At 36.3% G+C, this 144,179-nt stretch overlaps 1 long non-coding RNA gene across 1 annotated transcript; it reads left to right on the top strand.

Annotated features, from left to right (window-relative positions):
• The first annotated feature begins 23,922 nt into the window (after positions 1-23,922).
• Positions 23,923-95,483, top strand: LOC148119545 (uncharacterized). The gene is made up of 3 exons (XR_015735178.1): positions 23,923-23,996; positions 66,588-66,679; positions 95,391-95,483. It is a non-coding gene; the product is annotated as an uncharacterized LOC148119545 (long non-coding RNA).
• Positions 95,484-144,179: the final 48,696 nt, after the last annotated feature.

The raw sequence follows: 144,179 nt of genomic DNA on the forward strand, positions 1-144,179 counted from the left end.
GAGTTAAGTCTATGTAGGTAAACACAACTTTTCTTTGAACATATGTGGACTGAATTTTGGTAGAGGCAGACATTCTTTTGAGCCCTTAGTGACTTGAAATTTAATTAAATGCTGACGTTGTTTTGAACAACAAAAAGTTAAAACATATTTTAGTTTGTTTATTAGTCAAGGCTTGAAAAGAGAATCAACAAATTTATCCTTCATATATAGTTAGAATTTTAAAATACAAACAGTGACCAAATAATACAGAGCAAGAGAAAAATACTTTAATTGGGAATCACATTTTGTCCCATTTTACTCAATAAGTGAAGTCACTAAAGATACTGAGTGATTATTGAATGCCTGTTATTTGATAGAATTCAAGGATGCAGTGGTAACTAACATTGGGGAGACCTAATGCATACAGAAATCTTACTTTTCTATGAAGCCAATAATGAATAAGTAAGGTAAGAATGAATAAACAAGTCAGACATTCAAAATAATATCTTGCATACTACCCTTTGATAGTGAGTAGCTTCCCAAATGGATTATTACCATAAGCAATTATGAGTCATTACAATGGATACACATAATTCTTAAAAGCATTAAAGTTACAAATGAAAGAAAATGTTACATAGCCTAGAAACTATTTCAGTCATTCTCTTTGTGATGCCCAAGAACTTGATCTTTTATTAGGTTCATTTTAAACATAACACATGGTGACAAATATATATGTATTAATTGTAGAAACATTTTATGTAACCTATAAAGAGAAAAACTGAGCTGAAATCACTTCATTAATCTCTTCAGTTATAGTTTACTTATTATTTTGCTGAGCGTATACTTATCAGGACTAATGTAATTCAGGGTAAGAGTCTAGATTATGACTTTCTGGCACAAAACTTATTTTGTCTTTTACTAGTTAGTGCCTATGGCCTTTTCAGTTTTACAAGGGTATGGAATGACTTACAGAAGTGGGAGAATAAATCAAGACAACTCTTGGTATGACAGGGACATCCCTGGGCAACCCATAATGTATCATGACTTATTCAGCCCCTTGCTCTTGACTATGGATGAAGCTTTGAATATGTCCTTAACCAACACAAGATAGAAAAGATGATGGCAAATACTTTACCAAACAGTGCAGAAAGGATGACTGAATAGCCTTAAGGAAGCAATTGTATGAACAGCATCTGGATAATGGCTTATAACACAGAACTTTTGAGTTCTTTGCTAGGAACTGAGGCAGTGTGGTGCCAACGGTAGGTGAGAAGCTAGAAAAAACACACACGTCTTGGCAAGAATACACAGTGCTAGCAACCCAAGAAAGATTGGAAGCCGATTCTTCTACAGTATACTTGCAGCTAAAATGCAGTTCTGATGACGTATGATTACTGCTTTGGAAAACTCTCCATGAAGGAACCTGGAAGCAGTGCCTCACTTTAAGATCTTCAAAAAGGTAATACATGCATGTTATATGAACCTATCAAGGTGTGGGGGATTTGCTGCACAACAACTCAAATTGAATATAAGAGGAAAAGGTTTAAAAGAACCCTGCAAAATGTAAACATTCAATAGATTGCAGCAATGTTGTCATACATATTATGACCCAGGGGTCGGGCAGATTGCCTTGAGAAAAGAGGAAAAGGTGATCTTCACCCTTCTGACATCAAGCATGAAGAGTTTCTAATGATATGAGGGTGCCTTTAATTCGGGGGGACTCGAGGTTTTCTGGGACTACCAGAAATGGAAGAGCATATACACTAGGTTAATCAGGAAGGACTTTCCAGACATGATAACATTGGGCTAAGTTGTAAATGATAATCTTCTCTTTCTTTTGCAGCATAGATATCATTAACTTGATCCACCACTCATTTTTCTTTAGTCTGTTAAAATCCAAGTGTCTTCTGAAATCATGAAATTTTTTCTGAAGTTCATAGATGAAAGTCTGGGACACAGTGAGTGCTTAATACATATTTAATAAATAAACGCATTAATTATTTCCAAATCTGCCATGTGGGTAAATTTAAGAATGATCCCCTTCATAGAACAAAGATGTTAAAATGTGTGCTGACATAGTAAACAAGGACAACAGTTACACATCTAAGTCCATCATGTAAGCTCAGCGAATAAGTCATCAAATAAATGTATTTTTAAATGGAAATTGTAACTTTGGCAAGAGGATTTGGATATAGGAACAGGAGTGCTTGACATCTGCATAATTCTGGACAACAGGGGGTGTTGTTATCAGTTCCTTCTTTCTGAGACACATGCATTTTTGGCTGAACACAGTACCTCCTTCTCAACTAGTTAGTACCTTGGGGACTACTAGCACTAAATGTATCAAATGATTTCAGTGTGTTCCTTTCCTTACTCCTATTAGGTCCCATATTTCTGGGAAAACAATTAGTGTTAAGGGTAAAAAAGAGAGACTAGTTATTCCGTATGTGGTGTGGGATGTTCTTCTGTATATGTGTTGCTTTTTTATTGGTTGATGTATAAAGCTGTTTGCACCAATGGCTTAGCAGAGCAAAGCTAGGTGGAATGAATATATACATACATATATATGGAGAGAGAAAGAGAGAGAGAGAATAGGCAGAGTCAAAGTAGCCATGTAGCTGCCAAAGGAGGCATACGTCATATAGCTTCCCAAGAAGCAAGAGGTAACAAACCATGAGCCTCATGGCAAAATATAAAATGAAAGAAATGGGGTGATTTAAGATGGAAGAGTTAGCTAGAAATATGCTGGAGACATGAGCCAAACAGTGTTGTAATTAGTATAGCTTCTGTTTGACTATTCAGGTCTGGGTGGCTGGGACCGAAAGAGTAGTCTCGACCTACAATTTGAGACAGCAATAAAAATCTATGTGTCTATTCCCTAATAAGTCCTGTACTCTGCAGATCCCATGGGCTTCAGGGCGAGTCCAGTGATTCTCAATTACAGACTGCAGATAGTTTGATTTTTAAGATGCTATTATATTTTAAATTATGTGTATGTGTGTGATGGTATGTGCACACGAGTGCAGGTTCCTTTGGAGGCCAGAAGTGGATATTGGATGCCCTAGATCGAGTAAAGTGAGTGCTTGGAGCCAATGGATTCTCTGCAAGAGTATTGTATTATTTTAATCATTGAGCCATGTTTTGAGCATTGGGGGTAGATAGTTTATAATTGTCACTATACAAAAAGGAAACCTTAAAGATCTGTATAATTTTAATATCAGTTATTACTTCCTTTCTCCATTCAGTCTAGAAGATTCTGGTTATAATTAAGTCAAGTATTACATACAACCTATGTTATAAATAAGAGCAAAGTCAAAATTTAAAATATGTCACTTTTAAGATCTGTTTATCATATGAAGAAATAATCAAGGCATAATGATGCTGATACATTAAATAAAACATGAAGTTAAAACATTAAAACATTTATTTGAACTCATCATATTTGTCTGGATTCATTAAGTACTCAACTCAGAAATTTTGGTTATCGTCAAGATGGTAACTAGTAGTAACAGATTAAATCTTTCTTTAACAGCGATGTAAGATTTTTATGTAATAATCTAATAAATTTTGAGTAATTATTTGCTTTTATGGAAAAAAGACACTTCAGTCTCTTAGGCTTTCTGTAGAAAGAGAGGCTTTAAATGATTTTAGACCTACAGCATAAAGAAAATAATAATAAATCTAAAACTCCTCAGTGGGCTCATTGAATGGTAACCAAATAAATTCAGTTCTGCTTGAAATTATGCCATTTTCATTAGGTATTTGGATATTCATATATAAACCTCAATGTTTATAAGTCTTGAATTCTGAGAAAGAAAAGAATTGTCAGACATGCAGAATTTCACTTGCTACTAGTTTAATCAGCAATGATGAAGTCTGAGAATCAGTTTTAGTGTATATTGCATGAATGTTACAGTGTGAGGTACAAATCAAAAATCAATTATCGCACTTAGAAATATTAAACATGAAGTGCAATGCAGTGAAACTTAATTAAATTCTGATGTAACAACAAACTAATTTGCATACTTATATTAATCTCCAAAATGATTTTGTCGCATTCAATGTGATTAAAACTGTTATTTTATGCAGGGTATACGGTGTTCAGCTTGCATTGAGATTTTTTTTTAAAGGATTTTGACTACATGTTTCTACACACACTAAGAAATGATGGACCTTGTAGTCTTTTCTTTAGCTTCCATTTTATCTTCACTCTGCAGGCCTCCAAACTCAAGGGCATGGAAATATGAAACCTTTAGGATATTATTGCCTGTGGTATAGGAGCAGCTTTCAGTAATGATCAGCTGCCCATCTAAAAAGGGAGAAGCTTGATTTGTAGCAGGTGGTGATCCCCATAATGTATAGTCTTGTTATGGGTAATTTCAAGCTGCCAAGCTGTTTAATAGTCATTGGCAAAAAATCTGAATATTTAATAACTAGTCCTTATGAGCCAGCAGGAGCCCACAGGATCCTGCCATAGCACCCTGTAGGATACCATTAAATGATATGTAGAGAGAGCTTGCATTACTAAGTGGTAAACTGTGGAGAGATGGTAGCAAATCATAAAGAAAATGAAGCTCCCCGAGGAGGCTATGAGGCGTATCGAAAAATTGGAATTTTATTGTTTAAAAAAACAGAGTATAAATACAATCAAAGTCTATTATTGGCATATTTGGGAAATGTCATAATGAAAATGCTTTGTACGATTAATATATGGCAATAAAAGAGAAATTAAAAATGTGAAGAGTCACCAAAGGATTTCAAGAGATAAGTAACAAAGGCATATTTGTTAATTAGAAAGATCCTGGTGACTGTTAAGTGGAATACCAATTAGAAAAGTTAAGGCCAGCAGCAGAAAAAGAGATTCAAACACTTTGAATACATGAGGATAAATACTAAAAGGTAGGGAAACACATTGGTGTGGGTTGACTGGAATGACAATTTCCACATCCCTGGTCTCACTACCCTGCTGTCTCCTCATACCTTGTTTGTCTTTTTTTCTCTATTCTCTTAGCTCTCTATTGTTTTTGCTTGCACAAATTTTTAGAAAACAAAGATATTTCAAGAGTGATTGATTGTTTTAGAAAGTGTAAGGGATATTTATTAATCATCAAAGACAGAACAAATATGGTGAGGACTGAACAGGTCTTGTTAGAGTCTAAAGTGAATGACATGCACAGACAGTCAGCTGAGCTTCACAGTCAGGGTATCTTGAGATCCCAGATATTTTTTTTTGATTTTTAAGACAGGGTTTCTCTGTAGGTTTTGGTGCCTGTTCTGGAACTAGCTCTTGTAGACCAGGCTAGCTTCGAACTCACAGAGATCCACCTGACTCTGCCTCCCGAGTGCTGGGATTAAAGGCGTGCGCCACCACCGCCTGGCTGAGATCCCAGATATTGATCATGGTCTGGGACTGCTCTGCACAAACTTGGGTACATACTGGAGATTTTCACTTTGTTGTTCAAAAGGTTAGGATTCCAATCACAGAAGACATGTGCTACATACGACATCCAGAATTCAGTGGGAGAAACTATCAAAAGAAGTAAAAGCAATGACCCACATCAGAGCACTGGAATGAGCTCCCCAAATCCAGTTGAAGAGTGGAAGGAGTGAGAGTATGAGCAAGGAACCCAAGATCACGAGAGATTCATCCACTGAGACAGTTTTCTTGAGCTCACCAACTGCAACTGGACTGGGAGTCAACTCTGAAGGGAGTTGACAGTTGGGGCAGACTGAAGGGCCACTAATAGTGACACTGGGATTAGTCTCTACGGCATGTACTGGCTTCTTGGGATCCTATTTTCTCCAGATGTAAGCCTTGCTCAACTTAGATGTAGTAGAAAGGGCCTTGGACTTTCCACAGGGTGGAGTGCATGGCCCCCTTAAGATTGGAGGTGGGTGGGAGGGTCTATGGAGAGTATGGGATAGGAGTGCGATAAGAAGAGGGAGTGGGAATTAAGATTGGTATTTTTTAAGTAAAAAAATTATAATAATAAAGGAAGTAAAACAATTGGAAAATCAAAGATTCAGCTTACTCACCAATAACATGGCTTATTTATTTGATGAAAACATATTCAGTACTTGAAATCATGGTTAAGTAAAGTTCTGCTATCAAAGAAAGGTGTATCTAAGCTTATGCATGGATATATTTACTTATTAGTGTTAGAATGAGATGCAAGGATTTCTGCAGGCAATGCAGAAGATCTACTACTGTGGTATGTCTGCAGTCCCAGAATCAATGCTTTACTTCTGATTGACTGTCCAAGTGATACCTGATTAGGAACTTATAGCCAAGAAGATTTGAAGCTGTTCACATTAACATCATCCCTGATTTTTTCAAATGGAGATTTCCTGTATAACGCAACCTGCATTCTCTGTACAACCTACTCTGTGATCGGAAAAATTTACTTAAGAAGACATCAAAAATTAAATCTAAAATAATGCTTAGGAAGAGCAAATTTTTTATCACTCTTGTTTAAAAGGAGTTGGACACAAGATAGCATTCCATAACATTAATTTATTAGAAATCCTAGCATATATACCTTTCTTAAACATCCACAGTATAGTTTTAAAAGATAGACATTTTAGCATGATATACATAGTATATAATTATTAGGATAGTCTTATACTCATGAATATCAATGAATATATCAAGTCTGTGTAGTATATGATAAGTAGAAACTTTCCAAAGACTTCAAATCTCAGGTGCACAATAAAAGTGTCTGACTAAAGTTGCAATAATTTAAATATGAATAAATTTTAAAGCAGTTTTAGACTAATGCTCAAATTAAAATCTCCAACACTGGTGATATTTTGTGGTTAATACAAATGAAAGATTTAAAATGGATTCATGTAGTGCGTGCCTTTAGTCCTAGCACTCAAGTGACAGAAGATTGACCACAGTAAGTAGAAGCCCAACTGTGTCTGCATCCTGAGATTAGCCCAGTGATGGTTACTTCGTGGGACTCTGTTTCAAAAATGTTTCTGAATATACCATACTATGGGGCAATGGACTTGTAACCTGTAAAGACTTTTCACTTGTATTGATTTAATAAAATGCTGATTGGCTATTAGCCAGGCAGGAAGTATAGGTTGGGTGATCAGAATAGGAGAATACTGGGAAGAGGAAAAGCTCAGTCTGCAGTTTTCACCCAGACACAGAAGAAACAAGATGTGAATGCCTCATTCATAAAAGGCAGGACAGAAACCTCTGTCAACAAATGGTGACAACGTGAATAACTACATCCGCATAAAACCTGAGAGAACTTAAGAAGGAATTCTAGACACAAAAGAATAGTGCTAATCATGGCTTCTTGGTAGTGGCATTTTCTTGGGTGGGCTCTCTTTGGAGGCAAGCACGTCTCATCTAAGAGAGGCTTCCTGACTCAGTTTTAGTTGCAAAAACCTTGCAGCTCTTTTAAGAAGCCCCACCACTAAACACTGAAATGGTGTTTATGAATAGCTAATAGCATGCTTCTTGGTAGTGTCAGGGATCTTGAACTCCACACAGTTGTGGTAATAAACATGACTTCCATCAGTACCTCTGCCATGAAGCTAGACTCTCAGAAATCTAAGGAATGGGGTAGATCCATCCATCAAAGTCAAGGCTTTAATCCTAGTCATATCACTTAGCAAATTAAAGATTCATGTGGTCAGAAAAAAAGAGATATGCAGTAAAGATAGATTCAGATGACAAAAAAAACCTCTAAGCAGTTTATAGTATGTATGCTTGGGAGAGAAAAGAAAAGGATAAAATCATTGAAAAAGAAAAAGAAAAGAAAAGAAAGAGAGTAGTTGGGTGTGGGGCATACACCTTTAATTCCAGCACTTGGCAGGCAGATCTCTGTAAGTTCAAGGACAGCATGGTCTACAGAGTGAGTTCCAGGACAGTCAAAGATACATAGAGAAATGATGTCTCAAAAAACAAAACAAAACAAAAATTAAAATTAAAATAAAAGAAATAGAGTTTAAAATAAAGCCACAAAAATACAGAAAATACACAGGAAATCTGAATACTGTATGTTATTGTGTTGTGTTGGATGGCTTGATGGATGAGGAAGGAACAACAGCTGCTAAAAGACATTTGATTACAAATCCTGCTGGATTAATACAGTGTATATTTGAAAACTGCTTTGACTTCAAAATTTCTGTCAAAAGATATGCTACTTGGAGAAGAAAATTTGCTTTTGTTTCCACAGGAAATGAGAGGCTGTGGATTCATTCTGGGTTAAAAAAAATCAAGTTTGTTCAAGTAAGACCTTCCTGAAAAACCTCCAATAAAAGCGGATGGCCCAAATAATCCAACATTTTAGAGGACCTCTGTTGAAGTTTCCTCTGAGTTCTACATCTAGAACAGCCTCAAGACTGCTGGCTGAGATGACCAAGCCTCACAGAATATTCCAGTCAGGACTTGATCATAATCTTAAATTTTCTTTAGGTCCCCATAAGATTATGAGTGCCCACAATCACAGGAAGTGACCTAGGAAACTACACCCACATCTTGCCCCAAAATGGATTATGATTGTTTACCTTTGTTTAGAGTGCTGGTTACAAGTTGTTATGGATAATGGGCAGGAAAATAGCTAAACAAAAGAGATTAGATTCAGAATTCTTGTTTTGAAAAAAGGGAGGGACAAATGGTCTGGGACAACGGTCTTGTACCCTGTCAAGATTTGTCACTTGCACTAGTTTAACAAAATACTGATTGGCCAGTAGCCAGTCAGGAAGTATAGGAAGGGTGACTAGAACAGGAGAATTCTGGGAAGAGAAAAGACTCAGTCTACAGTTGTCACCTATACACAGAGGATGCCATGTGAGAATGCCTCACTGAAAAAAGGTAGCAAGCCACATGGCTAACACAGACAAGAATTATGGGTTAATGTAAGATATAAAAGTTGGTAAGAAGCCTGAGCTAATAGGCCAACCAGTTTATAATTAATCTAAGCCTCTGTGTGTTTCTTTGGAACTGAATGGCTGCGGGGCCAGGTGGGACAGAATCCTCTGTCAACAAAACAACAAAATAGTTTCTAAAAATGGGGGTTGAATTTTTAATGTTTACTATTTTTATTTTTAGCATTGTTAACTATTTCAGCTAGAATGTTAATATGTATCTAGTGAAAATATATTCTTGACAGATAGCTGCTGTTTTGTGTTGTTGAGTATCAGCTGAGTATGTTTGAGGACTACTGTATAGTCCATAGTTTGGATTCTGAAAAATTTGTCATATTCTTAAGTCAATAATTATCATACAGCACTTGTTAAGAACAGTGAAAACTTCCAGCAAATGTATTGGTTCTGTTTAATGCATCCATATTTCAGGTGAGGAGAGTGTGGATTGAGGAAAGAAACAGACTAGAGACAGACTATAGACTCAGGAGTGCATCCAGTAAATATTGTGGCCCACCTCATGTTTATTATTCAATGTTCTTCTATACCCCAATCCAAAAAGGGGGGAAGGCGAGAGATTCCTTGCCATGATACAAAGAAAAAAATAATTTCTTCCACACATCTCCAAACATCAAGTCACCACACCTTAGGCCAAAACATCCTGCCATGTAACCTAAAGAAACAAGAATAGGTCTGAACTCTCTGACATTTATTTAGCCAAGGTGTTACGTATCCACCTTGTTACGTTCTGTGGTCCTCCACACAATATAAAGTAGATGAATAAAAGTCCTAGCTGCTAGTGGTGTGAAGCTCACTGTAGTAGAAACAAATGTGAAAGAAACAATATACTGTAAATGAGGCTGCTAGAGTAATGGCGTTGGTTTGTATGGACAGTTGTCAATGCAATGAAAAGAAGAACACAATGAAAAGAGGAACACATGCCATTCATCTCAGAGTTGGGAAAATGTTTCGTTCTGTGATTGCCTCCCCTTAAGTAGAGTTTGAGCTGATAATGTATGGATGGAGCTTTTACAGATGTTGTGCATGCTTTAACAGATGCCACAAGTACGTACGTGTACCTGCCCTGATGTGTGCAGAACACACTTGTTTCCTTATAGCCATTCACTGCTGACTCTAAAATCTTTCTGCACCCTCTTCCATAATTATCTTTAAGCCTTGGGATGAAGGTGTAGAATATAGATGTTTTATTAAGGGCTGAGTATTCTGGAGTCCTTCATTCTCTGCACTTAGACAATTTTGTTGATCTGTTCATTAATCACTAACCGCAAAATGAAGTTTCTCAGATGAGGGTTGAGAGATGCTCTAAACTATGGGCATAAGGATAAGTCATTTAGAGTTGGATTAATACTATGCTCATTTAGCAGGGTAATAGTTTGGGATTCAATAACAACAGGAAATAAAATTTTTGAATAGCTTCTTTAATGAACATAGACATTAGTTAAGTTTCTCAATAAAATACTTTTAAAGTAAATTCAAGAGCATATGAAAAAGATTCTACCACAATCAATTCAGCTGCATACCAGAGACACAGAGAAAGTTCTTCTATATAAATCAATAATTGTAATCTATAATGTAAACAAACTAAATACAGAAACCACATGATTATCTCTTAACATGTAAAAAAGGACTTAACAAAAATCCAACAATCTTTCGTGATAAAAGTCATGAAAAATCTAAAGATATGTGCAACACATCTCAACAACAACAACAAAAAACAATAGTATACATCAACCTGTCATCATCTTGCTAAACAGGGAAAATAATCTTAAAATATTTCCAGTAAATCAGAAATAAGACAAAGATATCCATTCTCAACCTGTTTGTTTAATACAGTACTTGAGTTTTTGCTAGAGCAGTAAAATTTTAAAAATAGATGAAATGGATACAAATACCTGTTTTCTCAAATTAACCTAAAAGGAGATGGTATAAAATTAGATAGACACTGTGAAAGAAAGTTTAACTAGAAAAAATAGACAAGAAATATAAGAGGTAGAAATTGCTAGTTTCTGTGTTTGTGATAAAATGATTACATACAAAACGAAAAACATAATTTAAAAAAATGTCTCATCCCAGCCTTCATCCAGGTACACCTTCCTCTCTTTCCCCCTTCCCCCTGGGGCCACAAGATCTCCCCAGAGCAGCTCCCTTGCATGCTGGGCCAGGGCTGTGAGTACAACCCGGCAGGAGGGAGTGCCTGTGTTTCAATAGACTGCCTGAGAAAAGGTAGACCTTCTGTCAGTGAAGTCCCTGCCCAACAAGGGAACCTGACCTGGTAGCAGAAGATCCAATATAGAGCAGTTGAAGGAAGAGATGGGGAGACTCCAAGTCAAGAACTCCTCTAACAATCTAAAAAACAACATGAAATCACCAGATCCCAATGATCCTATAATAGAAGGACTTGTGTGGAGGGCCGCAACCACACCCATTACTTTAAGGGGCAGAGGTAGTTGACCTCTGTGACTTCAGGGTGTGGCAGTGCACACCTTTAATCCCAACACAAGGGAGGCAGAGGTACATTAACCTCTGACTTCAAGGGGCAGAGGCAGATTGACCTCTGTGACCTCAAGGTGTGGTAGTAAACGCCTTTAATCCCGATGCCTGGGAGGCAGAGACAGATCTCTGTGAGTTCAAGGTGTTGTAGCACACTCCTTTAATAACTTTCCACTGCTTCTGTCCCTGCCTACTCCCGAGGCGTCATCTGGGTTGATGGACAGCGGACCAATCCAAGAGTGACACGTCCGAAGCGAGGACTGTTTCCTATATAAGGGATGGGTTCCCCTCATTCTGGGTCTCCACTTTGGAAGCTTATGCTCTCTCTCTCAAGACGCATTAAAGCTTTTCTGCAGAAGGATCCTAAGTGTCCCACATCGTTCTTGCTGGCGAGATGGTAGTGTGGGACAGACTTGAACCTCTTAATTCAGAAAAAGTGGAAAAAAGTGCCATTATGAAAGCAATAGAACCCCTTTAACAAGATAGTAATAATTCCCTTAAAGAACTGGATGAGAAGTACAACAAAAAGTTTGAAGAAATGAATAAAGAAATGGATGACAACTATAACAAAAAGTTCGAAGAAATGAGAAAATCCATGAATGATACACTGGGAAACCAAGAAAAAAACAATTAAACAGGTAATGGAAAGAGTTCAAGAATTGAAAACTGAAATGGAGGCAATGAAGAAAACACAAAACGAGGACCGGCTGGATATAGAAAATCTAGGTAAACGAACAGAGACTACAGAATAAAGCATAACCAATAGGATACAAGAGATGGAAGAACAAATCTCAGAGTCTGAAGATACCATAGAGAAAATAAATGCTCTGATCAAAGAAAACAGCAAATCCAACAAATTCTCATCACAAAACATTCAAGAAATCTGGGACACAATAAAAAAAACAAATCTAAGAATAATATGGATTGAAGAAGAACTGCAGATGAAAGGCCCAGAAAATATATTCAACAAAATTATAGAAGAAAACTTTCCCAACCTAAAGAATGATATTCCTATGAAGGTTCAAGAAGCATACAGAACACAGAATAGACTTGATCTAAAAAAAAATCCCCTCGCCATATAATAATCAAAACACAAAACATACAGATTAAAGAAAGAATATTAAGAGCTGCAAAGGAAAAAGGTCAAGTAACTTATAAAGGTAAACCTATCAGACTTACACCGGACTTCTCTATTGAAACCATGAAAGCCAGAAGGTCCTGAATAGAGGTACTGCAGAAACTAAGAGACCATGGATGCAAACTCAGACTACTATATCCAGCCAAGCTATCGTTCACTATCAATGGAGAAAACAAAATATTCCAGGATAAGAACAAATTTAAACAATTCGTAGCCACAAACCTAGCCTTACATAAAGTAATAGAAGGAAAATCGCAACCCAAGGAATCCAACATTGCCAACACTGACTACAATAACTCAGACATCTAGCAACCCTTCACGAGCTTAACTCAAAGAAGGGACACATTCAAACTCTATTAAACAAACAAACAAAAAATAATAATAACTAGAGTCAACAACCAATGGTCATTAGTATCACTTAATATTTATGGACTCAATTCACCTATAAAAAGGCTCAGACTAAGTAAGAGATTGGATACGAAAACAGGATCCAACATTCTGCTGTTTACAAGAAACACACCTCAACCACAAAGACAGACATCTATTCAGAGTAAAGGGCTGGGAAAAGGTTTTCCAAGCAAACGGACCTAAGAAACAAGCGGGTGTGGCCATTCTAATATCTAACAAAATTGACTTCAAACTAAAATCAATCAGAAGAGATGGAGACGGACATTTTTTACTCATAACAGGAACAATTCATCAGGAGGAAGTCTCAATCCTGAATATCTATGCCCCTAATATAAAGCCTCCTACTAATGTAAAAGAAACACTTCTAGAACTCAAGGCAGTCATCAATCCACACACACTAATAGTAGGAGACTTCAACACTCCTCTCTCACCAATGGACAGGTCAATCAGACAGAAACCTAGCAGAGAAATAAGAGAATTATTGGAGGTATTGAACCAAATGGACTTAACAGACATCTATAGAACATTCCACCCAAATAGGAAAGAATATACCTTCTTCTCTGCAGCTCATGGAACCTTCTCAAAAATTGACTACATACTGGGTAACAAAGCAAACTTCCGCAGATACAAAAAAATATTAGTAACCGCCTGTGTCTTATCAGACCACCATGGATTAAAGTTAGAATTCATCAACAGTGCTACCCCCAGAAAGCCAACAAATTCATGGAAGTTTAACAGTGAACTACTGAATCACCCCTGAGTCAAGGAAGAAATAAGAAAGAAATTAAAATCTTCCTTGAATTTAATGAAAATAAAGACATAACATACTCAAACCTATGGGACACTATGAAAGCAGTGCTAAGAGGAAAGTTCATAGCACTAAATGCCCAATTAAAGAAAATGGAGAAAGCACACATTGGAGACTTAACAGCACACTTGAAAGCTCTAGAAAAAAAAGAAGCTGATCCACCCAGGAGGTCTAGAAGACTGGAAATAATCAAACTGAGGGCTGAAATCAACAAAATAGAAACACAGAAAACAATCCAAAGAATCAATGAATCAAAAAGCTGGTTCTTGGAAAAAATCAACAAGATCGACAAACCCCTATCCAAATTAATCAAACGACAGAGAAAGAACATGCAAATTAATAAGATCAGAAATGAAAGGGGGACATAACCACAGACACAGAGGAAATTCAGAGAATCATTAGATCTTTCTACAAAAATTTATATGCCACCAAGTTGGAAAATGTAAAAGAAATGGACATTTTTTTTTAGATAAGTACCATATACCAAAGTTGAACCAAGACCAGGTGAACAATCTAAATAGACCTGTCAGTCGTGAAGAATGAGAAGCTGTTATCAAAAATCTCCCTACCAAAAAAAGTCCAGGACCAGATGGTTTCAATGCAGAATTCTACCAGAACTTCCAGGAAGAGCTAATACCTATACTCCTTAATGTATTTCACAATATAGGAACAGAAGAATCCTTGCCAAACTCTTTTTATGAAGCTACAGTTACTCTGATAACAGAACCACACAAAGACACAACCAAGAAAGAGAATTACAGACCAATCTCACTCATGAACATTGACGCAAAAATACTCAATAAAATACTGGCAAACTGAATCCAAGAATACATTAGAAAAATTATCCATTATGATCAAGTGGGCTTCATCCCAGAGATGCAGGGCTGGTTCAACATACGCAAATCTATCAATGTAATTCATCATATAAATAAACTGAAAGAAAAAAAACCATATGATCATTTCATTGGATGCTGAAAAAGCATTTGACAAAATTCAACACCCTTTTATGATAAGTGTGTTGGAGAGATTGAGTTTACGAGGATCATACCTAAATATAATAAAAGCAATATATAGCAAGCTGACAGCTAACATCAAATTGAACGGAGAGAAACTCAAAGTCATTCCAGTAAAATCAGGAACACAACAAGGCTGTCCACTCTCTCCATACCTCTTCAATATAGTGCTTGAAGTTCTAGCAATAGCAATAAGACAACATAAGGGGATCAAGAGGATTCGAATTGGAAAGGATGAAGTTAAACTTTCGTTATTTGCAGACGATATGATAGTGTACATAAGCAACCCCAAAAACTCTACCAAAGAACTCCTACAGTTGATAAACACCTTTAGTAATGTGGCAGGATACAAGATCAACTCCAAAAAATCGGTTGCCCTCCTATACACAAAGGACAAAGAAGCAGAGAGGGAAATCAGAGAAACATCACCTTTCATAATAGCCACAAATAGCATAAAATATCTTGGTGTAACTCTAACCAAGGAAGTGAAAGACCTATTTGACAAGAACTTTTAGTCCTTGAAGAAAGAATTTGAGGAGGATACCAGAAAATGGAAAGACCTCCCCTGCTCTTGGATTGGGAGAATCAACATAGTAAAAATGGCAATTCTACCAAAAGCAATCTATAGATTCACTGCAATTCCCATCAAAATCCCACCAAACTTCTTCACAGACCTCGAGAGAACAATAGTCAAGTTTATTTGGAAAAACAAAAAACCCAGGATAGCCAAAACAATCTTATACAATAAAGGAACTTCTGGAGGCATTACCATCCCGTACTTCAAACTCTGTTACAGAGCAACAGTGTTGAAAACAGCTTGGTATTGGCATAACAACAGAGAAGTCGACCTATGGAATCGAATAGAAGACCCGGGTATTAACCCACAAACTTATGAACACCTGATTTTCGACAAGGGAGATAAAGGTATACAATGGAAGAAGGATAGCATCTTTAACAAATGGTGCTGGCATAACTGGATGTCTACCTGTAGAAGAATGAAAATAGATCCATATCTATCACCATGCACAAAATTCAGTTCCAAATGGATTAAAGACATCAACATTAATCTGTCCACTTTGAACCTGATAGAAGAGAAAGTAAGAAGTAGTCTACAAGATATAGGCACAGGAGACCACTTCCTAAGCAGAAACCCAGGAGTGCAGACAATAAGAGAAACAATGAATAAATGGGACCTCCTGAAACTGAGAAGCTTCTGTAAAGCAAAGGACACTGTCAGTAAGACAAAAAGGCTACCTTCGGACTGGGAGAAGATCTTCTCAAACTCCTCATCAGACAAAGGTCTGATCTCCAATATATACAAAGAACTCAAGAAACTAGACACTAAAACTCTAATTAACCCAATTAAATAATGGGGTACTGATCTGAACAGAGAATTCACAACAGATGAACTTCGAATGGCCAAAAGGCACTTAAGGTCATGCTCAACCTCCTTAGCGATCAGGGAAATGCAAATCAAAACAACTTTGAGATATCATCTTACACCTGTCAGAATAGCCAACTCAAAAACACCAACGATACCCTATGCTGGAGAGGATGTGGAATGAGGGGAACACTCATCCATTGTTGGTGGGAATACAAACTTGTGTAGCCACTGTGGAAATCAGTGTGGTGGTTTCTCAGGAAACTGGGAGTCAACCTCCCTCACGACCCAGCAATTCCACTCTTGGGAATATACCCAAGAGATTCCCTAACATACTACAAAAGCATTTGTTCAACTATGTTCATAGCAGCACTATTTGTAATAGCCAGAACCTGGAAACAACCTAGGTGCCCCTCAATAGTAGAATGGTTAAAAAAGGTGTGGAACCTATACACATTAGAGTTTTACTCAGCGGTAAAAAAACAATGACATCTTGAATTTTGCATGCAAATGGATGGAAATAGAAAACGCTTTACTGAGTGAGGTAAGCCAGACCCAAAAAGAGGAACACGGTATGTATTCACACATAAGTGTATTCTAACCATAATTAAAGGTCTTTGAGCCTATTATTCGTGATCCTAGAGAAGCTAAATAAGAAGGTGAACCTGAAGAAAATCATACAGTTCTCCTCCTGGATATTGGAAGTAGACCAGATTGCCAGGCAAACTTGGGTGCACAGGGGGGGGGGTGGAAGTAAGGGGAGATGGTTAGAGAGAAGGGAGAAGGGGAGGATTGGGGATAGCTTGGGGGAATGGGATGGGGGATGGAGGAAGAATGGATATAGGAGCAAGGAAGAATATATTTCAACTAAGGGAGTCATTTTAGGGTTTACAGGAGACTCAATTATATATTGGATCCCAGGTCCAAGGAGAGATCCCCAGATTGTTCTCTGGACAGAGGAGAGGGTGCCTAAACTGGCCTGGGCCCATAACCATACTGATGAATATTTTGCTTATCACCATAGATCCTTCATCTGGCGATAGATGGCTATACAGACAGAGACCCGCATTGGAGCATCGGACTGAGTCCCACAAGGTCCAAATGAGGAGCAGAAGGACGAAGAAAATGAAAAAGGAAATAAGGACTGCGAGGATGCTATCACCCACTGATACAAGGGGACGGATCTAATGAGAGCTTACTAAGGCCATTTGGACTGGGACTGAACGAGGACGTGATCCAACCAGATTCTCTGAATGTGGCCGGATTCTCTGAATGTGGCGGGACAGGAGTCTTTCTGAAAAGCCATTGACAATGACACTGGGACTTGTTTCCTCTGCATATACTGGATTTTTGGGATCCAGTCTGTTTGGATACTCACCTTCCTGGACCTGGAGAGAGGGGGGAGGAACTTGAATTTCCCACAGGGCAGGAAATCCTGACTGCCCTTAGGGACGAAGAGGGAGGAGGAGGGGGGGGTAGTGGGAGGGTGTTAGGAGGAGGGGCAGAAATGGAAACTTTTATAATTTAATAAAATTACTTTCAAAAAAAAAAAAAAGAAGGTGAACCTGATGAAAATTATTTAGCTATCTGCCAGGAGATAGGAAATAGTCAAGAGTCCCAGGTAACCTCGGGTGCATGGGGTGGTGGGAGGGTTTTTGGAAGGGGAGAGGGTTAGAGAGAAGGGAGTAGGGGAGGAATGGGGAAAGCTCGGTGGACTGGGATGGGGGGGAGGATGGATGAATATGGGATCAGGGAAGAATATATTTCAACTAAGGGAGTCATTTTAGGGGTTACAGGAGACTTGATTATAAATGGGATCCCAGGTCCAAGGAGAGATCCCCAGATTGTTCTCTGGACAGAGGAGAGGGTGCCTAAACCGGCCTTGGCCCATAACCATACTGATGAATATTTTGCTTATCACCATAGATCCTTCATCTGGCGATGGATGGAGATAGAGACAGAGACCCTCATTGGAACAGTGGACTTAACTCCCTAGGTCCAAACAAGAAGCAGAAGGAAAGAGAATGTGAGCAAAGAAGGCAAGACCAGAGGGAACCTTCATCCGACAATGGATGGCGATACAGACGGAGACCCACATTGGAGCATCGGACTGAGCCCCCCAAGGTCTAAATGAGGAGCAGAAGGAGGAAGAACATGAAAAAGGAAATCAGGACCGCGAGGGGTGCGATCACCCACTGATACAAGGGGACTGATCTAATGAGAGTTCACCAAGGTCAGTTGGGCTGGGACTGAACGAGGACGTGATCCAACCAGATTCTCTGAATGTGGCCGGATTCTCTGAATGTAGCTGGCCCGGAGTCTTTCTGAAAATAAGTCTAAGTTCTTAAACATTTTAAATGTCTTATTCTGTATGTCTTTGAAAGGTTTGAAAAATTCCTATCCATCTGAAATATATCTTGTAAATGTAGAAAACCCAACTAGCATTACTACAGTTTGACTATTATAAATGACTATCCATCTATATTTCTTAATTATATGTTTCATTTTTAAATGAGTTGCATAAACACAATACAAAAGCAGAAATATATACACACAGTGTAGCAAATCAACCTAAATTTTTATCAATAGATCAAAGTCCATACCAATGTAAAGTATTCATCTCTATATATCATATCCCTCTTTAAAAGAAAACAAACATTTATAAACAATAATTTTGGGAATTTGGGCATTATTTTCTTCAAACTGCTTCCTGATGTATGTTGGACAAAGTATTTTTCGGGTTCATGGAGACCTTTTGGTGCATCTTATCCCATCAAACCAAATTAGCCTTGAAGAAAGAAACAGGTTCTCACATTCTGTGTGAACAAAAGCAAAACCTCTTTTGCAACATAGTGTTTCCTTAGACTCAAATTTTGAAGTAAAGATACTTTTAAAATATATATGTTAATTTAGCTTGGCAGCCCTCAGAATCAAATATCTCTCTTCAGTTAAATAATTTATAGAAAAGACAATAATGCGCAATCCAGACTCCCTGTGTATATTTTATCTTTATGTGGTTTATCTTTTATTTTATTACTTTTAATAATATTTTATTATTTTTATATTACTTTTCCTGTCTCTTTAAAGACTTTGTTTGATTTTTTAACTGTCTATACATTTTTTCTTCTCTCTCCCAAGCCTATGTACATTTTTTAAAAAATACTCTGTGTCTTATTTAGAGTTCTATTATGTCTGAATCTGACTAGAAGTATTTTCTTTTTTAAATTCTAAGCAGCCATGGCTAGTACCAACTTCATATCTTTGCCTGTTGGCTCTGCCTCGTCCAATATGGCAGTGGTATGTTCACTGCCTCTGTGAGCCATGCTCACCACTCCTGCTCCTGGGATGCAGTTGGTCTATGTCACCATTAAGTAACTAGTAGCATGCTCCTCCCATACCCCATTTGAGTGCAGTACCTACCCCAAAGAGCCAGAGACATTCATGTTGCTAGAATGGTCTCTTAAAGAAGGCAAGCAGTTTTTGCCACTAATGCTGGGTCAGGAAGCCTTCTCTTAAAGGAGCTCTGCCTCTGTCACTGCCAGCAAACAGAGTCTATCTTAAAAAAATGTAGCTACCAAGAAACTGTACTTGGCTCCCATTTTGTGGGTCTAGAAGCCCTATTATTTTTTAAGCCTTGTACATCTTACATGGATCCATGCCCCAGACAGCGGTCTCCATTATGTAACCAGAGACTGCTTGTTTGTTTCCCAGGATCCCAGACTTGAATAATCACACAGAAACTATATTAATTAACAACACTGCTTCCCAACAGCTTAGGTGTATTCTTACCTAGCTCTTATATCTTAAATTAGCCCATTTCTACTATTTTATATTTTACCACGAAGCTCATGGTTTACTGGTAATTTACCAGATTCCAGTGTCCCTCTCCTTTGTCAGTACATGCTGTCTTTCTGATTCTCTTTCTCTCTATCTCTTCTAGCCTGGCTATATTCTTCCCTGCCCTAGGTCAAAGCAACTTTATTCATCAACTAATAAAAGCAACATATATACAGAAGGACATCCCACATCAACTAGGTTGTTTCCAGTTTCTGGATATTACATATAATGCTACTATGAACATGGTTGAACAAATGTCCTAATGGTATGAATGTACCTCTTTTGGGTATAGGCTCAAGAGTAGTATTACTAGGGCCTTGAGCCAGATTGATTCCTAGTTTTTTGAGAAACTGCGATGCTGGTTTCCAAAGTGACTGTATAAGTTTGAACTCCCACCAGTAATAGATGAATGTTCCCTTTACTCTATATCCTCTGTATAATATGCTATTATTGGTGTTTCTGATCTTAGCTATTCTGACTGGTATAAGACAGTATCTCAGAGTCATTTTGTTTTGTATTTTTCTGATGGCTAAGGATGTTGAGAAATTCCTTAACTGTATTTCAGACATTTGAGATTCTTCTGCTGAGAATCCTCTGTTTAGATATGTATTCCATTTTTTAATTTTATTGATGAGCATCTTAATGCTAGTTTATTGAGTTCTCTATATATTTGGAGATCAGTCCTCTGCCTGATGTGGGCTTGGTGAGAATCTTTTTTCATTCTATAGACTGCCGTTTTTTCTAATTGACTGTGTCCGTTGCCTTACAGAAATGTCTCAATTTCAGGGGTTCTATTTATTAATTGTTGCTCTCAGTGTCTGTGCTACTGATATTATAATTAGGAAGTAGTCTCCTGTGACCATATGTTCAAGGCTACTTTACATTTTCTCTTCTATAAGAGCCAGTGGTTTCTTAAGCCACATTTCTAGTGCACTCCTGGAAAATAACTCCTCAAAGGTTACAGATTATTCTTGGGCTAGAACTCAGGTCTTCTAAGTAGCTCCAGGCTAAAAGTTTTCACATATAGTCCAATAACTGTTCCTAAAGAACATTCTTTTGATCTTATCAACAGCTCTCAATAGTTCACTCAGATAAACCAATGAAAACAATAAACCACATTAACTAACTTCAAAATGTTCTGACTGGTAGAAACTGAAATTATAAACCATGCTGGTTCTTATACCTTTTAGAATGTATCATTGTGTAGGGTACTGGAGCAGTGTTGGAAGAGGAATTATTTCTGTTTGTCTTGAATATCAGTTTTGCAGTGGTGTGTCCCTTTCTCTCCAAGGCTATGGAGAAAGAATGAAACAGGCGCATAACATAGGAAAAATTGTCATGTTCGGATGATGTGCTGAGACAAGTTCTCATATCATCTTCAATTTGAAATTCTTTTTATGTTCAAAACAATCTGCTACCAAAGCATAAATTTTTGTTAGCCTCACTTGTACAGATAGAAGAATATTTAGCTTAACTAGCAATACTGAAACAATTAGACTATATGAGGTACCACAGTAGTTCAGAAGTAGAATGTCTACTTATCCTGAGTGAGTCCCTGGGTGCCACCTCTCCTCCCATTACAACTAAACATAGAAATATCATAATGATTAAGTCACAATGACAGACCCTAGTCAGAGGCCACAGAGGCTAGACAAGGGTATGAGCTATCATTAATAGAAGCTAGTAATTCTTATGATGAAGTGACAGAAAGACTTAATAAGGAGTTACTGACAGCTATGTTCAGCCTTTCTCATTATATAAGCATGAATGAAATAATCTTTGCTTTTAGGGGTTAATAATGGGGGAGAACATGACATGGAGAGGTTATGTAACCTTCTTCATGAGATGACTCTGTATCAGGCCACTCCAAAAATCTCACAGATAAAATAGTGTTCCAGAAAATGAACTTACTAAAGATAGTTATCACTTCTTTCTGGAAAGTATTTTGCCATTGCTTCACAATAGTTTACTTTTAGAAATGTGGATAAGAATAGTTACAGAATATTTTTTTTAAATTCCATATTACTTGTCTGGACCACCCGCAAGACTGAGAGCTCTAGGCAAGTCTTTTTACTACACTGTAGTATCTGAAATCTATGTGGTACTGTTCCTAGCACCTAAAGAATGCTGCTTGACTCTATCGATCATAAGACACAGGTAACAGCATACAGTACTCATTGACTTATTTTTCCAACCTTCTAGAGAGGATAGATTTTATCTGTCTAATGCTGAATTTTATTTGAAAGTATGGACAAAAAATTAGCATAAATTCAAAAAGGAAATTATTATTTTCTTTAATGAAAATAATAACTATCATATGGCATAAGAGGGAATAATGATAATGGAAACACAATCAGGGCTTAGAAGGTGAAAGAGCAGAGAGTATGTGTATAGAAGAGAGAAATATTTCTCGTGTTGGCTGTGAAAGATGTCTAGATCAATTTCAGATCTTTTAAGAAAAATATATATTTGAAATTGTTTTAAAAATGAGAATTTAGAATAGCCACAGAGATTCTTATGTCTCTGCAAGCCCCATTACTGGAGTTACATGTATACCCAGCATGTTTGCTTATTTTTTTGCAAGTAGCAGAAATCCAAAATCATATCTATATTCTTGCCTGGCAAAACCTCCTAATGTCAGAATTACCTCCACAGTTGCTGGTACATTTTGGGTATCCCAATAAAAAACTGATTGCACAGGGCAATGGTTTTTAACTATGGAATTAAGAAGTAGATTTGCGAAAAATTGTTTGAGTAGGATGATAGATAGTATTTACATATAAAGAGCTGTAGAGAAGAAAGTTCTTTCAAGTTCAGGGGATTTCAGGGGGAGAGCATTAAATTTGGAAACCTAGTAGTCAAATATTTCCATCAATATTGTAAATATATTGACAAATCAGTCATATCTTCTTGACAAGGTTGACTGGCTTTAGTAAAGGATTCTCAACATCTAATTGCATTTATTGTGATGGGACAAACAGCCAAATTATTGGAAACAACCTTTATTTCAGAGAAAATGCAAGTTCAAGCCATACAATCAGACTATTGAGTTAATACAGTGTCTCTCATCTCCTTTGCATAACAATTCAATACTCAGCACAAATCTGGTAGGTTCACTTACAGTTTGAGAAAAGAATAAGTTTATTATTCAGAAGAGATACATTTACCATTAGTTTAACTTAAAAAAACTCTAAAACAGGCATTTTATATAAAAAAATATGGTTTTCACAAAGCTAAGAGATGATGGTTTCATTCTAGGGAGACTAAATGAAGTATTCTATAAAGACAAATGGAAGAGCAGTAGCTATTATGGATATAAACAGTTCATATATTATTAAGATTTCCACATTGCATCTCTGTACTGGCTATTCTTCTGCAGTACTCTTTATACATTATGTGTCTGTACTGACACAGCTGCTGATGACCTGAAACGTTTTATTTTGTGATTGAAATATCAAACAAATAACCCAAGGTTTCAAGCCACAAAATAGCTTTGTTCTTCAAAATTACTAACTAAAATAATTGATCAATTATGTAATTAGCAAAGGCAGAAGGATGATAAGACAGAAAAAATTAAGGAGAGAAACAAGTTTAATTCTCCATCTAAGATGTTTATGTATATGATTATTTTATTTACAGCTTAAATCACAGCCATTTTATTATGTTTTAATTGACATATAAATTATGTATATTTATGAGACACTAAGTGATATTTTAGTACATTCACACATTGGAGTATGTTTAAATCAGAGTAGGCATATCTGTGCCCTCAAAGATTTATCATTTCTTTAGGATAAAATGCTCAATATTGTTCCTTCTAGCCTTTAAATATTGGTGCGGGAGAATTGTCTTTATTCTGTCAATCATGTTTTAAATAAAATGCTGATTGGCCAGGCAGGAGATGTAGGTGGGAAAACCAGACAGGAAGTGGAAATGATACAAAGAGAGCAGGAGAATTCTGGGGAGGAGGAAGTTGATTCTTCCCACTCCTGCCCAGATCACCGAAGCAGTAGGATGTGAGCTGCTTCACTGAAAAAGGTACTGAGCCACATGGCTAACATAGATCAGAAAAATGGGTTAATCAAGATGTGAGAGTTAGCCAGTAAGAAGCCTGACCTAATGGGCCAATTTGCTTTATAACTTACGGAGTTCTGTGTGTGATTTTCTCTGGGACTAAACATCTGGGGCAGGGAGGGGGGTGGACAGGACAGAAAAAACCCCAACAAATAGGCCCCCTCATGTTACAGAATGGCACCCACGTGGATAACTGCATCCACAGAAAGCCTGAGAAAGCTTGGGAAAGACTATAGAGTAAAGCATTTTGGTTTTCAGCCGTAGCAGGAAAAAAGCTGCGCTGTTTTAAAATGTCGGCTTTCTGGGCCATCCTGCCAGGGAAAACTCTGACTCTTTCAAGCAGGCAGTCCAGACTATGGGAACAATGTTGCAGCTTGCTTCCTTGGCAAGGACCTTGAAAAGCCTTAAGAGCTTTTGACTGTTGTTTTCTCCATATTCCTTAGCAAATTAAAGACCCACATGGTCAGAAAGAGAAAGATATACAGTAAAGAGAGATTCAAAGAGTAAGAAAGCCTCTAAGTGGTTTACAGTGTGTTAAAAATATATGCAGGCTTGAAAAAAAAGGTTTAAAGTCTTAAAATAAAAAAGAAAGAAAGAAAGTAGTTGGGTGTGGTGGTGCACACCTTTAATCCCAGCACTGGGGAGGCAGAGACAGATGGATCTCTGGGAGTTCAAAGATAGCCTGGTTTACAGAGGGAATTCCAGGACAAAGATATGGAGAGAACCTGTCTCAAAAAGCCAAAAGTTAAAAGTGAAAATAAAAGAAATAGAGGTTAAAATAAAGCCATGTAAAGATGAAAAATACACAGAGAATCTTGATACTGTAGGCTATTGTGCTCTCTTTGAATTGTTTAAATGCTGAGGAAGGAGCAACAGCTGCTAAAAGATATTTGCTTATAAATGTTGCAGAATTAATCCAAGATAGGTATTTTGAAAATACCTTGGCTTCAAAATTGAAGTCAAAAGGTATATTACTTTGGAGAAGAGATTTTGCTTTTGTTTCCACAGAAAATGAGAGGTTCTGGATTTATTCAGAGTTAAGAAAAATCATCTTTGACCAAGGGAGACCACCTGAGCAATCTCCGGTGGAACAGATGGCTCAAATGTCTGAGTTCTTCATTCAGAACAGGTTCAAGACTGCTACCTGAGATGATCAAGACTCACAGAACTTGATCATAACTCTAAATTTTCTTTAGGTCCCCATAAGATTATCAGTGCCCCCAACCAGCAGGAACTAGCCTGGAATACTACGCCCACATTCCTAAAAATGGACTATGGATATTTTCCTTTGTTTTCTTTTTTTAAAAAAAGAGGGGGACGTGGTGTGGGAGAATTATATGTATTCTGTCAATCATGTTTTAAATAAACACTGATTGACCAGGCAGGAGGTGTAGGTGGGAAACCCAGACAGGAAGTGGAAATAATGCAAGGAGAGCAGAAGAATTCTGGAGAGGAGGAAGTTGATTCCTCCCACTCCTGCCCAGATCACCGAAGCTGCAGAATGTGAGCTGCCCCACTGAAAAAGGTACTGAGCCACATGGCTAAAATAGATCAGAAAAATGGGTTAATCAAGATGTGAGAGTTAGCCAGTAAGAAGTCTGACCTAACTGGTCAATCAGCATTATAACTTACAGAGATCTGTGTGGTTGATTTTCTCTGGGACTAAACAGCTGTGGGGTACTGGGAGGGACAGAAAACACAAATAAGTAGGCCCCCTCATGTTACAAAATATATATGCAGTTCACTGTTAAAAATATGCATATACTTGCTATATAATAGAACTCTGTAACTCACTACTACTGTCTAGACCTCTCTCAGATCTGCTAGCAAGACTTTCCCAACACTTTCACCTCTGTACTCTGACCAGATCTTGGTACCTAGTATTCTAGTACAGAGTACTTGGTACTCTGCATTCTAGGACTAGGAGGTCAAGTTATTTTAGATTCTGCATGCTAATGTGGCCATGCTGTATTCATTTTCTATGCTTAACTTATTTCACTTAATATAATGCTACACAGTTCTATCTATATTATTGCAAATGATAGCATTTTATTTTTTATGGCTAGTATATATGCCCCACATTTTTTTACACATTAATTGGTTGATAGATACAACAAATTGATAATGTTCTGCATAGCAAAGGAAAATGATGAATGGAGTATAAGAAAAATAATTAAAAGTTGTATATCTGAAAATTAACACCTATAGTTTTTAAGGACCTCATTGAAAATAATCTGTTAAAATGAAAAATAATACAGATAGACATTTCACAAAAGATGTTAATATGAATGGTTGTCAAGCATATAAAATTATCAGTAAGGAAATACAGCTGCAAGCCACAGTGAGATTACACTTTTTTGTAGTTACCCCTAACTATTATCATGAAGTCAAAAGAAAACAGGTACTGAGGAGAATATGGAGAACAGGGAGTTGTTGGTGAGGATGTCCTTTAATACAGATATAATGCAGATAATGCAGAACTTTCATCAGAATAAAAAAAATACCAATGGTTCAGTGATCACATTAATGAGCATACTCCCAAAGAACCTGAATCAAGGTATCAAGGAGGCCCTGCCACTCTGATGATTTACATAACATACTTTGTAACAGCACCCTCATGGAGACCCTTGTGGTTTGTTTTTTAATCAATATAAAATTTAAAACTAGCCTTTTATTTTTAATGGGATTTTATTTGCTTGGTATTTTATCCCAATTTTCTTTGGAAAAAATACAAATTTCAAACATCTATTCAAATTCCATTCTTGTGCACAAAAATTATCTTTAATACATAAAAATATTGAAATACCATAAACATATTTTCCAAGAATTCTATTTTTCAAAATAATGTGTTGGATTATTTTTAATTTTTTTACATTTATCTTTCTTTTTATTGAAAACAGGGCCTTTTCTCCCATAACGGATCCTGATCATTTTCTCTTTTTCTGCTCTCAGTTCCTTCCTGCCTCCCCTCCTCTCTGGATCTGCCCCATTTCTGTTTGTCATTATTTAAAAATCAGGGTTCTAAAAGATAGTATAAAAATATAACAATATAAACTATAGCATTCTTTAATAAATTCCCTCACGCTCTTAAGGTATGCCCTTTATGTATTACTAAAACAGGAAGTCAATTTTTTTCAGTGGAAGACAAGTAGCATCTTTTGACAATTATATGTTATATGGTCTATGAATTTAATGGTAGTAAGTTGATATACAGAATGTGTGACTGTTTTATATGCAAATGCTGTTTATAATAGACATGTAAAACAATTTTTCACAAACCATTTTTGTGTCAGCTTGCTACAAGTACCCCAGTTCCATAACAAGTACACTGTAAATCTGCTGAAAATATGACACCAACCTTTACTCTAAAAACTTGTGCTTAGATCTTCAATATGCTTTAGAACATAAAGTGTGTGGTATTTTATTTGTAAAATGTGTTTATTATAGTGTGGAATGGCTGTGTCGGTGCATAGAGCTTTTATGCTATGCAAATTTGGTCATTATGGTGGATTAAATTGTATCCAAAGTTCTAACAAAGGGTTGTAGGAGTAACTGGTTGTCTGGCTGTGAGATGGGAGGATGCTAATCTTCACAGAGAGATGATTTAAACTGTGTTGCAGCAAAGAAACAGTAAAACTTTGTACTGTAGAAAGGGATAAGATAAATTGTTCTGTTGTGCTGTCTGTTCACGAGTATTTGGTAAAATGTGATTTATGGAGACTCATTCAAAATTTTCTTTAGTGAACATTTGGGAAGCAATTCAGGTTAGTGGTATTTTGTTTTGTTTCATTTGTTTTTCTTTTGTTAAATATATTTTATCAGTAGAAAATATAGTATTACTCCAAATTGGAATATAATAATATATTATTGCTGCTATTACTGACGAAAGTCACTTGCAGTAATTTTACTTATTGACAAGTGGAAAAGTTGAAAAGTAAACAGAAAAGGTTTCACGAAGGCAGGTCTGAAAACCATACAGAATTAGGAGTGTATAGTAAAACGATTTTAAACAAAATCTATTAACTTATGTCCATTATCACCAAATGAGTTTTATCTTTTGCTCTACAAATTTTATGATCTATACACTTCTTTGAATTAAACAAATACATTGACAATCTATCAAAGAGCTTTGTTACACCCCTAGAATTGAAATATAAAGGTGTGCTGCAAAACAATGTTCTAGACAAAGACAGGCCACACATACCAGATGACACCACAATATTTGAATGAAAATAAAGAATTCCTATTTCTTACTGACATAGTCATCATGTTTAGCACATGAATTATTTTCATGTTTGCTATGATTCTGGAGTAAACTCTCCTACTATAGGACACAGTTAATTGAAAACTTAGTGAATACCATTATATACTGCATATTATATTAGTAAAATGATATGGTATTGATGTATGTATTTACTAGACTATAATAAGTATTTTATCACTATTTTAGAGTATACAATTTCTACTTTACTATTATGTTATTCTGGAAAAACCTCATACGTTTAGTGTTTACCAGAAGTCTGAATTGTATCTTTTGAGCCTAATTTAATTTAACTTTTTTCGTTTTTATTATGATCATAAAATAATGCATATTCTATGGTGTGCAGTGTATGTATGTGTGTGTTTGTCCTAGCTGTATAGTTAGTTATATCATCTAGCTTTGTTAAAATAAACACTATGTTGTCTAGACATGATAAAATCTTGTCTTCTAAGGTTCCAGCAACCTTCTAAGGCATTGCTGAAAATTTATCATTATTATTAAATGGACTCTTAGCCACATGGCAAATTCACAATCATGAAAAACTCTCATTAGAATCATAAATAAACCATAATACATCTATATCTCAAATGAAGATGACAAAGGTGAAAATATGTTAAGAGTTTGTCTTATTTAGGGATTCTATTGCTGCAGTGAAATACATGACCAAAAGCAGGTTGGGAAGGAAAGGGTTTATTTGGCTTATACTTTTCATTACAGAAGGAAGTTAGGATAGGAATTCAAATAAGGCAGGGACCTAGAGGTAAGAGCTGATGTAGAAAATGTAAAGGAGTTCCTTCTGCTTAATGCCTTGCTTCCTACAGCTTGCTCAGTCAGCTTTCTCACAGAGCCAGGAGGACCAATAGCCTAGGGATAGACCACCTACCATGTTCTGGGACCCCCTCATCAATCACTAAAAAAATGTCTTACTCTTTCAGCTGGATTTTATGGAAGCATTTTCTCGACTGAGGTTTCTTCCTTTCAGATGAATTTAGCTTGTGTCAAATTGACATAAAATTAGCCAGGACAAAAATAGCTGGCTAGTCTTTTATTTTTTTCCACTTCTTACTCTCCTTTCTTTCTTCTTTCCTTCTTCCTTCCTTCCTTCCTTCCTTCCTTCCTTCCTTCCTTCCTCCCTCTCTCCCTCCCTCCCTCCCTCCCTCCCTCCCTCCCTTCCTCCCTCCCTCCCTCTTTCCTTCCTTCCTTCCTTCCTTCCTTCCTTCCTTCCTTCCTTCCTTCCTTCCTCCCTCCCTCCCTCCCTCCCTTCCTTCTGTGAGTTCTTTCTTTCTTCCTTTGGTATTTGCTTGTTCTTCTCAGCTTCTATTTTGCTGTTGCTCATTTGTTTGTTTTTGAGACAATGCCTTACATGGGCCATATTAGCTTGAAACTCATTATGTATTGAAGGATGGTCATGAAGCCCTGCTCTTACTGCCTTAGACTTCTGAGTGATGGGGTTATAAGCAGCCATCATCATGCCCAACTTAACTGTCTTAAATGAAAAAAAATGATTGAGGGAAAACTTAGCTTGACTTTAGAATAAAACTAATTTAGACAACGTTTAAATATATTTAATTTTTTCCAATAAACTAGTCATTTAACCATTAAGAACCAGAAGAGTGAATGATGAACTGTTTCAGATGAAAGTATGACTGATTTATTAAAATGAGCTTGTGAGACAGAGGTTCAAATACTATGGCAGTTCAAAAGTAGGTGCAAATTAGGAAAAAGACAACTGATATTTCTTGTAGTGCCATTTTTCCTTGTATGTGAGCCTGCTGACTGCCAATGCCAAGGGCTTGACAGTGTTCCATTCACTCTTACATGTGTTCTCTATTTCTTCAACTCCTCTACTTCTGCTCCTCTTCCTTAAAATTTCCACAAGTCTCCAGTTTCAACATTATAATAAATTCTATAGATTCTAACTCATTTTTCTGTATTAGCCAAATCATTTTCCCCAGCCCTTATCTGGTTCCATTTTTTTTTTGGCCATTTATGTTAGCATTAGACAAGATGCCTACACCCCACCCATGGTTCTTCGCTGTTTGCATTATCTTCTTTTGCTTCATCAATCTAAACAAATCAGTTTATGATTTTGGGTTCTTTTTGATTAGATTTATTGAACTATACATTTTTCTCTGCTCCCCTCCTTTCCTTTCCCCTTTCTTTCAACCCTCTCCCAAGGTCTCCATGCTCCTAATTTACTCAGGAGATCTTGTCTTTTTCTAATTCCTATGTAGGTTAGATCTATCTATGTTTCTCTTAGGGTCCTCATTGTTGTCTAGGTTCCCTGGGATTGTGAATTGCAGGCTGGTTTCCTTTGCTTTATGACTAAATGCCACTTATGAGTGAACACATATGATATTGTCTTTCTTGGTCTGGGTTACCTCACTCAACGTGATGTTTTCTAGATCCATCCTTTGCCTACAAAGTTCAAGATGTCATTTTTTTCTTCTGTGTAATACTCCATTGTGTAAATACACCACATTTTCCTTATCCATTCTTTGGTTAAGGGACATTTAGGTTGTTTCCAGGTTCTGGCTATAACAAACAATGCTGCTATGAACATAGTTGAGCACATGTCCTTGTTGTATGATTGAGCATCCTTTGGGTATATACCCAAAAGTGGTATTGTTGGGTCTTGAGGAAATTTGTCTCTTAATTTTCTGAGAAATCGCCATACTGATACAGAAAGGAGCTGTACCTGTTTTCACTCTCACCACCAATGCAGGAGTGCTCCTTCCCCCACACATCCTCTCCAGCATAAGCTGTCATCAGTGTTTTTGATTTTGACCATTCTTTTTTTTAAAATTAATTAACTTATTTATTTAAAATTTCCACCTCCTCCCATCCTCCCATTTCCCTCCTATTCCCCCCACTCCCTCTCCCCTTGCTCTCCAGTCCTAAGAGAAGTCAGGGTGCCCTGCTTTGTGCTTCCCCTCCATCCTAGGAAGGTGTGCATCCAAACAGACTAGGCTCCCAAAAAAGCCAGTACATGCAGTAGAATTCAAAATCTGAATGTGGCTGACAATGAGGGTAAACTGAGAATCCAATGATAATGATTTTGGCCATTCTTACAGATATAAGATGGAATCTCAGATTTGTTTTGATTTGCATTTCTCTGATGACTAAGGATGTTAAGCATTTCCTTAAGTATTTCCTTAAGTACCATTTGAGATTTCTTTGTTGAGTGTTCTCTGTTTAGGCCTGTACCCCATTTTTTAATTGGATTTTTTTGTTCATTTGATGACCAATATTCTTAGTTTTTTGTATATTTTTGAGAACAGCCCTCTGACTGATGTGGGGTTGGTGAAGATCTTTTCACATTCTGTAGACTCCCGTTTTGTCTTGTTGACTGTATCCTTTGCTTTACAGAAGCTTTTCAGTTTCTGGAGGTCCATTTATTAATTGTTTCTCTCAGTGTCTGTGCTACTGGGGTAATATTTAGGAAGTGGTCTCCTGTGCCAATGCATTCAAGTGTAGTTCCCACTTTCTCTTCTATGAGATTCAGTGTGGCTAGCTTTATATTGAAGTCTTTGATCCATTTTGACTTGAGTTTTGTGTATGGTGATAGATATGGATCTATTTTCATTCTTCTACATATTGATATCCACTTATACCAGCACCATTTGTTGTATATGCTTTGGTATTTTCATTGAGAAATATCTCCCACAGTCTTTTGTGTTTAAGTATTTGGTCCTCAGTTGGTGGTGCTATTTGGGAGGCTTAAGAGTGCTGCTCTTTTGGAGGAAGTCAGTCCTTGAAGGCAGTCTTTGAGGTTTCAGAGCCTCATGACTTCCCCAGAACACACTTTGCTAATCTGCTTCCTGCTGTCAATTAAGATATAAACTCTTCTCTTACTGTCTCAGGCACCACATCTGCTGTTTCCATCCCATCATCATGGACTCTAGACCTCTTGGCCTGTAATCCCCAATAAATTTCCCCTTCTGTAAGTTGCCATGGCTCTCTATCACAGAATTAAAAGCGTAAGAGAGGGAATTAGTCCATAATTAAAATGTGAACTTGGATTTGAGTCAGTAATCCCACTACTGAGAATGCACTTGAAGGGGATGGAATCAGCACCAGCTCTCATTCTTGTTCACTCATTACTATGCTCTATAGATAGACATGGAAGTAACCACAGTGTCCACCAATGACTATTTGTATAAAAAATTAGTCATAACAGCCTACATGAATCTGCACTATATCCTTTGCATATTTGTGACTGCTTAGCTTGAGATTTTTGTGGGACCCTTAATAGTGGGACTTGTTTCTTTTGCCTCCTCTTTTCCACATCATTTTATCTGATCATTTTCCTCCTGCTGAGTTACCTCATTCAGCCTTGCTATGTGGGTTTGTGCTTAGTTCTGCTGTGTCTCGTTATGCTGTGTTCAGTTGATAGACCTGAGAGGCCTGTTCTTTTCTGAAGGATGGGTAGATCTGGGAGAGAGGAGAGGTGGGAAGAATAAGATGGTGGAAAGGAAGAGACTGTGGTTGGGACATATTATTTGAGAGAATAATAAATTTAAAATATTAGCAATTATGATAAAAGAAAAAGAGGCCATCGCATCAAAAGGTGGTAGGTGAAGATGGGAAAACCTACAGGAAGTAAGCCTGGCAGGGATTGGAGGGAAGAAAAAGGAGGAGTAAAAGGATGTAATTACATTTTAATTCAACAAATGCTTTTACAAATTTGAAGGTGTCTCAGAGAAATGTTACAGGGTCTTAACAGTAAAGGAAGATATCATGGACAGAAATATAGCTATTCTATTTTGCTAAACACAGACATTTCATTAACAGACAGCTTGTTAATGAAATAAATCAAGAGTTCAAATAATTCATTATTTTAAAATTATTATGGATAGATCTTTTCTTTTCCTGTGTGTTTTTATTGGGGTTCATCATGTGTAGGAACTGTCACCTTCAGGGTATGCCCCTCCCACCAAGCATGTGCATTTTAATCTTCTTGGGATGCTTCCTAGGACTTTTTTTTTCTTTGTACTCTTTGTAGAGCTAGCAACAGCCTCAAGTTCCTCAAAAGAAAATTTCTTTTTCTTCTTGGGAACGATGGAGCTTGTTGCCTCTTCTAGTTCACTGGCCATTTCCTCCTTCGGTGATGATTTCTTCCGCTTGGGAAGACTTAAGCTGCTAGTAGTCACCTCTCCAGGGGCACTGGCCAACTTCCTTGGGAAAAGTTTTCTTTTTCTTACTTTTAGTCAAGAAGACAGGTGGATGTTCCATTCTATTTTCCTGTGGAGTTTCCTGGGGTTTTTAACTTTTTCTTCTTCTTAGGTGTTTCATGTGTCTCCTCACACTCCTCTGGAGTGCTACTGTTTTCTGAAGATGCCAGGGCCAGTGCAGTCAGTCTCTACTTTTCCTTCTTCAAGTGTTTCTTCTCCTGTTTTTCCAGTTTCCTGGTAATTTCAGCAGCCACTTCTTCTGAACCATGGCTTCCTTCTGGGCTATTTGGCTAAACACAGACATTTCATGATCCAACTGTTAATGAAATAAAGAGTTCAAATATTTCACCACATTCACCTCCTAGGAGTGAAAAGTTTGGTACTTATCAGTGTCTAGGGCATGAAGGTTTGGGAGACATTGATCAAAGTACACAAAAAACAGACAAAGGGAATAAGCTCAAGAGATTTATTGTAAACATAGTTAAAACATAGGTATTTTATAATAGAACATTATTATGGACAGATCTTAATGCCCTCTCCTCATTAAAAAAATGAAATGTCTGTGAGATAATGTGTATTATTAATTCAATTTTGCCATGCCTGTAGGTATACTTAAGTATACTATATTATACACAATAAATATTATAACTTTTGTCAATTAAAAACAAATTTACAACAACAAGATACTCTTCCTTTAAAAATATTCCTCTTTAAATGACTTGGAAATGTTCTAGAACCAGACATGTGTGAAACACTAACATGAGCATATTGAATATTTCAAATGGTTTTGAAAGAGTGTCAACTTTACTCTTTCGTTCATCAATTCATTTACTATTCAATTCACTATTAAATCTTTCAAAAATAATTTCTAGTGAGTATGTGCTGAGTCAATCCCTATGACAGGTCTGAGGTACAATGAATAAAACCACACCAGTCTCTTATGTGGCAAAACTGAAGATGATCAGACTGATAAAAAGATTCTGAAATTAAAAATGACAAAAGGAACAAAGAAATTATTAAGTATCTCATTATTTTATCAATGTAAAATATACAGTCAATAAATATCACTTAGTAGTCAATGTTTTTTATTTGTTTTTTTGTTTGTTTTCAGACAGGATCTCAGCACTCTAGTCCAGACTGGCCTCAAGCTCACATCAATCCTGCTTAAATATCCCACATTGTAGTTGATTTCAGTTGTTTGCCACCACATCTGGCTGTAGATGGTTTATTAATGGCACTACCCTTCTAGAGTAAACACACTTATCTTTTGAGACACCAGAGTAGAGTTATTTCTTGAGATAAGTAGAAGGCACCATGTCAACAATTGTAAGGGTCAAAGACATACTTCCTCCTGGACATGATGTTTGTATATCTGATAATTGGTATTGAGATTGTAGGCAAGTAAATGTGGAAAGGAATCCCATGATTCATGATGCAGGAGTATTACTTTGAAAAGCTGATGTTAGTAAGGATACAGGGACATAGGAGCTCTCTCATACTGTTGGAATATAAATCAACAATGTGGACATTTCCTAAGAAATTAAATGAAGACCCACTAAATGACCTCGTTACACTACTCCTGAATGTAACTCAAAAGAAATTAAATATGCATATAGAAAAACACTAAGGTAGTGGATGAATTCAGAGTCTCATCAACTGACAAATATACAAATGAAATTTGGTGCATATCAAATGAATATTAAATATTGATAAAGAAGAAATAGATTCTGTTACTTATACAATATAGAAAGAACTGAGAAATTTTGTAAAAATAAAATAAGCCAGAACAAAAAAAGAGAAGTATCATCAGTTTGTCATCCTTCATATTTGGAAGCTAATTTTTTTCTGTTTGAAAAAAATTTTCTATTAGTAAGTAGTGGTGCCGAAGGAGGTTTAGAGTGGATTAAAGGAAGACCTGAATTTGACAGTACATGTCATACACATTTGTTAAAATATCACATTGAACACCATTAATATGAATAATGAATATATGTTAGATCAACAAATTAAATGAAACAAAGTAAAATAAAAAAGTAGGAAAATATCTGAATGTTTAAGTGGAATAATTTTATGGAAGTTCATTAAGTGCACAATTCTTCTCTCATGGGAAATTATACTCCTGGAAAATCTGTAATGTTATGTAAAAATATTAGATCTGGCTATAAGGAAAGAAATTTAAAAGGTTTAGAGCACATGCTGAAACAAGATAAAGGTCCAGACACACATGGGGACTCTATTTGCGACTGGGTGACTTTGCACATAATTCATTGCCTTTGACAAGCTTTATATTTTCCTACACCATGTAGAGACATTGCATTTATGTAAATGAAATAATTTAAAACTTTGAAAAACATTGTTTGGCAGACCCTAGGAAGAAATTATTTAATATCACCTCTGCTAAGAACTGCATGTTGTATTCATTTGAAAATTGTTCCGCAATAAATCAGGTAAAATTTCAGAGAAAGCAGATGAAATTTGTTTCCCTGTGCCTTTTTGCCTCAAAAAATCATTGGTATATTTTTTTCTTATCTGAGTAAAACTTGAAGGAATATTTTCTTATTAAATTTATTTCCTAGTGTAAGATGTGCATGATGGATTTTCGAAAAATATCATGTAATCAAAACAATGAATTGGTTCATGTAGCACTGTTGTTTTATAGGTTCATATGTAGGTTCGTGTAGCACTGTAGTATTATATGACTCTCTGCAGTGCTATGTGTGGAAGGTTTTATATGTCTTCTGGACTCTACAGTGTCATCCATCATTTTCAAAGTTCTAGGGCCTCCAATGGCCTATGATGACTACATTTTGTCTGTTTTTTTTTCAGATAACTTTATTAGTTTTGCTCATGTGCTTGTCTTTATTGATCCCTTTGTCTCCTTTAATAATATCTATAAGAGGTGGGTGGCAGCGGGCCAATAACATGGTTAAAGAAATTTTCAGAGAATGGCTTTTGTTCTTGAGGAAAAATATAAGACCAATAGAGGGATAAATTAAATGAGTCCACAGTAATAGTAAAAGTAGGGCATTATGAGTGCTTTTCTTCAAATAGGTGGATTTCTAGTTTCTTATACAGTTCAGAGGAAAGCGTTATGCTTGTGAATATGTTGAGCATAAAGGAAAACAAAGGACAGCAGTAGATAGGATGCCAACATCGCAATAGTTGGCTAAGTGATGGAAAGAGGTGCTGAGCAGGATAAGGGGGTGTTATGCAAGTCTGTGAATATGTGAATTAAGTGAATGACAAACAGGATCTTTAGCGTGTCTAGGGTTTGGTCGATGCACGTCTGAGAATGGCTAGAATACTGACTGAGTTCTTAAAGAATTCCTTTAGCATTTCCATGAAGAAAGATATTTTAAAACAAAACAAAACTCACTAAAGCTCAGAAGTTCTGATGACATTTGTATGAGAAAAGATGAGCAAGTAATGGAGGTCATTCAGGAGATGAAAATTTCTCTCTGTATGTTTTTGGAATTCTGAAAAGAATAATCTTGGTTGTTCTTTGATATAGTTGGATGGCTGTCGCATTCATAAAAGACCAGGAACTATTCTAGTTCAGTAAACATTTGTTAGATCAGTATGGGAGAAACATTTTAGATGTTGAATAAAAGAATCTAAATGTTGAGCAAGACTTGTTATTATATTTTGAGGACTTATTTACACAGAGCAGAAGTTAGTCACATAGATAATTAAGATGCAAATTGAAAATTTTATTTGCATATGGCTACTGTGAGAAACATAGACTTCACCTTCTGAGGATGAATAATATCTGTTCTTTTTTATACCTGTATATACACAAGGAACCCTCTTAACTTGTATGCTTCTCATTTTCTTCACTTCTAAAATTCAACTAACAGACTACATAATATCCATCGGTGCATGATTCACACTCTGAAACACCTAAGCTCTAAGAAAACATAACCTCCTGCAGTATTTGTTATATGGATCCTTTAATGATTTAAGATATTTAAAATAGAAATCAGGGAAAGAAGGACAGGGAAAAATGGTGAAGAAAAATTCTGGTGAGAATGTTTAGGAATCTTCACAGAACATGAAATATTTTGCCTACCTGGTGAGGGAGAATGCTCTGTATTCTGTCAATCATGTTTTAAATCAATGCTGATTGGCCAAGCAGGAGGTGTAGGTGGGAAAAACAGACAGGAAGTGGAAATGATGCAAGGAGAGCAGGAGAATTCTGGGAAGGAGGAAGCTGATTCTCCCACTCCTTCCCCGATCACCAAAGCAGCATGATGTGATCTGCCCCGCTAAAAAAGGTACTGAGCCACATGGCTAACATAGATCAGAAAAATGGGTTAATCAAGATGTTAGAGCCAGTAAGAGGCTAGACCTAATGGGCCAATCAGCTTTATAACTTACAGAGGCCTCTGTGTTATTTTCTTTGAGGCTAAACAGTTGGGGGTACCAGGCAGGACATAAACCCCAACAAGCAGGCACCCTCATGTTACACCTACCCTTTGAAGATTTCTGGAGCCCCTGGTAAGAAACATAGAACTGCAGATAGAAGAGAGCACAAAGAAGTATATAAGCAATGGATGTGTATGATCAATAAGCCAAGCAATAAAAGTAACAGAAGTTCAAGGTATAATAAAGGTGATGAATATGATCAAAGTATTGTCTACATGTGTGAAATTCTCAAAAAGTATATTTTTTAAAAAAGGGAGAGAATGCTGGGCAAGGGTAGAGCACACATTTAATCCCAGCACTCCTCAGAAGGCAGAGACAGGTAGATCTCTGTGAGTTCAAAGCTAGCCCATTTTACAGAGTGCGTTCAAAATTAACCACACCTACAAACACAGAAACGCTGACTCAAAAAAAAAAAAAAAGGAAACAAAGAAGAAATGAGATGGGAGTGGTATCTTAGTAGAAGTGGGAGCAGGTAAGAGCCAAAGATGAAGACAGCAGAAAAACCTGCTGCTTCTGACTTGTGCGGTGCAGTGCATACTTCTGTTTAACCTTTCTTTGGCTTGAGAAGGTTATTCTAACCAACTTCCAGGCTCTGCCCTAGTTAACTTGATTTAACCTGTATATTAGGAAGAGCTCTACAGAGCTGGAACATTGAAGAGCATTGCTAAGGTATACTTAGGAGAAATTTATGGCAAAGGGTTTACTTTTATCATTGGAGGGAAAGGTCACTGAGTTTTTGTTGTTAGTTTCTCATGTAAGAGCTTTCTAGTTCAACCATTACAAATGACAAGCAAATCATTCTTCACTTGTCAACATAAAGAGTTCCTGTTTTAACTTTGGACAAAATACTGAAAGATTTTCCCAGTTAAAACATTCAGTTGCTTTCTAAAAGTCTTTGGGAAATTTCTAACACATATTGGCAATATTTCAGAAATCAGAAGCATATCAATCATACTAATTTTAAACAAGGGAATTGTTTTAGTTAAACTTAGCCAAATCTATTTCCTAGAGTGTTCATATATAAATATATAGAAATGAGAACGATTACAATCTCAAATACTTAATAAACATTAATATTGACATTACTCAAGGAATACCTGACTACCCTTAACATAGCAAAAGTTATCCAGTTAGTGCCTGACTGGCTATTGTAATGATTTTGATAATACTGACTATTTCTTTGTGTGGCTTATAATCCTGTGCAAAGTTGCATCAGTATTTAAATCATCAGTATTGTCTACAAAATGCTTAATTTGTTAAATGGCTGACTGGCTTTTAAACATTATAATTACATTATTTCATTTTTTTCAGTGAAGCTCTATACTGTGGTATATGCTAATTGTTTATCTCAAAGATGAAGACAATGAATTGCCTACAAAACAAGACAAGGCTTAGAATCTAAATTTGTAAACAATGTGTTTATTTAATTTTTGGGACAAGTCATCACTTTGGCAAATGTAGATAGATACTCTTACCATCTGCCACTCTGTGAAGTACTGAGCCACTCAAATCCCTAGAAAATGTAAATGCAAAGTATAATTCAGGCTTTCCTGACAGAAAGTCTTTCCCTGGTTTTGATGACAATGAAATGTTGGAAGAAAAGTTGATCCTTACTGTAGTTTTCAATTTAACATACTACTTCTACAAAGTTTTAAATCTTTTGAAATTAGTTAAAATAAAATGAGGACTTAGGAGAAGGGTCAATCCAAATGAAAGTTGAGTATAAAGTTTTGATTTTGCAGCATAAATAAAAATATTGTAACCAGGAATAGTAGAACACAATGAGATATAAAATTTGGGAGACTGAAGATTAAAGTTTTAAGCAGGGATGAAAAGAGGGAATAGATAGGTCTAAACTAAGGATGGGTAAAGAAGCCTTATGAACACCTACTAGTTCGCAAGACAATTAACAATACAATTACATTAAAGATACCCTGCATGGATGTGAAGTGTTGCTCACTGATGGCATTGGTTATTAACTGAATACTTTAGTGTCAGGTGTGATTAGCCACCAATGACCTATTTGTCATGGATGCCTTACATGTACCCAAAAGAATACAGGTTATTACTATTGGGATAGTTGCCCACAGTGGACAGTTGATAAAACCCTATAGGTAAAAGCATTATAAACTTTGGAATAGGACACAGAACTCAGTCTTAAATTATCAGAAAATGATTTTCCTACTGTCTATATTTATTGGTTCTTGAAGGTATTATGCATACTACTGAAAGAGAAAGGCATCTATAGTCATATTCAGCAATGGGTTCTGAATAGGACAATACAGACCTCACAGACAAGATGTGTCCACTTGTGTAATGGTGGCATGGCTTAATAGCCATTGTGGTAACTGACCACTTTCTCATTGCTTTTGAGGTTTGCTCTGCAAGTGGTAATTCATGACTGCCATTCTAAACCAATTAAGAAAAGACCACGAATAGGTTTTCTTTTCAAAGCCCTGGGGAAGGAATCATACCATTGCTATTTTGCTAACTGGTCAAAAGCCTTCAAAATATTTATGTTTATACCTGTATCCTTTTTTCTGTTCTTTTACTACTGGGTATTAGGAAGTAGGACGCATATATCACCAGTCTTCTTTACACATCTTTGATATAGTATTTCCATGGCAGTCTTTGAGCTCACTAGAGCCTTGACAATTTTTGAATACATAATCCTTCCTCAGACTACCGAGTAACTTTAATTGTTGGTGTAAGTACCCAGACACAGTTAAAAATGGCATTTAAAAAACTGCTGGATTTTAGAAGTTAAACAATATTAGAGATATTCACTTTGTGTTAACAATTGCTGATTTCATGTTTTTATTTGTGTTGTCTTTTATAATTTCATACTTGTATGTCCTGAAATTTGGCTATCTTCATCCTCCATTACTCTCTGTCATCTTCCTTTTTATCATATTAAAACTCCATTTTTTGCAAATCTTTATTTTACTTTGAATCAAAAGAGATAACAACAACTAATTGTTTTATTATAATTTCTCTGACCGTGATCAACAATTTTGATGAAATGCAACTTAGGGTAGAAAGAGGTTTATCTGTTTCATCCTTTAAGTCTCCATTCATCATCAAGGAGTGTCAGGGCACCTTGTGTCAGGAATAGGAAGTAAAACTCTTGGGGGAATGTTGCCTGCTGGTTTATTCTGGCTCCTCCAGAGTCATGCATTACTATCTTCCTTATACAGTCTGGGACTACCTGCCCCAGGAATGTACCACCCAAAATTCCTGTACCCAACTACATAAGTTAATAATCAAGACACTTCCTATAGATATGACCAATGAACAACCTTTTAAGGGTAATTACTCAGTCGAGACGTTCTCAGTTGATTCTACACTGTCTCAAATTGACAATCCTAATTAGGAACCTAATTTTGACATGATTCTCATTCTGCAGCATTTTTTATGGCAGTGAAAGTTTTAAGATCAAGCATGACTGACATCTATTTGTGTTATTTTCCATGCATTATCACCAAATTAGAGTAGAGGATTAGAGGTGAGAACAGATACATACAGAAAAAGATCCTGAGAGAAAACCATCCATCAGTGATGCTGACAGATCCTGAAAGTGATTACAGCTCATTCCTATAAAATTGTTGGAAGAAAGATATTTTGATTGATTAATTCTTGATGAAATGCAACTTTGTGGTAGAAAAATTAACAAAAGCTTTTTAAAAGACGTAAGTAAGATTATTGTTTCTTATACAATGTCTCCGTTTTTAAAATAATTTTAAAAGTAGAAAATCCTTTGTTTTCTAATTCGGGAACACTATGTTTTGTGTGTCATTTTAATGTAGGCTGTTCTTTCAGTTATTTTTTCTTCATTTTTTTTTTGAGATAGTCTCCTAATGCCCTGTCTATTCTCAGGCTCACTGTGTAACCGAGAATGATCTTGAGGTTCTCATGTGTCTTAGAACTCTCTCTGTAAACCAAGCTGGCCTCAGACTCACAGAGATCTACCTCCCTCTGCCTCCTAAGTGCAGGGATTAAAGGCATGTGCCACCAACGCCCAGCCCAAGAGTCCTTTGAGTTTTGTCCACACCACAGAGAAAGTTCCTAACATTCCAAGTTCCCCTTACCAGAGGGAAAGTTAAATGAAATGTGACATATTCATGAGATGGAATTCTAAGCTACAGAACTGTACAAATGCAATAAATAGAGATTTTAAAAGAACTGTGAGGAGAGAAAACCAAACTAAAGGAAAGCCTGTAGAGATAGGCTCTGTACCATACACTAAAGAAGTTCAAGATAATCTTAGTTTATGTAGGAAATTCAGGCAGGTCTCTGGTTTATTTTAATGGAGGGAAGCAAACTTCAAGGATGAAAATCAAAATAATGTTTGTAACACTGAGCTTATTGATATAAATACAAAGAAAATATAACAAGATTAGAGGCTGTGTCCTGGCTGTGGTGGTTGGAGAGCTGCAGAGACCACATGTTGGCTCTGGGAGACAAACAGATTCTCATTTTAAGTCATCATTAGAAAAGCCAAGTTTGCTATACAGGAAGGGTCAGGGGATCTCACCCTGAGTACAGATCCATTCCTGGTTGCAGAATACTGGGTCATGTTTCCCGGTTCTTTCCATGCTATCTCAGCAGCTGTGTAAGATCCCATTTGTGAAATTACTAGGAGTTCTTGCAAAGAAAGAGGGAAGATTTTTGACTGAAACAGAAACATGGCTGAATGAGTTCCACAAAGAAGGTTCTCAAGTTCCTGGACAAACATCTTCTGAAGAAGACAGCCTTAAGAATCTAGCACAAAGCATAATGCCGAAAAACAGAATGAAAGGAGCCACATTGAGAGACGTATCAGCTAGTTCATGGACAGATAATCTTGAATCTGGTCCCCCAGGAAGATGTGAGGTTGACTCTGCCAAGAATTCTGCTTTAGGATCTGTGCAGTGGACATAGAATAACAGCAGAAGACAGCTGGAAATAGAGACGGTGGCACTGATGTCACACGACAAAACTCCATGATCCCTGCTGTCACAGTTCTACTCAATGTACATATCTGAAAACCTGTGTGTTTCTCTCTCTGGCTCTTTCTCTCCTCCCATCTCTTTCCTCTCTTTATTGAATGGTGCTTGACTCAGAGCAGCCCATCCACTGCTGATCTATCTGGGTTGACCTGTAGACATTCATTCAATCATTCCTCAAACGATTGAAAATGGTAGTTTCCTGGTTTTTGTATTTGAGTTTACCTGCTGTGTAGTCACAGCTTTGTGGAAAGCTGATATATCAGGAATTATATTTCATATCTTAAATAAACCTTGTTTCTAAATTTAAAAGCAAAAGTAAAAGAAACTATATTGTAAGATATGTGCCTTTTGCTATTCTTGCTGATTTCTCTCTAAGTTTGCTAGACAAAAGTAAAAAAGACAAGGAGATGTCATATACATAATTTCCTTTCTTAATTAGAGTTCAATTAGTGGAGCATAATAGGTTAGTGAGCTAACATGTTATTAATCCTTTATTGACTCCTAGATTTAAAGGCTCAGGGAGTGGGATGACATATGGTATTGCTTATTCTGATGCCTGTTCAATATTCTGCATAGGCTAGAGCTCAGAAAAGCTGACCTGAAACTAATCTACCAGTGTGCAAAATTAACCCATAAATTGTGTCCCTCAGTGCCGGGAGTGAAGGTATGGTCACATAACAGTTTCTCCAGGAAGTTAATCAATGGGTGTTTTAGAAAAAAAGACACTCCTGAAGGTAATTGAGTTGATTTTCTAAATTAATTTATAGCACAGGAATGCCCACGAGGAAGGGTTCCTTGCTACTATGATCCCAAACAGGAAATTCAGGTCATAAGATTGTGAGATCTCACTTGGCATCTAAAGAGCAGTCTTACCTGTTTGTATCCTGCATTCAAAAGTACTGTTTCCAGCATGTGTGAATGATGTCATTGTGGTTATTGCATTGGGTGATGCAAATATAGCTCTTTCATCGTGTCTGGCAAACATAAGAAGTAGATGTCACTATTGGTAAATAACAGTTCCATCACGGCTAACTTTTAATTGGCCTTAAGTTGGTAAACAGTTCTTTGCTGTGCTTTATCTTTTGTGAGATGCTAATAAAAATAATGAATCAGAACCACAAATATTGCAAAAAAATAAAACCCTATTAAACCAGAGACTAATGGGAATATTATTGTTATAATTTTTAACCATAATGACATTTCACCTGGGATACCTTCATCTAGTTATAATAACTTTAGAACACTTGCAAGAAGTTTTAGAAGTATGCCTATATATTTAGGTTTTTTAAAAATTTGTTTTTTATAAATTTTCTAGTACCTCCCATTTAGATCTTAATTGGTACCTGAACACCAATGTCCATACAGAGAAGCTTTGGAAAGTGAAATGGGGAGCTAATACCAAATTCTATAGCATCTATCTATCTGTCTGTCTGTCCGTCCGTCCGTCCGTCCGTCCGTCCATCCATCCATCCATCCATCCATCCATCCATCCATCCATCTATCTATCTATCTATCTATCTATCTATCTGTCTATCTATCTAACTATCTGTCTATCTGTCTGTCTATCATCTATCTACCTATCAATCATCTATCTATCTATATAAAGATCATCTATCATTCATCTCTCTCTCTCTCTCTCTATCTATCTATCAAATACATATCATCTGTCATATAATAGATACAATCTATTTATTCCTGTTTCTATTACACAATACATTTATTATGAATTTATCTCCTTCAGTGTTGGGCCCCTGATGACTTCACTTCCAGCCTCTTTTAATTCAGACACAAATTTCAATGACTTGATTCTGCTTCTTACTCTGGCAACAATCAAAGATCAGTTTCCTTGACAATATAAATACAGAAGAACGAAAGAGACAGAGAACCAACAGACAGCAGACAGCACCACTGGACCAGGTGCTGTCTTCAGAATGTGCTGCTAATGCAAGGCTACTATCTTCTCATGCCCACAGAAGAGATTCTTTAATCACCCGCAGTACTGATCTGGGATCTCGTTTTCCAGGTTAATCTCTCTGGAGACAATCTCCTGCACCCTTCTGCTTCCCTGAAGAAATAGACTCATAATATTCTTATGTGAATTAAGAAAGGAATAAATTGTCAAGATTCTTTTTCCAATTTTATCCCTAACCTCATTTATCTCCTATGTGGCGTTTTGCAGAATCCTTTGTTGTTCTTGCTGCTTCAGGGCTTACTGAGAGTGATACCTTCTGCTGTATTGTATCTACGGTGTTCACCAGACTCCTTTCATTCCCGTTACAATCTGAAAGGTCTTTGTCTGTAGAGTCACAGTCCCCTGCTTTTCTCAAATCTGAAGACTCGGGATGCTTTCGTTATGCAGTACGGATCCATTGTCTTTGCTCTCTGCACTTGGGTTTCAGGGAACCTAGGGTTGCCTTATCCAAACATTTATACCAGTTTGTAAAGAAATGAAAACTAGGTTACATTAGTAGAAGGCATTTAAACATACAGCCCACATGAGCTGAACACTAAGGAAATGTGAACCGTATGAGCACAAAGACTTCCAACAGAGTGGAGAACAGCAACGTGGGGAGCTCTGGCAAGGAAAAGAAATCTTGCATAAAACGGGGTACACAATAAAGCATTTACAAAATAATTAGATGAATTTCAGAAAATTAATGAGTAAAACTTCAAGCTAAACATTTACTGAGAAAATGTCCAATTTTACCTGTGATGAATGAGTATATATTTTTAGGAACCCAAACATAAACACAATATTGGGTTTGTTTCCACAAATGTGGAAAATGAGATCTAATGAGAATGAAACAGTGATTTCCAAAAGTCACTATCAAAACAGTGATATCAGAATGAGAGTCCATTCTATGATTCCAACCTTCCCCTCACCTCGCGTTCTATGGTACTAAGACTGAGAGAAAGAGAGAACAGGTTTCATGGTACTAAGACTGAGAGAAAGAGAGAACAGGTTTCATAATGCTACACTCTACAGTTTCCTCTTGGCTATGCCTTTCTGTCATAGTATCACCTTTGCCTACAATCCTGGAACATTGTTACATTATTTACATTACAAGGGTGTTTCTTAGAGATACTGACTAGAAAAAAAGGCCACAAAATAGGGCTCTTCTGCTGTCCCTTCATGTCTCCTCTTCTTGCCATAGCCACCTCAGGCACTGACTTTCATATGCTGAGGCCAGTCTTACCCCTTTTCAGTAGATGCCTGTCAGGCCTAGAATGTGTTTTTTTATTCTCTTTGTCTCAGCTGTGCCTGATTTAACAGATCAAGTGTTCTAACCACACCCACATTACTCATTTCTTACTTTATTATGATGTTTTTGCATTAAAATAGGCTCTGTTTTAGAAGACGTGGATGTTGTTGGTGCCAGCCATGATAAGCTAAGTATGAACAGGTCACCCGAAGCAAGTATACTTCCAACCATTATTACCTGCCAGAGTAGACTTGGTCATCGATAAATTTAATAAGAGGCCAGAGTTTTCAGTAGTTTACACTGAGGCAATACCTGGTTGCAGGATACTACCACCACCCAAGAACAGACCATTCAAAGAAAATGCCCATCATTTCAACTGCAGTAGATTGGATCACCTGCCAGCACACACTCACCAGGACACCCCTAGACAAATGTCAGCCAATCCAGGGTTCTGAACCTCAGAGACCTCCTCACCCCCACCTTTACCACTATAAAAACCCAATTTTAATTGAGTACGGAACTCTCGGTTATTCCAATATGTAGGATAGGCAGAGAGACCGAGTTTGCAAACTTGGTTGAAATAAAGGCTCTTTGCTTTTACATACTGGACTCAGTTTCTTTGTTGGCTTGTGCAGGGACCTCCTGGCTTTGGGCACAACAGATTTGGAGTGGGCTCGTGGAGAAGAGAAGGGGAGGTCTAGAGGAGGGGTGGGAGGGAGAAATGTGGGTGGAATGTACAAATGAAATAAAAGAAAAAAGAAAAGGGAAGCAGTGGGTTACATTCCTAGAAAGAAACCATTTAGCATGGCCTGTCCAAGACTGATAGTGACCTTCTTTCAATGTTAAATGCAAGAAAGATTGAGAGCTTAAGACTTAAATGGTTTTCCTAAAGTAAACCTTCCAAAAGATGTATCTCAATTAAAAATTGAGACAACTGACTTGATAAACACATTGTTGGATTAGTGTTTTAATGTAACTAAGTACTCTTGAGTAAGTAAAAGCTATTTTAAACAATAGTAATTGAGCTAGTTATTATATTTTTAGTGTAAGAGTGCATCAATTTAAGCAATCACTTCCCAAAGTTAGAAAATAAACTAAATTTAATTGACCAAAGACCCAAAGAATTACTTGTCATTAGGTAATTGTTTGACTGGATTTATTCAAATGGTCAGTTTATGGATCTCTGAATTCAGGAACAAGAATGGGCTGGTGATGAATAGGTGTCCATAAATATAACTCACTCTCTAAAATAGGTGATCTGTAAACATAAGGTATTACTTACACCTGTCAATAAAGGAAGGTACAAAATGAGATATTTTTATCGTCCCCATTCTCACGTTATGTCTTTTCCTCCTTCAGACAAACACTAAGGAGACTATAAAAATAAATCTATCCACAAAACGACTGGCTCACAGGATTCATTTTCATCGTAAGTGTAGTTTTCCATCTTGGCTCAGTATCCAACTTACACAAAGCAATAGGCTGCAAGACTACCCATGTAATTGCATTCTCCTGGCTTCTCTACCTTGTGGCTCAGTAAATCTGAGCCGTAATATAAAATTCTTTAATTAACTGAAAGAACAAACACATATCTATATATCTTTGTTTAAAAGCAGCTTGATTTTTTTTTCTGACTGGAAAAGTAAAACAGATTTACAAATTCAAATAATGCAGAAATAAAATTGAACACAAGAATGAAAAGTAACAGTGCCCAAAAACATGAATTGTTAAAGATTTAGCATCTCTACATCTATATATATGATAATTCATGTAATTAATATGTAGTTTTTTAATTGATTCACTCTGCACACATTCTTTGCAATTTGTTTTTCTATCGTACACTTACTTCCCATGAAAAGGCTCTTGCTATGCCCGAGCCTTGGGAGTTCTGAGTAATTTCATCTTGTATATAAATTTATTCAGCATAGCAGTTGTTGTCAATTTTGAATATTCTTTTTGTGCATGTGTATAAAAAGTCTTTCTAAAAACTGACAGCCTGAACTATAGTTTATATTTTAAAAGTAAGAGTTTTACAGACTGCCTTCATAGGAATTCTGTATGTTTATATTCATAAAATTATTTTTTGTGTAGGACTTTGCATCTCTATTTGTCCTGTCATCTGAAACCTCATTAGAAATGCACTAAGGCCATTTAAAAATGACCTAAATTAATAAATATGCTGAGTGCTCTTTAGTTATGAGAGGTTGTGAAATCTTTGGAATGTGAGCACGGTTGTCAGATCTAGGCCACTTTAGGCAGGAGTTCTAACTTCCTTCTGCTCTGTTTGTCCAACCACTGTGGGGATCATTCATTGCCTACTTCTCCTACCATGAACACCGTGTTGCCCAGGACGGGCTCTGCTTTCTCTAACCACGAGTCTTAATAAATCCTGTCTCTCTTAATTTGATTCTGGCAAGTATTTTTTCTCTTGGAAGGAAAGAGCAGCTATGACATATGGGAGCTAAACAAGAGAAACTGTGCTCTGAAACACACGCAGCACTGATCAGTTACACATTTATAGAGTATGTAAATCACTGTATTCAATGAGGTTAAAATATTTCACCAACAGATAGGATTTAACCTTTGATCAGAAGTGAACGACTTTCTTTTTTGCCACATTCTTTTCAACATTGCAATAATTTTGTCTTATTTACAGGCAGGTGAAATAGTATCGTTTTCTATTGTCAGCTTTTCATATATTTATATATTAAATATATTATATATAATATATTTTTATATTGGTCAGTTTTAATACATATTTAACACATATTATTTTAATATATATCATATATTATACTACATATTACATATATTAATAATATATGTTACTAATATTTAATATATTATATATATTAAAAACTTATATATATAATGTGTATATATATATATATAGAGAGAGAGTTTAGAGTCTATGATTCCATTACTTACAAAGTAAAATTTGTTCACGTAGGTAGTTTGTTTAAAATGTGTTTCTGTATTAGCATATTTCTTCCCCATCTAAAACGTTGGAAATTATTTTATAGAGCTGGCAAAAGAGTGATTTGGTGACTTGGTAGGTAAGAGATAGAGGAGGGCAAAAAAGTTGAGCAGACAACAATTATTATATAATGATATAATTGCTTACTGCAAATATAGATACACCATATCTTTTGGTGTAGTTTTATTTTTGTGGGCTATCAAAATATGTCATATGGATATTATTCAAGATCTAAAGTTAGAGAGCTGGCTCAGTTTGGAAGATCAGTAGCCACACTGTTAGAAGACCTGACTTTGATTTTCAGTACCCACATGCGCACTCACAACCATCTGTAATTCCAGTTCTGCAATATAGAGCACTGTGTGATGACCTCTGTGAGTACTGCACTCCTATGATGTGCAGAAACACGTAGGCACAATACTCATATACATAAAAGTTTAAAATTTAAAAAGAAAAATCCTGGGAAGAAGAATTTAAAAGTACATATGTATGGAATACATATATAAAGGTGATGCTGAATTAATTGTAATTTCTAGCCCACACTCTTTTCATCTGTTCTTTGTTGCATGCTAATACTTGAATTAAATTTATCAAGTTTAGGTCCTTAGCCTGTATCTCTCCAGAATGGTAACTTGGTTATCAACAATAGTTCCTAAGATCAAGCCATGTTCTAGAGAAATATATAGTTTTAAAATATTTGTTCTGAAGTCATTAAAGTATTTTATGACTTAAGTTTGAAAAGTTTCTCTCATAGATTTATTTTTCCATCTGAGGACCAATAGAAACAGAAAATGAAGCTACCATTTGAACCGAGTTACTCCTGGTACACATATAGAAATATAATACAAGCTAATAGGACTTGGTTTGGTTTTGAATCAACACAGGTGGTGCATGCGATGACACTCTGGGTTATTTTGGAGCAAAGTATCTTTTAGATCACGTAATGTAACATCAGGCATTGTTCCTGAAATTTTAAAATTTCATTAAAATCTTATTCTTCAATATAAATTGCTTAAGAGTAGAAAGAATGAAAGATGCAATGATTTAGTTTACTAAGGGGAAAATTATTAATCAGCAAAAAAGTTCCATTATTTAATCACCCTTTTAAAAGAATATGCTGACTTTCATAAAGTTATTGGTTGAAATGCCTTTAAATGAAAACTAAATACAACCTCAGCTGATAGAAATTAACTAGAAGTAACAGGCTGCTCATCGTGAAATACCCTTCTCTAATATTAGTAAATGAAATCTAGGGCAAGGACAATTATAACATGCTAGAACAGGTTGTGCCAATCATGCAAAATCCAGGAGGTCCCTTCTGCGAATAGTTAAGTTGTGAAATATTTCTATTGTTAGCAAATTCCAAACTTCTTTTTGAGCTGTTAGCTTTATAAATAGGGTGTAGAATTCTGAGTTTTGTTTTTTTTTTTCCACAGAAACCGTGAAAGGGCAATCTGCTGAATGTGAGCGAGCAGTAGAGAGAGTTGAATGAAAAACATAGCTCAAGACCTGAAGCCTTACACATTTAAAAATGTGGCATGACAAGGGGCAAAGTAAACCCTTAAGACACAGCCAATGCACGTGTAATTAGCCTAGTCATTATAGAAACCAGTTCTTGGGTCCATGAAAAATTCGAAGTAGATCTCACAACCCAGTTGTACCTCTCCTGGGGTCCTAAGTCAACATTCCATGCAGATACGGGCACATCAGTGTTTGTTACTGCATTATTTGCAACAGTGAAGTCATGAAGTTTTTATCAATAGATGACTAGATAGAAAGGATTTCACATGTGAATAATGAAGTCTTAGTCAATCATAAAAAATAATATATGGATGCTACTGGTAATTATCTTATTAAATGAAATAAGCGAGACTCGAAAAGACAAATATATTTTCTCTCATATATAGGTCTTAGATTTTTTTAAACAAACATGAAATCACAACCATACAACATATATATTATATAAAGTATATGTTTATAGAATATTACTAATCTGTAAAAAAACAATGATCTCATGAAATTCGTAAATGGATGGAAATAAAAATAATCATTCTGTGTGGTATCCCAGACCCAGAAAAACAAACACCATATATACTCCGTCATAAGTAGATATTATGAGTAAAGTATAAGATAACCAACCTACAGTCCACAGTCCCAGACAGGCTAGATAGCAAGGTGGGCTCGAAAAAAGGTGCTTATCACCATAGATCCTGCATCTGACGAAGGATGGCGATACAGTCGGAAACCCACATTGCAGCACGGGACTGAGCCCCCCGAGGTCCAAATGAGGAGCAGAAGGAGGAAGAACATGAAAAACGAAGTCAGTACTGCGAGGGATGCCATCACCCACTGATACAAGGGAACGGATCTGATGAGAGTTTACCAAGGCCAGTTGGACTGGGACTGAAAGAGGACGTGATCTAACCAGACTCTCCGAATTTGGCCGGATTCTCTGACTGTGGCTGACCCGAAGTCTTTCTGAAAAGCCATTGACTATGACACTGGGACCTGTTTCCTCTACATATAATGGATTTTGGGGATCCAGTCTGTTTGGACACTCACCTTCCTGGACCTGGAGGGAGGGGGAAGGAACTGGAACTTCCCACAGGGCAGGAAACCCTGACCGCCCTGGGGGACGAAGAGGGAGGAGGAGGGGGAGTAGGGGGAGTGGGAGGGTGTTGGGAGGGGGGGTGGAAATGGAAACTTTTATAATTTAATAAAATTTACTAAAAAAAAAAAACAAAAAAACAAAAAAACAAAAAAAAATAAAAAAAAATAAAGAAAAAAAAAAAAAAAAGAAAAAAGGCTGCATGGATTTCCTTGGAAAAGGGAAGTAGGAGAGATCTCTGGGTAAACAGGGGCAGGGGTTTGGGAGGTGGAATGGAGTGTGGGAAAATGAGGAATCAATTTGAGCACCGAAGGGGGGTTGGGGCAGAGTGGAGGGAGAGAGAGCAATGGCAGAGATTTCTTGATGTGAGGGGATTTCTAGGTACGGAGAAACCTGGTGCCAGCGAAACTCCACAAGGATGACCCCAGCTAAGACTCCTAGCAATAGTGGAGAGGGTTCTTGAACTGGCCTGCCCCTATAATCAGAGTGGTGCCTACCCTAATTGCCATCAGATAACTTTGATCCAGTAATTGATGGAAGCAGATGCAGAGATCCACAGCCAGGCTGATTTTAAGTTCTATTGAGTAAAGAGAGGAGGGATTGTATGAGCAATGGGGATCAAGGTTATGACTATGAAAACCCACAGAGTTCATGGGAACTCACAGACTCTGAACCAACAGCTAGGGAGCCTTCATTGGCAGACCTTAGACCACTGCATGTGTGTGACAGCTGCATAGCTTTGCTTATTCGAGGGGCTCCGAACAGTCGAATCAGAATCTGTCCCTAGCACTTAGCTGACTTTTGGGAACTTGTTCCTCGTTTTGGATTACTTTGCCTAGACTTGATGCAGGGGGAAGAGCTTGGTCCTACTTCAACTTGATGGGCCATGCATTGGGAACTGTACTCCTTTCTGAATGGAGATGGGAGGAGGAGAGGATGGAGAGGGGAATAGGTGGGAGGGGAATGAAACAGGAGGAGAAGAGGGCTGGAAGCTCTTCTTGGTATGTAAAATATATGAAAAAATTTTAATGACAAAAGAAAAAAAGTAAGCTGTGTGCACATGAGTGTGTTTGTGTGTGTGTGTGTGTGTGTGTGTGTTAGTAGGCCCTTTCTCATGACAAAATATTTAGGACAAGCAAATTAAGATTCACGGCTGGTATTTATTAAATAGCCATGACTCTTCTGTACTTTATTTTTGTATTACCAAAGAAGTGCTTGTAAATATTTTTGTGAATAATCAGCATAATTTTCATTATTGAGTTCTGGGTTTGGGCTTGTAGTTTTCATACGAAATTGTTCTTATTTTGTGAGACTATTTGTCATTCTTATAATTATTTATACATTAAAAATAAATGTCTAATAGTACACTTCTAAAGGAGAGATATTAGTTAGAAAATGCCAGGTTTTAAATGTCAAATTTACTACATTTTAAATTGCTTAATTGTTAAATTTGCTTATCCTACCTATCTAGGTTGGTTAGGTTTGCCAAATGCAAAACCTGAGACAAGCCACCACAACTGAAGTGAAGAAATTTATAATGTAATTGACAAATAATTTCAACTTATGTGATTTATTTTTTCTACCTTATCATTCCAAAATATTTTATCTTTTGCAATGTTCCTCTTTTCAAGATGCTTTTGATTTGATTTGGACACTGTTTAGGGTTTTTTTTTGTTGTTTAAAGTTTCATGTGGATAAAAACATAGAACATATAATTCTGTGCCTTTTTTCTTTAGCTCACTATATCTGTGTAATTCATGTAGCACATTTCAATAATTTCTTCAGTTTATCAACTAGTTTATAGCCACAATAATCTTTCAACCTTGTAAAATGAACATTTACATATTTTTTATATTTTTAATAAAGCTACTAAATAGTTAATTATATCTTTTTTTTGAGTGGATGTGTTTGTCTTCATTGTAACGAGTGGCATCATCAGGCATGTAATTAAACTTCAGCCAATTGCCAACCTATCACAGCAATGTCAAGCATTCCTCCTAACATTGTGCTAGAGTTACTTGTCTGTTAAAAGTTTATTCACATTTTCATAGATGTCTTCCATTTGTTTATTTGTTGTTCATGTTTTGTATTGTACTGTTACTTTGCGTTTTAATTTTGTTTTATGTGTATTTAACATTACATGCATGCTTGTCTGTGTATGGTGTGCTTGCCTGGTACTTAAGCATTCCAGGAAAGATTATCAGATCTCCTAGAACTGAAGTTACTGACGGTTGTGAGACACCATGAAGATGCTGGGAATTGAAAATGGGACCACTAAAAGAGCAGCCAGTGCTCCTGACCAAAAAGTCATCCCTCCAGCCTTTTATTTTATTTTAACAATTTTATTGTTAAAATAAACAATTAACCCTTTTGTTTTATTTTAACAATTTTATTGATTCTTTGGAAATTGCATGCCATGCACCCTGAACTCACTCATTTCCCAGTTCCTCTTTATCTGCCCTTCATCTTTGTAATGTGCCCCCACAAGAAAAAAAAAGTATTAAACAGAAACACCCCAGAAATCTCTTCATTCGTCTCTCTTTCCTGCCTTTCCATCACTTCTTCATTCATCTTAGTGACACTGTGTGCTGTTCGAACAGCTTTACCTGCAATTGTTGATTGTAATGAGTTTGTTGGTCTGGTTCAAGGCCCCAGGCTTTTGGTATACTATCAGTACTCAGCCTTCACTGAAACTCCTCTTTAGTATCCTGCTGCTGCTCGTATTTGAGATCCTGAAGCTGAGTTTCCACAGGACTAGTCCCTTCATGCACTTTAGCAGGTCACAGATGGGATAGATGTTGGGATGGGCTGACTTAAAGCACAGGATATGGGCCTGGGTGGTAGGTGAATTGGTCAGTTTTGGTCTATGCTGGGATTGGCCCTCTCAGGTGAAGGGCAGAGCCAGGTGTTGTGCACCTGTGGTGAGGGGCAGGATCATCTCTCTCAGAGCCAGGTGTCTGCTTCATTGTGGTTTGGAGACAAGGAGCTCCAAAAGCTCCTTTGTTAAGGAATTCATCCCCAACTGCAATGCTCATAAGAGGCGACTAGATCATGAAAGTACCAACTTATCAACAAGTTATCAAACTATTAAGTGGTAAAGAATAGTTGATGGAATTAAGCATCATGGAAATTTTCTTGTGTGTAGTTCTTTCCTGTGTTTCCCAGATGCCGTGGGATGAAAATTTTTTCTCCATCATGGTGCTCTGTCATGATATCTCCGCCTTATCAGGAGTGGCAGCCAGTTAGAGACTCAAGCCACTAAGCCTCAGTCAAGAACAGCCTCCTCCTTTTAAGTTACTGTCAAGTATTTCCAACCAGAAGCAGAATTAATTAGCATTTAAGTAACTGAATCCTAAAAATTAAAATAGTTTAAATTTATGATGTAAAAGAATGCATTACAAAAATAAAAAAACGAAACTAAAAATAAACCTTTGGTTTTGGTTAGCATTAATTATCAAATATGCATAATCTAGAGTCATCCAAGAGGCAGGCGTCTGGCAGATTCTGTGGGGATTTTCTTTATTGCATTAATTGAAGTAGAAAGATCTACCCACTGTGGGTAGTACCTTTTCCTAGGTAGAAAATTCTGGACTATGTAAGAACAGAGAAAGCAAGGTGAGTATTAAGCATACATTTATATTGCTCTTGGCTATAAATAGAATGCAACTATCTGCTTCAAGTTCCAGCGACCTTGACATACCCACAAATGATAGATTACAACTCAGAACTGGGAGCCAAGTAAACATTTTCTCCCTTAAGTTGCTATTGTTATGCTCTTTTCCCAAAGGAAAGGTAAATGGAACTAAGATATCACCCTTGTGGAAAGCTCTGTGTGTAACTAAAAATAATGTGTATTTGGTTTCTAATTGTTATATTGTTATGCAAATGCTCTTTAGGGCAATTTGGTTAAAAGTTATCCATGTAATTAAATTTATATCCCTACGCTTTCTTTTCTGCTTCCATTATCAACAACTAAGAAAGTTGTGTTAAATTGTCTTGTTGATCCAGAATTCAGAATAATTAAATTACACATAAAGAGCTGTGAATGCAGTTTTAAAGAATTGGGAAACACAAAATGCTATTTAAATGTAAGTTTTAATTATAGTATTGATATAATTAGATTTCCAAGATGATACAACTAAGTTAATGTGTAGAGTGGCTGGCAAGAGGTGATAGAGACTGGACAGAAATTAGAATTAAGAAGATCAGAGTGATGTTCCCTTAATAGTTTACAAAGTTAAAATTATCAAACTAAGAGAGTAAATGTACAGAGAAAAAAAGTGACATGAGATGTATTTGCAAATAGTATTTTATTGGCTTGTTAACTTATTATATTGCATGGTGTATCCAAATTTTTGATATCGAGTAGACTGCTATAAAAATACAGTTGATGACACATTCAGTTTGTAATGTCCATTGAACTTAAATTTCAAATTAGGAAATTGTTCTTTTTGAGAAGTAAATATCATGCTGAGAATTTAAGATAGATTTAACACTGAATAGAAATGAAATACATTATATACACACTTCTGTGTATACATATATATGTACATATATATCTTAAATTCTGTTGCATTGTAAATTAAATTCTACTATATATTTATATACATGTCCATACAAAAGAATATTAAGATATTGATCTCAGAATGAACTCAAGAATATGCTAAAGGAATAAGATCTTGTACAATGGATCATTAAGAAAGACAAACTCTATGTTGCCAAGACCAAAGAAGGGAAATTAAATATCTGGTATTACATTTATAAACTTATTAGAAACTGTTAAAGCATACAGACTATTACCATTGACCTTGATTGTACTCTAGAAGTTAAAGTTAAGTACCTACTGCTTCAGAAGCAGGTCCCAGAGAGCCTAGAGCTGCAACTCCTTTCTGAGAACCAGCTTTGATGGTACCCAATGGTACCATGTAAGTTTCCAAATCAGAGAAGCAACCAACAGTCCCATCAGCTATGATGTCTCTGAATCAAATAAATGACCAGCGTGGCACACTAACCTTACAGGTGTAATAGTGGCACACATACCTTGGTCATAAACAATGGTTCTCTAATTATACTTAAGGCCCAAACAATAAGAGGGATACTATGCCTAGTACTGGAAACCTAGTCAACTACTTAGTGCTAGTGAAATAATGGTTATTGGAGGAGAATCTATAACCACTAATTTAATAAATTGTAATAATTTGTAAAAACAGTCCATAAAATTTGTCCTTATATACACAGATAAATTTTTCTTTACCCCACATTAAGGAAACTTCCCCTTTCAACACACAGAATCCTCCATAGAAAACCACAACCAATATGAAGAATTGTGGAACCATGCTGTGGGATGTCCTTCTGTATATATGATGCTTTTAGTGGTTGATGAATAAAGCTGTTTTGGCCAATGCCTTAGCAGAGTAAAGTTGGTAGGAAATCTGAACAAAGATGGAGAGATAGAGTAGGGAGAGTAAAGGAGACGCCATGTCTCCTTACCCAGGAAGCAAGATGTGAGGTAACAAGCCACAAGCCTCATAGTAGATGTAAAATAATAGAAATGGATTGATTTATGATGTAAGAGATAGCTGCGACCACACCTGAGCTGTTGGTCAAACAGTGTTATAATTAATACAGGTGTTGTGTGATTATTTAGGTCCAGGTGTCCAGGAAATGAAAGTGTAGCCTCCGTTTACAGAACCCATTCCCAATGGCTAAAGCTCAGACAACAATGTGGAAGAAAGGGGAAAAGGACTGTGGGAGCCAGAGTACTTGGGATTTTGCTGTGAAATTGGGTCTCCTAGTAACTTTTGATGAAAAGTTACATTGGTAAGTTTCACCCATACTACTGCCTAAATATGAGCTGAACAAGGAGAAATTAATGATGATGCTGAACTCCATGGGGAAAAGCTCAGGAGGCTGATCCTAAGAAAGAACTCCAGGAGTGGGAGAGGTGGCTCTCCCTAGGGAAGAGTACAGCCATTGGTTGTTCAGTACCATATAGTCAATCCTGAAAACATATATGCAAATACTATTATATAGATTCAACAGGTTATATTTGTGAATATATATTTATGCGATAACATTTGATGACAAATGAGGCCTTGAATTTGAAGGAAAGTACAGAAGGTTACAGGAGAATCTTTAGATTTGAAAGAGAAGGGAAAAGTGTTAAAATTATAATACAGTCTGAAAAATAAATGAGAACAACAAAAACCTTTTTTGATTATCTCATGGGCAGAGATCACAGTAGTTGTGACTTTGACAAGCTGCCCTCTCTGCCAGAGGTCACTGTCTTCAGTTCACAGAAATGAAGCAGATATAAACAGATCAGTGTAACACCCAAGCAGTTTTCTTTCACACATGTCTAAGTTTTCTTTTCATTGCTGTGATAAAGCACTGACCCAATTTAACTTGGAGACAAAAGAGTTTATTTGGTTTACATGTTCAAGTCCCAATCTTTCACCAAGAGAACTCAAGACAGTAACCTGGAGGTAGGAGCTATAGCAGAGGCCATGGAAGAAAGTTGCTTACTGGCTTATTCCTGATGGTTTGTCAGTCTGCTTTCTTATATAACCTAGGACTACCAGCCCTGGGGTCATGCCACCAATGGAGGGCTTGACCATTCTATATCAACCATTAATCAAGAAAATTTCCCACAGACTTGTCTATGGGTCACTCTGATAAAAGCATTTTTTAATTGAGATTTGCTATTTCCAGATGGCTCTATCTTGTACCAAGAGGGCAGAAGACCAACCAACAGAGTGTTCAAAACAGAAGATGAAGTATTTGCATGTACATAGCTATTTCCTGTGTGTGTGTGTGTGTTTGTCTGCATTTTATAATTGTACAATATACATAGACTTGGAATTTATGAAGGCAGGCATGCTATTTTTGGTTCTCAATAATAGTTGAATAATAAAACAATATTTTAATAATAAAATTCTAACACTTAATATTTTAAAATAGCATTTAAAATATTTTTGAAATGAAGATATAATTTGGATATCAACTAAGAAAACCTTCATTTCACAGAGGACAAAATAAAGCAAGATAAATGTCAGAAAATTTTAAAATAGACAGTTAATGAGCGTCAAGTGTAACAGCCTGTCCTTTTCACTTTAATTTCATTGATTTTTAGTTTAGTTTTGCTAACTACATCCTAAGAGGAAAGCAGTTGAATCCCTGTTGATGTTCTAAATATTTCCTGATGAATTGAATATAGCTAAGTGGTATTTGAAGACATATTTCAAATGATATTTATATTTGCTAAATGTCATTTGATAGCAGACAATTTGTTGAGAGAAAGAACAGACAAGCCTAGGGGACAGTAGATATCTGTCTCTAAGGAAGTCTCAGCTACAGGAATGAAATTAGAGAGTCAACCGTGATGTTAATTGAAAGTGAAGAAACAGGATGTTTTGATGAGTGATGTTACTGAGTATGAGGGATTTCCCTCTGCCTGCTGTGATTACCATTAATGAATAAAGAAACTGGCGTGGCTTATAGCATGGAAGAAGGAAGGCAGAGTCAGAGCTGCCACAGGAGACAGATGCTGTGAACTTTACCCGGTAAGCCACAGCCACGTGGCCATACACAGATTACTAGAAATGGGTTAAATTCAGATGTAAGAGTTAACCAATAAGAAGCTAGAGCTAATGGGCCAAGCAGTGATTTAATTAATACAGTATCTGTGTGGTTATTTCGGAGCTAAGTGGCCAGGAACCAGCTGGCGGCCTCTTCCTTACAACAGTAGATATATGCCTCTAGGGAAGTCTCAGCTACAGGAATGAAATTAGAGAGTCAAACTGTGATTTTAATTGAAAGTTAAGAAACAAGGGGATGTTTAGATGAGTGATGTTACTGAGTAAGATGGAGCAAAACTGTCAGCTTTATTTTAGTCTCATTACTATCTTTGTTACAATGTTTCAGGCTGTATTCCAAGTCAACTTAGATTAAGACAAACTATATGGTGAATATGACTACTTGGATATTTTGGGATATTAATTATATCTTAACAATTTTTTTCTCAAAACATTGGATGTGGGAATTCTCTGGTACTTTCAGTTAAAATATGTGCATACATTATATGAAGATGTTCCTACAATTTAACATCATTTTAACTTGCTGTAATTATTGTATTTTGCATTTAACCGCACCAGATTTTGAAAATTACTCATTCTGAATAGAAACCGATGTGAGGTTTCTAAGGTACATTTTGTGCTAAGTATGAGACTGACAACTTATAAATTGATTCATTCTATCTTAGTTGCTTAAAAAGCTCTTTCAAAATTGATGAGTTGGCTCCCATCAAAGAAGAAGGGACAATTGAGTGAATGACAACGGTGAAGGAAAGAAAATATGAAGGGAGGATATTAGAATTCAGGTGCAATGGCTGGAATATCAGTGCAAACTTATAGACACTGAGTAACCATGTAGAGATTAATATTTTTGCATGTGTTGTTTAATTAATGAATTTTTCTGCATTATGGACAAAAATTAAGATATTTATAGCTTGAGTATTGAGACAAGATTCACATCACAGCATTACACAAAAGCTACTGGGTCTCTCCTTGTTAATATGGTTGACCACTTTCTTCACCTCATTTTTCAATCTTCTGAATTTTATTTCTCTAATTACACACATACACACAATATTTGCTTATTCATAGAGTTCTATGCTTGTTTAAAAACTTCACATCGCTTAAACATATTTCTTAAAATGTACTTTAGTATATCAATTATTCTACTATATTAGAGCATTGGGAATTTGAGGGTCACTGAACCTTACAGTAATGTATTGATCTTTATGCATGTAGATTTTTCTTGAGCTTCAGATTCTAGAGCAAGAAACTTATTAATTGGAGTGAAATCTCTGATTCCACCAATTTCATAATTAGCTTACATATTCTACTTCAGGCTACTTGACTCTTTGTGACAATTGCTGTTGAGTGAGAAATGTACTTTTATGGGTCATGCTCTGGGTACTTTGTTATACTCTGTGAGAATACAGTATGAAGGTAGAAACACTATGAAATAAAAGGTGAGAAGTAGATCTGCCAAAGTTGAATAGAGAAAAGACTGTTCACAAGTTGGTAGATAAAATTGAATATGATGAGTTATAGTTATTCATCCATACCAATATCACTCCCTTTTCTCTCTTCTGTAATACAGAAAGCTAACAAACACAGCTTAGAACATCATACTGGTCCACAGGGTGATCAGAGAAAAATGCTTCTATGATATTGAGCAGTGACATCTGATATCTCTTCAATTCTTTGTCCAAGATTACCTAAATAAATTTTGGGGGTCTAGGATAATGGGATAATATGCATCTTTCCAATGAAAACAACATTAAAAACTTTAAAAATCTTATAAAAAGAAGAAAGCTGATATATGTGGTCTAAGTTATTATATAAAACGCATGTCAGAAAAACTTTCTCTGATATTAGACTCAATATTCATTATTAGTTAAGTTTCTGTCATATAGTTCCATTCTTATACATCAACCTCCTTATTGAAAAGCCAACTTCAGTTTAAGAAAGTTGCATATTTTGAGAGATGTTGTGGCATTTCAATTTGTATTTTAATAAATAAAGCTTACCTAAACATCAGAGAATAAAACAGCCCCACTGATCAGTCTTACAGACCAGGCAACAGTAACACACCTCTTTAATCTCAGTAGCCATACTAGTTTCCATAGAAACCAGGTGGTGTACGTCTTAATCCTATTCCTAGAGAGGATTATAAAATGGGAGGAGACAGCTCTCATGCTCAGGCTTATTCTGAGGTTTCCTGGAGGCAGGATCACCATTTTCAGATTGAGGTCAAGGTAAGAGCTAGTGGCTGTCTGATTTCCTTTCTTGACCTTTAGGTTGAACCCCAATTTCTCTCTCTGAGATTTTATTATTTATGCTCATTTGATGGCCAACTTTTGGGGCACTAATTTACTTAAAAATCATTCTCCTGAGGCTTTTTAGTCACCAGCCTAGGCCAGAGTTGGTATTAGAATTCCAGCTCTAGGATTTGGAACCCAAACCTTGCCATCTGGGTTTTGGAGAAGCTCTAATGTTCTTAGCTCCCATCTACCCTGGCTTAGTTTCCATGAAAAAAAAATGGAAAATACACAGAGAATCTGGATATTGTATGTGATTGTGTTGTCTTTAAATTGCTTGACTGTTGAGGAAAGAGCAAGAGCTGCTGAAAGACATTTGATTATAAATGCTACTGGATTAATCCAACCTATACTTTGAAAATGCCTTGAATTCAAAATTTAAGTAAAAAAATATGTTACTTAAGAGAAGGGGTTTTGCTTTTGTTTCCATAGGAAATGAGAGACTGTGGATTCATTCTTGGTTAAGAAAAATAAGGTTTGATCAAGGAAGACCCCTGAAAAAAAAATCTCTAATAGGAGTTGATGACCCAGATGAGCCAATGATTTAGATCACCTCTGCTGCAGTTTCTTCTGAGTTCTACATCTAGAACAGCTTCAAGGCTGCTGACTGAGATGATGAAGCCTCACAAAATACTCCATTCAGGATTTGACCATAATCCTAAATTTTCTTTGGATTCCATATGATTGTCGACATCCACAATCAGCAGAATGTAGCCTAGAAAGCTTTGCCCACATTCACAAAAAATAAATCACTGATGTTTGTCTTTGTGTAGTGTGGTGGTTATAAGTTGTTGTGGACAATGGTCCAGAAAAAGGAGGTAATAAAGGAATTAGATTCAGGGTTCTTGTTTTGAAAAGAAAAAAGTGGAAAATAGATATGATAGACTAAAACGGTAGATTATTGAATCTACTCTGAAAAGAAAAAAAGGAAGATATAGATATTATAATAAAATTATTGAATCTACTTTTAGAAATCAATGACTAGTTTTAAATGTTTTACATTACATTAGACTTTGTATATTGTATAAAAATTTTGTATATTGATATAAATTTGAGAATAATTTTGTTAAAACATGCTGTACATACGTTTCTAATTTTGTTCAAGGTACTGTACCTATACAGCTCATTTAACACTGCAATGCAAATCTCTAATCCTTGAAAATTATTATTACCAAGTATTTAGGATAATAAGGAAATGCATGTTAGCTTAGCAATTAGTCACCTATTATAATCAAACATGTAGTCACATTAGGTATGTTCTCAAAAAGATGTATTTTAGATAGACATTTCATCTTCAAACACTTCAGAGATCTATAGAATATGGCATTTAAGATGTTTTTATAACCTAGGTTCTTCTTCTTCTTTTTTTTTTTTAATAACAATGAGACATGTCTGCTCCTGGCAGCACCAATCTTCTTCAGAAAAGAAAATGGACATCAAGGAAAGTCTATATGGAATACTTTCTTTGTGACAAAAGTATGCCACTTGGCAAGAAAATACCGCTGCCTTGAAAACTGACAGTATGCTGCCATAATTAGACAAGCAGGACACAAAATAAAGTTACTTCCAAACACTGTCAAGACAGGGAGTGAGTACCTCTCAGAATATCTTGCTTCACATAAAGTCTGTCAGGTATACTAGACCTGTAGGCTGAAAACGGATACTCCATCATTGCAGAGAAACTTTGAGCAACAGTCCAGGCAGACAGCTGTTTCTGTGATTACCCACAAATTTTGGAAGTCGCTTTTAGGCACTTCCTGCTTACTCAGTTAATATTATTTCTTTCTTGGGTCAGTGAGGGAGTTGAAGACTAGTTAGTTATAGCTACAGTTTATCTTGTTTACCTGACACAGAAAGCAAGTTATGATATAAAGTAAATAAGGTACAAGATTTTAGACTCACTAAGATACAGTCGATATGGAGCATTTTCTCTGAATTTGTCAAGTGCAAATGGACTAGACATTGTTGATGTATTTATTGCCTATATATAATGTGTATAGTGATTGTACTTATTGTATATAGTTTTTCTTATATTAGTTTTAGCCTTTTTTGTTTTATACCAAAAAGGAAACATGGTGGCATTTCATTTATATTTTGTTAAATAAACCTTGCCTGAAGATTAGAGAGTAAAACAGATGCACTGGTCAACCTTACATGCCAGGCAGTGATAACACATACTTTTAATCCCAGTAACCATACTAATTGCTATAGAAACTGGACGATGTATGTCTTTAATGCCAGGTGTGCACACCTTTAATTCCAGCCCTAGAGAAGATTACAAAATGGGAAGAGACAGCTCTCATTCTCAGTCTCATTTTGAGGTTTTCTGGCAGGATCATCATTTCAGACTGAGGTCAATGTAAGAATCAGTGACTGGCTGGTTTGCTTTTCTGGCCTTTAGGTTGAACCCCAATTTCTCTCTCTGAATTTTAATTAATCATGCTGCCAAGAATTGCATCCCTTACTGTTAAAATATCCCTCCCTGAAATCCAAAAACAGTGGCATGATGTTGGGTACATCGAACACACCGGAGGTTGGCTGAATTCTCTGGAGTAGTTGAACTACACAAAATGGAAGCTATGCCTTTTGTTTTGTATTTTTGATTTGTTTTGTTTCCTATTTAATGATTTTTAATAAGGAAAGACTATAAATTTGAGAGGGTAGAGCTGGGAAGATCTGAGAGGTAAGGGGTAGAAGAAAATATAATGTATAATATGAAAAAATTTAAAACAAAATACAATAATAAAAATATATTTAATTTCAAGGATCTAAGAAAACACCACAAACTGAACAAAATTGAAGGATGGAATATATATTTTTAAATAATAACACTTTGTTGAATCTTACTATGAGTTTCTAATCCATTTTTAACATTTACTCTCATTATTTCTATTTGATTGTTTTTGTAATTTCTATCTTTTTATTGGTATTATTTTGGATGATAATATATAAAGGTAATGATTTATTTTTTGAACATGATTATGATACCTAATACCTAAAGATTTTATTTAATAAATACAAGACCTTCAAGACGTTGTTTTCACAAAGGTAGTTTTTACTAGTGATTTTTTTTCTTGGTAGAGTATATTCTTTTGAATGTCTCATAGTTTGTTATTGTTAAAACTAGATGTCTTAAGCATGTTCCTATGAATTTGGAAGCAGGTATTATAGAATGTTTAGTTGTTGCTGTGTCTGATTTTGTTTATTGAATGGTGTTCTTTAATCAAGCATGCTTTATTAGCTGTGGTCACTGTTCCCTCTACTTGATTATTGTGGTCAGATAATGATTAGAGAGAATTGCTTTAAAAAAAAAAAACAAAAAACAAATTCCTTAATCCAATGAATGCTCCAGCTATGCTCAAGTGGTTGTTCTCTATGTTGAGAACACTTTCAATGTTTCAGTGGTTTCCATATCCATGCTAAGTGAGTGAGGGCTAGTCTGGGAAGCCTCATGGAAATGTTATTGTTTTACAGCTTGCTTCCTATGTATTGGAACTTGCCCTGAAAGCTAGGCTGGGTTCTTTATTTTACTGTTGTTACTTGGATTTTAGAGCTATCTAGAGAACAGGTGATATATCTTTTCAATTGCTCCAGAATACTGAATATAGTTATTTTAATCTTGCCACTTGGAACACAATTTTCTCAATTTTTAGACGAAGCAGAAGAGGAAGGCAAATATAATGTAGGAGAGAGAATCTGCTGGTTTTGTGTGTATATACCCACTTCCCTTCTTTTTCTCTTCACATATATGAACTTTTAATCATCATGATTATTTCTTTTTAAATTCCTTGGCTCCTAAAATAGCTAGCTGGTGTTTGGGATATCACTGATATTGAATAGTTTACGATGGTATATAAATTGAGGCTGACTATTTGGAAAGTGTTTTTTACTAAGCAGTAAAATGGGAATTTATTAATCTTATAAATTATGTTGCTGAGATTGCTCTAGTTACAGGTAGTATATCAGGAGTTTTATTTGTGTTCTCTTATGAGATTACACTACTCATATCTAAGGTAATGTAATTAATGCCATTCTCAGATGAAGATCTTTGAAGGATGTGGAGCTAAGACAACTATGCCAAGCTTTACAGGCATGAAGCAAGACTCAAATTTCCAAACTCAGGCACAACAGCTTTCCCATGTTATGTAACTCTACTATTCATCATTAATTTGCTTTTTAAAATTTTCTTCTTTCATCTCTGATTTTCTATGATGGCAATGGCTATATCAACAATTATTTTAGCTTCGAGTCCCAGGTGAAGATAATCACTAGAATTTGTTTACAAGGAGCATCAAACTCAAGAGAAGATATACAGATTATGACCAGACTAAATTATTAAAACATATCCAGGTACCTAATAAAGAAAGATTAGGACCAAAAAAAAATAGGAAGAAATTAGAGACCTTCCACATTTTAACATGCTTTAATTGAAACTAATTTATTTTTTAAAACAGTAACAGTGTGAGGACTCCAACAGATCCTCTATAATTAATATTTTTAGTGATGGAAAACAAGTTAATAGGATGCTCAGCATTTAGTTCACCAGTGAAGCAAGATCTATTTTCATAGTCATCAGCATTCCAGACGTGTCTTCAGTAAGCAGAAACCTACAGGTACTGTTGAGCAAAAAAAGTCCCTTCTGCACCCAGCTTTCTGATCCAGTGTGGGTAAGAATTCAGCTTTTGGTTCAACATTCCAAGAATACTACAGTGTTCAATACTCCATTCCATATTCAAAGGATTCTACCTTGACAGTGTAGGCTAAGAGGTCGGGGATTACAACTACTTCAGACAAATGTGTGCTAGTTGTATGTGGGTCTTTTCCCTAGGGAATGGCACTGTGACTCCCCTGCCAACCACGGTAAAATGCTTTATATTTCTAGTGAGATAGATTCTTTTTAAGAATGGGCCTGACATGTATGCATTAAATACTATGATAGAGTTGGCCTTACCATTGTGGTTAACAGGACTGTAAATTTTATGAAAAAAATCATAGAATGTTAGTGTCAACCTAGTCTATGCAAATATTTCTAGGACAAACACAAAGGAAAGAAACGAGAAAATAGAGGAGGAGGACTGCAGTTGTTTCTACTGGGACACTGAACAGAAGAAGCATGGCGGACATGGTAAGTGCATTTCTACTGGAGGAAGGGTTATTCCCATGATTCACGTTTAATTTCAAAATTCCTACACACTTGTAAAAACTAACTGTAACTTATTTCTGAAGGCCGGATTTCTTACATGGAAGTGTGGAAGACATTTTTAAGAAAAGTAGGCTTAGGGAATGATACCTTCCTAGAAAAATTTTGGTAAATGATATTCCTCATATTTTATTAATATAGAGACTTTGACTTGTCTCACTCAGTGTTTGGAGAAATTAGCTGAGGCATCAGTTAGTTATGGTTAAAGGATACTCAAGAAAGAAATGCTTAAAGGAATAGACTCTGTAAATTAACTCTTTCCACATATGCAATTAGCATGTATTATTGTCTTGGTGTAAGCATGACAGCAATGGTGCTGGGTGAGATGAATTTGGTTTAATTGTGAGGCTCTTAGGCTTCTATTTAATCTCATTTCATTGAGCTTCCTTTTCTTTGTGCAACTTAACTCCTTAAAGTAAATACAATTACTTCTAAATTATAAAAATACAATTACTTATAACATTGTTTTATTATGTTTCCCCTAATGTATTTGTGAAACATTCTCAGATTCATGGGTCCTGGGATGTCAAGGCTCATGATAATGATAGTATTAATTTTCAAATCATTTTCAATACAAAATATTCTGCTTCACTATTCTTGGGATGTGTTTCACTTAATTTTATTTCAAATGTCTTTCTTATAAAATCCAACATTGTTTTCCTAGTTTGTAAGACATTTTCACAGTTGTATGAATTTGGTTATCATGTAGTTTTGATCATGGTTACAAGAACCACATTAAATGATAGGTCTGGATGCATGAAAAAAGATAAACATGAGATTTTAGGAGAAATGAGTAATTTTTATATAGTTGTAGTATAGTGTGTGTGTGTGTGTGTGTGTGTATACATATTTTAACTATTCTGGATAATATAAGAGTAAAATTTAAAATTTTGATTTTAGAGACCATTATGATATTTCAACATAAAGTCATTTTAAGCACGTTGTTGCTAACATTCCATATCACAAGATCACAAGGTTTTCCTGTTTACACCCTAGGTACCACATCTGGTTTTATGCCTTAAGACCAGTATTCCATATATTCATCACGTAACACTCGTTATAAAACAAAGCCTTATAACAGAAAGCAAACAGACCTTTAGATCAAAAGAAAATAAAGGAAAGCACAAAATTGGAAAATGCTTTTAAAATTAACACTAGTTCGTATTACTCTTTATAATTAGTGTGGTTTCCAAGTAGAGTAGATATTAAAAATAGAAAATTTTACCTCTAATTGTCAAATTCAGTCAAAGTTTCAATTTTCATTAAATTTAAGGAACAGAAAGAGCTGCTTCATTAAAGGAAAACAATGTAAAAACAAAAGTAATGGCTACCAGGTGGTATGTTCAGTGCCCGTAATCCCAGCACCTAGGTAAGTGGAAAAGAATTAATATAAGTTTGCAAAATTATTGGGCTGTATAGTTTGAAGGCATTCTGGAATAAAGGGTAGTTCTTTTTTTAATTAATTTATTTATTTATAAAAATTTCCACTTCCTCCAATCCTCCCAATACCCTCCCATTCCCCCCACTTCCTCTCCTCCTCCCTCTCCAGTCCTAAGAGCAGTAAGGATTTCCTGCCCTGTGGGATTTCAAGTTCCTCTCCCCTCCCTCCAGGTCTAGGAAGGTGAGCATCCAATCAGAATAGGATAACAAAATGCCAGTACATGCAGACAAAAACAAGACCCAGTGCCATTGTCAATGGCTTCTCAGTCAGCTCCCATGTCAGCCACATTCAGAGAATCCGGTTTGATCACATGCTCGTTCAGTCCCAGTCCAGCTGGCCTTGGTGAGCTCTCATTATATCAGTCCCCTTGTATCAGTGGGTGAACGCACCCCTCGCAGTCCTGATTTCCTTTTTCATGTTCTCCCTCCTTCTGCTCCTCATTTGCACCTTGGGGGCTCAGTCTAGTGCTCCAATGTGGGTCTCTGTCTCTATCTCCATCCATCATCGGATGAGGGTTCCCTCTGATCCTGCCTTTCTTGCTCACGTTCTTCCTCCATCTGCTTCTCATTTGGACCGAGGGAGTTAAGTTCAGTGTTCCAATGTGTGTCTGTCTCTTATCTCCATCCAACGCCAGATGAAGGTTCTATGATGATATGCAAAATATTCATCAGTATGGTTATGGGCCAAGGCCAGTTCAGGCACCCTCTCCTCTGCTGCCCAGGGAACAATCTTGGGACCTCTCCTTGGGCCTGGGAACCCCTCCAGAATCAAGTCTCTTGCAAACCCTAAAATGGCTCGCTTAGTTGAGATATATACCTCCCTTCTCCCTTATCCATCCTTCCTCCCTCGCCCCCATCTTATTCCCCCAAACCATCCCCAATCCTCCCCCTTACCCTTCTCTCTAACCATCTCCCCTTACTTCCACCCTGCCACCCCCCCCATGCACCCAAGTTTGCCTGCCAATCTTGTCTACTTCCAATATCCAGGAGGATATGTATATGATTTTCTTCAGGTTCACCTTCTTATTTAGCTTCTCTAGGATCACGAATTATAGGCTCAAAGGCCTTTAATTATGGCTAGAATCCACTTATGGGATTCTTTTTGGGTCTAGGTTACCTCACTCAGTAAAGTGTTTTCTATTTCCATCCATTTGCATGCAAAATTCAAGATGTCATTTTTTTTTTACAGCTGAGTAAAACTCTAATGTGTATATGTTCCACACCTTCTTTAATCATTTTTCTATTGAGAGGCACCTAGGTTGTTTCCAGGTTCTGGCTATTACAAATAGTGCTGCTATGAACATAGTTGAACAAATGCTTTTGTGGTATGATAGGGCATCTCTTGGGTATATTCCCAAGAGTGGAATTGCTGGGTCCTGAGGGAAGTTGACTCCCAGTTTCCTGAGAAACCGCCACACTGATTTCCACAGCGGCTGCACAAGTTTGCATTCCCACCAACAATGGATGAGTGTTCCCCTCACTCCACATCCTCTCCAGCGTAGGATATCATTGGTGTTTTTGAGTTTAGCTAATCTGACCGGTGTAAAATGGTATCTTATAGTTGTTTTGATTTGCATTTCCCTGATCGCTAAGGATGTTGAGCATGACCTTAAAGTGTCTTTTGGCCATTCAAAGTTCTTTATTGAGAATTCTCTGTTCAGATCAGTACTCTATTTTTTAATTGGGTTAATTAGAGTTTTAGTGTCTAGTTTCTTGAGTTCTTTGTACAATTTGGAGATCAGACCTTTGTCTGATGAGGGGTTGTTGAAGATCTTCTCCCAGTCATAAGGTAGCCTTTTGTCTTACTGACGGTGTCCTTTGCTTTACAGAAGCTTCTCAGTTTCAGGAGGTCCCATTTATTCATTGATTCTCTTATTGTCTGTGCTACTGGGGTTCTACCTAGGAAGTGGTCTCCTGTGCCTATGTCTTATAGACTACTTCCCATTTTCTCTTCTATCAGGTTCAAAGTGGTCAGATTAATGTTGAGGTCTTTAATCCATTTGGACTTGAGTTTTGTGCATGGTGATAGATATGGATCTACTTTCATTCTTCTACAGGTTGACATCCAGTTATGCCAGCACCATTTGTTAAAGATGCTTTCCTTCTTCCATTGTATACCTTTAGCTCTCTTGATGAAAATCAGGTGTTCATGTTTGTGGGTTAAAATCTGGGTCTTCTATTCGATTCCATAGGTCGACTTCTCTGTTCTTATGCCAATACCAAGCTGTTTTCAATACTGTAGCTCTGTACTTTTCAAAACACACATAAAGATGTCTAAGAAAAATGACTCAGTGTGTAAAAGTACTTATCACACATGCTTGTTGTTTTGGATTTGTGCCTGTGGAACTCACAAAAAGCTAGAGGTGATGGTGGACATCTGTAATGCAAACACCTCCATGGACAGATGGGATGTGGAGAGGAGATCACAGCAAGTTCAAGGACCAGCAAATCTGGCCGACCTGGAAAATGTGCAGAAACCAGAACCAGTCTCAAAATGGCATGGAAAGTAAGAACTAACTCCAACAAGTTGTTCTCCAGTGTCCATATGTCCTCTGTGTCATAAATGTGAATATAAACACACACACACACACACACACACAAATGCACACACACACACTATTCTAACAAATATATATGCTACACATACATTGTCATTAAACCATATATAAATTATGCTTTATTCACTTGTTTATTGAAAATTGTCCTTCAGGTTCTGCTAAGTTATTTGAAATAATTTCTCCAGGGTTTGCTAATAATAAAACACTGTCTGAATGAGCATTGCTTTAGTCTGGAAGAGCCGTCCTTACTTATTTGGACTTACTTCCTTCAGGGAATATTTTCTAATTTTACTTTTATAGACCTGTTGATATTTTCTTCATTTCTACAATATTGCTTTAATTTATTGTATCCTGAGCATTAAGGAAATAGTTGAAATTAATAGGATAGCTATATTAAGTTCTTATTCTGGATTACTTTTATTTTTTCTTTAAGGTAATATTTGTACAAATGATTTAGGAAACTGCAGGAAAACCTTTTTTGTTCAATGGATAGTTAAACATTCAATTTAGCCTTGTAATTCAAATTGATATATAGGCATTTGATTGTAGGGTTAGCTAAGTTTATGTTTTTGGGCTACTGGGCAGATTCAATAAGTGCATTCCACTGGTGTAAATTTATTTAACTTTAATATACATAATCAATAAGTTCTTATTATTTAGTGCTTCGTTTTAAAAGACAAAAAAAAGGACGCTAGAAAGATGGCTCAGTGAGCAAAATTGCTTGTCATGCAAGCCTTATGACCCGAGACCTGATTTCACACAAACCCATCAATGTTGCAGCTTGCGGCTGCTATCTCATCACTCCTGTGGTCATATGGGAGGCAGAGAAAGGAAAATTACCTGGATGCTTGCTGATAAGACAGTGCAAGCCATGGTTTAACTGGGTAGGAGAAAACCAACCCACAAAAGGTGTCCTCTGAGCTCTATAAGCATGTGAGAGAATGCATGTAAGCACACACACACACATACACACACACACACACACACACACACACACACACACACACACACAAACTTCACTCTGTATCACCCACATCAGATACATACAACTATAACAAAGAACAATTTTCAAAGATGAAAGAGAAAACACTATTATATTTACTTAAATATTTTCTTCTCAAAATTTTCACGAATCTGACATGCCAAAACACTTTGGGAGTAAAACAAAAAAATGCAAACTTTGTCAAAGTCGGTATATAAAAGCTCTCACCTTAAAAGCATTAACAAGTCATGATGGAAACCTTCTGTAATCATCTCTTTTCCTGACAACTTTCTTATCACAGTTTCTTAGTGTAGAAAAAGAATCTGTTCTCCATGGTGTAATTTAGTATTATAAACATTTCTAAGGATCTGGAAATGCTCATCATTTCAAAACAGAAGAAAGACAATGAAAGGAAGGAAAGAAATAAAGATTTCTGGGAATCACTCCCAAATATTCATAAAACTCTAGTTTAAATGCAGCAATATCCCTCTCCTGAAAAATAGCTGAATCAATGCATTTTCATAAGACAGCATCCAACTAGATGACAGAAGACATGAGCACTTTCTCCAGATTAAATTCTTTCTTCATCTCATTATTGTTTTTTTTTTCCTAACTCCTGCCTGTATAGGCAGAAGAGAATGTTTTCTAATTGTCCAAAGAGGTTTCATATGGTTTAGTTGAAATATCCATTTATACCACAACTTCTCCTGAATAGCCCCCAGGAATACCGTATATCCAGTGGTCTGTAAACTTTCCTAGATGTGGGTACAGAGGCCATTATTTCTGCTTCCCACTACATCTTCTCTTTGTATCACCTTTCTATGTTTGTTTCTCATCTGGACTAGTTAAAAAATGCAGAGAAGTGTTGGTTTCTTAGGAGTACTATAGATGCCTATTCATATTACTGGAACCAAGAAGAGTGAAACTGCCTTGTTTTACCAATAAAGCAGCAGTATTGCTTCATGAAATTATCCTCTTTGATTCCAGGCTGGTAGTGACAAATTAGGACCCAAGCAACAGAGATATTGAAATGATGAGACATTGTGGATCATAGAATGACTACTCAAAGCTCTTGGTTTATATAGTTGATATCAAGAAGATATATAAGGTCTACAACATAATTAAATTGGAGGATATAGAGTAGAAATTCTATTATTTATTGGGACAGTAGCTTGACGTGGAACTCATTTTGCCACACAGGTTGGTCATGACCCTGAAGTAGTCCTTATGTACTTGGGATAACAGACATGATCCAAGAAAAATGTACTTGTAGTTTAATAATTATCACATTTCTTTAAGCAATAAAATCCTTAGACTAGAAAATGCAGTTAGTCTATTTTCCATGTTGTAAAGTTTAAACTCTTATTTTGTCTTCCCTATCTTTTAAGGAAGCATTTGGATTGTTAATGGTGTCAAATACAAGAATAATGGGATTACTACCATTCATGTTCTGATTATAATTCTGTCCTGTTTATCTATGAAGTAAGTTGTCTGACATTTAGGGAAATTTTACTCACTAACAGGTGCCTTAAATTACCAGCTCATTTTTATTCCATCAGCTCTCAATACACACATGCACTATAAGCATTGTAGTGTGATGTGACTGCAGATGGTACTTCTCTAATAAGCAGTATTTTGTATTTTCTAACAAACACAAAAGATGGGAAAGGAAGGCAAAGGGAGAAGGAGAGTATGCAAAGAAAAAATATGTACAATAAAAGATTTTCTGTATTCCTTATTCAAGAGAATTGGAAAGAGCCCCCAGAAGAGAATCATGGACAAGGATATGGAATTTCTCTTATACTGTATTATTTTGGCTATTTAAAGTGTCAGGATAGACTCTTGATAGAACTAGGCCTAATGAATAATTGCTTCGCTATAACCTTCATTTTGCTGAATAAGTTGAGTAAGCTAATGAAAGATCATAGCTACTGGGGGGAGGATTTCTCAATCACTGAGAAGACAAAGAAGTGCTGATATAGGATACTTTTCCCCTTTTCACCAATAGATTCCAGGGAAACTGAGAAATTACAAAATAAAGTAATGTATAATGTTTCAAACAGAGGGCATATTTTATTTTTATCTATTTTCCTGCATGGTCTTAGCTGTTGGTACTCAAGGTGTGACTTTGAATAGTTCTCAGTAAGTTTTTTTCTTCAGGTTGCTCTCAGAAACAACTGGCACAATTAAAGATCCACATTTGCATCTGCCCTTTATTTTATATTAGCTTGTGAATTATTATCATATCCTATAATCTTCTCGAATAAAGATCATGTTGAAAACTCTTGTTAGTAAGTGGTTTAACCTTGGTCAAAGATTAATGTTGCATTCAAGTTGAGTATTACAAGTCTCTACATAAAACAATGTCTTCATCCAATCAAAAAACCTGAATATTTCATCTGAATAAAATTTCTATGTGCTGTACTCTGGTATTATGAAGTACAATAACAACAGCAACAACAACAAAATCCCAAATTGGCTTTTATCTCATAGCCATATTGTGATGTTATACTTACATGTGATCATCTTATGAAACGGTAACATACATGAAGCAAATTAGAAGACACGATGTTTCTACAAATGAACACTGATATGCAATCACATTTGGCGAGGTGCAGAAAATTATGAGAAAGAAATGTAGCTTATGAATCTTTCAATGATAGCTAATCTTTATTTTTATCAATATGAATAACTTTTTAATGTAATGCAATCTTGAATAATAATAAATACTTACCACAATACTTATATTTTGATTTTATTTATGTCTCTGATACTTATTTAAATTTTATTTGTTCCAATGCAATCATGCCTTCTATTCACTGGGTTTTTGTTTTACAACCCAAGTGACATTATGCATAGTATCAACTCTGTAGACAGAATATTTTACTTGTACATAAAAACACAGCTTTAGTGAAGTCTGCCTTAACTAATATTTATCACACACTGCACCCATAACTTTTGCAGTTTGAAGTGAAACAGCAAAATAGTGAATTTGTTCTTTTTTATTCACAATTTGATAACCGATTCATTCTTGCCTCGGAGTTTAGCCATCTTAAACTATGATTGGTTTTTATTTCCTTTTCAGCTAAAAAAATTTCCATTTCTTCAGGTGAAATAAGTAATTTACTGCTTCCCTTTGACATATATAAGCTGTCAACTGTCTTCCCTTATATGTTGGGATCATTTCAAAGCAAGACAAAAGATACTTGTACAAGAGCACTGTGATGCTGCAGCAATCTGTTCATACCAGAAATGCTTGCTAAGTTACTGAAAGTTTGATCTTGTAAAAGACAGAAATGTATGAGTGTGAATCAGATTCTGAGCAGGAGAGAGCAGGATGGTAGAGGCTTTAGCCTTGTGACTGTACTTGGTCTAAAACTTTTCAATTATTTGTGTCTGTTATATTATTTTTTCATTTTTTTGTACAGCAATTCACCTTATTAGCTAAGCAGATTATAGGCAAGTAATAATTATAACTTGTTTGGTCATTAGTGTGTTGTGTTCCGATGTAGCAATATGTGGTTATACCCTATTTTAGCTAGTTGTTTTACCAATGAGGTTAATATGAACAGCTTATCTTTTGCAATTACTATAGAAAATTGTTCACTAAACACTATTGAACATCTTTTGAAGTATACATGTGTAGTGGAGTGTATGAGAGAATGAGGAGAGAGAGAGAGAGAGAGAGAGAGAGAGAGAGAGAGAGAGAGAGAGAGAGAGAGAAAGAGAGAGAGAGAAAACATTTGTAGTGTAGGGACATGAAATCTTTTCCAAAGTAATTATACACATACTGAATTGCACCAGAGTTTTGTGAGATAAGTTGTGTTTCACATTTACCTGCAATTTTCATACTTTTTACTTCTGTCATTTTCCCATACAGTTTTCTAATACATTTTTGCCAAAAGTCTCAAGGGTAAAAACACATTATTAAGTGGAAGGACTTTAAAGATGAATGAACAAAAACATGATAAGTGTAGCACAGCAGAGTTGCACTCACTCTCTTATGATGAATATTGTAACTTGAAATATCACTAAAAGAGGAGCAAAGACAAAGAAGAAAGAGCATACTAATATTTTGTCGATAGGACAAATGGCTGAGCAAACAAGCTTAAAGGAAAAAAAAAGATCTATTTTAGTTTACAATTTCAAAGGTTATTGTCTGCAAACTCGTGACCTTGATACTTTTGGATTGTGACAGCACAGCACATCACGTGCTAGGAGCAGTAGATTGTTGAAGATGGCTCACCTAGTGTGAGCAGGAAACAAAGAGACAGTCATAGGAAGAGTCAAGATCCTAGTTTACCTTTCACACCACACGTCCTTAAGGCCTAGGTTTCTCTCACCAGGTCTTTCCTCCTAAATGTCTCAGACATCCCACAAAGCTGCAGGCTTGCAACTAAACCTACAGCATATGGAACTTTCACAGATATGTAGGATAGAGCTCATAATACTGAGACCAAAACATTTCTCCACCAGGATTAAATCATAGTGTGCCCTGCCTCTGTCTAGTAGAAAGCCAAGATCCTTCAGGAATTTTAACAGTTTTTATAATGTAGTGATATTACATTTGTACTTTAATAAATAAACCTTGCCTGAAGATCAGAGAGTAAAACAGCCACACTGGTCAGCCATGTAGATCAGGCAGTGGTGGCATACACCTTTAAACCCAGCAGCCACACTAGTTAGTCATAGAGGCTGGGTGGTAGTGGTGCACACCTTTAATCCCAGTACTGGAGAGGAATATAAGATGGGAGGAGACAGGTCTCAGTCTCAGTCTCATTCTGAGAATTTGTGGAGGCAGGATCATTATTTTGGTCTGAGGTAAGAGCTAGTGGCTTGTTGCTTTGCTTTTCTGATCTTCAGGTTAAAATCCAGTATCTGTCTTTGAGTTTTATTATTCATTCTACATTTGGTGCCCAATGTTTGAGGTACAAATTCATGAAAAAGCCATTTGACTGAGAATTTTTAGTCATAGGCACAGGCTAGAGTTGCACATTGGGCTCCAGAACCACCTGTCTAGGCTTTCTTTTCTTGTTTTCCACAAGCCTCTCAACCCCCTTTGCGTCTTTTCAGACAACCACTTTTTTTCTCTTTCTCTCTCTCTCTACTGTGTGTTGTGGGATCTCCCTGAACCCCCTTGAAGTCCAGTCAGGCTTTTACTGTTCTACTAATCAACAATTAGCCTCACATCTTCATCAACATCATTGGTAGATTTGGTAAGAGAATTGGGAATTTTTAAAGCGAGGAATTAGTTAAAAGAGAATTTTTCCCACATTAAAAAATGTGAAAAATCATTCCAATGGAGGGAATTGGATCTCTGTATGATCATATGCTAGGCATTTTGAAAATGGAACAATTAAATGAGAGAATACCTAATTTAGCTGGGATTTATATAATGTCAATTGTGAACGCTATCAACTTTATCATTTTCATCTTATCACGAAAAAAGGTTAATCTGAGTGCTAAGATACAAGCATTGGAGAAACATAATAAAACAGATCAAAGAGAATTTCACATTCAGACAGAAAAATTTAATAGAGAGCCAATTTCAGCATTGCATTATAATAATAGAGAGGAACACTACTAGGTTTTCAGACAACCAACCAAAATAAATCCAGTAAGCTACAGAAATTACCACATGGTAGAGGCTTTGTTACAGCTGCTAGAAAGCCTATGCCAGTGTTAGATTTAAGGAGATTCAAGGAACCAATAGTCTCATATGACATGCATTCTTTGTGAATCAAATGTTAAACTCGAGATCAGTTTGTAATGGAAACATCCCTAATAACTTGAATGATTCAGTTAATGGAGTTTTAGAGACGTACACAATTATAATGGAGTACCTCATTCAGAGAAGAGGCTAAGATTATTGAACCAACAGAGTAAAGTTAGAGGTAGGGAAATCTCCCAAAATTGATTCTTAGCAGAGGAAATATGCTATTATTGAAAGGCAAGCTGCATATGATGACTACAACCTGGATTTATGCCACACAGCAGCTTTGAATGCTTGGCACAGAATTGGAGAAATAGAAAAGAAAGCTGAGTCATTTACTAACGTTATACAGGGCCCAAAGGAAGTTTTTTGGATTTCTTATGGAGATTGACATCAGCAGTGAATAGAATGATACTATTAAGAAACAAGACAAATCATAATTGGATCTCTGGCTTTTGAAAATGCCAATTCTCTTTACAAAAGGTAATTACTCCATTAAAGGCAATGTCAGCATCTTTGGAGGAATGGATTCAAGTTACAATCAATATTGTTTCTCATGACCATGATGATGTTTAGATAGGAGAGATGATTTCCAGAGGTTTGAAAAAAATTAAAATATCAAATATCACAATTGGGACAAAAATGTCACATTAAAAGGGATTTTAGAAGGGAATTCCTAGAAACAATGCTTTTTCTAAGAATACTCCATTCAGAATGCCCCTTCTTCCTGGATTATGTGGAAGGTGTGGCAAAGGACTACTGGATGTAGGTTAACAGTGAATATTCATGGTAATTTTTTGCCATTGAGAAACTCCATGAACAACCTCTGGCAGGCCCATATGTCAAACTCAGTTCAGTCATTTCCTGCCATCATAGAGGAAATTCTTTCCCAGAGCATTTTAAGAACTTAATGCCTATTGTAATAACCATATTGCTGTGGATAATAGAAGAGCTATAGAGGATAGAAAAATAAAACCATGAAGCAAGTATCTTGGCTGACTTCTATAAGTAAACAAAGACCAAAATCATGAATAAATGACAGTGTCATTGAAGATCCAGTAGACACAGGTGTGGATGTAACAATAATTTCATCAGAATCTTGGCATCCAAATTGGCCTCTTCAGGATGTAATTGTTCAGTTTTTAAGGATTGGAACCTTAATTCAGGTAAAGTAGTATGCAAGATGGGTTGAATGTATAAGGCAAGAAGGACAGAGGAAAATACTAAAACCTTATGTAGCTAGCAGAGCAATTACTTGTGGGGATGAGATTTGTTACAGCAGTGGAATACTCTGATTAACATTCATTCAATCTTAGAAACAAACCATAAAGTAATGTATGTTTCTAGGAAAAATATTATAGTGGTTTATAAAGAACAGTTACCTACCATTCAGGTTGTCTAAGAACAGGGTACAAAACTGCTGATATTTTAAAGGCACCAACAGCCCCACCTTTAATATGGTTGACAGACAAACCTGTGTGGGTTAAGCAATGTCCATTAAGAATAGGGAAGCTGCAGGCTTTAGAAAAGTTGGTAAAAGAATAATTGGATGTTCAGCATATTGAAGAATCAACCAGTTCATAAAATTCTCCTGTATTTGAGTTAAAAAGAAATATGAAAAATGTAGAATGGTAACAGATCTAAAAGTTGTTAATAAGGTGATTCAACCAATGGACTCTCTACAGTCTAGAATTCCTTTGTCTTCTGCATTGTCAAAAGGATGACCTCTTATAGTTGTTTAAAAGATTATCTCTTCACTGTTCTTTTACAAAAAAAGAGACAGTGAAAATTTGACTTTACCGTGCTTACTTATATTAATTATCAGTCTTCTAAATGATATTAATAGAAGATTCTCCCACAGGGAATGTAAAATAGGTCCACCCTTTTCCAATATGTTGTAAGTCTGTCATTGGAAATAATATATAAGCAATTCCTTGAATCTATACCATAACGTGGACAACATTTTGCCATGTGATTCAAATATATATACTTTAGAAAGAATGTTTGAAGAAGTAAAGAAAATGTTGCCTTTATGGACATTACAAATTTCTCCTGAAAAACACAAAGAGGAGATTTTATTAATTATATATACTATAAAATAGGCTTATGAAAAATTAAACCTCTAAATGTACAAATTAGTAAAGATCTATTGCAGACACTAAATGACTTCCAAATATTGCTACAAGACATTTCCCATTTATGGTACACTATTGCAATAGGTTCTGATGATCTCATTAATTAAAGAAAAACTCAGATGGTGGCAAGAACTTAAATAGTCCCAAGGAAATATTAACTGAAACTGAGAAAGAATTAATTTTCATTGAAGAGAAATTACAGAAGGCACATGTGGATCATGTGGATCCAAACCTTAACTGCATTCTGGTCATATTACCCTCCAAACATTCCCCTACAGGATTTTAAAGCAAAGGAATGATTTTATCTTAGATTGAATCTTTTTACCACATAAACCACATAAAAAATTAAAAACTTATGTGAAAAATGTCCCTGGGTTAATTCTAAAAGGAAAATTGAGACTTTATCAGTTATTAGGAATAGACCTAGAAGAAATTATAGTACCTTTTAACAATGATGGAATAGACAAATAATGGGCAGAAAGTGAACCCTGGCAAAGAACTTGTAATAGATTTTTGAGAGAGATTAACAACAATTATTCCTAAAACAATAGAATTCAACTTATAAAAAGAACTAATTGAATCCTTCCTTGCATTGTACAGGACATACTAAAAACTGGAGCCCTACACCCTTTGCGGATGCAAATAAATCAGGAAAAGCTAGTTGCAAATCAGAAAATTTCAGTAAAGTAGAACAAAATCTTTATGATTCACTGTCCAAAAGCCAGAATTATATGTACTATTCTCATGATACTAAGGATCTTAAAGAAACTCTTAATGTATTAAGTGATCCACAATATGCAGAAAAAGTTGTTTTATATATTGAAACCACTGAATTTATACCAGATGATACAGAATTGATTTTATTATATACTCAGTTACAAGCTATAATCAGGAATAGGCATCATCCCATATACATAACACTCATTCGATCCCGAAGAAGTCTACCAGGTCCTCCAGCACAAGGTAATGCAAAATTCGATCAATTATTGATTATAAATGTGCTGAAGTTTCCAGAATTTCGTTAATAAATTATGTCAAAAGCAAAGGTTTAAAAAAAGATTTTTCTAGTACATGGCAAAAAGCCAAAAAATTATAAGGAAATGTATTTTTTCCACCACATGCAGGAAGTAATTAAAAGGGTACTCAATGGAATGAAATCTGGAATATGGATGTGTTCCATTTTATAGATTTTGGAAAGTTAAAATATGTATATCACACCATTATTAACTATTCAGGTTTTCAGTGGACAACTGCTTTAAATTTTGAAAAGGCTGATTCAGTAATCATACATTTGCTAGAAGTAATGGCCATCATGGCTATACCTGTGCAAATAAAGGCAGACAATGTTCCAGCATAGGTCTCCAAGAAAATGAAACATTTTTTATTATATTACAAAGCATATTGCAAATATACCACACAATCTTACAGGGCAGGAAGCTATAGAAAGATCAAATCAAACTTGAAAGGATATGTTAAATAAATAAAAGGGATGAGAAATACCCCTAGAAATAGATTGTATAGTGCTTTATTAATTTGAATGTTCTAAATGCTCATGAAAAAGAAATAAAAGCTATGGAGAGACATTGGATAGAATAAAAAATTATGGAATTAAATTAGCCAATATACTTTAAAGATGTACTGACCTCATAATGGAAACCGGGACAAGTGTTATATTGGGGAAGGGGTTTTGCTCTTGTTTCCACAGGAGAAGAAAAACTAGGGATACCATCATAATTGATAAAGATTTGATTTAAATAAAAGACATCTCTTAATTATAAGAGATGATAGTTCATTAAGCAGCATGGTCCTTTAATTTAAAATAACCTATAAAACTAACAAATGTTTTTCATTTGATCAGATATAACTTGCCAATAATGAATCTCCCCAAAATTAGGGTTAGTGAATGGTTTTATTTCTGTCTTTTCAGGAGAATAAAAGTATCCATCTAAAGAATCTGAAAACCATTGGACAAATGAGATAGCTGAAAAATGAGATAGCTGAAGAAAAGGCACAAATAATCCAGAAAAAAAACCCTTTTGAAAAGGAGTAAATTGGCATATTGGCATATCACATTTCCAACACGGTAAAATTTCATACATTTTCCCAATTTTTTTTGCTGTTCCCTAGAGACATATAATGCAAATGGTCTTTTATTGTAGTCCTAGTCTAATTAAAAATTAAAACTGGCTTTGGAGTTGGAGTGTGGCTCTCTCCTTCTCTAAATCCAAGCATGCTTATTAAAGTGAAAGCCAAAATTTCTGTCTAATATCAGAAGAGCCACAGATATGGGACAGAAGAAAAACAAAAATTTAGGGACTACTTTATTGCTACTAATCTCATAATCCTTTGGCTTTATATTGACTCCTTCACAGCTTTTCTTATGGTATAAGATTTATAAGATATATCTATATCTATATATAGAGAGAGACTTTTTGTTATGTTTTGTTATTAATGGTTATAGAGAATACTAACTAATTCTAGAAAAAGGTCTTGTCTACCTTCCTGTACATGATTTTGGGTTTGAATTTCTATCACTTCTCTACCGTGAACCACGAGCATAACTAACAGTGACCTTTGAATTCCCCAAAAGGAGGATGATTTCCTACAAGGACAATTTCTCCAGGACTATAGTAACATCACTAAGATAAAAACACCACGTAAAAATTGACTTTGGATGAAAAATTGCTCAGAAAAAATTTGAGGTAGCTAGTTGGGATGATCCATCCTAACAGACTACTCTAGCCAGGATTTGAGACAAAGCCATGCACTTTTCCATTATGCAGAGATTGGGCAACAAATAAAGCTGCCACTCTAGGACTTGAAAATTAACCAAAAAAGTTTCTTTTCAGGATTCTCCAAAGATGCTGTTGTCCCAGACAGCAGTAAGTAAATTTAATAATCTGATATCCCAGAAATATCACTTTAGGGTACATACTCAAAGGACATTCAATCATACCACAGGGTCATATGCTCAACTATGTTCATAGTGGCATTATTTGTAATAGCAAGAACCTGGAAACAACCTAAATACCCCATGACTGAAGAATAAATAAAGAAAATGTGGTACATTTACACAATGGAAGACTACACAGTGGGAAAAAATAATTATATTTTGAAATTTGCAGGCACATGAATGGATCTAGAAATATTATATTTAGTGAGGTAACCCAGGCCCAGAAAGACAAACAAAATGTGTACTCACTGATAAGTGACTTTTAGAAAGAAAGCAAAGAAAAACCAGCCTACAGTTCACAACCCCAGAACACCTAGACAACAAAGAGAACCCTAAAAGAGACATACATTGATCTAATCTTTTTCTAATGGAAAGTAGAAAAAGACAAGATCTCCTGAGTAAATTGGGAACATGGTGATCATGGGACAAGATAGAAGGTGAGGGAGGAGGAAAGCAGGGAACCAAAGGAAAATATATATAGCTCAATAAAAACAATAAGAAAGAATATAATGCCTACTTTCCCAGTGACTGGATGTTTTGCTTTTCTGATCTTCCATCAACCCTAAGATCTGTGTCTGGATTTTTATTATTTATATAATAATAATAATAATAATTTTATTATTTATATTTATATAATGGTATAAAATGCAACAGTCCTTTACTACCATGCAATAAATAAGTTGCACAAAAATATTATCTATAACTTGATTTTTGTCCATGTTTAGATATAAAATGTAATCCTTTGTTACATTTTTCTTGGAGGCAATTATTTCATGAATTACCTTTCTAAAGCAGTGGTTCTCAGCATGTGGATCACAGTTCCTTTGGTGGTCACATATCAGTATGCTGAATAACAGATATCTGCATTGCAATTCATAACATCAACCAAATAACAACAATAAAGTAGCAAAAAAATAATTTTATGCTTGGGGTCACCACAATATGCAGAACTGTGTTAGAAAAGTGACAGAATTGGGAAGACTGAAGATCAATGCTGTTTGATAAGGAAAATTTGATGCTTATATTGCACAGGTCAGTTGAACTTTTTTAAAGTTTTTAAAAATAGAAAATTTGACAAAGGGCAAGTTATCCATTTAACTTAAACTGATAAAGAGTCTAAAGATTCTGAAAAAATATTACAAAGTAGAAAACATACCGTTTTGTGTGCAACACTGAGGTTTCACGACATATGCTTTAGTGATGCATTAATGCCAACATAGCAAATGGGAGAACAACTCTGAGTATATAAGGAAGTCACATCTCTTTCTCTACATACAAAATATAGATAACATAATTCATTTCTTATTTTATGTTAAGATGGCTCCCCAGTGAGTTGAAGAAAATAACCTTCAATTTATATAAAATGAGTTAAGTCCTTCTTATGAAATGACTCAAACCCAACAAAACAGAGAGAATCTTTTGTGAGGGAAGGGAAGACATAAATACATACAACAGTTAAGGTTCACACTTGTCCATTTAGTAGGTGCGGATTTTCGGAGATAGAGATGTGGACTTGTTTTTGAAACATTCAGTTCTATTTATATGCCAGAAAATTATTTTATATTGTGACCTTGCACCAGCTGCTTGAGCTCACTCTCTCATAATTTCTTATAGTCATCATGAGAGTAACATTACTTATTCCCCCATTCCAAAGATTTATTGGACAGCTTTTTCCAGAAGACTAATGGTATATTAATTCCATTGGTCTTATTTTTAATATTTCATGTCTTCAGCCTGGAATATATGTGAATATACTTCACCATAGCTTTCAAAGAAAGATCTACACTCATATTTTGTGGTTATCGTAAATGCTGAGAGTTGGTGTTCAGCTAAGTACTTGTATAACTAATAACAGGATCAGTCTTAGATGGTCTAGACAGCAATTTTGCTCATTAAATTAAACAGTTCATTTCCCAAATTTTATGCTTCATAGAAATTACTTTTCTGCCTAATCAATCCTGTCATCCACTGAGCAATTAACCTGCTCCTGGGTATTCTGGGTATTCAGGGTCCTTCTGAAATATTAAATTTTGTTAATTAAAAAAATCTATATTTCTATAATTTTATTTCTATATAAAGAATCAATAGCAGGGGTGAATTGACTACTTAATCAAAGTTTCTCACTTAGTGTTCTATGCAAAGTCAGTTCCTTTACAGAGGAAAGAAAGAGTTGCCTAGTTTTTATCAATCTTGGAGTATTCTTTAAGGTCAACATTTTTAAAGATATGCACCTTATTACAGAAAAAATATGAATAAAAATGCAAATTCTGATGCTTTTCTGCTAGCAATGGGACAGTTCTAATCATGCTGACTGAGATGGAAAAGTTTCAAATGTAAATAGATTATCAATGTGTATGATTTTAGAATGCTAAGATATGAATTTAGATTTTTCAAGTTGTCCTAGGCAGAAAATATGTCTCCTTTAATATGTTAATATAAGATTTTAAAACTATCCAATGAGTTTAGCTATGGGATAATCATAAAGATTGAAATAATATCAGGTGAGGCCTTCATTTCTTCAAATATTCATTGATATTTATTACAGTTAATGTTAATTTCTTTTGTATTATCTACCTTGATTCCCTAATTCTGTAACATATGGTCTAAAAACAGATCACTGATAGTTGAATGAACTGGGGACAGATTGTTCAGATTGAATTTACATGGTGTAGAGTTATTGTGATAGTGAATCTTGGTTTTTTACCTTGGTTGAATGATTAAAAAAACACTACACAGAGTATGTATGCAAATAATTTTCAGAGTTTTATAGATGATATTATTGTGGTGTGGGAGAATTGTCTGTATTCTGTCAATCATATTTTAATAAAACGCTGATTGTCAAGGCAGGCAGTATAGGAGGGAAAGCCAGACAGGAAGTAGAGGTGGAGCAAAGAGACTGGGAGTATTCTGGGAAAACAGGAAGCTCCCTCCGCCATTCCTGCCCAGACCATCGAAGAGGCAACAACATGTGAGCTGATAGCTGAAAGAGGTACCAAGCCATATGGCTAACATAGATCAGAATAATTGGCTAACATAAGTTATAAGAGCTAATAAGTAGCCTGACCTAATGGGTCAGTCAGCTTTATAACTTATAGAGATCACTGTGTGATTGATTTTCTCTGGGACTTGCCGCTGATTTGCCAGGTAGGAAGTATAGGTGGGTCAATCAGACAGGAAGTAGAGGTGGGGCAATGAGAATAGGATAAGGCTAGGGAGGAGGAAAGTCCCTCCGCCATTTCTGTGCAGACCACCGAAGAGACAGCATGTAACCTGCCCAGCTGAAAAAGGAACTAAGCCGTGTGGCTAACATAGATAAGGATAATGGGATAATATATGTTATAAGAGTTAACAAGAAACCTGACCTAATGGGCCAATCAGCTTTATAACTTATAGAGATCTCTGTGTGATTGATTTTCTCTGGGACTTGCCGGTTGTGGGGTACCAGGTGGGACAGATACCCCAACAAGCCAACCATCATGTTACATTATTGTTTTTAAGTGTTTCATTTAAAATTAAGAACAAGACAAGGAGAACATAAAAAGACCATTTGTAGCATGGTATAGATACAGCTAAACTAGAACACAGTAAGTTGAAGATCATAACATAGTCCAGGGAGGTGAACTGGCTGCTTATATAGTCATAGACTTGGTACTTCTGTATTTTGTACTTATGCATTTTGGGGATCCTGGTAAACAATGATGTAAAAGAGTAAGCCATTTCCTAAATACAGAGCTTGGGGCAAACCTACAGTGAACTATCCATAGGCTCCCATTAAACCTCTTATACAAAAAATAACTTCATAAGGACAACCTTCTGAAAGGGAAGATACTGAATTTATGACAGACTTACCTATTGTGTTTTAATAGTATTGAGTTATCACAGATAAAAAGTCAGTTACAAATATAGTTCAAAAATATGTACAAACATTATGCCATCATGATGTAATATTTGAGAGATGAAAAATCGTTAAGAAAATCATTTTTACACATCAAATATCCTAGTAATTAAAAAACTACTTTTTCCTTCATAGATTCAAAAAAAATTTAAGAGTTGGTAAAAGGGTTAAAAGAAGTATGGTAAATGTTCAACAGTATTAATATTATTTTAACATCCACTATTTTTATTATGATGATGACATAATATAGTTATTTGGAAATTTAAACAGATAATATTCACAAATGTCCCATACTGTACTGTATAATTATAATGACATTAATGAGCTTCTAATAGATGAGGAGTGTTAGGCAAAATAGTGTCTCGTTTTGCTAGTTTCCCTATATTTAGATCTTTTATACTTTCAAATAAATAATTTATAGTTGGTTGCTTCTAAATACTCACCTTATATTTTAATTAGTATCTTTTTCAGAAAGAAAATATACTGATCTATCACTTAATACAGTGATTTTACAGGTCTATAAGTTGGGATCAGAAACATATATGAATAAAATATCTATAACCATACTCCTGAAAATACAGTGCCCAAATGAAAATGAATATGTATTATTAAATCTTCCAAGTCTTAGTATTAGGTGACAGAGTTCAGTCTGTGCCGTGGGACATTGGTCTGTATCCTGTCAATTATATCTTAAATAAATGCTGATTGGCCAGTAGCCTTGCAGGAAGTATAGGTGGGACAAGCAGAAGGAAGTAGATGTGGGTCAATGAGACCAGGATAATTCTGGGAAGAAGGAAGCTCATTCCTCTGCAGTCCTGACCAGCCACAGAAGAAGCAAGATGTGACTGCCTCGCTGAAAAAGGTACTGAGCCGTGTAGCTAACGCAGACAAGAACAATGGGCTAATATATGTTATGAGAGTTAATACAAAGCCTGAGCTAATGGGCCAATCAGTTTATAGTTAATGTAGACTTCTGTGTGATTTCTTTGGGACTTTATGATTGTGGGAACCAGGCAGGACAGAAAACTCAGTCAATAAGTTTGACTAGGCAGTATTTTCAGTTTTACCTGTCATCTAAGATATCTGATTTCTCTCATTACCGTCCTGCCAGTTCTACATCTGAACTACATTTTATTTCCAAAATCCCATGGATGAGCATGGATATGGATATAATTTCAGAGCCTCCTGAAGAGCTTTCCGAGTAGTACCTCAAAGACAAGGATGTGAGAAACTACAGAGGGGCATTGCCTACATGTTCATTCTAATTGATCTTAGCAACTACAGAACCCTCAAGAATCTTCCTCAGATTGAAGCTGTGGTCTGCCATCCACATGAAGACTTCCATGACACTGTGGATAACATGACCTGTTTAGAGTGAAACTTAAAAGTTCCTTGCTAAATTACTCAACACTTGGCACGTAAGGACAACTATAGTAAGGCTTTCATTATGAAGCTCATAGGACAAAGACGAATTGAAGCATTGGGAGGCTTTACAGAGAGAAGAGAACAGACATGAGAATATGTGATGAGGAGACTGGTTATTAAAGCCCAGTTCAAAGCAAAACAGAAGGAATATATTGTGGTATATATATACAGATTATTATATTGACATCATTATATTATGTAATAAAAAACAGATATCTAAGAGGATTTTAAATGTTCTCACTACAAAAAAGCATTGTTTAGGATGATGGTTGATCTACATGAACCAAATGGAGCAATAGACAGTTATAAATCAACCAAGGATGACACAATACCACACAAACACAGTCATTATCTGCCAACAACAAATATATCTATTTATTACATAGGAAATCTGTGCCACAGTCTGGGATCATGATCTGAAGCTTCATTTTCCATTTCTTTGGCAAGGGAGGCATGCAATGGAATTGGGGGCTTTGTCTGTCTAACTTGCCCTTTTCTATTTTAAACATTTCACACATCGATTTCCGTTTAGTGTCTTGCACTTCTAAATTTTTCTCACTGTCTGCTTCTGAGGACTCAACCATCCATTCTCCTCTGCCCTGTTATCCTCCTAAGATCCTGTCCATCCTCAATCCACACTTGGAAACAGTTTAGATCTCATTGGTCTGTCACTGGTGATTTCAGCTTCCTGCTCTCCAGGGTCTGCCTCCAGATATCCAAGGTCATATTCACACCGAACTTTGTGACTCCCCTGCTTGGCATGCTGGCCAGCTCTTAGCTCATGTTTGTGCCATCTGCTTTCTTGTTATTATTCGGGTCACTGAGTAAATGTCACCTTTTTTGGAGTCATTGCTGTATCAGCTTGTGGAGAACAACTTTTGCCTCTCCCCAGCCTCTGAATTCCTATTTTATCCAGCACAAGGAATCTGAAAGGGTATTTTTAATATGCACACGCATCATCGTCTTTTTGTTGCTTTCTCCATCAGGATTTTCTATGTCTTTAGTGGTAAGAGAGCCATCAGCAACCACAGCTAGTTACACGAAATTAATGATGAAATGAGGGATTTTTTCCACTTTAAGACTTACCACCAAAGCCATGTGTCTTGAGGAAGTTGTATAATGTCTTTAAAGATGTTGTAACATTTGTTTTAAAATTGATAACAATGTCCCCATAAGTAAGTGATGACTACATCATGAAATTAAATGGAGTGATATAACCTCAGGGTCACTCCCTTTGTTGACATTCCATGAATGTTTGCCAATGAAGTCATAAACAATATTTAATAAAATAATTGAGTGAGGGAGACAATGTTTTGTGAAATGTAAACCAACTCCCTCCCCCAAAGCACATTAATGCTTTCGTATTACATATTTTAAAAGTGGACAGATTAGGACTGAAGGAAAGCAAATTAGCAACAGAAAATTGTGCAGTCAAAAAAATGACTATCTCTATTTAAGCCCCAGACTCTTAACTTGAATCTCTTAACTTGCTTACTGAGGCATGGAGGTGACTATAGATTCTATTTACCCACAAACTGGAAAAGGTGTTAGATGATACAAATGGCCGTGGAACTCTGCTCAACTCGCCAGTTCATTTCACTTTGAACGGCCAATAGTCATTAAGCAGAATAGATTTAAGGCAATGACCTAGAAATCAAAGGCACTGTGTAACCTATTACAAATCTCTTGAGCTATGTAGCCTGCCAAGAGTTCTTAAACATTTTTTATTGTGAACTTGCTATATCATAAAATAACATTCCGTGAATAGTGGAGAAAAATAGTTTATAGTGTGTGCAAGCTTCAGACATTGGATTTGACTATAATTAGTGGAGAAGGACAATGGAGGTAACAGCATACTCTAATGATACTTTCTTTTCAGTTAGTGGACCAAAGAGGGCAAGTAATGAACTGAGATCGTGTGTCTGTCTGTCTGTCTGTTTGATACTTCAATGGGATTAAACATATCCTTTGTGTGTCTTATTTTACTCTTATCTCTCCACTAACAATGCTATTCCATCTTTTTCTATTTGTCATCAATTAATATGTAATTGATGATGATAATAATGATCCCAAGGCTGTCTCTCTCTTCTCAGGCAGCTCTGAAGGCAAATTACAAGCAATTGATTTCGGTAGGAGAGAATAGATGGCCTAGTTTTGCTGCATATTTGAGTCTTTCCCTCTCAGTCAATTCCCAATGTCCTGGTGATTTATCTACCTTTGAGAAACTTGGTATATGTACTTATAACCATGGAATCCTAATTAACTTCAGATGAAAAGTATAAAAATACTTTTTAAACTAAGAGTGGGGAAAAATTCTATTCTCTCTGAGTTCTCCATGTCAAGATTTCTATCATGTGGTCGACACTCTAAGACATTAATAGTTTGCAAATTTTAAGTAAAAATGTACAAGGCTTAATGTTACATCCTGTGGAATTATAAAAAAAATTATTTTGTGCCCCTGCTTGTGTAAAACAGTGTGTGGAGAAATAACAGTGTCGTTTTCTAGAGACTGCCAACTTTCTTTGAAGTTAGAACCCAGTTTTTTTCAGCATGCAACAGAGATTGCTGTCTATCACGGAATCCTCAAGTTCTTCCATGCCAGCTTGGGACTTCTGAGGATCCAGTCCTCATGGACTGAGCAAGTACTGGGTTCTCAGCCTTTTCAGTGTGAAGACAGCCTCTGTTGTACTACTAAGACCATATTGTGTCCTAATAACCTAATAAGTCCTCTTTTGACATATATTCAAGCTGTTTGTCTAGAGGACCTTGACACACACACACACACACCAACATTAACGTACAGAACACGAAAGTTTACAAATTGATAAAGCACAAAACTGTAAGCAGGGCAAGGGAAACATTGCTGGTTGAAAATAGGCAAGCTTGCTTTTCGTGAAGAGAAATATTTGCCATTTAACTTCATCCAAATTAGAAGCAACTTTTGGAGGGATCACCGAGGAGAAAGCAAAAGGGATACAGCTCAGGTGAAAGCACCCAAAATACATCATCAGAAACTAAGGATAAGAGAAGAAGGCAAGCAGCAAATGTAAAAGCTTCACCGTCAGAGCTCCTTATAGCTGTGCCACCCACTGCATTTAATTTAAATGCTCTGCATTTAAGATGGATCGCTCCATGTCAAGTGATGTAGTCCAGATAATTTTTTATACATGGAGCAAAAGAACTGTCTCATGGGTGAATCTAGGTTGTCTCAAACTGACAATATTAATCATCACGGCTGGCATAAGAGCAAAGGCTCAGGTTGAAACTGTTTTGTTCCAAATAAGTTTCAATACACAAATCTATGATTTCTTGGTTTGATATGCATACTTAATTCCACTTTTTGTATTCCATATCATTGGTCTGCTCATAAACAGCCCTGCCATATTCACCCAGTTGCCTTAATAATGAATCATAAAACCAAAGAATATTTTATTTCTTTTTTTTCTTATGAAAACCTTTATGTATTCTAGTTTTTAACATGTGAAATTAGAGGATACATTTTGAACTTGTAGTGTGCACATGCTGGCACACAGACAGCCTGATTACAATTGTGTTAGGTATAAGAGAATCTGAGACTTACCACCTTACAGTATTTATTTTTAGTATTTGGGTTCCTGAGCTTTGATGGTGTGTTTTTTTCTATTTAATTAGACCTTTCATTTCTCTGAATTGAGTTTTGTGTTTTACAGTATATAGATCATGTAGCTATTTTCTTAGATTTATCCATAAATATTAATATTTTACACTTTGCTGACAGTTTGCATTTTAATTTTGGCTTTTCAATTGTTATCAAAAGGCAGAATTACCAAATTCAACTTATTAGTTTGTTTTATTTGATTTTATAGATAAATTTCTAAAATCCTGATCTCTATAAAAATCTTGCTCTTTAAAAATAAGGCCATTTTTACTTTTCTGATCAGAATGCAATCAACTATTATTTCTTGTACTGCAAAAAATGCTAGGACTCACAAGTGAACTTCACAAAATATACTGACCCTTGCATTGTTAATTTGTTCCTGAACTTATGAGAAAATCTTTACCTTTTATCATTATGTATGATGTCCACTTAAGTTTCTGTATTTGTCCCTTATCCAGTTGAGTTAATATCTAGGATTAAAGGTAAAATGTAATCTAAATTCTAAGTGAAAAGTTAGTTTTGTTGATATAAACTAAGCTGGTGGTTGTAAGAGATACACCAGAAGCTTTCCTCAGCACCTAGTTGATGCTGGACATTAGGCTCAAACATACACATAGTTAGACACTACATAAGAGCAGTTTTAATTGACAGTGAAATGCAGAGGGATGGGAGATGGTTCAGTAGATATGAGCACTTACTAACTTACTATAACAGCAGAAAACCCTGAGTTGAATCTTCAGCACCCAAGTTATTAGCCAGACATGCACAGACATGCCTGTAATCCCAGCATTCTTGGGGTGGAAAGAAATGCATCTTAAGAGCTCCCATAGTCAGCCTTGCTGAAATAGTGAGAACAGCGAAATAGTGCTGATTTGGTGAAAGATCCTGTATCAAGGCTGATGCAATTGCATGTGCAAACTTGGCCTGCATCACACACCCACACGCTACTTACCACCACCTCCATACACAGTTTTCTAAAATTTTAAAACAAACAAACAAATAATGGATTGCACAATAGTGGTCTTATAAGATTATAATGGAGCCCAATTTTCATATGTTTCAGGCTGCCTTTCCTCTATTTGTGTATATTTGCATATATAACACTTACTATCGTTTTATATATAACTACCTGAAGTTTCTGTAGAAGAACAAGCTGTACAAGTCTATAGCCTAGGGGTGAAGAGCAGTACCACACAGTCTAGATATTTTGTATTAAACATCTTGGTGGGCAGTGGTGTTGTACACCTTTAATCCCAGTAGTCGGGAGACAGAGGCGAGTGGATTTCTGTAAGTTTGAGGCCAGCTTGGTCTACAGAGCAAGTTCCAGGGCAGGCTCCAAAGCTACAGAGGAACTCTGTCTCAAAATATCAAAAATATCTAGATTTGAATAAATATAATGTACGATATTCTTTCACTGTCCTACATATCTTTATTAAGTGCAAAATTAACATCTATCACAACATTTAATATTTGTAAATTCAAATATTAGTTAAACTTTTTGAAATTAAATATGCATCACACATCTATATTATAAGACTGAAGGACACTTGAGTGCCTCAGGGAAGGGATTGATCACATTGAAATTCTTTTATATATTGCTATGTTTAATCAATCAATGTTTTGTTAAGGATTGTTGCATCTATGCATTTCTTATTGTATATTTTTTGTCATTGAGGCAAAAGGTGATTTCAAAGTGTTCTTGTCTTATCTAAAAGCTTCTAATAAATGAAAATGAATTGGCAGTGCATTCACTGTAAATTGTTTAAATACTGGTGTTCTAGCTCACTGATCTTTATAAGGAAGACTTTCCAGATAAACTGGCTTTTAAAAAAGCTTACTATTAAGATTATTTGTTTATGATTAATCAGAGTTTGTCATATTTGATTTTGTGTTTTTTAATTTTTTGTCATTTATTACCTCTTATTTAGCCCTTTTTTGATATACCTTTTAATCATGCTTGTCTCTTCTGTGATATCCCTCTTTTTTCTTACCTTATAACTTCTATTCATTATCTTAGAGAATGTTGATTAAGGAAATCGTTTTACCCAAGACCTGCCCTTACTCATGGATAAAGTTCCCAAACTAAATAAAAGGAAACATTGAAAATTAGATCTGGGCACCAGTTTGACCCCTTGCTCTGCTTTCTGTAGACTTCTCTCCCTCTCTGCTAAGAGATTCTCTGCAGCTTTCAGCATTAGGGAAGCAAAATCTGGGCCTCCTGTCAGGTGCTTCCTGTGGAGTGCTTATGGCGCTACAGTGAAAAGGTAGAGAATACAACTATTAATTTTCCCTGATTTTTCTTTATCAAATTGTTTTTCTGATGTCTTTTTCATTTCCTGTTTTCCATCTCTTTGTTTTTAAATTATTTATTGTTCTATTTTATTTTTAGTAGAGACTATACCATGACTCAAAAATGATATGAAGAACTTGATACCAGAAATTCTCTATTTTTGTTTTTCTTTCATTCAATACCATTAAAATGTCTCATTTTAAAAATTTAGATTTAACTTAGATATTTACCTTTTTTCTTATCTTTTCTAGTTTAGTCCAATATAGTTGAGGCAGGCATTGATGAGCATTGTAGTTGACATAATAATTTGTTGATATTTTAGGATTTGATTATTACAAACATTTTTATGAATGTCACATGCTTGACAAGAACACAGATGTGTATACACACATATACACATGCACAAACATATATACTCACATTTATTCCGACATGTACACACCTACATGCATATACAAACATGTAAATACACAGAATAATGTTACTTGGAAGTACGTCCTTTCTCCTGAGTCAAATCTTACTGTATCTCATCCTATTTTCCTTCCATTTTAAATGCTGCTTTAACTTATTTGTCTACTAACCTGTTTTTTACTTGAACTCTCTATTTTTTAAGAATTTTATACATGAATAATGTATCATTCTCCTTCTTCTCTCCTCTCCAGAACCTTCTATGATCCCTTACTCTCTCTCTCTCTCTCTCTCTCTCTCTCTCTCTCTCTCTCTCTCTCTCTCTCTCTCTTGCTCCGGGCTCTGTCAGCCTCCTTTCCTTTATGCTGTGCAGGTACAGACTACTATGTTGAGATTTTGCTTTTGATTTCTTTATAAATACTTTTCAGTGTGATGAGTTTTGCTACCTTGCAAAACACGTGTATTTTTATTCTGTTCTGTTTTGTTTCCTAATAGTATGCGTATCTGGGAAGAAATAGGAAGATGTTCACATTCATGCAGCTGCTATTCTTCCGAAGTAACCTGATTTATTCTTAGAGCAATTCTGCAGTGCTAAGTGGTGGAAAAACAGTGCGAGCATGAAAGAAGATAGCCTGCCATGACTGATGGAATACTTTATTGTAATAATACTGTAAGAACTTTGCAGGTGTTTCCTACTTACTACTCATAATGAGAGACATTATTCATATTTATACTTTTAAAGATAAAATTGAGGTTCTGACAGTAACTACCAGGACTGGTTTCTCAAATGAGCACTGTCTCTACAATAATTTTTTCAAGGCATTTCCTTGAGAAGATTAAATTCTCTGTTGTTATGTACACTTACATTATATTAGTTTCTAAGCTTCTCTGGAAATGATAGCTAAATGGTATATGCCAAATTCCACATAATTGGATTGTTGGAAGAATTAAAGTGATTTGTATAAATCACCCAATTTCTTACCTGGGAAGTCATCCATTGATGAGCTGCTTCCTCCCATTCAGACACCGGGTTTACATTATACTGCATTTAACTTTGTCATGTGCTGTGCTCTGAAATGAAGTGAATTGGGCTGATTGCTGTGGCGCTAGCAGAATTCTTAGCATAGTACCAATAAGAACCAGAGAAGAAATGGAGAAGGAATTAAATATGTAGTAACTTGATCTCTTTCTATTTGCAAGGTGCTGCTGCAAGATGACATCTGGGAAAGTCAAATAAGAATGATCACAAGCAGTGAGCAGAGACTGTACGCGAATTGCTTTAGTATTTGCAAGGTAAAAGTGATAATTTAGTGTTCAATGACCACATTTCTGTAATGTTATGAATGACTTTTGTTTTGGCCTTTCATCATTTCTTTTATCAAAAGACTGTGATGCAATTTTAAAATTTCAGTTAAGGGATCCCATTGGCTCCTGGAATGGCTTTGGTACAGTCACAATTCTTGCAGTTCCATGATAGTGCCCAAGGCACACTAGCAACCCCAGGTAGCTGTTGAGCCCAGAGGATCTACATAGCATTAAATTACTCAGCCTAAATCCTAACTTGTAAACCTTTAAAGCTGAAGAGTAACAGCTGGTCAAAACAGAAGCTGTGGATTTGAAGGAAAGTGGGAAAGGCCTGTATGGGAAGGTTTGTAGATGAAAGAAAAGAGAGAAATACAACTAAATTATAATCTCAATAATAAACATCAACAAAAAAGAAATATCCTTGACAGGTCAGTTTAAAAACTATGCTACATCTATCTTTCACAATGAATATTAGGTTAGATATTTTGCATACACTGCTCATGTGTGTATATTCAGTTTCATTACCACTTAAAAATCTCTATGAGAAGCATATAAAATAAAAGTTAAAATTAACCACATTATTCAGATCTCAGTAAGAATAGTGAGTATTTAAATATTTATTATCTACGTTCCTACACATAACAATTTTGATCGTTCTAATAAAAAGTAATTAATCTAAATAATGTTTATAGACCAGCACCATCTGGCAATTCCTGATGTTGATTCACAACTTATTATCATTTATTAACATTTCTTGAATAAATTCCATCACCAGCTAATAGAGAGTGCTTGGGTCAGCAAATCGAGGGCCTTGCACCATTTCACTTTCTTTTAAAAGAATGACAATGTACCAAATGTCCCCTAACTTTGCCTTTTTATCTGAAGGCAACAATAACAATAATGTTAAAACCAAGCCAAAATAAGCTACATAAAATCTGATTAAAGCATAATTTTATTAAAATATTCTGAATATGCATCCACACACTTATTAGGATATTTTTAGGAACACTATATATGCTGACCTTGCATTTCTAAGTTTTTAATTGAAACTGCTCATATGGGATGAAACCATATGTTGAAGGCTCAACTTCTGTTATCTCAAATACCTGACCTTATTTAGAAATAAAAGATAGATTTTGAAAGAGATGATTAACTTCAAATGAGGCTGCTCAGTTGAGGCTCTACTAGAATGTAACAAGCATCCTTGTATTGAGAGAGAGAGAGAGACAGAGACAGAGACAGAGAGAGACACAGAGAGAGACAGAGAGAGAGAGACAGACACACACACACACACAGAGAGAGAGAGAGAGAGAGAGAGAGAGAGAGAGAGAGAGAGAGAGAGAAAGAGAGAGAGAGAAGAGAGAGAGAGAGTTAAAGGGCTGCTTGTATAAAGTGATGGTCATTAGTGAAGACAAGAGGAGTGTGGTTATTTGTGAGCCAAGGAGACAGCCCTTGAAATTAAATCATTCTCGCCACCTTAATCTTGGACTACACCCTCCATCAGTGAGAAAATAAAATGTCTTTCAGTTGCTTGCCTAGTTAAGCGTGGAATTCTGTTTGGAGGTGCTTGTAAATGAAGAGGACGTCCCATTTTTCTTTTTATCACCTTCCACACACTGAAACAGCTCTGTAAGAGCAGACATCAAGTGCAGGCACAGTACCCAAACAGTCCTTGTTCATGTGCTGTTCCTTACACAGAAGTGATATCTTTACTGATGAGGCTTATCTGTTTCCTGAGCCCAGCTTGTCCTTGTCCTGGTTCTTCAATTGAAGCTCAGTTACTCACTGACCTGCGCAGAATAGATCATGATGTTACTATAACATAGTACAAAGGACTAATGGGAAAAGAACTGAAAATAATGTTTTTTTTCCTATTACTGGTCTCCTTTTTTAAAATATTTTTTTATTATTAATAATTTATAAAAATTTCCACTTCCTCCCCTCCTCCCAATACCCTCTCACTCCCCCCACTCCCTCTCCTCCTCCCTCTCCAGTCCTAAGAGCAGTCAGGGTTTCCTGCCCTGTGGGAAGTTCAAGTTCCTCCCCCTCCCTCCAGGTCTAGGAAAGTGAGCATCCAATCAGACTAGGATCCCAAAGAGCCAGTACATGCAGACGAAAGCAGTCCCATTGCCATTATCAATGGCTTCTTAGACAGTTCCCTTGTCAGTCACATTCAGAGAATCCGGTTTGATCATAGGCTTGTTCAGTCCCAGTCCAGCTGGCCTTGGTGAGCTCTCATTAGATCAGTCCCCTTGTATCAGTGGGTGATTGCCCTCTTCGCAGTCCTGACTTCCTTGTTCATGTTCTCCCTCCTTCTGCTCCTCATTTGGACCTTGAGGGCTCAGTCCAGTGCACCAATGTGGGTCTCTGTCTCAATCTCCGTCTATCGTCGGATGTACGTTCCCTCTGATCCTGACATCCTTGCTCACGTTCTCTCTCCTTCTGTTTATCATTTGGACCTAGGGAGTTAAGTCCTGTGTTCCTATGTGGGTCTCTGTCTCTATCCCCATCCATCGACAGATGAAGGTTCTATGGTGATATGCAAAATATTCATCCGTATGGTTATGGGCCAAGGTCAGTTCAGGCACCCATCCTCTGCTGCCCAGGGAACAATCTGGGAACCTCTCCTTGGACCTTGGAACCCTTCCAGAATCAAGACTCTTGCAAACCCTAAAATGGCTCCCTAGCTGAGATATATACTTCCCTGCTCCCATATCCATCCTTCCTCCCTTCCCCCATCCCATTCCCCCAAGCTATCCCCCATCCTCCCCTTCTCCATTCCCTCTAACCATCTCCCCTTACTTCCACACCCTAACCCCCGTGCACCCAAGTTTGCCTGACAATCTTGTCTACTTCCAATATCCAAAAGGATACCTATATTATTTTCTTCAGATTCACCTTCTTATTTAGCTTCTCTAGGATCACGAATTATAGGCTCAAAGACCTTTAACTATGGCTAGAATCCACCTATGAGTGAGTACATACCATATTCCTCTTTTTGGGTCTGGGTTACCACACTCAGTAATGCGTTTTCTACTTCCATCCATTTGCATGCAAAATTCAAGATGTCATTGTTTTTTACCGCTGAGTAAAACTCTAATGTGTGTATGTTCCACACCTTCTTTAACCATTTTTCTATTGAGGGGCACCTAGGTTGTTTCCAGGTTCTAGCTATTACAAATAGTGCTGCTATGAACACAGTTGAACAAATGCTTTTGTAGTATGTTAGGGCATCTCTTGGGTATATTCCCAAGAGTGGAATTGCTGGGTCCTGAGGGAAGTTGACTCCCAGTTTCCTGAGAAACCGCCACACTGATTTCCACAGTGGCTGCACAAGTTTGTATTCCCACCAACAATGGATGAGTGTTCCCCTCACTCCACATCCTCTCCAGCATAGACTATCATTGGTCTTTTTAGTTTAGCTATTCTGACGGGTGTAAGATGGTATCTCAAAGTTGTTTTGATTTGCATTTCCCTGATTGCTAAGGAGGTTGAGCATGACCTTAAGTGTCTTTTGGCCGTTCGAAGTTCTGTTGAAAATTCTCTGTTCAGATCAGTACCCCATTTTTTTCCAAAGTTTATTAAATTATGAAAGTTTCCATTTCCGCCCCTCCTCCCAACACCCTCCCACTCCCCCCTTCCCCTCCTCCTCCCTCTCCATCCCTAAGAGCAGTCAGGGCTTCTAGCCCTGTGGGAAGTTCAAGTTCCTCCCCCCTCCCTCCAGGTCCAGGAAGGTGAGTATCCAAACAGACTGGATCCCAAAAATCCAATATATGCAGAGGAAACAAGTCCCAGTGTCCTTGTCAATGGCTTTTCAGAAAGGCTCCGGGCCAGCCACATTCAGAGAATCCGGCCACATTCAGAAAATCTGGTTGGATCACATGCTCGTTCAGTACCAATCCAACTGGCCTTGGTGAACTCTCATTAGATCAGTCCCCTTGTATCAGTGGGTGATCGCACCCCTCGCGGTCCTGAGTTTTTTTGTCATGTTCTTCCTCCTTCTGCCCCTCATTTGGACCATGGGGGGCTCAGTCCGGTGCTCCAATGTGGGTCTCCGTCTGTATCGCCATCCATCGTTGGATGAAGGATCTATGGTGATAAGCAAAATCTTCATCAGTATGGTTATAGGCCAAGGCCGGTTCAGGCACCCTCTCCTCTGTCCAGAGAACAATCTGGGGATCTCTTCTTGGACCTGGGATCCCATTTATAATCAAGTCTCTTGTAAACCCGAAAATGACTCTCTTAGTTGAGATATATTCTTCCCTGATCCCATATCCATACTTCCTTCCTCCCCCGATCTCAGTCCCCCGAGTTTTCCCCATTCCTCCCCTACTCCCTTCTCTCTAATCCTCTCCCCTTCCAACAACCCTCCCACCCACCCACCCCCATGCACCCGAGGTTACCTGGGACTCTTGTATATTTCCAATCTCCAGGAGTATAAGTACATGATTTTCTTCAGGTTCACCTTCTTATTTAGCTTCTCTAGGATCTCGAATAATAGGCTCAAAGACCTTTAATTATGGCTAGAATCCACTTATGAGTGAATACATACCATATACCTCTTTTTGGGTCTGGCTTACCTCACTCAGTAAAGCATTTTCTATGTCCATCCATTTGCATGCAAAATTCAAGATGTCATTGCTTAATACCGCTGAGTAAAACTCTAGTGTATATATGTTCCACACCTTCTTTAACCATTCTTGTATTGAGGGGCACCTAGGTTGTTTCCAGGTTCTGGCTCTTACAAATAGTGCTGCTATGAACATAGTTGAACAAATGCTTTTGTTGTATGATAGGACATCTCTTGGGTATATTCCCAAGAGTGGAATTGCTGGGTCCTGACGGAGGTTAGCTCCCAGTTTCCTGAGACACCGCCACACTGATTTCCACAGTGGCTGCACAAGTTTGCATTCCCACCAATGGATGAGAGTTCCCCTCTCTCCACATCCTCTCCAGCATAGTCTATCATTGGTGTTTTTGAGTTTAGCTAATCTGACCGGTGTAAAATGGTATCTCATAGTTGTTTTGATTTGCATTTCCCTGATTGCTAAGGATGTTGAGCATGACCTTAAGTGTCTTTTGGCCATTCGGAGTTCTTCTTTTGAGAATTTTCTGTTCAGATCAGCACCCCATTTTTAATAGAGTTTTAGTGTCTAGTTTCTTGAGTTCTTTGTATATTTTGGAGATCAGGCCTTTATCTGATGAGGGGTTGGTGAAGATCTTCTCCCAGTCAGAAGGTAGCCTTTTTGTCTTACTGACAGTGTCCTTTGCTTTACAGAAGCTTCTCAGTTTCAGGAGGTCCCATTTATTCATTGAATCTCTTATTGTCTGTGCTACTGGGGTTCCACCTAGTAAGTGGTTTCCTGTGCCTATGTCTTGTAGACTACTTCCCACTTTCTCTTCTATCAGGTTCAAATGGTCAGATTAATGTTGAGGTCTTTAATCCATTTGGACTTGAGTTTTGTTCATGGTGATAGATATGGATCTATTTTCATTCTTCTACAGGTTGACATCCAGTTATGCCAGCACCATTTGTTAAAGATGCTTTCCTTCTTCCATTGCATACCTTTAGCCCCCTTTTCGAAAATCAAGTGTTCATAGGTTTGTGGGTTAATATCTGGGTCTTCTATTCGATTCCATAGGTCGACTTTCTCTGTTCTTATGCCAGTACCAAGCTGTTTTCAATACTGTAGCTGTGTAATAGAGTTTGAAGTCAGGGATGTTTATACCTCCAGATATTCTGTTATTATATAAGATTGTTTGTTGGACAGATTGGGGATACAAGGATCATACCTAAATATAATAAAAGCTATTTACATCAAGCCGACAGCTAACATCAATCTGAACTGAGAGAAACTCAAAGCAATTTCCATTGAAATCAGGAACAAGACAAGGCTGTCCACTCTCCCCATACCTCTTCAATATAGTGCAAGAAGTTCTAGCAATAGCAATACGACAACATAAGGGGATCAAGGGGATTCGAATTGGAAAGGAAGAAGTTAAACTCTCGTTATTTGCAGACGATATGATAATATACATGAGCGACCCCAAAAACTCTACCAAAGAACTCCTACAGCTGATAAACACCTTTAGTAATGTGGCAGGATACAAGATCAACTCCAAAAAATCAGTTGCCCTCCTACACACAAAGGATAAAGAAGCAGGGAGGGAAATCAGAGAAACTTCACCTTTCACGATAGCCTCAAATAGCATAAAATATCTTGGGATAACTCTGACCAAGGAAGTGAAGGACCTATTTGACAAGAACTTTAAGTCTTTGAAGAAAGAAATTGAGAAGGATACCAGAAAATGGAAAGATCTCCCTTGCTCTTGGATTGGGAGGATCAACATAGTAAAAATGGCAATTCTACCAAGAGCAATCTATAGATTCAATGCAATCCCCATCAAAATCCCATCAAACTTCTTCACAGACCTTGAGAGAATAATAATTAATTTTATATGGAAAAACAAAGAACCCAGTACCCCATTATTTAATTGGGTTAATTAGAGTTTTAGTGTCTAGTTTCTTGAGTTCTTTGTATATTTTGGAGATCAGACTTTGTCTGATGAGGGGCTGGTGAAGATCTTCTCCCAGTCGGAAGGTAGCCTTTTTGTCTTACTGACAGTGTCCTTTGCTTTACAGAAGCTTCTCAGTTTCAGGAGGTCCCATTTATTCATCGATTCTCTTATTGTCTGTGCTACTGGGGTTCTACCCAGGAAGTGGTTTCCTGTGCCTATGTCTTGTAGACTACTTCCCACTTTCTCTTCTATCAGGTTCAAAGTGGTCAGATTAAGGTTGAGGTCTTTAATCCATTTGGACTTGATTTTTGTGCATGGTGATAGATATGGGTCTACTTTCATTCTTCTACAGGCTGACATCCAGTTATGCCAGAATCATTTATTAAAGATGCTATCCTTCTTCCATTGTATAGCTTTAGCTCTCTTGTCGAAAATCAGGTGTTCATAGGTTTGTGGGTTAATATCCGGGTCTTCTATTCGATTCCATAGGTCGACTTCTCTGTTCTTATGCCAATACCAAGCTGTTTTCAATACTGTAGCTCTGTAATAGAGTTTGAAGTCAGGGATGGTAATGCCTCCAGAAGTTCCTTTATTATATAAGATTGTTTTGGCTATCCTGGGTTTTTTGTTTTACCATATAAAGTTGATTATTGTTCTCTCAAGGTCTGTGAAGTAGTTTGATGGGATTTTGATGGGGATTGCATTGAATCTATAGATTGCTTTTGGTTGAATTGCCATTTTAACTTTGTTGATCTTCCCAATTCAAGAGGAGGGGAGATCTTTCCATTTTCTGGTATCCTTCTCAATTTCTTTCTTCAAAGACTTAAAGTTCTTGTCAAATAGGTCTTTCACTTCCTTGGTCAGAGTTATCCCAAGATATTTTATGCTATTTGTGGCTATCGTGAAAGGTGAAGTTTCTCTGATTTCCCTCCCTGCTTCTTTATCCTTTGTGTATCTTTTTGCTGGAAATTAGAATGGCCCCACCCGCTGGTTTCTTAGATCCGTTTGCTTGAAAAACCTTTTCCCAACCCTTTTCTCTGAGTAGATGTCTGTCTTTGTGGTTGAAGTGTGTTTCTTGTAAACAGCATAATGGTGGATCCTGTTTTCGTATCCAATCTCTTAGTCTGTGCCTTTTTATAGGTGAGTTGAGTCCATTGATATTAAGTGATATTAATGACCAGTAGTTGTTAACTACGGTTATTTTTTTTTATTTTTCTATTTTTGTGTAGTAGAGTTTGTGTGTTTCCCTTCTTTGAGTTGTGCTTGTGAAGGGTCGCTAGGTGTCTGAGTTATTGTAGGCAGTGTTGGCAATGTTACATGCCTTGGTTTGCGATTTTCCTTCTAGTACTTTCTGTAAGACTGGATTTGTGGCTACATATTGTTTAAATTTGTTTTTTATCCTGGAATATTTTGTTTTCTCCATTGATAGTGAACGATAGCTTGGCTGAGTATAATAGTCTGTGCTTGCATCCATGTTCTCTTAGTTTTTGCAGTACCTCTATCCAGGATCTTCTGGCTTTCATGGTTTCCATAGAGAAGTCAGGTGTAAGTCTGATAGTTTTACCTTTATAAGTTACTTGACCTTTTTCCTTTGCAGCTCTTAATATTCTTTCTTTAATCTGTATGTTTTGTGTTTTGATTATATATGGCGAGGGGATTTTTTTTTTTTTTTGATCCAGTCTATTTGGTGTTCTGTATGCTTCTTGAACCTTCATAGTAATATCGTTCTTTAGGTTGGGAAAGTTTTCTTCTATAATTTGGTTGAATATAATTTCTGAGTCTTTGATCTGCAATTCTTCTCCTTCTTCTACTCCTATTATTCTTAGGTTTGGTCTTTTTATTATGTCCCCAGATTTCTTGAATGTTTTGTGATGAGAATTTGTTGGATTTGCTGTTTTCTTTGATCAGAGTGTTTATTTCTCTATGGCATCTTCAGAATCTGAGATTCTTTCTTATATCTCTTGTATTCTATTGGTTATGCTTGACTCTGTAGTCTCTGTTCGTTTACCTTGATTTTTCCATATCCAGCCGGCCTTCAGTTTGTGTTTTCTTCATTGCCTCCATTTCAGTATTCAAGTCTTGAACTGTTTCCATTACCTGGTGTATTGTTTTTTTTCTTGGTTCCCAGGGTATCATTTACGGATTTACTCATTTCTTCAAACTTTTTGTTATCCTTCTCATCCATTTCTTTAAGGGAATTATTCATATCCTGTTTAAGGGACACTATTGCTTTCATAATGGCACTTTTTTCCCACTTCTCCTGGATTAGGGTGTTCAAGTCCCTCTGTTGTAGGGTCACTGGGATCTGGTGTTTTCATGTTGTTTTTCAGATTGTTGGAGGAATTCCTGCCTTGGTGTCTGACCATCTCTTCCTTCAAATGTTCTCTAATGGATCTTCTGGTACCAGGTCAGGTTCCCCTCTCTGATGAATCTTCTGCTAGAGGATCAGTGCCCCTTGCTGGCCAGGAATGTTACTGAGCTGACAAAGGGCCTGCCTTTTCACAGGCAGGCTATTGAAACACAGGAACTCCCTCCTGCTGGCTTGCACTTCCAGCCCAGTCCCAGCATGCAAGCCAGCTGAGCTGGGTGATTTTATGGCCCCAAAGAGGAAGGGAGGAATAAAGGAAGGGTTTCCTGGGTGAAAGGTGGGATGGGATAGGAGGCAAGAGGGCTTAGCCCCTGCAGAGTGACCAGGGAATCCCAGTCAAGGGGGACTGGGAATGACTGAGCTCCTCCTTGCTGGGCTTTTGCCGCGGTTCAGGAGCAAACTCAACCCAATAACCAAAGCAGGCTATTGAAACACAGGAACTCCCTCCTGCTGGCTTGCACTTCCAGCCCAATCCCAGCATCTATTGTTCTCCTTTTTATAAGAAAATGACATGGTGCTAAGGAAATGACAGGAGGGGAGGGAGTGGGAATTTGGGTTTTTTTTAAAAAATAAAATCTAATAAAAACATAAAAATACAAAAGGAAAATGAGCAATCATAATATACTAAAGAGAGAAAAGGCCAGGGCTCTAAGGAACATACTTTACATAATACTTCTTAGCAGCATCTGTTTTTGGTAATTTGGTTTTTAATAACTAAGGTTTTTTCCCTGACTTTCTATGTATGTATAACCCCGCACACTAACCTTTGTCTCTTCCCATCATCATTGGTTCTAACTGCAGAACTCTCAGGCCTGATATTTCTTAAATCATCTCCAGCTGTTTGAGAATCTTTTCTTGCAGGATGCAGCCTGTTGGGCAGTGTACCAGATAATCACTGCATCACTGACTTAGTTTGTCTCTTCATCAAACACCAGCCCTAAGGACACATGCACCCATTTCAAATTATAAAATAACTCAAGTAATGACTTAAAATACCCATTATTGTATAGAACAATTATTTTCTCTTCTTTTGGTTTTTTGAATTATTCATAGAATTTTAAACTTTGAAAATATCAAAAGCTACTTTTCTGCTACCCGAAGACTAAAATCTAGTAAGTTGCTGGATGTGGTGGGCAGGAGAAGGAAAAGAAGGGGAACTTGAATTAGTAGATAAAATTTTTAAAAATCGATGTTTTTAAGTAAAAAAAATAATCTAGTTATTATTGGAATAAAGTATACCCTATTTTCTTCTCCTTAGGTGAATTCTCCATCAAGCTTACACATAAAAGCTCTATTTAAGATTTTCCTTGGAATAATTCCAATGCTAAAAAATGAGTTGAGTCAAAATTTTCTATCCCTACACACACAAACACACACATACACACAATCTATGGATAGGTGTGTCTCTGTTTATCTTACTACTTTGAGCTTGCTATCCTGAATCTAAGCCAGCCCTGAACATGTTGTCTTATATTGCTTATGTTATATGACTGCATTTGTCTAAATTATGATTCTTTATCATTTAATTCTATAAACGGAATGGTAAATAGATTTTTCTTTAGTAACCTGTAGTTCTTTAAAGTCATGAAAATATTTATAGCTCTTTCATCTTAGAAAAAAGATTTCTTTATAATTATGTGAAAAATAAGGACTATGAATCCCAAAAAACTTGATATTTGAAGAGTTCATAGGGTTCTTAGTGTCTGTGCATGTCTGCTTGGCTAATCTGCTGTTTATCTCTGTGGTTCCATGAGGTGCTTTGAGCTATATCAATATGGCTTAGATCACCTACATTTAGGACAACCCGCCCTTTCAAAGTTAACAATAACAAAAGGGAAAAAAGAAAAAAAAAGAAGAAATACCAACTTTATCGTTTTAGGGGCTTTGAAGAACTGCTAAAGAGCTCCCAGGTTGTTTTGTTTTACCAACCCTACAGATCATTTTTATTGCCAACTTTTATCTATAATGTCCAACTAAAGTCTAAAGCACTCAAGTGATTTTTAGTGAAAATTTGCAGACTTTCGCTGTGAAGACGGAGTAATTGTGTTTAGAGGCAGGTAGCCAAGCAATTGCTGAAACACTGAAAATAATACATAAATGAAAGCAAGATATTACTTTTTATTTCATCGGATAAAGTGATGAAATAATATGAACATTTTAATGATTTTAACTTTTGTAAGGATTTTGGAAAAGGTTTCTATGACTACTCTGGACAAGGAGAAAAACAAACCAAAATTTTCTAGTCTGTTGTAGTCACAGGATTGACTTTGGCAATTGAACATAAACCCTAATCACAAACAACTACAGGCCATCATTTTGTAGTAAAAAATTATACTCAGAGTCTTCCAGAGTCATTGTCAATAGAAAGAGATCATTAAACTTTCTCTAGAAGACTTTAGCACATTTACCTAAGCTGAGGGCTGTGAATCTTCACATTGTGCTGAACCTGCTTTGCTAGTAAAAACAACCCTTTTCCTACCTGTGAGGAAGTAAATCTCTCTGTGAATGAAGAGGAAGACAGCTGCTGATCCATCTCAATGCCATTTTGCACATCACGTCTCTGTAACTATAAGTTGGAACGTATGTTATGCAACATTCATACCTATAATACATAGATTAAATAGATGGATGGATTGATTATATATATATATATATATATATATATATATATATATATGGAATTGTGTATTTGAATAATGAGATGTCAATAGAAGAATGTTGAAAATGTAAACAAGTTTCAATGAATTATCTATCTATCTATCTATCTATCTATCTATCTATCTATCCCCTTTCTATATTTTTCCAGCTGCTTATTGGCTGTAGTAAATAAAAGTGCATTTCCATATAACAATCGCCTGGATTTGAAAATAACATTGTGCCCCATAGATCTGAAAGTATTAAATAGACAAAGAATATGTCAAAGCCTGTGACTCTGCTAGTGAAATGTGCTCTCAGGTTTAATATCTCTGGGGCGTGGCTATAACACTTTTTGAGGACATCAAGGAGATGAAGAGTGTGCCTCATAAATTCTTTCAAGCACAGACATTTTTTTCTAGGAATTTTATAGGCATTCTTTTAAATCTGTTCCGCTAGATAAGAGGACTTCTAAAAGTCTTTTAAAATGTTATTTCTTGGCAACTTGATTATCTTCTAAAAGTCAGAAAGGACCTGTCTCAAAGAGAAATGTGAGTTTGTCTTTCATTTGATGGGTCAAATTGTAACTTTTTATACAAAAGCCTGAAAATATATCAAATAAAATTATATACATATTGAATGAAAATATACAAGTACATTGAAAAAAAGCAAAACAAGATTTTGAATGCCAACTTTCTCACAGATGAGCCTATTAATAGGAGAAAGCTAACCAAATAGAAATAAATAGGCTTTTGTTTCATGCAAATGGAATATTTAAGGGCCTATTAAGGAGAGGAAAAGAGCAAACCGTAGAGAGTCATCCATCCATGAATCCCTGTGGGTCTGGACATCATCAAGTGCATGACTTCAGGAGGAGATGGATACACGTACTGGAACGCAACAGAAAATAGTGTAGAGAGGTCAAGAGAATTTCATAAATATTGAATATTAAATTTGTAAAAAAATCAACGAACTCTAAGCAAAATACAATTTTTGTTTAGGAGGAAAGCTCCCTTACATGGATAGACAGAGAAAGAGGGAGTGGAGATCTACTTACATCCTTTTAAATGCAACTGCCTGTTGATGATGATGTCTTTAAGGCCCCAGTGAACATTTCTTGTTTCTTTCTAAAATTAGATGTCTATTGGTGTCTGGACTTATTTATAGGTTTCAGTTCTATTCTTTTGTCGATAAGTCTGTTTTTGTGTCCCTGTCATGATGCTTTTGTGACTATAGCTCTGGAATAGAATGTGAGGTCAGAGATAATGATGCCTCCAGCACCAGGATATCTTTAGCTATCCTGCAATATTTTGTGTTTCCATATGAAGCTTAAAATTATCATTTAAAGTTCTATAGAGAATTGTGTTGGAATTTGGGGGGGATTTCACTGAATATGAATACTGATTTTGTTGTGGGATGGCCATTTTTAACCTATTGATCTTACCAATCCATGAGCATGGGAGATTTTCCATCTTCTGGTATCTCTTTCAATTTTTATTTTCAGTTTTTATCACACAAGCCATTCACTTTTCTTAGTTAAAAGTTACCCTGTAGTCAGATTTTCTTTGGATCACCAATTCGCAAATAACAACCCAAAAACTCTGTTATGTAAGCTTGGCCTTAACTTAGACTTCTTTCTAACTAGCTCTTATAACTTAACCCATTTATATTAATCTGCATTCTACCATGTGTTTCATTATCTCTCCTCTATAGTGTACACTCAACTTTCTCTGTGTTTTCCTGGTGAATTCCCCATGTCTCAGATTCCTCTCAGAGTTACTGTCTCTTTCAAACAGTCCCACTTAACCTTTCCTGTCTAACTATTGGCCATTCAGCTCTTTATTAAACCAATCAGAAGATGCCTTAGCAGAGACACATCTTCACAATGTACAAAAAGAGTATCTCACAACATTATCCCCAAGATATGTTTTATTTATTTATTTTTTGAGGCTACTTGTCCAAGGTGTTGTTTCCTTGATTTTTTTCCTCAGCCCATATGTCCTTTGTATATAGGAAGCTACTGATATTGACTTTTGTGAGTAAATTTTGTATCCAGCTGCATTGCTTAAAGTGTTTATCAGCTGAAGGAGTTTTCCGGTGGAAGTTTTAGGGTCATTTATGTATACAATCACATCATCTGCAAGCAAAGGTGCTTTGATTTCTTTCTTCTTATTGTTACCCTTTTGGTCTCCTTCAGTTGTCTTATTGCTCAATCTAAGATGTCAAGTACTATATTTAATAGCTATGGAAAACGGACTGTCTTGTGTTCCTGACTTTAATTCCAATGCTTTGTGTTTAAGAGAGAAAAAAGAGGACCAGGAAGCTCCATAGACACACAAAATTTTTCCTCTTCCTCTCCAAAGCAGCACAGATTACTTTGGTTTTACTGCTTTATACATTTCCAGAACCCCAGAGACATTTGGAGTAAGCTCCAACTCTCCCTGTGTAAAAATCTGTCTACTTTTTTAGAGAGATTTTGTTCAAAGGCTGATTGACAAGGAGAGATTCTGCAACTATGTAAACAGATGGTCATAATTCCAGAATCTTGACTGAGTGTACCATGATGCCGTTGTTAAAGGGAGCCCTCATTATTCTACTTGAGACTCTAGGAAGAAACGCCAAAACTATTATCAAGATGACACTAGCCATTGGAGATGTCAAATAAAGTGAGTGTGTAAAAGTCCCTAACTGCAAAACAGTTTTACAGAAGACCTTAAAGTGTTTTCTTATTTCTCTACAGAGAGGACATGTTCAGGTATTATTATTGTTACTTTGAAGGATAGAGCAATAATCTTCCCTAATCCTAAATCATCCATGTGTAACATACCATTTCACATGTCACAGTCATCATCATTATTACTAAGAGGAAATGAGATATTTCTAAAGTCTTCTGCCTCATTGTGGATAGCTTTGTTTCTCTGAGACTCATAAGCCTGGATGACTCAATTACCTTGTCTGACATCTTCTCATATCTTCATCACTGGCTAAAAATGTGTTAAAAGATAATGTGATAATTTGGTATGGTTTCTTAAATATAGAGAAGTTTATTATCTACTCCATTAAAAATTTTCAGCATATGTTTCAAAGTATAAAATATCTTGACTATTTCAAAGTTCTAATGACTCAAAATTTCTTCCAAAATGTTGGACCAGTGAACAGAGTGGCAAATATGTTATTTGGAATTTTTATCTCAATGTACATATTAGATACTGTTAACTATCCACAGTGTTATAATCTCATGAATGACTTTAAAATAATGCAAACAATATTTCTGAAAGTAGCTCTGATTCATAGATTGGATGTAAAATAAAGTTGTCATTCCTCAAATAGAAGTTTCATAATGGTGTTAAAAACAAGGTATTGAAAACAGAAAGTTCTGAAAAATCCTAACCAAATTATTTCAGCAAGTTCAACTGAGCTAAGATAATCAAGAAGTAGGAAAGTTAGGAAACTAAATATTCTATACTAAAGGGTAATATGGTTCTTTGAGGAAAATAGGCTAATGGAAAAAAATATACGAGCAGAGTTTTTAATGAGAAGTAATTCTACAAATGAATCTTTAGAACTCAATGTATCTTAGATTCCTTTAATGAAATCGAGTACATTAAAATGATTTGAACATGAAAATATTAACAGAAGAAGATGAAGAGCCAAAGGGAAAGAATCATTTCAGTCTACCATATAGACAAGGAATGAAATGAAGTGAAAGTTTAACTTCCTATGTTTATGCAATGATCAAAATTTTGTCAGTTTTATACACTGAATATAAAACACAATTCAAAACACAGAATTATACTGCCGTGTTTTAAGCAATACTTTAAAAGTTAATGCGGTAGTATAGTATGATTAAAATATAATAATACTCATAATTATCCTTGCACACAAAAAACAGCATTTGTAGTTATTTCCTGCTACAGTCACAAACTAATGGTAGTTTAAGAAATATCATTAATTTTAATGTTCTAGGTGGGTTGAGAGTCTGAGCTGACAAAGAGTAGGTCTTCAAGTTGGGTGGAGTCACAGAATTTACAATCTAGGCTGTAGATATGAGGAGGGATGGGGTGGTCAAGGACAATCAGAGCAGTACTGAAAAAATAATAGAGTACTGCTTGAGGAAATACCACACTTATTTTCAAATTATAATGTAGAAACATAGGGATAACAGCAGCAAGATATTGGTCCAAAGCAGACACATACACTAATGTAATACAATAGATCACCCAGATATAAGTTTGTAACACCACAGCTAAAAATGAACATGAATCCTGCACAAACCTAAATATTGGTCATGGACCTCTACACAAGACTTGATATTCTGGAATGACTAAAGCTAAAATCAAAGGCTCATCCCTCACTAGTTAAGTGTAGGAAACAGCTTTCAGCCTAAGATTCTAGAGGTATAAAATATAAGACCCACAATCAACAAATGGAATCATGGAATCTCAGGAAACTCAAAGCCTTCTACACAGAAAAGGAAAATACCAGTAGAAGAAGCCCACAAAATGGGAGAATGTCTTTGCCAGATAGACATTGTACAGAGAGTTAGTGCATAGAAAACACGAAGATCTCAAAAAGTTTCCCTTGAATTATTAACTTCTGAAATATTCTGGGAGAGGGAGAGTCATGATATTTAGGTGTGTGTACTCTGGTGGACTCACCAAGCTCCAAGGGTTTGTTCCAAATCCAGAGTTACACAGACAACCTTTGACCTTTGAAAACCCAATGGGTCAATAGACAACCAAGACCTCCGGAGAGGAAAAGGAAGAAGAAAACGGAGAGGAAGAGGAAGAGGACAGACAGACATGAATGTGGGGAAGGGATTTAGATGTGTGGATGACAGGTGTGGGAGTGGAGGGTAACTGGAATGTTTTCAGTACTCATATTAATATGTCAGAGTATAAGTTTAATTACTAAGAGATAGCGGAATTCAGACATAATAATGGTCAGACTTAAAAAATAATAGTAACATAAACCTGGAAACAGACCCAAGTAAAGCAAATGTTATTTGCTTAGAGAGTTTCAATTATTCATGAGCTGGTACAAAAATATACGCTTCTGTTTTGGAAATAAGCATATGATTTTACTGGGCACTATGTTACAAAATATACATTGGAGAACATGTCAAACAGCAAAAATCATAAAATATTAGAAAAGTATAATATAACATGATTAAAGTAAAAATACTGTAAAAGTAATATAGTTTTCCATTTTTCCTCTGTTTCAAAGAATGCTTTTAAATTCTACTTAGCATACAATAATCTCTCTTATAAATGCTATTTTTCATTCATTCATTGGACTAATATAGATGAGAGCTTGGTTACCATTTTTTAAAGTTTGTGTGCATATGTGTCTTGCATGTAGACAAACTAAAGAAATGCATAGGGAAAATAAAAAATGTTTATAATTAATTACATATGGAATTGAAAGTACTGCTCTAGTTTGCTTTCTGTTTTAATAAATACTGTAACCAAAACCAGGCTAGAAAGATAACAGTCTATTTCATCTTCTTCTTCCCGGTCACGGTCCACCCTCCAGGGAAATCAGAGAGGAACTCAGGTGACAACTTGAAGTAGAATATGGAGAAATGCTGCTGTAATGCAGAAATGCTTACTGGCTTGCTTCCAGTATATGTTCAGCTATTTTTTTAAAGGAGAATAATGAAAAGCTTTATGAATAATATTATGAATAGATAGATAGCAACGATAATCTCACTTTGAGATAATGTGAAAGACCAAATCAAAGCAATGGAACTTAGCTAAAGAGGCCTATTTTATGTTACCAATTAGTATTTTTTAAATTTATTTATTTTTTTAATTTATTTAAATTAATTATTTTATTTATTTATTTATTTATTTCCACTTCCTCCCCACCTCCCTTTTTTCTCCCCCTCCCCTCCTCTCCCTCCCTCTCCAGTCTTAAGAGCAGTCAGAGTTCCCTGCCCCGTGGGAAGTCCAAGGTCCTCCCCCCTCCCACCAGGTCTATGAAGGTGAGCATCCAAACAAACCAGGCTCCTACAAAGCGAGTCCACTGGGAGTGAAGGAGCATGTGGACAAACCGGACTCTCTGAATGTGGCTGTCAATGAAGGCTGACAGAGAAGCCAAGAACAATGGCACTGGATTTTGATTCAGTTATGTTTTTATCAAGCTCAGGAATGGTTCTGCCCACAGTCAGTTGTGATGTCCTAACAATTAGCACCTAGGTAAATGATCCACAGATATGGCCACAGGCTAGTACATTGAAGGTTTCAGCTGAGGTTTCCCTTTCCAAATGTTTCAAATTGACAACTAAGATTTAGCCATCTTGCAGTGGTAGTGAATGCCTTTAATATCAGTACTCAAGAAGAGACAGAGGCAGGTGGATCTCTGTGAGTTTAGGCCAGCCTGTTCTACAGAATGAGTTCCAGAACAGGCTGCAAAGATAGGCAGAGAAACTCAGTATCAAAAAAAATTAAAATTAAAAACAAAATTAGTCATCTCAAAAACAAACCCTGGCAGTTAGTAAATCATAAGTCAGACTCAGGTTTTTTTAATTAATTAATTAATTTATTTATAAAAAATTTCCACTTTCTCCCCTCCCCCAATACCCTCCCATTCCCCCCACTTCCCCTCCTTCTCCCTCTCCAGTTCTAAGAGCAGTCAGGGTTTCCTCCCAATACCCTCCCATTGCCTCCCACTCCCTCCCTATTCCCTCCTGGTCTAGGAAGGTGAGCATCCAAACAGACTAGGATCCCAAAAAGCCAGTACATGCAGTCGAAACAAGACCCAGTGCCATTGTTAATGGCTTCTCAGTCAGCCCCCATGTCAGCCACATTCAGAGAATCCGGTTTGATCACATGCTTGTTCAGTACCAGTCCAGCTGGCCTTGGTGAGCTCTCATTCGATCAGTCCCCTTGTATCAGTGGATGAACGCACTCCTCGCGGTCTTGACATCCTTTTTCATGTTCTCCCTCCCTGACTTCAAACTCTATTACAGAGCTACAGTATTGAAAACAGCGTGGTATTGACATAAGAACAGAGAAGTCGACCTATGGAATCGAATAGAAGACCCGGATATTAACCCACAAACCTATGAACACCTGATTTTCCACAAGGGAGCTAAAGTTATATAATGGAAGAAAGAAAACAAATGGTGCTGGCATAACTGGATGTCAACAAAACTGAAGTCCAAATGGATTAAAGACATCAACATTAATCTGACCATTTGAACCTGATAGAAGAGAAAGTGGGAAGTAGTCTACAAGAAATAGGCACAGGAGACCACTTCCTAAGTAGAACTCCAGTAGCACAGACAATAAGAGAATCGATGAATAAATGGGACCTCCTGAAACTGAGAAGCTTCTGTAAAGCAAAGGACACTGTCAGTAAGACAAAAAGGCTGCCTTCTGACTGGGAGAAGATCTTCACCAACCCCTCATCAGACAAAGGTCTGATCTGCAAAATATACAAAGAACTCAAGAAACTAGACACTAAAACTCTAATTAACCCAATTAAAAACTGGGGTACTGAAGTGAATAGAGAATTCACAACAAATGAACTTCGAATGGCCAAAAGACACTTAAGGTCATGCTCAACCTCCTTAGCGATCAGGGAAATGCAAATCAAAACAACTTTGAGATACCATCTTTCACCTGTCAGTCAGACTCAGTTTTAACAAAATCGTTGAAACAATACTTAGAATTGGAAAGGTATGCTTTTAATTTCATACATATTACCCACACTTTTGTCTCCATACTGAAGTTTCAAATTAATTCACTACCAAGGCCATTGTATTATTTACAAATGCCAAGCTTTTATTTAAGAGAAAATGCAATAGCTAACATTTAATAGAGGACTATATTTTCTAATTTCCAGACTAGAATCTCATAGACTCTTTTTTTGACATACATGGCAATAACAGCATATAATCTATGACAACAGAGCTTGGCCTTATTATTTTCTTTAAAATCATTAACTATATGAGCACAGACATCTGAATAAAGGGATCATTTAAATTGTTACAAATATTTTCTTACTTATTTCCTAAAATTAGTACCATTGAATTTTTGGAAAACTTTTTTCTGTAGCATTTTATGGAACTATTATTTTCAGAGACATTAATTTTTTGGCATCATCGTTCGCTGAACTATGAACATGAGTGAACAAACCTAGTGCAAATAAGGGTTACTCATATACAAGCTTATTTAATTTTGGAGTGTATATAAGGCAATAGTGGAGACAAAGGTCCAGCCCAGCAGTGTTATGTGTTCCATGTATCAGAGACAGGGGACTGCTGTACAGTAACTTAAGGTCTTATTAACCTTTCTACCAGCTATGTGCTCCTGGGCTAGAACAACCCCTTGTGAAACCTAAGCCGTTTTTTCTGCTTTAGCTTTCAGACGTTCAAAGTGCCGCAAGGGATTGTTGTATGGATTTCATGATGATTCATTTTCTTACTTTTCCTTTTTATAGCTTTTGATAATTTTCAGGGTTGGCAGTTGTTAGTCATATTCCTTTTGAAGTAGTGTTTCACAGTGGAGCCCAGGATAGACTAGAATTAATCATTCCTCAGCTTCTGTAATCCATATGCTGGTTCTCAGGTATAGAGCACCACATCTCATTTTATTACCGGCTTTTAAATGACATGAAATTTCTGTTTTTAAACTGTAGAAACAGGAATCAATGTGCTTGATTGATTCAACATATATATATATATATATATATATATATATATATATATATATGTTGAATGTGCCTACATAATAGTTTAGCATTTAATACACCTTTCTTTTTGATATCTTTTATAAAATATGCATATATTAAATTCTTATTATTCTGGAGTCTTAGATTGTATATGAAACAGGAAGGAACAGAAGTTCCTGTTAATATTTGGTTTCATTGGTTTCTTTAAGAATGTTCAAATACATTTAGAGATGCATTGCTTAAATAAAACAAGCTTTAAGAAGATTCTATGAATATGTTTTCCTTAACATTTTAATTATTTTCTCATTACATTTTTGAAATACAGATAAAATTTTTAATGTTCATCATAGTATGCAAGCTCAATAATAAAATATTGAAGAGTAATATCATGTGTCCAATAAATAAATATTTAATTATTTAAATATGTAATATAAAATATACAAAGAGAAAATGAAAGTCCTTAGCGCAACAATGAAATGTCTGCGACCCTCTCTGAGTTTGTATGTACAGAAGTGGTGATATTTTCCTGCAGTCTTAAATTACTTAGTTCAGGGAAGATTGCACTCTCATGTAACTTCATCTGGCCTTGAGCTTCCTCTGAGGCTGAGCCCTTCATTTATTTCACTGAAATAAAGACTACAGATACAAATACAAATGAAAATAGGCCTGTCAATGTTAGGTTGCTTTTAAATAAATTTTGAGTCAATTGTGAATTATCTGTGCAAATTAAGTAAGAAAAAATATTAATACTAAGAGATTTCTGCTCATTGTGAATTTTATGAAGGGTCAACAAAATAACTGCTGCTCCGAAAGAAATACTGAGAGATTTTAGATGTTTAAAATGTGTTTACTGGAATGTATAAGAACCTTCCCTATTGTATTACAAACATTTTAACATGAAAACAATGGCACATGAGACTCTGCTTTCTTTTCAATGATTTTTTTTTCCTGAGCATCCTTTACCCTTAAACCACTGGTCTAGGCAGTTAACAGATTTTTTCAAACGTCGCTGAGACACACTCAGGACCTAACAATTAATGAAACTCCATCAATATTGCTTACCAAACATCTGTTTTCTGACCTTTACTGAAACATATTCTAAAACGTATGTTGGATAGTGTTGTATGTGATGGTTTGATGATGGTTTTAAAATTTTCTTCCTTTGAATGGTTACTTGGTGATTTTTTTTTATCTAACAGATTTATTTATTCTAAATCTGATATTTTTACCAGAAAGTAAGATAAAAGTAAGAGTTACTGCTTACTGAAATTCACAGGACACCACTTGATTATCTCAGTTGTATGTTGGGTAAAATGGCTGCTTGCTCTAGACATGCATGACTGTCTGCATTGCTCTACAGTGAATAACTGAGGAAGACTATAGCCCTACAGCTATTCAGAAGATTTTTTCCATCTTATTTGATTTTTTTTTCATGCAATATATTTGATCACATGTAATTGCCTTTCTCACTTTCTCCCAGATCCTTCCATATTTACACAACTTTATTCCTCTCTCCCTCTCTCTCTCTCTCTCAGGTAGAAAAACAGCAAGCTTTATTGTGCCCAGCAACCTTTTATACCTCTACTGCTTCTGTGGAGAACCACCGGCCAGAAAGAACAGAAACATCCTTGTCAATTACAGACCACAAGGAAGCTCTACTATTGGTCAGGGCGAGTGAGGGCAGCTGGATCACAACATAAACCTATAGATATATTTATGAACACATACCCACATAACTTAGGTTATATTCTTAATTTTCTACTTTGTTCTCCAGTGGTTCTTTTATTTGAAAATATTCATCCTTCTACTCATATATGCCTTTGTGCATGTACATGAGTATATGACTATGCATGTGTATGAGTATAATATACGTGTATATGGTATGTTGCATGGAGGTATGCTAGTACATTCTGTGTGTGTGTGTGTGTGTGTGTGTGTGTGTGTGTGTGTGTGTGTGTGTGCACGCGTATGAAGATACCACAGGAGACAGTCAAGATGCCCAGTCTGTCACTCTTCTCTGAGACAAAGTCTCATGTTATTTTAGACCAAGCTGGCCTCAAACTCATAGAGATCCATCTGCCTCTGCCTCTGCCACCCAACTGCTGGGATTAAAGGCATGTGCCACCACTGCCCGGTTTATAGATTTCTTTGTTAGCTACCATCAATCAGTAGTTGTTTCTTAAGTGTTCCTCATGGATGGGCTTTTGTTGGTTGTACTGTTTGGGAGCTAATTTTTCATATCTTCTACTCTATGTTTCTAGATCCACATTTAGGAGTGAAGTAAGTGCTTACTCTGCTCACTGTGACTGTATAGCGGTTCGGTCAGTGAGGACCAATGTAGGATGACAATGGGGAAGCCAATGTCTCTAGATTACCACGCTGATGCTAGATTAGCCTCCTTAGAATAGTTGTTTTACTTTGTAGTGAAGCACAGACTTGTCAAAAGCTGTTCCTTATTTGGTACTTGGCTTTTAAGTTCTCCTCCTAACTGCAAAGAGACAATAGTAACCTTTGTGCGTGTCTGTGTCTAAGATCTTTTCCCCATATTTCCCTAGATCAATAGCTTTCAAATCAGCATATCTATTACTTTTTTACCTTCTGCAAGCCAATGAGTAAGACACAGAGAATGACTTTTCTAGTTTTTGTATCTTTAGGGTTTGTTTAATTTTTGTAGCTGCTAATTTCAGCAATGATCGGGAAGAAATGAGAAATGATTAAGGTCTCAATCAGTTGCAATATATAAATATATTAAATATTTTAGATACTTTATGATTACCCCAACGATAACTTATTATTGCCTTATTTATAACACCAAAGAGAAAATAAAACCTTAAGTGATACACTAATTATTCAATTTAATTATGTAAATGTCTTCATTATGACAGTATAAATGGTAAAAATAAAGTTAAATTAAAACATTTGATTCATAAACTAAAGTTTTTAAATAAACTGCCATCTATTCAGGGACAGCATTTCTTTTTTATACATTTAATATTTAAATTTTAATTACATTATTTTATTCAGTCCCTTTTCTCCCTTTAGCTCCTACCTAGTCCCTTCCTTCCAATTCCTCTCATGTTTCTTCAAACAGTTAACCTTTCATGTTTGATTATTATTGATATATATGAGTGTATATATGCACATATCTATGAATATGAATAAACATATACATAAAATATATTGAGTCCATTTCTGTTGTTTGTGCATTTATGGTTCCAGGCTGACCACTTTGTATTGGAACAGTTAGAGAACTCATTGGAAACAACTTTTTCTGAAGTCTCTTACTTCTAAAATCATCACATCAAATTTAGTCTAATAATAATTTTGAATTGGCAGAAAAAATATGTATCAGTTATCATTTTTGGAGTCACAGATGTATGCATTTGCCTGTAGAATTAAACCACAGAAATTTAAAAGCAGTATGTATTTTATCAATGTCGAATTCCTACTGGGATGTGTCATTACAGGTTTTGCATTTACCACTGGGAGATATTTGGCGAAGAATACATGGGATGTTTCTTTATAACTCCATCTAAACCTATAATAATTTAAAAAAATAATTAAATTTTAAATAGTTCTGTTTTTAAATAAAAAACTTTTTAAAAAGAGCTTTATTTAATATAAAAATGTATAACTTTCATCTAATTTCTATTTTTTATAAGGAATAGGTATATTGAGTGGTTTTTATAGAAATGACTTGTATTTTATATGTATTTGCTATCAGTATTTAGTCTAAATACTAAATTTCCAGAGATGATTTATTTTAAAGATTATCAAGCAAACAATTTCTAAGCTTATAAATATACATGAAGATGTAGATAACCTGTGACTGCCAGGCTTGGGTTTCATGAATCATATCCTAATTAGATCTGTCATACGTTTCACAACTTCCCTCTGCTAAACTGATTTATCAAGTGCTCACAGAACTGAATGGCATTGCTTTCACAGATGTTCCTCTATAAGTAAGTTTTCCACTCTCAGTTGCAACTATGGTTAGTTTTTCAACTAGTCTCTGCTAAGACTAAATTTTTTTGTATCTTGTAAAATATTTTCCATTTCCAGCTAAGCAATTTAAGTACAAGCCAAAAGAAAATAAAGCTTTAGTCGCTCTATTTGTATCTAATTGCAAGCCAATTATTTATAAACATTGTGTTGATTTTATCAAGCAAATATCAATTTAAATGCATTTAATTAATATTGATCTCTCTCTCTCTCTCTCTCTCTCTCTCTCTCACACACACACACACACACACACACACACACACGGCTCCATAACACATTTTTCAATAAATGAATGTCAAAAACAATCAAATAATCTGAAGAGAGAGTCATAAAGCTCTAGTGCAAGGAATGAGGATAAAATAAGGGTGCTGGAGTGACTCTGAAATTCTAGCACTGAGACTATGTTATTAACTTGAGGTCTGAGAAGCATGAATGTAACCAGAAAATGTGCTGAAGTGGCCCTTGACAGGAATGCAACCAACTCTCGTGAGGAAGGTGCATGAGATATGTGCACCCTCACCTTACTGCCCTTGATTGATATTTCCTACTATGCTTTGGCAAAATTAAGATGGAAAAATGAAGGCAAGACATCAAGATGATGTTAGCGATGATGCTCAGTTTTCTGGGCAGAGTCAGATGAGAAAGAAAAAACTTACGCCTAAGGGATAAATGATAGATCAGCAGAGAATCCTGCTTTATATTCAATTGAAGAAAGAAGCAATATTATTACTCTTTAGGGAACTAAAGTCATAATTGCTAATAGCCTTTTCAAATTTTTGTGGAATATGTATGGTAAAAGAAAACTAAGTAAGAATATGAATAGTAAGTGAACAGAGCTAATCAATTGTGACTTTATTTATTTATTTATTTATTTATTTAGTTAGTTAGTTAGTTAGTTTTTCATGACAGGGTTTCTCTGTAGCTTTGGAGCCTGTCCTTGAACTAGTACTTAGAGGCTTAGAATTCATAGAGATCCTCCTGTCTCTGCCTCCCGAGTACTGGTATTAAAAGTGTGTGCCACCACCACCTGGCTGCAATTGTGATTTCATTAAATGTGATCTATTTTCCCTATCCACAATCTTATAGAAGAAAATTAAGAGAATTATATGAACACACAGAAATTTATTCAGTGTGTGATAAAACATTTCAAATTCATTCCTCCTGTGAATTTATTGAGTGAGTTCAATTTGCCTGGAGCATGTTTGGTCAAGTATTGGGATAGAAGATGACTAAGCCTAGGCATAGAGGTCCAGGTATAAGTTGTAATAATACATTTTATGATGTGGGATTTCCCTCTGCTTGATGTGAATATGTTTTATTACCATTGGTTAATAAAGAAACTGCTTTGGCCTATGGGAAGGCACAATATAATCAGTTGGGAAGATATTTATATAGAAGGTAGATGGAGCCAAAGAGAAGTCACATAGCTGATGAAGGAGAAAGATGCTTTCAAAACCTTACCAGTAGGAAACAGCCTCATTGTGATACATAGATTACTGGAAATTGATTAAATTAAATTAAACTTTAAGAAGTAAGAGCTAGTTAGAAATATGGCTATGCCATTGACCAAACGGTGTTACAATTAATGCAGTTTCTATGTGATTATTTGGATATGGGTGACCAGGAAATGAACAGTCTCCAATTACACTTATATTCTTTAATTGTAGGTTTTCTATTTCATAACAACTTCAGATTCATGACACTTAATCTGTTTGCCCATGGGTATTAACTTCTGTGTTTCATTCTTCCATTTCATTTTTAATATACTTCTTTTATCTTTCCTTATTTTATTTAGAATAGATTTTTCATACAATATATTCTGATTTGGGTTTTCCCTCCCTTGACTTCACCAGTAGTCCCCTCACCTTCCCCTCCATTGGAATCCACACTCTCCCTGTCTCTCCTTAGAAAACAATCTTCTAAAGAAAAATAATAAAATAAAATAAAACAAAAACAAACAAATTGGAATGGTACAAAAGAAACAGATGAAAAAGAGTTAAGCAAAAACATGAGATACACATGTAGGTGCAGAGACATGCATATAGGTATGCATAGAAATCCCATAAAACACAAAACTGAAGCTGTAATATTTGAACAGCCTGTAGGGCTTAAAAAAAAGTTCTCCATCAAAAACTTAAAAGACAAAGCACCTACAAAGATGGCATCGAGCTTGTTTTGTGTTGACCATCTATAGGTGGGCACGGGGCCTGTCCTTAGGAGTGATTCATATTCCCCATAAGACTTCACTAAAGAGAGCTGATTTTTCAACTGTGAGTGATTATCAACTAGATATAAGCATCCAGGTTAGGAATAGGGGCATGCAACCACTTGTCTCAGCAACAGAATCCCATCTGGCATAGATCCAAATGGACTCTGTGCATGTTTCCACACTCTGAGTGGGTTCGTGTATGTGTTGGTTTAGCTGCATTTACAAGCCTTGCTTCTTTGTGTCTTCTATCTCCTTTGGCTCTTACAATGTTTCATCTTCCACAAGATTCTCTGAGTTCTGAAGGGTGGGATTTGATGGAGGAATCCCTGAGTAGATCGAAAAATTTCATAGTATCTCTTTGTCTTCATATAGTTCATTTGTGTGGGCCTCTGTGTTTGTTCTCTTCTGTTTCAGGAGGAAGATCCTTTAATAATGACTTAGCAAAAACTGATCTGTGAATATAGCAGAAATATCCTTAGGAGTCATTTTATGGCTGCATTCCTTTAGCAGAAAAGTAGCATTTGGTATAAAAACAAATATACTTTCTGTCAAAGTGGTATTTATGTTATGCTGCTCTCTTCTTGGTTATATCTGATGATTAGAACAACAGCGAAAACTCATGTGAATAAACTCACAGGGGTAGGCTGACAAATTTCAAGTGAAGATAAGTAGTCGGGCTTCTCAGTCTTAAAGCAGGAATAAAGCCGGCTTCCAGGGCTTTCTGATTCATCTGGAGCAGCTGGCCTTAGCTATCCTACATCTTCTGAAATGTGCTTTTAGGCAGTATTCGCCATTTGTGGTCCCCTCTTACTGCCACCACCTAGGTATGTTCCCATTACTTCTGCTATTTTGATGCAACTCTGTCAAGGTTTTCGGGATGATCTTCATGATCACTGCAGTCTTTGTTTGGGTGCTTGTTGTAATACCCAGGGAAAGAGAGTGCAGTGGTAAACGATAAACATCATGGCATTTCTAGAAAGGAGCAATGTTAGGGAGAGTCTAGCACCCTGCAAATGTGTTCCTAAGGTCAGACTTGTGTCTGTACATGGTGATACATAACAATTTTGGTTTTATAGGAGTAACTGCCAGGCTGTTTCTGATCAGAGCCCAACATTTTGCCTCAAATTGTGTGTGTGTGTGTGTGTGTGTGTGTGTGTGTGAGAGAGAGAGAGAGAGAGAGAGAGAGAGAGAGAGAGAGAGAGAGAGAGAGAACTTGAGAGATGGTTTTGAAATCTTCATGTCCAGGGTGACTTGTGATGCTGGTTAGGATCCGTGCTGCCATCACCAGTCGCTTCCACTGTGTTTGTACTGAAATTCCAAAATCACTGAGGAATGTTTCTGCACATTATAAATCCCTCTCCTGTGGTATAAAATTCAGATCAGCAACAAAATATTTATCCCAACTTGCTCTTTGTTCCCAGACTTGAACAGCTTAGTATACCAGATTAACCGCAGAATCCTGGTTTCTATCCTTGTTCATACCATATGAGTCCTCAAACGCTATCCTCTTAGCTAGAACATCTGGCAGTTGAGCCAAATTTTTAATCCTGACTTAAACCTAACCAATAAGCCAAGTATTCACTACCCTGAAAAATTCTCCCTGAATTTCTGAAAAAAAAATGAGATGACTTCTTCATTAAATGCTACTGGAAAATGAAGTTAGTAAACATTAACTAACATCAGTATCACCATGCAAATCTCGCACAACACAACAGTATTGCTGTCTGTGTGAATGCTCCTATTTCCCTAATAATCCCATATTAGAATTTGGACAATCTTTCTCTTTTATATATATTTTCCCTGAAGATGAGATTATCTTTTCATCTTTATGGTCCTCATGCAACCTAGCAATTGCTAAGCTCTGAGTATAAATTAGATGAATGATTGTCTTTGGAAGTTTCTAGAACACCAAGAAAATAATATTCCTAAAACTTATTAATAACTCTACTTCCCCATTGCTATTAACAAAAAATTATGTGCATAGTTTATATATTCCAATTGTTTCATTGAAAAATTAGCTGTGGTAGGGAAAGCATGAATAATTTAGTTTCAATTATTCTGTTAGATTCTGCCTTTTAGAGAAAGGAAATTCAAGGGATAAAACTGAAACTTAGGAAACCTCACTGGGGATTTTTGTATTGATTCTTTCTTTTGTGGAAGATTATTAACATGATTATTTTATGCAGTGTATCGGCAAATCGATCTGGTCATCCAAAGCATGATAATTTAAACACCCACCCCTCAGATCTTTGGTTATAATTGTGAAAGCATAACGAAAATTGTAGTTTAGTAATTTTCTGACTCTGAGGAACCCACATTTTCCCTATTAACACTTTTCTAACACACAATGAGAACTGTTTAAGTAACTGTCACCCTTTGGAGTCATGGGAATCTCATCTCCAATATCTTCTAGTTTCCCATTACAGAATGCTTGAATGATAAAATGGATAAATTACTACAGGTTTAAGGATCACAGCTACTGAGTTAAAACACTGACTGTTTTTAAGAGTAATTTGTTTTTAACTGAGTCTTAAAAAAATAACCAACTTGTTGAGCTAAAAATAGATTTAAGAAAAAGGAAAAGGATGATCTCATGTGAATTATGTGAGGAGTTGTTTAATATATGAGTATGAAAATTCATACTTAGTTCCTTTGGTACTGAAAAATGAGTAATGCATTATACAAACAAAATATGAGATACATATAAAACATTCAAAAGTAGAATTAGTGAAAATTAGTTCTTTGACACATAGTAAGTAGTGGGAGCATAGAAAGACAAGACTAAGAGACATAGTTGGAAAAGTATTTGAACTTTTTATCTCAAAGTTTTGTTTTATTTTAATTATATGTGTGTTTGGTTATGGGAGGTAAATGTTTGTGAGCACTGATGCCTGTGGAAGTCAGTGATAAAGGATGTCAAAGGATTTACTTTATTGTTTATTATCAAACAAAATCCATTCACAAATATCACAAGATAAATGGGAATCTGAACTGAGTAAGCAACTGTTACAGCATCCACCACTCATTTCTGGTTCCAAAGGACTGTGCATTCCTTGGCTGTGCCTTTTCCTTTGGTCACATCTGTTGTAGGATTATGGTTTACTCTGTCCCACACTGGGTGCCAAACAATTTACGATTGTTTTACTCTTGGATATTTATTGTTGTTTTTCTCTTTCTGACCCCAAAACAGAGCTCCCAAATAAGTCATATATGGAGTCTTACTCTTTCTTATAAATGCCCAGCCTTAGCTTGACTGTTTCTTACCAGATTTTCTTCACTTATCCTAACTACCATTGCTGGTGTGGGATTCCCTTTTGTATATGTCTTGCTTTTCTTGGTAATGAATGAAGAATATCCTTTGGTCTGTGATAGGACAGAATAGAGCTAGGAATGGAAACTAAACTGAATGCTGGGAGAAAGGAAGTATAGTCAGGCAGAAGCCATGTAGCTGCAGCAGGAGACAGGCGCCCCCGCTGGAGCTCACTGGAACTTTGCCAATAGGCCACAACTTCATGGTGATGCACAGATTAATGGTGATGGCTTAGTTTAGGATGTAAGAGTTACATAGAAAAACATTTAAGCTATTGGCCAAACAGTATTGCAAATAATACAGTTTCTTTGTGATTATTTCAGGACTAAGCAGTCAAGAATAAATGAGCAGCCTCTGATAACAGATTGTTGCACAAGTGTATGCCAGATAAATCCATATAAAATGTGAGAGAGCTTGAAAAGGAATTATAAACACACAAAGAAACAAAGTTTAGCCTCACTTTTTTCCCAGATGGGCTCTGTTTGCTCACAGCAAGCAGGGGTGTCTCAGCTCCTTTAAGAGAATTACAGTGAAAACTCTGCAGCTTCTTTAAAAACGGCAGCTTCCTGGTTCACCAGCACAAATGATTCTGACTCTTTTGGAAGATCCACGTACAGAGCATTTAAATGGTGTTTGTGAGCAGAGTGCTACAACTTGCTTCATGGCAACACTGACCTGCTGTATGTCTAAAAAGGGGGCAATGTGCATGGTTCTCCGAGACCGCAGACATTGTCATGGACCACACCACATTGGGTTGCCATTTGTCAGGGGCCAGCCTCGATAAAAATACTTTTTTCCAGAGTAGAGGTATGGGGATTTAGAAACATATTAAAGAATATGAAGATGTGAATAAAAATAATAAAATGGAGAAATATATAGGATAGTATTTGGAGGGAATTTCTGTGAGTCCTGAAAATTTAAAATTTATCCACGTTTAATTTCCAACTGTTTAAAATACTCTTGACCCCTAAAGGTAGGAGGAGTAAGAAAAAAGACTGCATGCACATGATACAAAGAAATGAACATATCAATTGAAAGATGCAGGCAAACATTTTGTTACTAAAACAAAACAAGGCACCAAGTCACACTCACATTCTAAACCAAACCATTCTGTATGCAAACCACTCCCTGGGTGTAATCACAAGCTATCCATAAAGGGAACTGGAACTTAGTTGGAGCCTTAGACTTTTGTTTGTGGTAGGAACAGATCTACTTCTCTATTCTTGGAGCACAAGGTCTGTCAATTAACCACATCTGTTGACAATAGCAGAGCAGAACTCTCTGATCAACATCTATGTGGTACTTTTGATTGAAGTAGAAGCACAATAACCTTGAAGGAACTAGGAAAGTTCAAAACTCTCTCACCTTCGGTCAACATGGAAACAGGTTCACATTTCTGGGCCTCCACAGAACATTCCTCTGTCATGTTGGACTGGGTAGAGCCTAAAGGAAGGACCATGGAGTTGGTCCTAGCCACACCCACTTAGCATTTTTTTAAAAAGCACCCCTGATCAGAGGTGACTCCAACCCCACATCTCCACTTAGATTAGTTGAACAGCGGTTAGCAGAGAAGCCCATCTGAATCATATTGATTATCGCCAGCCTGTGCTTCTGCTGCTGTTTTGCACAGCCTTGCAGCCCACTGCAGTCTTTTGGCAGGAGGGACTTATTCTCTACGTGCACAGATGAGCTACTCCCAAAAAGGTTGTGCAGCTCTATCATTTGGCTGTCCTGGAGGCGTTGCGCATTGCCTACATGGAAAGTGTTAGGACATTTGGCAAAATTCCTGATAAAGGGATTGTTCCAAACAATAAACAACAGATTATTTGTTGAGCCAGTTATTTAGCTCAGAATGGACATTCTTTTTAACCATCAGACTGCCAAATTTGACAGTTATTGTCCCCCAATAAATTAATAATTTTTTTTGAGGAATATCAGGTTTGTTTTCCTAAAATTACTTGATAGCTCCCCTAGATTGAGCCCTTAAGGTATTTACAAATGGTTCCTTTAATAGCACAGTTGCTCTAGTCACAGCCCAGGAGACTGTGAAAGTACCCTACAAGTCTGCACAAATAGTAGAATTGGCTGCCATTCATTTAGCTTTAGTAACTTTTCCAGCTGAACCTTTTATTCCTTTTACTGAAAACAAATATGTTACTAAGGTTCTTCCCCACCTTGGAAACAGCAGGAAATATAGTCACTACCTCTGCTGTTCATGAATTGTTGATTAATATTCAATTACTTTTGTAGAAAAGACCTCATAAGATTTATATTGGCCACCTTTTGGCACATTCTGGCTTACCTGGCTCTCTTAGTGAAGGCAATGCACAGGTTGATCAAATAACCTCTCTTAATCTCTCTGCCCCAGCGTGTTCATGATAAATTCCATCTTAATGTTACTTTTTTAGGCTCATATATAAAATTTCTAAAAACAAGCTCTTAAGATTGTCAAAACATGTCCTTTATGCACAGAACTTACTCTTGTTCCTCATCTAGGAGTTAATCCTCAGGATCTTTTGATCACTCATATCTGGAGATGGACATTACTCTTGTGGCATCTTTTGGCAAATTGGGATTTGTATATGTTTCTGTGGATACTTATTCAGGCATGTTCCTCATCTCTGCCCACTCAGGAAAAGGGGAAGGATATAAGAGGATATTGCCTCCAAGCTTTTGCCTATATGACGGCCCCAAAATTGATTAAAATGAACGATGGACCACCTTATATCAGTAAAGGTTTTCAATTATTCTGTGACAATTACGACATCCTTCATAAGACAGGAATTCCTTACAATCCCCAAAGACAGGCCATAGTGGAATGGGCTCACCGAACTCTCAAAAACTATATTCATAAAATAAAAAATATCCTTTCTAATGCTCTCTATATATTAAATTTTCTAACAATTGAATCACATACTCAAACATCAGCTGCTCAGAGGCACTGGCAGCCCTGTGGCTCTACTCATTGATGGCACAGTGGAAGGATGTGTTGACTGGAGCATGGAGGGGCTTGATCCAGTCCTCACTTGGGGGCATGGAAGTGTATGTGTGTTTTCGAAGGATATTGAAAGTCCCATTTGGATTCCTGAATGGCTTGCACATCCTATGGATAGTTCTCCTGACCATCAGACATGGCCAATAGGTAAAATGGGTCAGGAATCTACTGGTGCTGATGCCCATAGGCTTGGATAATCCTGTGTAGCTATACTTTCTGTCCATTGATTGGGCTATGGAACAGTCAGCTGTTTCCATTGATTGGAGACATAATAATGTTATTGGTATGTAGAAACTCTCTGGCAGTTTGTGTGATCACTTTACAAGAATGTTAGGAAGGATTCTCAGGAGTTTAGTTTTTGTAATCAAGTCCAATAAGGTATAGTGTCTACCTTCATGGTATGGTATCTCTGTGGACTTCGTGCCTGTTTCAATTTTGGACCCTTGGCTGTTCAGGATTCTACCTTGCTTAATAGCACAGTGAGGTGGAAAATCAGGGCTTCTCATGCGGCTGTCTGTGGCTATACTTTTAAGGATTTTGCCCTTAACTGTTCTCAAGTTTTGTTTCCTTCGAACAGTTATTGGGCTAATGAGATGACTGCCGCTTTTGGCCAGGTTCCGGCTTTGGTACCTGTTCAGGTGAGTTAACTGGTGCTGAGCAGTCCTTGCTGAGACTTTGGGATCACCACAGGAGGTCGCTATTTTTGCAGCTGAGGTCTCTGATACAACTGGATTGCCACCGGTCAGATGACTGCTGTGGCTAGCATTGTTGATCCCCTAGTCAGACAGGTTGCCACTGCCCTAGATATCCAGAATTTTCTATATAATTGACGCTAGGATATTTTTTTGGTTTGACCTATGGACCTCCTTTTATAAGAACAGTTGGAGCATGAGGTTGTCCGCTCTGTTTTCTTTCACTTATATTTGTGCCGTGCCCATGCCAGTCCAGCCACTCCCATATGGCCTAGGCTTGCTGAACAACTGACCTTAGGATCTCCCGAAGCCGGAGGTTTCTGTTGCTCTGCCTCTCCAACAGGTGTCAGTAGCAGCAGCATATTTGCCTAAGAAAGTGGGCTTCCTTAGAGAGCAGTATGGGTTAGCAGGCTACAGAAAGACCAGTGAGGCAGAGACAGGCAAGACAAGAACCTGTCACACTCAAGCTAAGACAGAGGCCTTGCGTGCTGAGGCAAGTGTTCTTTTTGATGGGTAAGATGTGAATATGTGCTTCTGCAACCCAAGACAGGCCTGCTCTAATTATACAAAAAAGGGGGAGCCATTGAGAGCTGAAGACCCATGACCCCCTGACTTTCTTTGTCTGCCTCAGACCCTTTGCCTGCTGGAGTGAACTGAGCAAAACACCTGTGCTGCAGCTGCTCTGAGCACGAGACTTTTATGACAGAAAAGTAGGTTCTGATGAGACCTGCAGCTGAAAGATCCTGAGAACTGGGGTGTGACTATCAGTTAATTTCTTTCTATTTATACCCTCTGCCTCCAGCCCTGTCCTTCCTTTCTCCTGTCTCACAATTGGCCATTCAGTTCTTTATTAGATCATCAGGTGTTTTAGACAGGCAAAAAACTACAGCTTCATAGAGCCAAACAAATCCAGCATAAACAAAAACAATACATCTTTATTACATTAAACAAATGTTCCACAGCATAAACAAAAGTAACACACCTTAAAATAATATTATATGACACACAACCATTCCCATTGAAAATACCGCCTATTGGACTAATAAGCTCTTTTCTGTTAGCTGGCAGTCTGGCGACAGAATTCTGATAACAAGTCAGAGGCCACAGATTCCTCTGAGGCTAGAGATAGCATTTGTGTGTTGTCCAGCGTGGGAGCCAGGAACTGAACACAGATCATCTGCAAAAGCAAGATATATTAAGTGATCTCTTCAGTTCTGTATTCTAAGTATACAACACAAACACCAAATAAAATTGCTACACAGTTCTACAATTGACTAAATGATTAACAGACTATAGAAGAAAATAGAAAAATGGGCAATGATCACATGCAGAAATTGTAAAGATCCTTATGAATCTGAGAAGGATTTCATACCACAAGTGAATGATGTTGTCACACATACAAATTAGTTATACAGTTTAACATGGACATAATCACTGACGTACATGCAAAGAGAACAAAATCGGGTATTGTCTTAATATATTCAAATAAGATTTCAATATGAAAAAAAATGAGGATCAGAAAGGCCTGGCTTATGAAAGAAATGCAAAAGGACTGTGGATTATGGGCTGTCATTCTGATGGGTTTTCAGTAGCTCCCTTGAGGAGAGCCGTGTCCATTAAAATTCACCTCGTGAATCTGTGGGCTTCTGTGTCTTCCTCACATATTCATTTTTCAAATAAAGATTTCTTTCCATAGTCAGAAAAATGTCTGGATTCAGGTTTCAGGTAGAATTGAAAGAACCAACAATAGTTCTGCTGCAGACTGTGGACAAAAGGGGGAAGGACGAGCACTAGAAGCAGGACAAAGCAATTTAATTAATGGCCTTGATCACCCTGCTAATGAATGCTTTGAAATTGAGTTCGATTATCTGTAATAAAATAAAACTTGGGTCTAATTCCAATCTAATTGTCGTATTAGTTTAATTACATATTTGTCAGTTATTACTCTTATTTGTGCTAATATTAATCTATCAATTATATAATGTCTATACTAATTCACCAATATATTTGTTAAAATAAGAGTTTGTGAATAAAACTTTGTTCATATTTTGTGGAAAATAAGATTATATCAATACTTTCTTTAATTGCTAGGTTTTTTTTAGTTCAACTTGACAAATATTTGAACAAACAAGAACAAAACAAAGTGTACTTTGACAATTTTTAGACAGACAAAAAGGTTTTAAAACCAGTTTTGCATGATTAAAATATTATCCAAATTACCAACATTATATTTTTCCTTATATAATTTCTTTTTTACTGTTATTATCAACACTAAAACAGATTTAAAACCATGGTATGAGGGTTTGTGCCTACTTTTACCACATTCTGCTTTCCATGTTTGGTTAATAGCCTTGGGAGGCCTGTTCTTTTCTGAGGGAAAGCAGAAAAGGGTCAGGGAAGGGAGTGGACACTGTGGTTTGGAGATATTGAATGAAAGAAGAATAAAGAAAATAACAAAAAAGGTTTACTGAAACTTATATGAAGCTAAAGTAATTAATATGGAAAAAATAAACAAATAAAATAAGCAAACAATAACAACAAAGGAAAACAAATCATGAGTCACACTGACTTATAGACAATGAAATTTATTTTCTGTGACCATGATTATTAAAAAAATAGGATCATCCACAAATTAGATCTCAAAAGCCAAAATACTGGTAGGAAACCAGCATTATGCCTCACAAATGCACATGTATTTGAGACTCTTAGGAATTTCGTGTGACTGTAGATGATTTCGAAACATCACAGGTAATTTCAACTACTCTGTTGTTAAGTTGCCCTTTTTTAAATTCACATTTGAATGGTTTTCTGTCCCTTGAGATTGGGGGATATTATTACTGAGGCTGCCTTTCACTCAAATTGTTCTAATTATCTTTAATCATTCATCAATATTATATCACTGTCCATCACCCTGGCCCCTAGTCTGTCTTTCTTGGAATATAGTGAGAAATGCCACACATCTATATAAACCTGAGGTGGTGTGGTGTGAGACCTTCACTTTCTCACACTCTTCTGGTCACCTGATGACATTCTTCCTCATTTATTATAGCGACTGCGCTGTTCAGACATTTCATTCCTTTGCCCATCTTCTTTCTCTTCCTCCCCTTTTCTCCCTCCATTTCTCTCTTCCTCTCTCTTAGCTTTGCAGATTATTCCTGGTACTTTTCCCTGCACCAGGTTTCTAAATACCCACTTTTACAGTTGGCTTATTCAGTACCCTCCCTTCCCCAACCCTATCTTTCATGTTTTTATTCCCACCTGCCCACAGTCCTCCCATGAAATCCTTTTTATTTATGGAGCCTCTCTGGGTCTGTGAATTGTACCATGGTAAGTCTTTACTTTACAGGCTATATCCATTTATAGTTAAGTACAAACCATGTTTGTCTTTTTGGGTCTGTGCTCTCTCACTTAGGGTGATTTTTCTAGTTTCAATCATTTTTCTTTGAATTTCCTAATTTCATTGTTTTTGACAGATGAGTAATACTATATTGTATAAATGCACCACATTTTCTTTATCCATTCTTCAGTGGAGGAGCATGTAGGTTGTTTCCAGGATGTGGCTATTATGAATAAGGCTGCTAAGAAACATAGTTAAGCAAGTCTCCTTATGGTACAATTGAGCATCCTATGGTTATATGTCCAAGAGTGATACAGTGTCTTGAGGTAGATGGATTCCCAATTTCTGGAGAAACTGCCAAATTGATTTCCAAAGTGGCTGTACATGTTTGCACTCCCACCAGCAATGGAGGAGTGTTCCCCTTGCTCCACATCCTCTCCAGCATGAGTTGTCACTTGTGGTGCTGATCTTAGCCATTCTGATAGGTGTAAAGTAGAATCTTAGAGTCATTTTGATTTGCATTTCCCTGACGGCAAAGGATGTTGAACACACAAATACTGAACCAACAAATAGGGAGCCTGAACGGGACTGACCAGGACACTCTGTATACATGTAATAGTTATGTAGTTGGTCTTCTGGTGAGACTCATAACAATGGCTTCAGGGACTGTCTATGATGACTCTTTTACTATCCTTTGGAACCCTATTCCTCATATTGGGTTGTCTTGTCCAGCCTTAATACAAGTGCGTAGTCTTACTACAACTTGATATGTCATGGAGGTATGGGGAGGGACTGGGAGGGCAGGAGGGATGGGAAACTACAGTTGGGGTGCAATACATAGATATATGCATATATACACATATATACATACATACATATTTATGAGGATTTAAACACATAAATCATAATTTTCTCTAAGCTTCCTAGTTATATAGTTGTGTGTGTGTGTGTGTGTGTGACAGCTTCAAATATTTTTGCTTTGTACTCATTTCTAGCCTTCCTATTTATATGTATATTTCAATTTTGAAACTCAGTTTTGGATATTCTAGAATTTTCACTTGAATTCTTCTTTTTGCTTACATTTTAATGTCCATTTACCTATTACCATGTTTTTATGGTAATTAACACTGGTTTTAGATAATATAGTTAGCTACTATAATCATCCATCAGAAACTATCTGATGGAGTCATGGGATTTCTAATGTTTATTTTTGATTCTTAAAATCTTTGCTTTGATTTCTTTATTTCTTTGATTTCATTTGAGCCAGCTAACATAGCCTGTGCTGAAGTCCAGTGTGATAAATGCAGCTTTCAACCCTTATCAATGATTTTCTATCCAACAGATAGATATGATTACAGAAAGCCACAGTCGGTCAAAATACAGAGAACAGCTGAGTACAGGGGACTCAGTCTCAGTTTGGGTCTCCCCAGCACAGCTCCTGCACCTAGTATCTTGGATGAAGGGCCAGACAAGGTGCCAGAGCCAGAGGACCAGGGAGGCTGCTGTGGATGATGCCTCTTAGAAACGACAGGGGCATTATACCCACGATAGCATGGCAATATGATTGCCATACATCTTTCTAGTGACAATTCCTGTGACTACTTTCACTTTTTAAATAATCCTATTAGCATAAAGCACAATTGAACTGCACCTCTTTTTAAAACAATTCTGATGATTGGCTGGTCCATTTCTGAGTTACTCTAAGCAAGCATCCGGATCCCCATCATACTCCTTAATAAAAAGGAAGATGGGAGAAGGAGATAGGAAGGAAGGGAGGGGGTAAAAAATGGAAACACTGTTTGAATCCTGTGTTTCTGCTTTGTAAAAAAATTCCTTGACTTCTAAATCTCATGCATTAATTTCCTTCCAGTTTTCATTGCGTGTTTTGATAGTATCTGCAGTTTAACACATTTCCATTCATTTTACACGTTCTTGAATCAATGCATTCTAAAGACAAGTATTATTATTTCATACTCCAGTGGGTAACACACAACCTAACTTTGTTTTTCTAAATAGATACCTCAAACTTCTAAATGCTTAAGTATACACCAGTAAACTAGCACTATTTATGCCTGGGGCAGAGATGCTCTCTTCTGCAGAAAGCACTATGATGACTTATGACTCAAATCTGGTCAAAATGCTGAGTATAAGCGACTATTGACTGCTCTTCCTGAAATGAAGGGAACATTGAGGAAGGAGAAGCATAGGAAGAATGTAAGAGCTGGAGGGTAGGAAAGAGTGGAAAGAAACAACGCCATCCAGATGCTGTAGGGCCATTGCAATCATACACGCACAGCAGTAATAGGTAGCTGTGTATTATTATATTGTGGTTGCTGTGCAAATGGTGTACTGTTTTCTTTAATGGCATAGCCATTATTGGAGGATTGGACCAGATGGAGGGCTTTGGAGGAAAAGGAAAGAGTTTAACAATACAGGGGTAATGGGGTGAATATCATCACAACACACATGTAAAGCTGCCAATTTAAAAGGAAAACATTGAGTATATTATTTTTTCAGGGATTTTTCCAGTGACTGCTTTCTCTAGCTTTCATTTACCTTTTATATACAAAAGGCTTCCCTACTACCCCTTGTTGGACTGAATGTCAGTGTTGAATTTCTTCTCACTGACAACCACATTTAAATCATATTTTCCAACAACTCGATCTTCTCCCCTAGAACTGTTTTTCTCTTTAAGACACATCACTATTTGAGAGTTATAACCTTTTGTCCTTTCTTATTTTATTTCCTGTAGTGAAAAGTCCTAAGAAAACAGCAGTTTTGTTCTTGTGTTCTTAGTTATTGTTTTAGTTCCTAGTGCATGTCCTAGAATATATTAGATCAACTCTTGTGTATTGAATTTGTGTCTATATTAGTAACCCATGTTTATGTCCCAGTATAATTATATCATTTTACTCTTTCTCTCCCATACCTGTGCTTTTCCCTCTCTTTTTAAAACTGTCATCAGAAAGTCCTGCCATATTTGTAAATCTTACATCTACAAAAATTCTCTGAGAAACAGAACATATTTCCCCTTAAAAGTATTAATTTCACAGATAGCTATCATGAATTCCCTTGCAAATGATGAGCTCACCATATAACTACTTAAAATATACGTTATTTGATACAATATACTATAATTAAAACTCAGTTACAGATTAGCGATACACACAGTATTGTCAGGGGAGTACACTCGAATGGCTAGCACTTCCAGCATTTGCTTTCTGAAGACAGCGAAGGTAAGTTTCTCTTCTCAATGCAGATTCTGTTTCCAGAACAAGAATCAGAAGTGATGTCGTAGAGGGCAAACACTGCATAATAGTAATGTTCATTTTTCTCTCTCTGTGGTGTGACTTTAGTCACATGAGGGGCCATGTCCTCATCTCCCCGATTGCCTCTTTTTCATAACAGTTGCCATCCACACTTAACTGGCTGACAAGAAAAATGTCTAAATATGAGCCTGTATCCATGCCAGCTCCTTGCTGCCATTCTTGCTTGAGTGGCACCTTCAACTTCACCACTATTGTGTCAGCCCTTGTCCACAAAATTATTAATTCACTTCCATGGTATTATTTTTGTTAAAATAAAATTTTATCACTTTATTACTTATTGTCTTTTTGTATAATTTTAATTCAATGTCTTTCATTGTTTGAGGAATCATCCTTGAGAGGCTGATGAAGCCATGGTTTTTCTTCTTCCAGAGTGTCATTAATCAATATTGAGAGCCTTTTATATAACACATTAAAATGCATTTACATAGACATTAATAAGTACTTAAAAGACCGTTTGAATTTTATATCTCATTAGATCAAAATCAACAGCTCTTTAAGAAGTAAGCAGTAATATACCTAAGTTATGTCAATTAGTAATTCAAATTTTATGCCTACTCAGAATTCATTTCCACTAAGTAGTTTGGTGTAACATGAGGGGCCAGCTTGTTGGGGTTTCTGTCCCGCCCAGTACCCCACAGCTGGCATATCTCAAAGAAAATTACACACAGGACTCCATAAGATTATGAAACTGATTGGACCATTAGGTCAGGCTTCTTATTAGTCCTTGTAACTTATATTAATCCATTATTATTATCTATGTTAGCCACACAGCTCAGTACCTTTCTCAGTGTGACAGCTCACATGTTGCCTCTATGGTGGTCTGGGCAGGAATGGCAGAAGGAGTGTCCTGCTTCCCAGAACACTTCTGTTCTCATTGCCCCGCCTCTACTTCCTGTCTAGTTGACCCACCTATATATCCTGCCTGGCCAATCAACGTTTTATTAAAATACATGATTGACACAATACAGATAATTCTCCCGCACCAGTATGGTTTATGTGTACAGACTTTTTTTAATTTTAGAGTTCTATTTGTACAGTAATCCAGATGTATCCTTAAAATTCATTACATTTTGAGACCTCACTTTTTTAGAACAGTTCTAAGTTGAGTGGGTCCCACTTACTTCCTGATTCAACCTGGGAGCAGAGTTTCATATTGTAATCTTCCCTCATTAGAGTGACAATTGCTACAATCAATGAACCCAACTGATGACACATTGTTACTTCAGTTCCACATAGTAAATAACTACATTCCAAAGTCTGCAATTTATGGGGTTTTCATACTCTATATGCTTGGCATTGTGTAATAATGCAGTGATCCCCGTGTCTTAGAATTGTTTCACTGCCGTAAATCCCTGCGATTTGCCTATGCATAAAATTGATTATATGTTAACCCTTAATTCGACCCTTATCCTGGCAGCAGTGTTATACCTCTTCTCTAGATGGACAAAAGAAGTCAAATGTGTTCCATCCATGCTCTCTCTTCCTTACTTGAGCATAATGATTTCAAATCACAACTACAAAGAGGAAATCTTCTGGTTGATTGAAATGTAGCCTCTTTCTGAAAACCTTACACTGTCAGACATGAGCAATTCTAAGAAAATCCAAACAAGAGCATCTACTATGAAAGCTATACTGATTTCACAGGGCAAAGAGTTATACAACATGTGATATTGTTACATTGATAGTGCATAATTTACTTTGCCCTCAAATAACTGCAGTTATATACTTTAAAAGGAACATTAAATTTTGTATATATTAGAAAATGTTTTGAGGACTTGGTGGGTGGCTCAGCAGCAAAGAGCCATGTTGATCTTGAGGAGGAATCAAATCAATTTCCCAGCACTCATGTCAGGAGACTCACAAACTCCTGTAATTCCAGTTCTAAGTGTCCAACTCCCTCTTCTGACCTCTGTGGGAACCTGTGCTTAGGTCCACAAAGATACATGTGCATAAGCATAGTCAGTTTTTTATAAAGCATTTATAATGCTGCACAGGAGAGATGGCTCAACTGTTCAGAGCATTTAATACCTTAGGGCTGTGGTCCCTAGAATTCACAGGGTAGTTCACAACCATTCATCTCTCAAGTTTCAGAAAGAAGCTATCTCTATGGACTCCTTGGGTAGGAGTCCATACATACACTCATACACATAAAATAAAAACAAATAAATGATTCAAAAGAATAATGCAGATAATCCCCATTTGCTTATTGACAAAAACCTTAATGATGGTCATAGGCATCTCAAGTGAATATGGTTGGTGCCAGCTTCTCAAGATCAAGACAAGTATACATGGTGTTATATTGATATAAGTTGGCCCCACAACGTGTATATCTGTTCTCTTTCTGGTGCTAGACACTAATAAAAGTGTTTTCTTATCAAAGATATGTTAAATGCAAAGAGTTACCTGTAAGAGGCAGTTATCTTCAAACCTATCTGGTATCTGCTGATAATCTTTGACTAAAACAAATTCTGCACAAATCCAGGAAGCTAACTCTGATAATTGAAGGACAAATGGCCTCTCTGAAAGAATAAATATAGCATAAAGAATGAAGACAGTGATGCATGTTTAATGGCATGCATAGTGCATAGGAGCACCTAACAGAAATGCTGTCATAAATGGTGACACAGTAGGGACATATCAGAAGATTTAAGTGTGTGCAGGTTTACTGAAATAAATATATACAGACCTTCAAAAACTTTGTTAATTATAAGTGTAGCTTATGAAGCCCTCCATGTAATCCTTGGAAGTTATCTTAATTGTCCACCAGTTTCTTCCTTCTGAGTGACAGCTTAAGAAAATATAGAGAGAAGGTGAATGGATTTCAGCCGTATTTCTGGAATGGTGACTAAAGTTTTATTTTTAGATGTAATTCTATTCTCTTGAATAAACTAGGCCAAATTTTGCAAAATCCCAGCCTTTCATGAGAGTGAGTTTTTACTTTCCCTCAAACAACACATAACACCCACTCTAAAAGAAAAAATGTAGTTGGTAGACAAGCATTGTGATACATGACTTTAAGCTCAGCACTTGGAAGGTACAGGTAGTTGGATCTCTGTGAGTTCAAGGCCATCCCGGTTTATATAGTAAGTTCCAAGATAACCAGGGCAATATAGAGAAATCCTGCCTCAAAAGGCCAAAAAACACAATAAAATAGCTTCTGGGATGAAAAATACTTCCTTAGTAGGTGAGTGCTATAAATTATCTTGCTTCTTTTTTTTTTTAGCACATTTTGAAAATATGCAGGTTCCTCCTGAGGACACTTTTTACCTCAATAAGCCAAACTGGGCTGAGAGTCTCTAATGATATCGAGTTTTTAATAACCCAGGTTAAAATTTACCATAGACATTTGGGCTTATTTCTATATATAAGTTGTTGTTGAAGAACTGAATTTTTACATTTCAAGGAGTAGTTTTTACTAGGAAAGTTTCAGTTTGCTTCTTCAAATGTTCCAATTCCATTAGTTTTCAAGTGGCTTAAAATCATTACTTTTAGTTTTATGCTTTTCTTTTGCTTGATCAAACTTCAGCTTCATAGAATTACTTCCATTTCCTTTTCTCAGTCCTTCATGCTAAAACACTCAGCAGGAGAAGATTTTACAAAACAGACACACTTACGGTGTTTTGATAGCTTTGTTGGCTTCTTGTTTTTATGAGGAAGAGGATTGAACAAAAACAAAATAGCCTACCATGACTTTTATGACCTATTACCATTGGCAATAAACATAAAGTCAATATTTTTAAAGTATTCATGTTTTTGTGATACATTCTCCCAATATTATATCATTTTACAATATGAAAAAAGGCAGTCACAGTCTTAATGGCAGGGTGCAGACAGGTCCTTCTGCTTCTGTTAAAAATATGGAATTAATATTGGTAATTTTCCACCAGTTTACATAGTGATAAATTGTTAATTTCTTTATGATGCAATCTTCTTAACTTAGAATGAAAGTATGACGTATTAAGAGAAGTTTACAAAAATGTTTTTGATGAGTTTTTCAAAGAAAAGTATTTTCATATACATATGATTAATTTTTTGAAATCATATTTCTTTATTTACATATGTTTAGTTAATTAATTAGATGTACCAAATATGATTTTTGGTTCAATCCTTACTGAATGGGCCAACTTACATAGTTCTTTAACATTTGATGAATTGTTATTATTTTAAATATTTTAAATATTTCCTCAAAGGTCACTGCCTTTGAGCTTAGCCCCCATGTAGTGACACTGAAATGTCTTGGCTACAAGTCCACTCTCTAAAATACATTAGATCAGCAATGATCTGCTCAATTCATAATTACACATTATATAAGTCCATGTTTATGACTTTGTATAATGTTGTTTTTCTCATTCTCTTCTACTCCTACCTCTTCCCACCCTTTTTATTATTTATCTTTCAGAAAGCTTTCCTATATTTTCTCAAACCTGCGTTAATGAAGTCTCACTGAGAAATAAAACCCACTTCCCATCTACAGTGTTAATTTATCTGATGGTTATCATGACCTTTCCTGCTAATGGTCACAGGAGTTTTCAGGAATGGACCTGGTAGGATGTTGTTAAATCATTGATGTTCTTTCTTAAAGGATTTTATTGTTATTTTTACATCCCACCTGCAGTTTCTCTTCCCTTCCAGTCACTCCCCAACACCTTGTATTGTGCCCTCATATCTGCCCCTCTTCTATTTATATTCAGAAAAGGGTAAACCTCCAATGAATATCAAATAAACATGACATACTAAGTTGCGATAAGACTAAGCACCTCAACATATATTAAGGCTAGTAAAGACAACCATTAGGAAAGGGATCCTAAAAGCCGGCAAAAAGTCAGACACAGCCGCTGTTTCCAAAGTAAGAACCCCACAAGAGGACTAGGTTACACAGCTGTAACATACAGGTGGCCTAGGTTAGTCCCATGCAGGTTCCCTGGTTGTTGATCAGTCTGTGTATTCCTATGAGTCCAGGTTAGTTGACTCATAGAGGACAGATTAATACAGATGTCATGGGTCCTTCAGAGAATAGATTTGTCCTCTGAATGTCTCTGCTTTCTGTTTTCACTGTGTGCTAGCTATCTTCTATTGCACTAACTCTCACTATGAAGTGTACTTCTGAAAAGTGTTACAGTCTGAAAGTGTCACCATAGACCAAATGGAAAAGATCGAACAAGCTTTTGTTATTATTCAGGTTTTAAATTATGAACTGAATGCAACTTTGTGAAGGAGCTGGAAATGAATATTTTCTATAGACATGGAAACAACAAAGTACAATTTGTTTCTTTCATATTAATCAGCATAAATTCTATGTTAGCTATCACACGAATTAAGAACAGAATGTGAATGATGATATAGACATGTGTGGAGATAGCACCAGATCTATAGGAAGTTATGTTGAGGTACTGCAACAGATAATGGTATAAAGAAGCATTGGTATAAATAAATATTTTTAAGCTCATACAACTATTACTATCAATCACTGGGCTTGGCTGCACTGGTGTGATATAGATGTACTTACAATTTTATGAGCACACAACACACTTTCATTTTACACCTTGTATATGCCTCCTTTCCCTTTGGGATGAAAGATGGTATGTCAATTTGCCCTATATACCTATGGTCTACAGTACTACCACAATTCCTATTTGTGTCTTGCAATCTCAACTTCTCTGTTAGTGTCCTTAACACAGGAAGGTTTTTCATCTTTTATTTTTGAGATTGTATTGTAATTATGGTATTTCTCTCTTCCCCTTCCTCCCTCTAGACTCTCTCACATACCCTTCTTTTATTTCCTTTAAATTTTTGCACTCTTCTATCATCGGTTGTTAATGGATACATAAATGTATGTGAATATACATATATTTTCCTATACTTAAACTTTTGAGTCCATGCAATGTTACTTGTCTGTATGTTTTCAGGACTGACTCCTTGGTACTAGACTATCCACTGGTGTACTCTTCCCTGGGCAGAGCCACTTCTCCCACTCCTAGTTCTGCTCTGCTACTTGTAATTATTTGTATAAGGTTCACGCCTCTTGACCGTTCAGTATGGCATATTAATTGGTGTTATCGTTGCCCAACTCACATTTGTTGGTCATGTTGTTGAGATTTTTTGGATATAGTTTCTGGTATTACTAAGAGACACATCTAAAATACTAAGCTCGTTTTGATGTGAGACATAAAAGCAACTAATACAGCACTTTGAATGTTATCTACTGGTACCATCTTTTACAAGACAATCAACTTACTGTAGGTGTAGGATATGGGCTGCACATTTATTTATTACAAAGTACTGGCATGCTGGAATATGATGAATAATGTATTGATTTATTATTTCTGTTTCTTCTAGTGAGCCTCATTTTCTGTAATGTAGTCAGTATTCTAGCTTTGTCTTCTATCTAGTATTTATAATGAAATCATACTTGAATTAATGAGATGCAGAAAGAGAACATGGTCTCTGACCCTGCATTTCAAGCTTCATTTCACGGTATCCATAGCACTTAATGGTAGATGAGGAAGTAATTTGACTGAATATCAGTGCAATAGCAATTCAAGCCATTGTACATTACACATTTCTCTGAAAGGAAAAGACACATTATGTTCCACTTAGGACAATCATGGTGATTGTCTCTCTTTGGAGAAGTTATGAATGTTCTGTCATACATGTAATTTGAATAGCTTAAAGCACAATTTGTTTTCAGGTTGAATATATGGTACCATGGTGATCATCAGGAAATCCAACTGATGTTCCTGAACGTGTTTTGGTTGCAAAGCATTGATTTTGATGATTGGGCTAATTATATGCCTATCGTACATTTTCAGATCCAAACAGTGGTAATTCTATATATTTCCAAATACGTATGTAAAGTGACAATATCTTAGTTTCTTTCTCTTTGATAAAAACATTGTGACAAGAGCAGCTTAAGGGATAAAGGGCTTGTTCTAGTTCGTGATTCAAGGTTGTGTTCTATCATTGCAGGGAAGTTTAGGGAGGAGGAACTAGAATTACCTGGTCATATAACGCCCGAAGTCAGGAATAAAGTTCAGAGACAAATGAATCCAGGCCACTGCTAAGTTCTCTTTCTCCATTTATGTAGTCAATGGCCCAATCACAGAATGTTTATACCCACAATGGTTGGGTTTTTTTCTCCCCCACTAAAGTAATGAAGATAATTTTTAACAAGCTTGTCCAAAAGTCTGCCACCCAGGTGGGTCTAGACTCTCTCAAGTTGACAATGAATGTAACCATGGTGTAGGATGTTCTGTTTGTGTGTTGTTTTCATTTGTTGAATAAAATAAAGAGACTGCCTTGGCTTTTTGATAGGGCAGCCTTTAGGTGGGCAGAGTAGACAGAACAGAATGCTGGGAAGAAGGGAAGTGTGGCAGACACCATGATTCTCCTGCCTGAGATGGACGCTGGTAAGAATCTTTCCCGGTAAACCATGACCTTATGGTGTTACACAAATTGGTAGAAATGGGCTGAATCAAGATGTGAGAGTTAGCCAATAAAATGCTAGAGATAATGTGCCAGGCAGTAACTAATTAATACAGTTTTCTGAGTGGTTATTTCAGGTATAAGTTAGTCGGGCTGTGGGACGCAGCCCCTGCACCCATACTACATCATCACAGTGTCATTCTATGAATAAAGTGAGGAGAAAAAAATACAGTTCCTTACCAAAGATACCAATATTTTGTTTAATTTGTTAACTCTCATAGCCCTGTCACACAACCCTAGATGAAAATTATGTGTGAACAAACCCTTGAAGTTCTGACCTCTAATGCTTTCAATATCTAGCACAGAACTATCCAGTTTTTTTGTTTTTGTTTTTGTTGTTTTTTCTTCTGTGACCTTCTCCACTCATCCTACTTGTACATCAATCATGTCATGAGCATTCTCCACACCCATTTTATCCTACCCCTGCCCTGGACAAGGTTTGATGCAAAAATACTGAAGATCTTAATTGCTTGAAAGGCATATAATGTCCTGAGTGGGTTTATTTTCTTAGATTCATGAAGGATTATTAAACAAGACTTCGAGTATGCATTTAAAGTTTCATGTTAACCTAAACTGTATGAATAAGCTGGTAGTCATATTATTAATGGATGAGATTTTTGAAGTAAACTTTGATGTAACTGGTTCTTTTTCTGGCTAATTTAAAATCACTATAGCATTGCTAACATTTCTGATCTGCTTTCTTTTGTATGTTTTTCCTTTAATTCTTTGAATACAGGCATTACATAAGTATGGCATCTTAGCCATTTCCAATGTGTAGTGTGGTGATAGCGCTTATATTCACACTCCTGTGCAATCACTACCAGAATCTAGAAATAGCTCTAATTCTATCATCTTGAAAACCTGGATGTTTTGGGATAAAAATTTGCTGGCTTTAATGTTTTCTTTGACCAATGAATCTATTTCCTCTATTGTGTTATCAACACCTGAGATTCTCTCTTCCATCTCTTATATTCTATCACTTTCACTTTCCTCTGTAGTTTCCATTCATTTACAATTTTATATCCATTTTTTTCTGCAATAGTATTTAAGACCGCATTGTTTACTGCAAATTCCAGCAAAACTGTTTAACCACATCTATTTGTGATAATTTGTGTTTTGTTTTGTTGG

The sequence above is a fragment of the Myodes glareolus genome, chromosome 16 (assembly GCF_982192425.1).
Source record: "Myodes glareolus chromosome 16, mMyoGla1.1, whole genome shotgun sequence".
NCBI classification, from domain to species: domain Eukaryota; kingdom Metazoa; phylum Chordata; class Mammalia; order Rodentia; family Cricetidae; genus Myodes; species Myodes glareolus.